This window comes from Caloenas nicobarica, chromosome Z (genome assembly GCF_036013445.1).
Source record: "Caloenas nicobarica isolate bCalNic1 chromosome Z, bCalNic1.hap1, whole genome shotgun sequence".
NCBI lineage: Eukaryota > Metazoa > Chordata > Aves > Columbiformes > Columbidae > Caloenas > Caloenas nicobarica.
Genome location: NC_088284.1, coordinates 94,622,204 through 94,726,637, shown reverse-complemented (window position 1 = coordinate 94,726,637; position 104,434 = coordinate 94,622,204). Strand labels below are relative to the sequence as shown.

The following is a 104,434-nucleotide window of genomic DNA, read 5'->3' as shown; positions in this document are numbered from 1 at the left end:
GCTGTGTTACCTTTTTACTCAACTGATTTTTATTAATCCTCTCGATTCTATTTTTTTCAGTTGAGTTTGACATTTCTACACAAGATCTCTGGAGGCTATTCTGAATGTCCTGTGAGAGGGACAGAAGTAAGGAACATTCTTCACCTCCTTTGATCACTTTGCAGCATGGGAACTGCAAACTCATATTCAAATACTCAGAGCTTTACCGGAACAGAGCACAGTATTTAACGCTGCCTGCTAGAGTGCTGGCAATTGCTACAAGTGGTTCACTGTAGTACACTTGTACTAGTGTTGCCTAATTTATTAATCATATAAATTTTGCATGTAATTAATCATACAGTTGTTCATCACAATCCAGTAACCCAAAAATCTGTCTTCACATGTATTAATGCCCACAAACAAACATGTCACTTTACAGCAGTACATGTTTTTGCCCATTATCATTCCCAAACCTACCAAAAGCTCACTAAAAACCCTATCATCAAGTGTTGTCTTTTTGTTTCTTACTTCCAGTTTTCTAAAGTGTGAGAGTATTTAGCTCCAAGGTTTTTTCATCTGTCTTTTTTTTTTTCAGTTTTCCTTTTTGGGCTAAGATTCTGCCAGTCAAAAATCGGTATTTCTCTTGGTATAGTGCAGTTTTTAAAATGTATTTTTGCACTGGTATGAGTATACTCAGCACCACTATCCACCACTTCATGTTTGGGATTAAAATTGCCCAGCTCAGTACACATTTCAGGAACTGTTTCCTTCCCTGCTCTGGAAGCTGCTCCAGTTCACACACTGACCTGGGTAAATCCCAGGCATTGTGCAAAGCAAATCTCCATATTTTCTTCTCTTGCTTTCTATACTCAAAATATTTATTTAGTGAAAGTCAAGGTCAGAATGAGTGAACTGACAATTTTGCAGGGGACACTTTGCAAGGAAAGACCAATGAAGAAATAGGGACAGTTCCTACAGTTGTGGTCCCAGCTACCCACCAACATGCTTTCCTATTTATTGCCAAAAGTCATGAAGAAGAGAAATGAGAGCAAAGAGAGCTTGCAGGGGAAATGGAGAAGAAAACTCTGAAGGGACAACAAGACAACTGAAGGTGAATGAGAGAAAAAATCGGGGAAGAGCAGAAGGAACATTAAGATGGGCAACATCAGGGAGGTCAGAGACCTGGAGTTTGGTGACACAGAACCATTAGGAGTTAACTATGCAGAAATCCAGTTAACAGGATGTTTCATCTACGGATAGTTACTTAGCGTCTACCCATTTTACAGATACAACCTCCACAGGCTATGCCACAGAGAGATAAAAATGAACAGGCATAAACTGAAGTGACTTAGCCAAGTATTAAAAATAAACCAAAAAACCCCAAACCAACACCCAAAGAGGAAGTTGCTACCTGTCTGTTACCAAACCTACATGAGATGGGGCAAGGCAAAGTCAAAAGCATTACGTACGTAAAAGTAGGAGGAAGAAATTAATAAGCTAAGCTAAACAGTTTGAACCACACATATTTGAACAACATGCTAAACCATTTTTTTAAAGAAGGAAGCTACTACTAAGCTTTAGAGCCAATCAAAAAATACAATGAGAACAAGAGATGCAAAACATCCAGAAGAGTAACTGCAGATCATATCATTATGGATTGTGACGCAGCTCACTTCATTCATTCTTGTGGCATTGAGAGAATTGCAGGCAACAAAGTAAAGACAAATACAAAAGAACATAACCAGTGATAAGCAAACTGATACCTTTGACACTTTGCTCTTGGGATTATTATTACAGACATCTCTACAACATATGGCCTTTTATTCTCGGGTAAAAATAAAATTTAGTTCAGAAACTTTCCCAGTTTTATATTTTTTTTGTTTCATCTGTGATCCTACTTCACTTTTCAGCACTTGCTAAACCAATGAACCACCATCAGTCTCATATTGTTGTTTCTCACTGCACTGAGTCAAAATCAGCAAGCATTCCTAGATACTACTTACTGTCACTTGGCTCATGGTGACCTGCTGCTTTGTCGCCTCCCAGTCGTGGATCCCACAGCAGAATGATGGCAGTTTGGAAACTGCAGCTCTATAAAGAGTGTCATCTTAATATCAGAGGAGGAGCTAGGCATAAGGGGTTGGCTTCATGAATGTAAATATTTAATAATTTATTTAGTAACATGGCTTTTATTTTTTCCCCAGGCAAAAGCTTTAATAAAGGAATAGGTCTAGTGCAACAAAGGAAACGACAGGAAAAATAGAGACAAGGACACATCCTAACCTCATTAATATCAGTGGGAATTTGCCTTAATCTTCGGTGGGAACAGAACTTCAAAGACACAGGAATCACCCATACAACCTGAAGGGTAAAGTATGAACCTTTAATGGTCTACGACACAAACTGTGTTTAGAGGATGGCAGTGTAGTCCTGACATGATGGAAACGTCCCCAGCAGGAATTTCACATCCTGGGCTGACCGCAGCCTTGTCCCCAGTGCTGCCAAGGTAGCTGTTGGGACAGACATCACAGAGGCCACGTGCATGGGCAGTTTCCTTGGCAGAAGAACCTCTCTGAGGCAGGACCATGCAGGAGCTGGGCAGAGATGATCCTCCTCTTGATGAACATTGTCTCTCTTGCTGTTCATGGCTTGACTTTCAGTGCCCAAATCTGAAAGAAGTGACGTCTCCACTTTTAGAGATTTTTGGGGGTTTTTTGGGGTTTTTTTTACATCTCAGTAATGAAGATACTCTTCCAAAGTCTGCCTCTGGCAGAATGAAGACTGAAAGCTGTATCTACTCAGTCCTGCCTTGTGTTGTTCGCACTGACGAAGATGAGCGGTGTGGCTAGAAAGAATATTTTCTTCTCCAGGGAGATTCGAGATCTCCCTTAGGGACTAAGAACACATCCTGGGTGCCCTCGGCCTGCTAAACGCTGTGATAAACCTAAGTGGGAAAGCCAAAATGAGGGAACTCATGTTCCCAAGCATCTCTGCAGGTCTTGTTTTGGTACTGGCACCATATGGCAAAGTAGAAATTAAAAGAACAGAGGTATGATTCTTCTGTTAACAGCAGAACTAGTTTCCCTCTCTTTCTTTTATATGACTCTTTATGCATCTTCCATTCCTGGGGTTGCATAAGACACAGTATCAAGTCACTGTATGATAATGTGCATAATGTACAGCCTGGAGAGGTTGTTACACTCTTGAGGGGTGAGTTCATCTGCCCCACAAACACACAGCTTCTCATAGTCCTATAACAGCTCTGTAAGAAAACGTCCCCCTCTGTCCTTCCTTGTTCGTCACCAAAGTAAGCCTGACAACACAAACCCTTTCAGCTAAACCAAATTCCAAATAATGGTGGGTGTTTTAGGAAAATGTCCCATGGGGGTGTGTGCCCTAACTAAGGCCTCCTCATTAATTGCAAATTAGACTTCATATGGGATCTGCACCACCAGTCCACTGGAGAAAAAAAAATTACAAATATTTTCAGAAAAGTCCCTTTAAAATAAATATGTTTACCACATGCTAATATGTCTGTGTACTATACAGCAATGATTTTCAATCCCTGGGTGTAGAGAGCTCTGTGGACAACTTTTAAGAAAGCCACATATATGATTACAAAATACAAATTCATGCACATTTTTCATACATTAAATTTCCTAAGGAAGCCTGTACCTCTACTGGAAAACTATAGGGAAATTTCAAAACCCATGCTTTTTGCAAATCAGACCTATAGATTATGTCAAAATATACAGTTGGGTTGGGGTTTTTGTTATTTGTTTGTTTTGCTGTTGTTGAGGTTTGTTTTTTTGAGAGACAGCATTGCTCAGGATCCTGCAGGAACAGAGAACTTACTGTTTCAATACTTCTTTCACTAAAATACCATATTTCTTTAATGCTAAATTTCTTTGGTTTCTAGTGCCCTCATTTTTAACAATCAGCATGTGTACAATCAACCTAAGAAATGAGGAATGAAGCATGTGGTTTGGCTGCTTTGAAAATCATATAATAATGCTATTTGAGTTTATGGGCTTAGCTTGGCAGCCCAACTAAAATGCTTGTTAGCGAGACAGTGCAATAAAGCCGAAACACAGTACTGTAGATAAGAAACTAATCTTATTTCATGGGCCCCATCTTCTCTGAGTATATGAGCCCAGCGCTTTGTGGGATCAAGTGACACTCTTAAGCACAACTTCTTTGATTAGATTAGTTAAACCAACGTGGTAAAGATGAAGTGAAACTGAGCAGCTTCATGGCCCTTACCACGTGCACCATCAGCACAGCATCTTCCCTAAGCAAGGGCTGACAGCCTTTGAAGTCAGTCTGGTGTAATTTAAATGTAGTACTGTATGAAGCATAAGAATACGATCAACTGAGTAAAAAACCAGAAGAGCTAACCTCTGGACAAATTTATGAGTGCACCGCACAAATTAAAGCATATTTGTGCAAAGTATTCAGGAGAAGAGAAATAGGTTTCTTCTACGGAACACAGGTGTGGTCACTACAGTGTACCAAAGAGATTAAAACCCCCAAATCCCGTTGAGGTTGTGTTCTTGTTGTGTTTGAAGTAGTAATTAGAGTCTGGCGTCAAGTTTGAATGATAACTATTACTTTCTTCACACAGGTTTTCTAAGCTTGTGAGACCAGTTTTCAAAAGCTCTCTAGCAAAAGCTATTATGTTACCAGTATCACTCCATCAGAACAAACTATGAAAGGATGATCAGAAATATTAAGGGTGAGTCCTGGTTTGCCAGTATCTTCCCAGGATTGAGCTTCAAAAATGAAAGTCAGCTTTTCTGACAGTAATCTCTCATAATTACAGCTGAAAATGATGCAATTGCCAAATTCTCGACAGCCTTGCAAACTGGACTTGAAGCATTCAAAGTGAAAATAAAGGCATAAGCCTTTAAAATATTACACACGCAGACATTTTTGCTGATATTGTCAATTAGAACTCATGTTTCTGTTGTTAAAGAAAAAAGACATACTATTTTTTTCATTGCTGATACAGTTTTGTATCTGTTACTGGTTTTAATTTTCTGTTTTGAATACTCCCAGAAGGTTGTCATTGCAGATGCCCCTGACTCTGACAAATCATTGGCTTCTATGCAGCTCAGCCATTTCCCTCCATTGCAGGTATCAGATGCCACAGATTACTTTATCTTAAATACAATTCCGTGGGGTTTTTTCTTCTTCAGGCTTATTGAGAAACAACTCTTGGACTGAAAGGAATGTGCTTTTACCAGAACAGGTATTTGAATTCCTTTTACTCCCAACTTCCATAGCACCATGTCCCAGATGGCTTAACATTGAAAAGGATTCCATTAAGTCTTGTATAGAGATATATGAAGATACGATATACAAAGAGAAACTTTAAACTCGAGAGATCTAATACTGTAAAATAAAGCATTCAATAGTGAGGAAATACAGAACTGCATTTGCCTGAGCAACTTTGCTTTGGCCGGTGTGTGGCTATCCTTTACGACCAGACTGTCGTTCATTTAGTGTACAAAATCTACAGCTTTCTCAGATAAGGGGTAGATTTTTTTGCTGGTCTTTAATCCTTTTTATTAAGTACATAGTCTTCTGATATTATTTATTGCTCATTATCCAACTCTTTCTCAGAACCTAATTCTGTTGTGGGAGTTTTACATGTCTAGCTCCCTGAAGTATTACAGTTCTCATGTTTGGTCTAGGATGTGTAGTAGTGGTACAAGTATGATATATGCCTATGGGTGGAGGGATAAAGAGTATTTACTCTTAACAGACTCAAAACATTCATTTCCTTCCTTCTGGTATACTATAGCAAGTTCTGCTGCTGAACAAATTTTATGAGTTTAATATATTATTGGTCACAAGATTATCCTGTCTTAATGCCAAGCCTTTATCTAGTAACAAAGATTTTCTTAAGACCCATTGAAATGCTTTTCACCCTAAGTAGTTTGGTTGCTGCCATGCAGTCCTCTACGGGTGCCATACATATGTAAAGGTCTTTTCCAGATCACAGCGGGTGGAAGCTCGGTTTGAGAATACACACGAACATCCAGTAGCATTGAAGTTTTAGGTAGCAATTGTTAAAAAACCTTGGAAACATAAGTACTTAAAGGCCAGATGGTTCAGGAAGCTAACAGGAGATTAGCTGGTGTCAAAATCTGGGACAAGAAAAAGAGTGAAGAGGGTTATCTGCTGCAGTTCGCTCTTTGAAATGAGAAAAATGGAAACAGTTTATGAGGGCAAACATGAAGGGGACAGCACTTTTCAAAGAGTTTAGAACCGCAGAGAGTTGTGGAGTGCCCGCCTCTTCCTAGGGCAGGATAATACCTAGAACTACAGCAAGCAGCAGATTGATATCTCGCCTGAAAAAAACAAAATTACCTTATTTACTTTCTGCCAACAAGCATAATGCACTGAAAGATCTTGAGCCCAAAGAAAAGCAAATAATTATGTCCCCAAAAATATGGACTGCTTCCTCCTGAGATGGTGTTAAGGACAGGCTGCTCTCCACAGAGCTGGAGGGGTGACCAGAGAAACAGCAGCACGGTCAATGCAGTGATGTTGGTCCTTGTCAGGGTGGCAGTCTGTTCCCAGGATTACCAAGCAAAATATAGCTAAAAGAATAAGTGAGAACTAGATTTTAAGTATGAGCCTCAGACTGGATAAAAGCACAGAAAATTATACATTGTGTTGTAAAAAAAAAAAAATCTAGAATGACATGCTTAACGTGTATATACATAGATATAAACATATATATACATGTATATACATACAACATACAAATCCTCAACCGAGGTCTGTAAAGAGACTGCAATAATCTCAGCAGTATATTCTAGTTAAGTCTTTAAAAAGTAGAACAGAACTTGGTCTTGATAAATAACTTGTGTGCAGATTCTAGAGCAGTCTAGTTGGGATCTCCAGCAACACCATCTCTCCATCTTTCAACAATTCTGCGGTTGGCATCATATCAACAACATCAACCCTGCAGGTTGTGTAACAAGATTGTGATGCAACCCTTAGGGATGAAGGTGGAGGTGCTGGTAGGATGACAAAGTCCCACCACCCACATACGGTAAGAAATATTTGAGATTAGGTGAGGCTGCAGTCAAACATGAAACATTAAAAATACTGTTAAAAATTACTGTTTATTAACACAAAACCAATAAAACTAAATTTATATAAACTATTTTATTATCAGATTAGAAAGCCTGAAGTGAGCTCTGTGATCTCCTAGTTTGACTTCCTGTATAATGGAGAACAGATTTCCCAGAACTTAGTTCCTGTCTGAACTAAATTCTATCATTTTAAGGGGGAAACATCACATCTTGATACAAATATCAACAGAAAAGTTACCATAATTCTTGGCAGACCTCTTAATGGTTCACTATGGGTAACTATAAATTAAGATTGTTGGTCTTGGATTTTTGTCTGCTAGAGCTAAGCCATGTACTTTTAAATGGATATTTACTGCATAGAAAGGTACGTAAAGCACCCCTATTAACTTTCTCTTTGATAAGCTAAATAGGTGGAACTCCTCGGGCCCCACATTAGGAGGAGACTATCCTAATCCTTTAATCATGTCTCATGTCTATTCTATGAAATCACTCAAATTTTTCATCACTCTTTTTGAATTCAGGACACAAACCCTATGGACAACATTCCATTTTGGCTTGTGCCAGACACAGAGGAAGTATAAACCTCTCTATTCTTTCTCAGTATTTACTTGCTTGGGCAATCAAGAGTTAGATTCCCTATTTGTGTACACATACGCAGGCACGTCACAAGAAGAACCAGAGGCCATGAATGCATTGCAAAGAGCAAGTTTTATTTTAGTTACCTCGCTACTGGGGGATCTCTGAAGTTGCACCTGAGCTCCCAGGCAGAGGTGACACCAGCGGGGACGCAGGTGCTGGTGAGTTCAGCCCTGCTGGAAGATCACTGGGCCTGCTGAGCTCGCCTGTATTTCAAGGCTTCAGGCAGTTGCAGCCTCCTGTCCTTGCTCACAACAAAGCAGGAATCTCAGACATAGTGATAAGGTGCCTAGAGTTTCTCACAGGCCTATGTTATCTAACACAGAGGTTCTACTCATCAAGCACACAAGGTCAGTAAAACAATTAGTGTTATGTATGTGCTTTTTCTACAGACAGCTGCAAGTCACTTGAGCGTATTTACATTTAACTAACCTCCTCGCCAAATCTCCCACTACATTCCCATACATTGCAGCCCCTCGCTCACGTGACTTGCTTCTGCTGGGGCCGACAAAGCCAGAGTTATTCATTTGGGCTTGTGAGGTGTAGCATAGAGCAATTTACAGGGGCACACAACACATACAGAAAAGGGAAAAACATATCTCTGCAATAATGCATAATTTCTACAATAATCAGGTATCCCATTCATCTCATCAAGGAATTAAACGAATCATTGAGCCAGGCATTATCAGTAGATTGTTTCACTTGCTGCATTAGTTCCAAAGATGTGAGATGATGTCTTCCATGCTGGCTAGTTCATCATCTATGTTGAAGCAACACATGCCTTCAAAATCAAAGCAGCATTTGCAGCCACTACCTACTCAGAGAAACAACAATAAGAAACATTGATGTTAAAATCCCTTAGCATAGCACAATTCTGTAATACAGCTATGAGGGTTGTCATGCTAGTGAAACACATTGTTAAGAGATCTGCAGCCATTAATTTCTCCTAAACATTAAAGGCAAATTATTAGGGTGCAGTAGCAGCTGAACAAAACTAAATTTACCAGGACAAACCTAAGTTAATCAACAGGAGTGTTGTCACCTTCCAGTAATACATACGTTGCTGCTCCAGCTCCTTCAGCTGGTATCACTCCGGGTTTAACAACCCGGTGTGGGCTAATTGCCCACACAGACTGGAAAGCCGTGGCCTGCACTTTTTCAGATTGGACTTCAGTTGGATGTTGAGTCTGTGACACCAATAACATCGTTCCAGTGCTGTCTCCTCTAGATAAAACACAGGCGTTCACTGAAGATATCTGAAATACAAGAACTCAAGAATCTGATATTAGCAAAGGATGTAACATAAGAGGAGAAGGCAGGGTACAAAACCATACAGCATTCTCTGGAGTCATATGAATTTTTACATCTAGGTCAACAGGCTGCAGTCCCACTTCACAATCCATCGGTGTGAATAATTTATTTTCCCCTGTAGTTAGTCCTGACACTGTACCCACAGAAGTGTATACATATTGCCACCCCCTAGACGGGGGTAGGGGGCCAATATAATCAACCTGACAGATATTCAAGGCCAACTGACCCTGTTTTACCTTTCCCCGTGCTCTTAAATGTAGCTGTGTACAAGTAGCGCAATGATGTGAGCATGTTTTACAGGTATATAACAGCAAAGGGGTTTGATTGTGAGCAACGTCCCATGTGTGTGCAGCATAAGCTGATCTATGTCCACAAGCTATATGCACATTCAGAGGTTGAGTATGCAGCTCAGCAGAGGTCATATTATCTGCTTCCTTACTGTTTTGAGACTCAAATGAATCAACTGTATTGTGCTCTGCTATTAACCCTTCACAAGGGGAATCCTCCTTCACAGAAGATGTAGGGATGAAAGTTCTCCAATGACCTAAAAATCCTAAAAAGGCATGTAATTGTTTTATTGCAGCTGGTGCAGAAAACTGCTGGACTGTGTGCTGTACCATATCTGGTATTTCTCTACGCTGCCTATGCTAAACTATTTCTAAAAATAGTACAGTAGCACTACGGCCCTGTGTTTTAGTCAGATTAATTGCCCAGCCTTGGTCCTGCAGATGCACCTTCAAAAATTCAGCAGCTGTTTCAGTTTCTTGTTGTGACACTGCCAGATCATCAATATCATGGCAATCAGTAACAGTACCCAACCATAGTGCTATATCACCTACTACCATTTGGTGGCAAACGAAGGGACTGTGTTTGTATCGCTGAGACAATACTTGGCAAGTATGTTGCTTTTGTTGCCAGGTAAAGGCAAACTGGCCTTGCACTGAGGTGGCAGGTGGGGTGGAGGGTGGGTGCAGTGTTGGCAAGGGGGCTAGGGCTGGGTGGCTTTTTTGCATAAGTATTAACTTTTGCAAGCGGCAAAAAATTTCTGATGGTATGATCCCGCCTATTTCTGATCGTGGGATACCAGCTTGTACTAAATCATTCCACATTAGTGTTCTCATCACCTGTGCTTTAACTCCTTTCAGTTTTGCCAGATTTCCATTATCCACCACCCAAACAGAGGGTCCTGAAATTACAGCCCCAATTCCCCTCAAGGCATTTGCTAGAGTGCCTGTGTTACCTGTAGCATTTGTCACTGCTGGCAGAAACACGAGTATTAGTGAGGCAGGTGCTCCTCTCAAAAGTTGCATTTTAATACTTCTTGTCACTGCTACCCTGTCCAGATCGGATCTCGTAATCAATGCACACACCACCTCCATCTGTTGCACTAAATCAATACTTTCCTCCATTGTGCACCAATTTCCACGGGACAACACAGACTCAACAGGTTCAGCATATGCTGTTAAAACTGCTGCACACAAATATTGATATAGTGTAGGTGCAAGAGCATCTTGCCTGTCTGGACCTCTGACAGTTTGCAGCTGAGCATATCGTTGTGGTATCTGATCACCATTGGCTATAGGGCTTAATAAATCTTTTTCATCTGCTAATAAATGGATAGACACAGCTCCACTATCCCAAGCTGGCAAAATCTGTGCCGGTATTCCTTCCCCGCTCGTCTGCTGAGAGATCTCTGAAAATGCCATTAACTCCTTTGGAGAGCGAGTATGCGCAATCTGCCCCACTTCATCTGCTTGTTCATGCTGCCGCATCATTTGTATGGGGGGTTGTGCTCCCACCACCTCCCTGCCATTTAAGTCAGGATCAAATTCAGACTCAGTATTGGAGTCTGAGGATTCACGCCAAATATTTCCATCCCATTCCTTGGGATTCCAAGAGCATTTTGTGGTAAGAGCACAAACTTGAGAACACAGAAACTCACTTTTTGCATATTTTTCCCTTTGTTCCTTACCAATACATTCTAGCAACAAGTCTACATTATCTTGCAGCTCATAGCACCGCTCTGCTTGAACAGTAATTACTTCTTGTGCAACTACCTTTGCATCCTGTAAAATCTCAACCTCCTTTTCCAATTCTCTTATTTTACTCTGCAATGCAACAATTTCACGATCAAGAGCTCTAAGACCGGTAACGAATAACCATCCCAATCTCCCCGCTAATTTGCGAGAAGTCGATGCTGCTCTCCATGGAAACTTTAGCATAGCTGCTTGAATTATCTGGGGGGTAATCACCGCCCCATCATCAATCTGAGGCCATGCCTCCAGTGGAGCGAATTCAGACAGAAGAGCAGCCATGGGGGCCCAGCCGTATTTGTGAAGAAGAAAACCAAGGACAGGACAGGTCTCCTGAATTGTATACTGGCACTAGAACTGTGCATTGGTATTTGAAGCTGAATTATCCAGATGCATTGTCAGTTGACAGATACAACCCTGCTGTCAGACTGAATGTTGTAATTTCTTTTCAGAGGCATTTAAAAGTTCCCTGGTGAAATAAAAGAATAGGGCTCAAACCATTTAGCCGAACCCTTTCTTGCCAAAGGTAACTATGTTGTACCCTCTCTCTCATAAATAATCCCACACAAACTTAGGAAATAAAATATTTTCCCAAGCAGGAGGAAAACATGATCAAATTGGAAGTATAGACAAAGGAAAATATTATCTCAGCTAATTCTTCCATGTCATCTTGTACGGTAACTTTTACTGAAATGGTGCTTTCGATTCTGTCCTCTGCCTCCTGCTGTAGGGAATAGAGAGAGCCTTTGGTCTCAGTCTGTGTTGGGTAGAGCACCAAACTTGCTGAACCATGCAGACCAAGCAAAAGAGCTACTGTAATAAAAGGTCTAACTTAAGTCCAGATTTCATTATGAGTTTCATTTCTTCGTTCAAGCAAACTCTGTGCACCAAACAGGATTGGCTCTGACAAGCTTCTACTGTAAAATGCTATAAAAGAGGATGAAATCTAGGCCAGGGCTAGGGATCGTTCTTGGGAAGATCTCTGGATTCCTGGAGGGCAAGGTGGGGCTCTGTATGTGGGAAGTAAACGCTAGTCATCTTCTGTTACTAGTAATTAGGTGCAGCTTGGGTTTCATTAATAAGAGCTACATATGCATATTGGAAAAAAGTTTATCTGACACTGAGATTATTACATGTTGCCAGCTAAATGTCTTACAATGTTCATTACCTTTGTTATTTTGTGATTAGCACTTATAAATGCCTGAAAGCGTTTACAAACATACAAGAAAAAAAAGTTCTGCCACTGAGAGTTTATAATGTAAAAGAGAAGGAAATGTTCTGGTAAATCTCCATATTATCTCACCAATCTGCCTAATATTTTGGAACTAGTTGCATTAGCAGTTGTTTTTATTAGCTTTAGTCATTTTGCTTTTGATGTTGTTTATGATCGCTACCAAATATAGAAATGTGCTTTCCAGAAAGTTATCCTGATGTGAACACCCAGCATGGACATATCAGTCTTAAAAGATTTGGTACACCAATACAGGAAGAAAACAGAATATTATCATGGGAAAGGGGTTTGGTAGCCTTAAATAAAAGAGACACTGCAACTCTAGTGATTATTCATCAAAATTTAGCAATACAAACAGAAAAAAACCCAAACCTGTAATTTAGCAAAAAATGTCTGTTTTAAAATCCATTCATTGCAGTCTCTACCCAGGTACCATCTGTATATTATGGCAGATATTCTAAAGTTCTTATAAAACATTTTACATATTGTTTATTTGTTTGTTTTCCCTCCATTTTGGTGTTTCATAGCATCACAGGTTTTCAGGAAAGAAGAAAGCACTGTGATTCTCCAGCCTGACCTTTCGCACAGTACGGGTGACAATTAGATCCAGTGATGTCTACATAATTTCTGGTGGAGCTGGAACATTTCCCTTGGAAATAAATCCACTTGCTTGTTTTAAAGATTTCAAGTGACGAGGAATATTTCACAGGCCTATCTATCTAAATTTTTTCCAAGGCTTAGTTAGTCTAAAGGGTTAGTTTGGTTTGGTTTTGGTTTTTAATCAAAAAAAAGTCTCTTGGCTCAACTTTCAAACACTACATCTTTTAAGATTTGTTTGCTAAACTAGTGATTTCCATGATTACAATTATTCTCTTATGTAATTCCAGGTGAGTTAGCTCTTATGTAATTCACTGATTGGCTGAAGAGATTAAGATTTTTATGTCTCTTCTGTAAGAACAGTTTCTAGATCCCAAATCAACCACGTAGTTCTGTTTAACCAGTCTGTCAGTCTTTGTAATGATATGAGGCCAAGCCAGATTGGCTCCACCAAGGAAATCCTTAATTGCTTTTCTGTATCGCTAGTGTTCATAATGCAGTCCTCATCAGATAACTGATCTGTGTTCTTCTTTCCTGGAAATATTGGCCTGCACTTAACTATATTAAAATGCACATTGTTCGAGTTATCTCATCTTACCAAAGATTCTGGTAACACTGTGGAATAATCCCTTATCATGTCTGAATTCATAACTTATGTTTCTTATGGAAATATTATCTTACAAATTTGTAAACTAACTAATATGTGTCACTGGCCATTGAGAAATATTTCTGACTTATTAAGAATGCCAAGTAGAAAATGGCCCTGACTATTTTTTCCCAATTTCAAATGTAAAGTATCTACTAAGAGCTAGAGGGTAATATAGCCAGACACTGAAATGTATTAAACTAGAATAATATTTAAGCAACATACTTAATTGTTCATAACGTGTGTGTTGATACCATGGAGTCATAAGTGATCTGCAAGGGAAACAACGGTTTCACTTAAGGTATTTCACTCTGTAACAAAATAGTTACCTTATTCCTAGATCAGAGTAGAATAGAGTATTTTGAACAAAGAGAAAATTCTTAGATCTCAGTGGGTAACCTGCAAGAAGAAAAAGAAGCAAAATTATTTGCTGTACCAAGTTCTATTTATTACAGAGAAATTTTTCCACTAGAGTGCAAATACACCCTATTATAAAATAACAGGAAGTCAATAAATAAAATGAAAACATGAGGTAGCATATTCTGAAAAATACTTGGCTAGAAATGGGTGTTGGATGAATGTTGGATAAACTCTCTCTTCTTTAGCACATGAAGGAATGTTTTATTAAGGTACCCCAAGCTGTGCATAATTGCCACGGACAGAAAGATACCAGCATTACTTCTTACAAAGAGGACCCCCCTCCTGCCCCAAGAAACACAAGTTTTGCTACATACTCACAAAGCTGGTGAAATGTTGCCATTTACTACTTTCTCTTCTACAGGAGAAATCTTTAGAAAGGATTGTGACCTCCAAAAGCAGCAAAATGAATTCAAAAAATACCAGATTGGAAACAGTAGATGCTTCTTCAGTACTTTGCCATGGGTAACTATTGGACAAACTTCTCAAAAGGACTAAATCTATCAAATTGCCATTTTCTTGTTTATAGAATTTCTATTTGGGGAAGCATTCCAGTTTTCTGCACTAAGGACTTGAAGCTCCAGCAAACTCTTTTTTTTTTTTTTTTTTTTTGGCTTACATGCAATTAATGCATTATCTAGCAGTTTTAATCTACTAACTAACCAGAAGTGCTGACAGAGTTGTAGGAAATCAAACACCCAGTATTCATCAGGCTAATCTGCCAGGATTAAGATAATGGCCAGCTATGCCATCTTGATAGATCCTGTGGGAGGGAATTATTCTAATGTTGGTTATAACTACCTGTTTAAGCTTGTGTTGACATCTGTATATAAAGCAGCTGTAAAGTAGTTTTTTAAAACTCTAATGATCTTTAAAACCGGGCACTTGCAGCAGACTATGGAATTCCCATAATTTTTAAATAACACGTGCAAGTTTTTTTGCAAGAATACTACACAAAATATGTTATTTTTCAAATGCTCTCCTTTGCTTCATTTTTCCTTGGATTATTTACATTTTGCTCTCTCAGGCTTCCAAATGCTTGACTTATTTTTCCTTCTTACATGCATGCACGTACACGTTCTGAGGTGTTAGACACAAACCATTTAAATGTGTCAGTAATCACCGCTCTTCGCAGGGAATGGCAAGCGGGTTACACTGAGCTGAACTGCTGCAACTTCAGGAAGGGCAGGATGGAAGCGACTGTGGGTCTGTCAGCCTCACTTCAGTCCCCAGGATGACTGTGGAGCAAATAGTCCTGGGAGACATCTCCAAGCACCTGAGGGACTGAGAACAGCTGGTGTTATGTGGTGTTAACAAGGGCAAACCTTTGATGGGAAGGCTGGCTCAGCAGAGGAGGAAGAGCAGTCTATGCTGTCGACCTTGGATTTAGGGAGGCCTTCAACATGACCTCCCACGATACCTTCACCATCAAACCGGTGAAATGTGGACCAGAAAAATGCACTGTAAGGTGGGGGATAATCGGCTGGGCTGTAGAGTACCACAGGCGTCAATCGCCAGTGCAAAGTCCACCAAAAAGGCGGGTGATTACTAGTGGTGCTCCTCAGGGACACATACAGTGGCCAAAACTCGTCATGTCCTGATTGATGACCTAGATGAGGTAAGACAGTGCACTCAGAAAGATCTGCTGTGATACCTACTGGGGATGGGGGTGTCGATACTCTGGAAGATAAAACTACGCTTCCGAGGGGCCTTCACTTTTTTTACCATCGTTTGCTTTCTTAAACCTAGGACTTTTTACACAAAAGCTATACAAAGCATGAAGATCGTAAAGAAACCCTCAAAAGCTAGGGCATTACAGAATGAAAACTGACTTGAAAAAATTTCATTTGGTCTTCTCATTCACTTGTAGTATAACAAGCTTTAATTTCATTACAGGGACAGGCACTAAGTCTGCATTCCTCATTTGCTGGGTGCTGAACTTGAGATATCTGGAATCTGATATCTAGAGTGATGCTGAATGTGGTGAAGTTAATTGTGAACCTAATTGAACATAGTTGTGATTCGAACACATGGTGCTAAATATTCTCAAAATACGCCAGTTTGGGTGTCTTACGCTGGGCGTTCTAAATTCATAGGTATATTTGATAAATTTTGTTTCGGGAAACTTTTTAAATTTTCTCATCTGTATAAGGGACATAATACTTTCTGTCCAATAAGCACCTTAATGTTTGGACACAGCTCAGATACTGTAAAGAAGAGTAACCCAGAAAAGCATATAAAAATAATCGTTTGTGTTAAGGGATTACAGCAGGCATTAGGAGCACACAGTAAGATCTAGTGTCACCCTGAAATGTTAAATAATACTCAACTTTATTGAACATGATCACCAGTTTTTCCATCAGAGAAATTGCCCTAGGGACTGAAAATACTGACATTAAAGACTGTATGCAAGATCTACTAAGGAACGCAAGCCTGTAAGTGTCAAAGAGATGATCTTGAAAGCTGCCCACGCAGTTTCTGCATAGGCACCTTGTCATTTTACTTTGCTCCCCTACGTAATGCTCCCCTCGAGAAACAGCTCTGGGTATGCTCGGTTCTGGGAACATTCTGGCAAGGGCTAAGCAGTTTAGCATTTATTTCATGCTTCTGCCTAGCTGGATGAACAAGAGGCTTTTCTACAGCGGAGATCCCAGATGGCTTCATACAATAACAATAACAAGCATCACAGGCCTCGCTCTCTAAAATATACAATGCAGGCTTTCTCTCCAAAAGTGACGGTATAGATGTCACTTTAAAGAAACTCTGCTCAGGAATCTTGTCATCTCTAAATCACTGTTACCAGTTGGTGGTTATCTGCTTTAACAACAACCACAAACAATTCTGGCTTGCTGATTCTGAGGGGAATTGCTTTGCCATATTAACAAGTCAAAATACATCTGCTTTAAAACCACCTACAACAGCCCTTTGTTTTAGTTTTCAAGTGAAAAACAGTATTCTGCAGGAAGAAAGAAAGAAGCCTGTAGGTCACGTCTCTCTTCCAGTGGAGGCAGTGGTTTGTTTGGTTTGGAGCACTGCATTTTCTAGGGCATCTTGTTCAGTATAATGAATCCTGAAGACAAGAGGTATGTCCTGTGTACCTTCTGGTAATCAAATTAAGAAAAACAAAACAGGAAAACAGCAAAGTGTTGGTTATTACATTAAAAACAAACAAACAGGTCTCTGATAAGTTCTTGAATCCAGAGGCACCTTCCTCTCTTTTCTCATCTCCTACCATAAATATTTTCTAACTTAATTTCCTTTCTGCAGCTGAATTTTTGTTCTTTCAACTCAATCCCAAGATATTTTTCAATTGTTTAAAATGCCAGAACAGCAAAAAAACCCAGTGCTCTATCGATACAATGCAAAAGGATGCATCTACTACTGCAGCTGGGTCAGCAGTAATTTACAGAAGTTTCCTCCAAAAATTCCATAGTGCCGACATGGAATGTCTCCATTCATCACTCTCCACCAGAGAACTTACTTGTTGTTTTACAGAAATCAAAGCTACTGATGCTTTCCATTTTTTTCTTTTTTAACCCAGCAGCTTCTTCCAAAAGATGTTTTCCTGCCAACGCTATGTTAGTGATTAAAAAAAAAAAAAAGAGTATCCTGGTTATTTACACAGAACAGAGTTCATAGGTAAAATAAGCAAAAGACCTTGGGGCCTCCTCTATGCAGAAATTAAACTAATACTTTGCATGCATTTAGTAGTTGGGCCTTTAATTGAAGTTACAATTGCATCTTGTTAGTAATCTTATTTTTACCAAGTCCACGACGTGTTCCTTGTGTCTTTTTATTGCCCCTCCCCTGCCCTAGGAAGTTCTTGTATCATTGTGTATTATTATTTTGTCCTTGGCAGAAAAGCCTTTGGATAATATTAGGAGGCTGTCTTCCCTCTTGCTGCGAGGGAGAAGGATAATGTGTTTTTTCCACACGTAAGCACTCAGTGAGCTTCACACAGTTACGCTGGACATCAGTCTGCAATGATCCCAATAGAAACACCACTGCAAACTGGAATTACAAATAACTCTGAATTCCCCATTAGCTCTGCTAACAGCAGTCATGAAAATCTCTGCTAATGACTTTTAGTGATACCCCTGCAATCTCTGACATTTGAATCAGTGAGTAAGACAAAGTTACAGAAAGTCCTTGGTCGGCATAGTCTCAACTAAATCCCCCAAACCTTAATCACCATGGAAACTACTTATCCTTAAGGCACTAAGGACAGCTGAAATAGTTTCTCTTCACAAAAATGGGAGTGAGGCTCAGAAAAATATAGGACTGTGCATAATGAGGCCTTTGATCTTTCATTTACATCTGTCTTTAGTAGGAATAACCTCAGTGAAGCAAGCTGAGTTGCAGAGTTAAATTCTTCAGTAGGACAGAAGTAGGTTTGGGACATTGTTTAGTTCTGGTTATTTCTAGATCTTTTTCCATTATCTTCATGCGTATATGTTAACAGATTTCTTCTTCACTTTCTAGTACAAGAAACTTAGCAATGCAAAGTAGTGTTTGTATATATAATTAGGAGACATATTCCAAGCAGAATTTTGCAGTCTGAGATTAAAAATGCCTCTAATTTAGCACGGGCCCCACCGAAACCCCGACGTATTCAATTTCCATAAACCACAGCATATTCTTCACGGTGCAGCAACACTCACACGCCCCCAAGCTGGAAAATCAGCGCAGGAACAGCCCACCTCATTTCCAGCTTTACACGAATTTAACCTCTTTATTTAGTTGTGAGGGTTGTTTCATTTCAAGCTAGGTTTTAACAGGTTTTATTGGAATAGTTCCCAGGAACGTTACCATTGAATAACGCCGCGGTTCTGCACACGCTCCCAACGCAGGTGAGCAAACGCCTGACCATGCAACGTGCAGCTGGGCCACCACGTCACTGTCATTGATGTAAATCCATCGGTGTCGTGTCTGTTCAAAGCTTCCCACTTTGACAACCCCGACCGCGAGTCACACTGGGGCAGTATCAACGGTCTGCATTAAAAACCCTCATCTCCAGGCTTGCTGCCTGCTGAGCCGCTGGCGCACCGCAGCCCGTGCCGGTGGCGCGGCGGGAGGCGGCGGGGGGCGGCGGGGGGCGGCGGGGGGCGGCGGGAGGCGGCGGGAGGCGGCGGGAGGCGGCGAAGCGGCGGTGCCCGCCGCCGGGCCCGGCCCCTCGGGCCCCGCTGCCCACCGACCGCCCCGATCCCCGGCCCGCGGCCCGCGCGCAGCCGCCGCGGCTCCTCCCGCCGGCGATTGGCGCGGCACGAGGCCCCGCCCCTCGCACCGGCCCCGGCGCGCGCCCTCCGCCCCGACCGCCGCGCGGCTGCTCCCCGCGCACGCGCGGCTGAGCGCGTCCTTCCGGCCGGCGGCCCCGGCGCAGGCGCTGCGCGTGCTCCCGGGTGGCGGGGGCAGAGGTCAGGGGTCAGGGGGCAGTTCCTGCCGGCAGCAGCATGGCGGGCGGGGGCGGCGGCCCGGCCGTGCGGGATGGGGCCCCGCCGCCCACCACCCCGGAGCGGGTTCTCTTCCCGCCGACCTTCAGCGTGTCCGAGATCAAGAACAAGCAGCGCCGGCACTTCATGTTCCTTCGCTGGAAGCAGCAGCAGAGGAAGGTGGGGGAGGGCCCGGCGCGGCGGCCGGTACCGGAGGGCGGGGGAGGCCCCGGGCGGCGGCGGGTCTGGCTGACGGGTCGCTCTCTCTGTCCCGCCAGGAGAAGCTGGCCAACAAGAGGAAGCGGAGAAAGGAGCGGGAAGCCCTGGGAGACAAGGTGAGTACGGGCTGCGGGCGGTGCGAGGCCGCCCGGCCCCGCGGGGGCTCCGCAGCCCGGGGAGTCAGACGGTGTCTCCGCAGAGCTCGGGGAAGCGGGGCGGGGAGCTCGGTGCCCGCTGGCCACAGGGGCCTCCAGGGACCCCCTGTAGGGCTGGGAGGTGTCGGCTGCGCCAGGAAGGCGGTGGGTGCTGGTTACATGGTGCTCAGTCGGGTGGAGTGCGTTTAAAACGAACAACGGCATAAGATCAAGCCCTCCTGAAAAGCCTTCTCTGTGCGGTGTAGTTGGTACAGCTTTGTGCTGGAGGAATTACACTCTAATAAGCGTTTTCTGTATAAGTTCAAGCCATCAGTTCTGATCAAACCAACCCTGCCCAGGCCTGGGTTCACGGCTGAGTTTGCTGCTTTTCCTGACCTGGGCACACTGACAGCCAGTTTTGAATACCTGTGTTACCGCAATCTCACAAGAGTAGCGCAAGTGAACACAGTAAACATTATATACTATCTGTCATTAAATTGTAGGTGTCCAGGACGTCAAGGCTAAAATGTGTTGCTGTTGAAAGTGGAGTTTCTTTCTTCATGAAAGAGAAGCAAAGTAGATAGAAAGTTCCCCTCCTATTTTTTTTTTTTTTTGGAATCCAGTTTTTTAATTAGACTGAAATTAAGCAGTGTCGCTGTTCTAGTGATGCTCCTCTTCCATGTGATGTGCTCTGGTGTCCCAAGACACATGCATATTTTTAATCAAGGTGATGATGTAACTTCTTTTCTAAAAGTTGGCATAAAATATTAATATTTCTAATCCTATGTAGAAATATTCACAATATCATGGTAGTATGAAAGTACTTTTCACAATACACTTTAAAATTACATGAATGTGTTATGTTAATAAACTTATTTATTTTAGGCACCTCCAAAAGCCATACCAAAGACTATTGAAAATCAGAGAGTGTACGATGAAACAACCGTAGATCCCAATGATGAAGAGGTAACTGTCTAATTTCTGCATGTGCTATTACGTTAACCATTTTTATCCAAGAACAGATATAAAATGGGTTGATGAAACTTAGCATTCAATGCTCTTCTGTTCAGGTGCTGATGAGTTACTTTTCACATGTGATGGTTTCATTAAGAGGTGATGATGTTGATCTTTCATTACCTGCATTAGATAATTGCCTTTTACATTACTGTTATTGATAGCAAAACCTGTCAATCAATGTTCATCACACTAGATTCTTAAAAATGTAAAAACCACACATCTTGTGATGATTAACTACAGGACAGATCTTGTGTACTGAAGTTTTTCCTACTAAATTCAATTTCATCAGAATTTAGATCAGATTGAACAATTGTTCTTTGGTTATTTCATGTATGGTGGATTAACAAGACTTCTGTTCTTCCAGGTTGCTTTTGATGAAGCAACTGATGAATTTGCACCGTACTTCAACAGACAGACAGTTCCCAAGATTCTTATTACAACATCAGACAGACCTCGCGGGGTTCGTATGTTTTACTTGGAGAGTTCTGAGCAATCAACTGGTTATAAGATACTAAGGTTCTCATTCTACGATTGGCAAATTAAAGCTGAAAATAATAGTTTTCACATGGATTTCTTTCTGCTGTTTTATTCAGCAACTGTCAATAACCTTGTATATGTATGTAACATATGAGTTTCTCTAGAACTGTTTGTTTTCTTCATAAAGCAAAACCAACGTTTTGATTTGTTAATGATTTGCATTACCTAACTGGGGAGATTATGGATATTTGTGAAAAACATAAAAGAAGTGGTTTTAAAAATAGCAGGAAGTACCCCTCAGTTTATCTGGAAACTCAGACTTTAGTACCTGAAGTAATAGTTATATTGTATTTTGAAATGTTATGATCTTTTTGTAAAGCAATGTCCTTAATAATTAATGAGTTTGGGGTTTATGCGTTATAATGTTCCTGTTTTTCTATGATGGGGGGGGGAGCATGAAAAATCCTCTAAATACGAAAAAAATTCCCTGATGTACTGCAGTCTACTGCAAGTATTTTTTTTTTTCCCCACTGACTGCACAAAGTAATTTAATAGCTTGTCTTCAAATGTTTATAGAGATACTGGAAGTAATTTATCATCAGGAGGGCAGCAACCCTCCATTCCCCTTATATTTGAATTTGACACTGTATTTACCACATTGCAATTTAACTCACCTGTTTTGCAGAGAACAGTGAGATTCTGTGAACAACTGTCAACTGTTATACCTAACTCACATGTCTATTATCGAAGAGGACTGGCTTTGAAAAGAATTATACCACAGTGTATTGCAAGGGACTTCACTGATTTAATCGTCATTAATGAAGATCGCAAAATACCAAGTATCCTTTCGTGTGTTTGTTAAACTGGATATACTACCTCTGGGCCTAATAGGGAAACAAAGTGATTCTGTAGTGTGCATCAAAGATCTATTTTATTCTGGATTTTTTTCTCTTCACTCTGCAGCTTATAGTGTAACTACAGAGTTAAAAATCACTGTGCCAACTGGAGTATCTGATGGCTAATGGTACTTGGAACTATTAAGGAAAGTGCGTTGACTCTTTTTTTAGTTCGTAATGTATGGATAAACATTGTTACTATTTCAGTAGATTTAATGGTTTGATTAACAAGTTTTTCTGACTAGGAAGTTGAATTTAATTTTGCTGACTAGGTAAAACATTACTAATTAGTAAAGTGAGAAGGCAACAGAAGATAACTGTGGTTAGCTATTGAAGCAAAATTTAATGGACAGACTTCAGAACACTAGTCAACTGGTTTATGAATGTATGTTGGAAAATATAATGAAACCTTGTAAATCAGACATAGGTTATGGATATAATATTCCAATGTAACATTGTGTTTCACAGAAAATACTCCTATCTAAATTACATGTTCAATTTTACCTGCCTTTTTTTTTAACTCTGTGAACAGATGGTCTCGTTTTAAGTCATCTGCCTGATGGTCCAACTGCTCATTTTAGAATGAGTAGTGTCCGTTTGCGTAAAGAAATAAAGGTGAGACTCCAAGAAAATAATAAAAAAAGGGTAGTCTGTTGTTTAGTGATAAATACGTTTAGTCTGCTTGAACTGTCAAAACTGGTTGTGCTTTCATACGATTCAGCTGATCTCATAAAGGTGCCATAAGCAGCATATTTCCTTTTTCATAGTTATTTGCTGAATTTCTTTAACTGTCTGCCAAGTGTATCTATAGTCATGCCAATAAATAGCAGCCGATAACCTACATCAATAGTGAATACCCAGTGTATGGTACACACACAGTAAGGTACTTAAACATCAGCAGTATAGAACATTTCAATAGATGTAGTTCCTAGTCTTGAATAAAACCTAGTTATTCTTATTCTTACAGCCCTGTCACCTCTTAGGTAGTTACGGATTGCTTATTTAGCCCTAATTAATTTGCACTAAAATGTTATTTTTCTTTTGAAATAAGTAATTTTTAAACTTCATCTGTTCTTGTTAAAGAAGAATCTTTTATCTTTGTAGTCCCGTGTACTCTTGGCACTCCTGTGATAGGAACCCTGCATTATTTGTTATATGGAGTGCTGCTGGAAATTGGTGCAGGAGAGAGGAAATGTAAAATTACTTACTTGTGCTTTTTCATTACATTTATATTGTTGATACCAAAGATCCTGGTGTTACCAGCTGCTCCTTTACTTGTATACAAACTTAGATTGCATTTGAAGAAATGATTAGGGCATGTTAGCCCTGTTAAAATAATTTGGTCCTGGTTGTCTTCTCATTATTTTAAACTCTTCTTTGATAATGTATTAAAATCCTTCTGCATTCCATCTATGCTTTGCATTCTTATCTCTTACTTTCATTTCAGCGAAAAGGGAAAGAGCCCACAGAACACGTACCTGAAGTAATCCTAAATAATTTTACAACACGACTGGGCCATTCTGTTGGTCGAATGCTTGCGTGTCTCTTCCCACATGATCCTCAGTTCATTGGAAGACAAGTAGCCACATTTCACAACCAGCGAGACTACATCTTTTTCAGATTCCACAGGTGATGTTTTATGCAAAACTCACAAATGAGAGAGAATATTCTTGTAACTTACTTCCTAACTCCTTTTTTTTTTTTTTTTCCCCAAGATATATCTTCAAGAGTGAAAAGAAAGTGGGAATTCAAGAACTTGGGCCACGTTTTACATTAAAACTGAGGTCTCTTCAGAAAGGAACCTTTGATTCTAAATTTGGAGAATACGAATGGATTCATAAGGTATGTCTAAGTCCTTCTTGGGAAGGGAGATTGAATCTGACATGAAATTTTACCGCAAAATTTAGCCTAAAAAAGCGGTATAAATGCAGTTCTCAATTCAGAAGTGTTTAACAAATATTTAGAGATACCTTTTTGATAAATATACAAAGTAGAAGAATTCTGCTATATTGCAAGTCAAAAATCGCAAGGATGATGAATATCAATATACCACAACTACTTATTTGCAGAATGTAATTTCTTTAACATATACAGATATAAGCAATTGTGAACAAGGGTATAAGCTATTATTGGAAGCCTAGTAAACTTGAGAAGCTATTTTTGTGCAAGGTGAGTGCAGGAATCATAATATAAAAACAATTAAGCTATTTACATAAATGTCAGTCACTTCTTAACAGTGAATGGAAAGTAACACTGACCACTGCACATCTTCAAGTGGAATGGAAGTATTACTCTAGGCAATGATAAATCACTTTTCCAGTCATTTTTACCATAAAATTGTAGTTGATTGGCAAAACTTAGAATTCAGTAGCCACGCTATGCCAGAAGGAAAATTCTAACACTCGTGGCGTAATCCATGAAATGGATAATCTTGTTTGTTTTAAAGACACTTTGCTGTCAGCAGAGAACCGCTACATGTTCTTCAGTTCTGTATCATTAATCTCTAATTCTTCTCCCTTGTTAGTCTTGAAAAGCTGACTCTTAGAAAGGCTCAACTACACTGTAACTGTAACACATTTCACTGCCTACCCTACTGTAAACTGGAGTGGTCATCCTTGTTTGTATCCTGTTGCATGAATTTGCTGGTTAATACATTATCTTTTAAATTTCAGCGCCGAGAAATGGATACAAGTAGAAGAAAATTTCACTTATAAGGGACAGCCATCTGCCAGTTGCTGGTGACCAGAAATACAACTGCTTTGAACTGTGGATTATCTCAGACTGCTAACTGATTATAATGATACTGGACAGTATCTGTCTGCAGAAAGACAAACTGCAAACATTGAAACTTCTACAGGAGCAGATTGAGTAGGATGCATCTTTCTTCCTATGTTTGCAGTTAAATCCAACGTGACAAGGACAGTGACTCTTTTTCCAGTTTAGCAGGAGAAACTATGGCAATGTCAGAACAATCTGTAATTTAGTTGTCACTGAAGATTTGCCGTGACTGCTGCTGTGCTGTAAATTACACTTTGCAACATCAAAGACAATAAAGATTTTGGATAGTCTCAAAGTATTTCTAGTTATAAAGCTTTTTTTTTCTGTTAAGCAGCTAAACCCAGATGTCTTCTATTAATCAGGTAAGAGGTAAACATTTTAAGCCTCCTTCTAACTTACAGTATGCTGTTCCCTGAAAGTATGGTGATAGTTTTCCAAAAACAGTCTCCTATCTAGAGAACATTGAGAAGGCTGTATGCCATCCAGGAAGTCTGTGGTATTTTATTTCATTAACATCTTGCATGAAATAGCCACATTGCTGAAGTTAACAAAAATATGCTTGACTCTTCCAGGTAACTCTTCTTTAAGTGTTGTATTTAAAAGAGGTATATACCCAAAGCAGTCACTATTATTGTATATAAAAAGAAATAAATGCTGATGAGAAAGAACTCATAAGGCCAGCTTAGAGTAAGTACAGAAAACCATCTCATCTAAAAATGCTGCTCGTTTGAACATGTGAGGTCTCTGAGTGAGGTTTTTCCCATTAAAATCCTAAAAACGCTTTTTCACCCTCATAGCTATACTCAAGTTGGTATTACCTGCAAAATAAACTACTCTTCTGCCTTAAGTTTGCACATTCACTGGCAGCTAAAAAGCTAAGTTTTATTTCGATTACTTTCTTTTCATATGCAGCTAGAAGTACTTCATGTTTACCTGAAGAGTAAGATGGCTCATAGAGTAAGCTATCCACTAGGGTAGAATTTATCTTTTAAGATAAATAATAATTGACTGTCTTTATTTAATGTCCACGATAAGGGGCAGCTAAACTTAACAGCCAAAATATTTTTTTCTGTTCTGTCACACTTAGAAGTATAGTACTGATGAAGCCTCATTGTTCTGCAAGACTATCAACCCCAGGCAAACTTGCAGCAGCAGAGAATATTTAAAGACAGGCTCCTGTACATGTTTTCCAGGTGCTGCAGAGTCATACAGTAATGGGTGAGGTGTCAACATATCCAGAAGTTAATCAACTCATTACAGTAATTTTAACACCAGACTAAGTCAAGACACTTTTATTTTTTGCTTGGCATATAAAACTGATTCCCTTATGAAACAGAAGTATTGTAACTAGGATACAGTTCATTTGGAGAGGTAGATGGTAAGAGGTTTGACGACAGTAGCAATTCTACAGTTAGATTTGGCACGTCAAAGCTAAGCTTTTGTACAGACTTCAAACCAGGCCACTCCTTGAGGCACTCTGCCCCTACACACAGCAGCTAGGAAAAGATGCTAAAAGATCTGAAAAACAAAACCAAAATGTAGTTAGAAAAGTATCAGTGCTAAGTAAAGCAACTCTAAGAACATGTACCTTCAGAGTATGCCATGGACGGCTACTCAGAAAAAAAAAATCTTTTTCTCAGATGTTTTATAAAACTATTGGTTTATAAAATAAACTTTTAAACATGAAGCTGTCCCCAAAGGTACAAGATGATAATAAAAGCTGTTACAAAAGAACTGAAGCTTAGTGTCTCCTGGAAGCCAAACAGCTAAGTGGAAGGACAGAAAAAGTTGTTCCTGGTCACTTGGTGCCTACTTGGCCTTTGAAAAGCAGGGGGAGTCTGTGTAATTTGGAAATGACACTCTACAGAGGTAGTGCTGACTGCGCAAACACGAACTCTGTTGGGTCACTGTGGAAACACCAAGATTACAACTAAAGAAATTGCCTATTTTGAGGAAGTGCTTGCAAAAGATACAGTGTAGGAAAGAATTTTTTTCTTATCGGTAACGTAACTAAAACTGCTGTTCTAACCACTTCTGCCTGTAACATCAGCAGAAACAAGTGCTCTGTCTCAAAATCAGAAAGGGGGAAGGGCTGTAAATAAGAATGAAAATACTAAGCCTTTTGTGCCCTGTGTATGCACGTGTGTGTGAGACAAAGGAAACGTTATTCCCTGATGTCCACATCCAGGAACTACTAGACCTTGGCAAAGCTCAGTGGGGAACTGTATATGTCACTGATTAACGTACAGTTTATTTGGCTTTTCATAGGTTATCAGTCTAAAACGCTTACAGATGATCTGATTTCTTCCTTGAATTACTGCTTAAAGCTGAAGCTACAGTAGTGTGAATGCAAGTCAGTGTCCAAGAATAATATATTTTAAATAAGAATAGTTGATAAAATTCACAATAGAAAGAACTTTAAAAGCTACAAGAACTCTTAAGGCACATTTCAGTTCTACTGTTGTAATTCACTGCTCAAAACAACGGGGGAAGTGGTTTTGTTTGTTAAATAGTCAAGCATCAACCTCTATACTGTTACTGCTCTGGTCTTCACTAGCATGAACCCCCTTGCTTACACACAAACTTTCTGGAAGCTTTCTACTGTCTGCTTGAGAGGAGAACAATTTTAACAACTCATTCTGACTGTGGTTAACTTTCTATGAAGCTGCCCAAATAGTACAACTCAAATTTAGCAAACTACAATTCTTTGGGTGATATAAGTCAGCTATAAAACCAGAATTCTTGAAGGTTGAGACTCACTATGAGATTTCTAAGGATTGTCAACTACGGTTAACTGCATATCAGGTGCTTCTGAGTAACATGCTCTCACTCCCTACAGATCCAAGTCAAGGGGCAATAGAGAAGAGGGCCATGGTAAAATTATAATGTATTTACTGTGGGCAAAATATCAAATTATTGGGACTCTCAGAGTCTTGGTGAGACTACTGTGGATCTAAAACTCACCTTTCTAAATAGATTAGTCTGAAATCTAATCACCAGAATTTTCAAGGAATGCCAGATCAGTAGTCTTCATAGTGATAGCAGTAGTGCTAATGAACCTATAAAAGTTTTGGAATGAAAATCCAAATGAGTATCCGACTGTTTCTAATTATTCAACCCGCTACCCATGTAGTAGCTTATTTAAGTTGACTATGGGCCTTGATACATTTCTTGGACTCAGTACTTTTTTCTGTTGGCTTAGAGGGTGTGTCCTGGAGGGAAGAGTGCTCTTCTTTGAGACCACCACTAACCTATGTTTGGAAGTGCTCTTTCAAAGTTTAAGAACTAAAGTCTGCTTTATCTGCCACAAACAGGATTTGCCATGTATGCTGTCAGGTGAGTAATCCTATGTGAGAAAAGGGAAATAATACCCTTGCACAGAAGGAAGATACGTCAGAATTACTGTACAGCCAGGTTAGTCCAAATAGCAGCTCAGTAGTAGCTGGTGCCACTACTGCTTTGCTGCAGCAACAGAAACTGCTGGAAGCTCTGCAACAGCTAAACGCTACTCCTAATGTTTATGAACAGCACGTCTCCAGTACAGAGCTGCCACCAGAATGGGGCAGGAGGGGCCCACAATGGGGATCTAGACCAACACCAGCTGCAGAAGTCAGATGTCTCTTCTGAATATTTTTACTACAAACAGTCTCACTTAAAGCCAGCTATTGTTATTGTTATCTGTTACTGACAGAGCAGTTTATAAATCGTGATTCAAGAACTTACCACTGAAAGATACCGAAGTAGTTCCCATAATTACAAAAATGAACAAACTTTCTGGGGTCTGAATGGATTCGTACTTGATGATACTCCTGTCAGGAGGGGATCATGTTGTGCATTCTGCAGGCAGAATTGCTTCAAGTCTGCTGCAGCCTGAGAAACCTAGTAATAGTGAAAGTTTGCATTAGAATTCACTGAACACTCTTTACTGAGGGTGTAGCTAAAGCAAAAAGTATAAAGAATACTGCTAAATGATTCTGCAATACAGCTTATGTAGATTTTATACAACAGTTTCATCATAATTTTTTGGTTTCTTAAATGCAAGAAGTTTTGCAATATTAGACTAAGAATGAATTTGTAAATTTTTCATGTTAAACTTCTAAGCCTGAAGGGTGAAAGATGAACATCTTGGAGATTGCTTTGTTACAAAGATCCTTGTTCTAGCCTGAATCGGTTAAAAATACAGCCTATAGTTTAAGATGCTCTATTCAACTGAATTGGCATTTTATCTTCCCTTGGAAAGCCATCCTTACTGTGACATAGCGTGTGGGTTTTTTGGTAGGCAGCACCTAAAAGCAGTGAAAAAATTATCTGTCTTGCTTTTCTTTGCTCTAACTCAGAACTCATTAAAAAAAAAATTAAAGTTTCAGAAAGTAGCACCTTCAGTGGTATCTTGTATTTGCAGTTTGCCCGGAGTTTCTCTAATTGTATAGGGCCCAGTCTCACCCCGAAAAGGCACAAGTTAAATGCACGCAGCGCGTCTTGCAGCAAAGTCTCCATTTCAGTGTCAGGGCCGGGCCAGCCAAGGCAACCTGTTGTATCCGGCTCGGGTGCCCTGTTCACCGGTCTGACAGAAGAAGCGTCTCCCCAGAATAAGGCAAGGAAAGGGGGCAGCGGGCGCGTCCATCCCCGGGCAGCGCCTGGCTGGAGAGCGGCCCGGGCGTCCCCGCGGGGCTGCAGGAAGCGAGAGGGCGCGGCGGGCCAGTCCGGGCCCCGCACGGGCCGAGCCCCGGGAGGCGGCGGCAGCGGGCAGGGACCCGGCTGCGCGGCTGGGGAGGCCCGGCGGAGCCCCAGGGCTAAAGCCCGCGAGCGCGGCGCCGCCGCCAAGGAGGGCCAGGGCAGGTCGGAGCTGTCTGCCCCGGCCCGGCCCCTGCCCCACGGGCGGCCCGGCCCCTGCCCCACGGGCGGCCTCCGAGGGGCGCCGCGGGGCGCGGCCGCCCCGTCCCGTCCCGCCCCGGCTCCGCTGCTCACCTTCACGCGAGTCACGCTGGCCTCCAGGCGCAGCTGCTGCACCACCTTCTTCATGGCCGCCACGTTGGAGGAGCCCGACATGGCGGGAGCGGCGGCGGGCGCGGCAGGCGGCGGCACACCCAGCACAACTTCCCGGCGCGTCCCGAACTCTCCGGCGCGGCGGCGCCTGCGCAGCGGCCGGGGCCAGCGCTGCCGCCGCGGGGGGCGCTGCGGGGCCGGGCGCACCCCCGAGCCCGGCCGTGTCCGCGGCTCCCGGCTCCGCTTCTGGCCCGGGGCTGCTCGGCTGGGAGCTGCGTGTGCCTGGAAACACGGAAATGAGAGACACGGGGCCCGATGGGAAGAACTTGTGCTGTAACCTGCAGCGTCTTTGGTTGGGAATAACTGCGGAGAAGTGACGGGATGTTCTAGTCGGGGCATTCGTGAGAGCTCGTTGTGGTGTAATCGTGCGGGGACAAGTAAGGACACGGGCCCTTGTGAGTGGGCGCTTCCCACTGACGCGAGGAATCTGAGTTCCACGCACGCAGCCAGGGTGAGACCTGAAGGTCACCTGGCAGGTCCGGCCGCTTGTGCTCAGGGACATGCATGAGGAGCGGCAGGGGTGCTGAACAGCGGGAGGTTTGTAACCTCCCAGCTGCTGGACGAGCCTTCCAAGTGAGAGCGCTGAGCACTGAGAAAAGTCGACGTTAGGGCAGAGCTGTGGTTTGTAGTTTATGAAAGGATTTTTGTGACATGGTTGCCCAGCACAGTCAGGTTTCCCTGGAATACTGCGTTTGGCCAGAGCAATGTACTGTGCCGCTGGCTTGGCTGCAGCTCACAGTAATCGTCCCTTTACCGGAGACACACCCAGACCCTGCAAGAATCTCATTTTGTGGGCATTTAGGTCTGCCTTTAGGAAAACAGTACTATTGAGTAGAAAATTATATACAACTGAAGTATATTTATGAAAGGGGAGAAAACGTTAAGAGGAAATACTCCAGGGCGGATCTCTCGGAGCTGCAGGGCTGTGATTTAGCAATTCCCTCAGTTACTTAGGTAATACTTGTGTAGGAGGTGTGGCTGAGTCTGTTTGTCTGCAGTTAGCTGGAAGCTTTCTGCCTCAGCACAGAAACAACTTTTCCATTTCATACATGGAAAGAAGAACAGTAAATGAAAATAAAGGATATTAATGGGGTAACTTCTCTTGTAACAGATTATCATGAACCTCGTTCTTAAAGTTTTGATCAAAAAGAAAATTAGAAAGCCCACCTGGCATTCGCTGTGATCAAGTACAGGGAACAACATGTCGTTCAGTCAAATGAGACCTCGAACACCACAGGTGAGAGTTTTTGTACTTTTCCATAAAGATGTTTCAGGTTTCACAAGTAAAAATAAAAAATATTAAAATAAGTGACACTACACCATTTCTATGTGATCTGAAAGGGAAAAAATGCTTTTGACATAGTATATATTGAAAGTATTATTTTCCGGTTTATATTTAGTAACTCCACAATTGCAGGAATATTTAATGTAGCTTATTTGCATGGCTTCTAGTTGTAGGGAAGTGTACCATTCTTGTTAATACCATCTGATTTTCACTGAAAATATCAAGACACAGACATTAACAGTCCCACAACCACCACAGGTTTGAACACCATCTAAGCGAACCTTGCTCAGGGCAGGCTTAGTTATTTTTGTTGCAGACATTACCAGGAGCATTTCTGTGCTTCCAAGGTAGCTGGTATTATTAACAACTGTCAGAAATATATATATATATTTTTCCCTTTTTGGCAAGGTCAGGCTGCGGTGCTGTTTGGATCAAGTTTTCAGGGCTTTGCACTTTTTATGAGATGAACAAAGGCAGGATTTCAGGTGAAGTATTCTTGTAGCCATGACACACTCTAGAGTATCAACTGGTTTTGGTAAGCTCTGTCCATTCTGTCACAGTGACATACCGCAGTAGCACGGGCTCTCTTTTATTTTCATTGTTGAGCTTGTTCTAATGTGGCTTAGTTTGATGCTCTCAGCTGGCATTCAATCATAAATTGCTCAACTCATCACTGTTCTCACTATCTAGTCATCATTGTCAGATAGAGCCTCACTCTTTTAGTGTGTGTGCTAACGTCAAAGGAACCATTCCTGACTCCAGAAACTGAAAGTCCACCTAAGCAAAACAAAATGTATAGGAAGAGGGTTGTAATATATCTACAGTTATGATCATCTGTTCTTAATTTAGGTGGTGGAGCTCCATGTTTTTTATGTCCCGGAAGAAGTGTGGAACTTCCAGCTGAATACAGTTCCTGTAGCTCTTAGTTGCAAATTCATCTCAGCTGGATTTATAAGGTGAGTATAGTCTTAGGCTTCATGTACATGGTAGCTTCTTTATGTTGTCAATCATTTAGTCCAGCTGTTGCTCTATAGAGCACAACTACATCTCTTGGAAGAGACTTGTTCTCTAATAATTTCTGGAGGTTAAGTGGTGCGCCTGTCTAGCGTTACGTCTGCTCAGACTGTATCAGGCTTCGCTCCATCGCAGCCCTCGGTGTAGACCAGGGGTGTCAAACTCATTTTAGGACTGTATCAACATTGTATCAATGTTTCGATTGTATCAATGTTGATACAGTCCTAAAATTACATTTGGCCCTTTGAAGGCAACCGCGAGGCTAATGTGGCCCCCGGTGAAAATGAGTTTGACACTCCTGGTGTAGACCACTGAAATGCACTTCCAGAGCAATGCTAGTATTTCTGCAGAATAATTGATGTTGTAAAATCACAGTCTTATATTCTTTCTGTCTCCTTGAGCCTGGTTATCAAAATCTTGAATTCTTTTTGGCAATGGGCTGGCTTCAAGGCAGAGTGGCTTGGTGAAGACAGGAAAGCCTGTCACTTCCCAGGAACAATCTGGGCTCTCTCAGTCCAAAGAAAGAGCTTAAGCCATGTTTCTCAAGGGGAAGCATTACAGCCCGTGCAAGCACCAGCATATCTTCTTTCTTCTTCAGTAGTATTTCTGAAAGGTTGTGCACAACACCATGTGCTATGTGTGCGCTCTCAAGTTGCTGTTTAGAGGACTTATTGAAAGAATACCCCAGTTCCCAGTCCCAGGTCCAAACCTGGTATAGAGAGTTGCAGTTTTAATGTTTCATAACTTTGAAAGTTTGTTTTATGTTCCTAAACACTTTACTTACAAAATCTGTGTGTATCTACTGTGGTAAGAAGTTGTAGAAAAATGAATAATGTAAATATGTGTGTTGAAACAGAGCTTTTACATGCACCTTGTCTGCTCCTATGCAGAACCTGTCAATTTAGCTTAAACTGCAGGGAGTGTGGGTTTTAATGAAATTAAATTTAGGCTTGTATTGGCTACTCAAGACAAGATACTGTGTAGCTGGAAAGATTGACAGCAGTCAGGTATGAGCATGTAGGGCAGAATGTGTTCATTCTCACAGCTTCCTTTATTGAAAGGGTGCTCAAAATCAGAGGAAATAACTGCATGTATCCATTTTCTTTGCTGTTCTTGTCTCTGGCAGAGGTGCTGGAGTAGTACCTTCAAATCATTTCATGTGACTGGACATCTGTCACTGCCCTCTGTTCTCTAGTGTAAATTTATTTCACTAAGGCTCAACTCCAAGACATCAACTTAAATTAGGATTCTCATTGATTTCAGTAGGTTTATATCTGTCTGGGTATTTGTTGCTTGGCAATGAGTCTTAAATAATTGCTAATTAATTATTCTGTGGGTTCTATGCAATGCTGCAGTACATTAGCATTAGCAATAACTGCACCCGGACAGTGTACCACTGTTTTCAAAAACAAAAACGTATTTTAAGAAGCTTCTTTTATTATAATCTGGAGAGGGAGCAGCAGCCTTGCTGGTACTAATGCTGTTTGGACATTGTCGATAGTGCTGTCCAGTCAGCTTGACAATCCTAGTACTGTCCGAGTCAGCTTAACAAAGGATTCCTGGTACAGGCCACTTCCATTAATCATGAAATGAGGGGAAAATATTAAGTGTGTAATTGTCTATGGCCCTGATTTCTTCTTCCCATGAACTTGATTTCTCAGCCTCTGTGATCTTTTATTTATTCCTCATTCCTCACCACAGAAGCCATACTTTTGTTACTTCTAGATGAGATGGCTGCAATGAACTCTAGTTTGCATTACTTTTAAAGGAACACCCTGAAGCAAATGACTCGGATGTGACTAGTTTTCTGCTAGCCAGTGGCAGCAAATAAGAAATATGTTATTATATGTTCCTTGCAGCTGCACTGGAAAATAATTTTCAGATAAATTTCTGCCCTATATCTCAGGTTCAGTATACTTAGATAATTTTTGCCCATGATATGTTGTGGTTACTTAGATGTTTTCCCTGCTGTTCATAAATGTCTTAGATTTAGATTTCCTTGCTGGTTTGGATGGGCGTTATCAGTGAAGGATGTGCAGTGTTAGAATGACTTCTGAAAGAGCTTGCATTTATAGGGTTTCAGAAGAACATTCAAGGGATGTATCTTCTCTGAGACACCAGTTTGAAGAAATGATAGTAAGAGATATTTATATTATAGATCATCTCTGTTCTCACATTAAGACCTTGAATGGATGTGTATTGAATTATGTATCCACCTTTCACGTATTTCTTTATACATTTGAAATAAATGGCATTAGGGCTAATGTCTGCAGCAAGTGTGGGCAAAAATGGCTGTTGGAGAAATAAACAGGAGCTAAATGTAAAGGACCAAGCAGTGTGGCCTGGATGTGTCCACACTGCAGACTTCGGTCTCCTCTGCTGCACGCTTGTGCTCCACGGCAGATTTGTGATCTTGAGGAAGGTCCTCTAAGTCCAGAGTGTTTGAAGCAATGCAAGGGAAGCTTTGTAGCCCACTGAAGTACTGTTTTTATGAGATGAAACAGAGTGTTTTTACATACCTAGGGTGTAAAATGAAGGCATATAGGGCTGTTTGACAGTGCAAACAAACCCTGAGAGGTTAATGTTAAAGACCTGCCCAAGCTGAAGGGATGGCACGTTCTTGTCTACACTGTTTACTGAGAATGGCACGTGCTATCTCTCAAGCTATGTCTCTGCATTGCTCAAGAGTGATAGCTGCCTGGGCCAAAACCATGCTAGGTATTATACTAGCACTTAATCAGCATGGGTAATTAACAGTCTCAGGCCTGAATTTGTTCCCTGGTTTATTTTAGATGGCAGAATAGGAGCAATTAGAATTGCTTATGTTGTGCTGCAGAGCTTTATGTGCCTCTTGCACATTTGGTTTTATTCTAAGGAGATGCTTTTTAGTCTATAGTGATTTTTATACCAAGCTCATTACTTCAATATTTGCATGGCTTAAATGATGCAATTCATATTTGCATCAGCTCTCTCATCCTCAGCCTGTGGCGGAAATGTTCACACTGCAGTGTTCGGTTTTGATTTAAAATACATTTGCATGTAAACATGTCGACACCCAACTGTAAATTTGTGTCAGAGAAGACAAAAGTCAGAGGAATGTGCCTGCTACTTAAAGTGGGCAGTGATGACGACTCTTCTAGCCCTTAGTGCTTCAACAAGTATGTTCTACACGCCTGGATCAGCCCCACGAACTTTGTCACCTATATGGAAATGCATGACTGTAGTTTCCAACATTTTTATCATTCATCTGCAGATGAGCAAGAACATTCTGAAGGAGTCATTTTCAGATTTTAGCTGCTTGCATATTCTCCCTTTGTATGGGGTTCCTAAAATATGAACAGTGCCGCTAAATGTTATGACAGCCCTTGTAATACAGCCCACCGTACCGTGATACAATGTTCTGACTCTACCGCGTCAAGACTCTCTGGCCTATATATAATTAGGTTCAGTTCTAGGGCATAGTTCCCAATTTTGGTCATTCTGTCCATGCAAGCCAGCATGTATATAGCATTATCTTCCCCCTCTTACTAACTAGCCATCATTATTTGATCTTACAGATGTATTAATGAATAACAACATTCTAGGGTGTCTCCTCACATCACATTAAGAGTGCTACGGGAGAAGCTTGGAGAGTACCTGGGTGGAGCTGCCGTTGCAGATGAATTCAAATTTTTGAAATGCATTGGGAAAAAACTAGCAGTGGTAAGTTAATATTTTTTTTCTTTAGTGCTTTTGTGCTTTATAGTGTAAATCACACATTTTGTTCCTGCAGATTAGATAATATCCTGAGAAAATAGCAATAACTTTAAGACGACTGTTAACATTTTTTTTAAACATGCTGGAGCATAAGCTCTTGTCAGAGCACATCTACTTCCCCAAATACAAAGGCACAGCTGGACAGGTATATTAGGAACATCCATTAAACATTAGATGTAATTAGTTGCCACTCAGTGAAAAGATGCTAGTTTTGATAAGTCAGTGGATTAAATATGACAAATCTGGTTGCATTTAAAAAAAAATCCCCCTAGGGTCATTATTACCAGTACATGGTTGGGAATATGACACTTCAAGAATTTGCAATGGAACCTGAGTAAGGCAGAGTTCCTCTAATGGTTCCTGCTCTGACCTGCCCAAAAGCCTTTCAAAGATCAGTCTCTGGATAAAAACTTCTCTGGATGTACAATTGTCTTCCACTAATTAGTCCAGTAATACAGCCTGAGATTTATGTATTAAAAACCTGCATCTCTGAATCATAACTGTTCTTCACATTGACTCTCTATATATTTATATCTTGCAACCTATAGTTAAAGATTAAATACATTTGAAAATCAGTCCACCTGAAAGTTTGTTCTTGTAATACACAAAGATTCAAGTGATGTACATGAGTATAGGATACTTTTTTTCACATCTTATTTCACCTGTTTCTTACAGATTTGGAAATTATTTAGGAGGTGGAAATTTGGTGCCATTCTATATTTCATTTATAGTTGAGTTATCACTAAAATTACTCACACAGAAGACTAGAATAAATACTAAGTAATATGCAAAAAACAGGTGGCAAAACATTAAGAGAAACTTAAGGACTGTGACACAATCTAAATCTGAAAATGTGCAGATGTCTTTAAAGAATGCAGGTCTTTCTAACTGAACGATGATGAGTAAGATGGTGTCTTTTCTTCCCCACTGATAGTTCTGAGATAAATTGAGAAGTTTTCCAGCTTCCTTTACAATGTTAGGAAATTAATAAAATATTTTACTCTAATAGAGGATTAAAGATATTGATAGATACAAGTGAAGATTTTTAGCAACAAATTAAAGATATAATTTTAATTTGGGGTATTTGCTGTTGCTTGATGTTTAACTTGATAACAAAGTGTAAAGCAATAAAAAACTACCTGGTTTATTTGGTTTTTGGGGTCATGGTAACCTCATTGAATTACATCTCCATGATCAAATATTTGTTGAGTGCTTTTTTCTGCCCCCTAGTCTTCTGTTTCACAACAGTAGCAATGTCAGCAGTACAAAGAGCTGTACCCTACTTGCAAATAAGGGTTTTTTAATGAAAAATAAATATAAACAAAAATTGTTTTCATTTGCTCTTCCTTTTCTTGCATATCAAGTGTGTCTCTAACAGTGAATCAGTAGCATTGCCTGGCTGTTACTGAGAATGAAATTTGGTCCCACGATCAGTTAAATTTCATTATTCAAATGTAGGCTCAGATTTTTTTTCCCTATTGGAACACATATTTCAAATATACATTGGTTATCTTAGACTTTATATCTATATACGCACATTAAATATTTTGCAGTATTGTATCAGGTGAATAGAGACTATTATGTGAGACTCAGCATTTCTATTCAGACTCACCTAGAATCAACTTTTAGTAAAGAAAGTCGAAGATTTTCTTCTGCTATGACTGTTGGATCAGGTTCTTTGAACCACAAAAGAAGCTGCAAAGGATAAAAAAAACTATTCAGTAAATCGATGTACTCTGTGGGTCTGACCAAGATTTTAAAAACAAGACAAAATAAAGTTTCAGTACCATGTCAGAAAGTAGAATAGTAGTTTATGTTCCTTCTTCCCCATGAGGCCATTACAAAAGATAGTCCTGGTTATGAAAAAATGTAGTATGCAAAGATGATAGAATACAGAAATTAAGTGATATGTGACATTATTGATAAAAAAGTATTTTATTGGTTACGTTTCCATTCTTTATCTTTCAAGGTGAAAGCAAAGCAAGAAACAGAACTGGAACTGAAGTCATTTGCTCCTCCTTATGTATGTATTGAACAGCTTTTAAGGTATCATTTTCAGAAACTTTTTACATTGTACATTTCCTCTTTTGTCCTGTCTGATGAATATATTGCATATTTTAGGCGCTTTATCCTGAATTATATTTATTACCCGGAGAGGAATACTTTGAAGATGTTTATCCATTATCATCATCAACTCAACAAAGACATCACTATAATGCAAACGCTAATAGGTTTGGTCATGGATCAAGATTGCCCTGTCTTACCCAACAAAAACCTGAAAAAAGCAAACAGTTTTTAGAAAGCATACAAAGCAGTTCTCAGGTAGAATATCAGGAAGAGCAGAGTCCTGTGGAATGGGGCGAGAAAGAACCTGTTGCAGTTTTGCACACAAAACGCGAGCAAGATCATAACAGGATTCAAGAAAAACAGATACAGTTTAGAGAAAAAGGTAAGTTTAGTGAATGTAGTTAAGAAGGAGGAGAACAAATATTATTAACATTTACCATTTACATTACATTTACCATTTACAATATTAACATTTACGATAAAATAATATTTCTGTTTTCTAACATCCATTATTATGCAGATCAAAATGGCTCTCTCTTCACAGCAAGTAATTCAAATCCTGCAGATTGGGAGTCTGGAAAGAGTGATATGGTATTACAGAGCTCTCAGCAAAGCCGTCTCAGACAGGATCCAAAAGAGCATCCCGCTCCTAAGCAGAGTGACAAAGCCAAAGGAACCACTCTTACTCTTCATGTAAACCGCAGTGATGAGCAAGGACAGAATAACCAGACACCCAAAAATCACATTAAATATCGAAACGGTACAACTGTTCATTGTCATCTTCTTGCTAAAGCATGCGTTTTAGAAAATGAGCAGAGTAAAGCTAAGTCTAAAGGAATCTGTAGTTAAAGCTTAAATTGGAATATTGCTATCAGAACAGTATTGTAATTTGTTAAAAAATAGTATCTTTTGAAGAGCTGTAGTTCTACGTTGGATGAGTCTGGTTTTAGCGCTGTGTACTGATGTAGGGAAATGCTTTACTATAGCTGATATATTTGTCAAATCTTATTTATATGAAAAAGATTACTGAGCAGCCACTGTAAAGATTGAAGTATAGCGATCCCAAAATTCAACAGCAATTTTAAATGAAAAAAATTCTTGTTATCAGTATATCAGGGAAAGCATTTAGTACTTCAACTTTCATTGCCACCTTCTCCATGGCTACATTACCACTGAAGAGGAAGTGTTTCCTCCCCTCCCTTCCATATAATGTTTATTTATAGCCTATTGAACAGTGGCGTTCCTAAAACTGAGAAGTGAGAGAACTCTGAGCTGACTACAGTGAAAATAGTACAAAAGCATGGACAGGTTTAGAACGCACATAAACTAGATAACGGTTCTATGCCAAAGTAGAAAATGTTGTTTGGAAGAGATCTGTCAAATACTGCTCCCTTTAAAATGGGATGTCCTATGGATATTGAGGACCATTAAGTCCCTGTACGGTTATATAATGTTCTTAATATTCCTCAATTTTAAGTGATTACCAAGGAAGAAATGACTGACACATTTAAATGAGTTTTGAATGACTACTGCTATATTAGCATCAAAATTATAACATAAAGTGATTTTGAGGAAATACTTTTGAAAGACAAGTCTTAATATTTGGTTAGAATTTTACAGTTAATGTAAAAATAATGACCTTTATTCTATTGCAAATTTTTAATGAGGCAATAGTCAATTTTTCATAGGTATGGGCACCTTACGGATTTCCATTCGAATGATTTTCTGGATATCCAGCACTTTGAATAAGAAAACAAAAATTTGCACATTGTATTCCTTGAAATGTGTCTGGAGAGTGTATTAGAAAAGGCTTTCATGGATGATTTCTCAGTCATTTCAGTTTCCAATGATAATCTGTAAAAGATAGCTTTGTCCCTCAATCAGCATATTAACTGATATTAAGTATGAGACCAATTAATATACAAATATAAATATGTAAATATATAACTGAAAAGTTTTCCATAACTTTATTTTGATTGATGGAGGATGTAGAATTTTGTAGTAGTAAAGGCAAAGGTAAAGTCTGTCAGCAATTTTCTTCTGAAATATTAATTGTGTATATTTTAAAGCAGATAACATTTATTCATTAACATTTAAACACAAAACATTTTGGTCTCCCTTTCCTTGCTAGCTCCAGTTTGTAGGGGATCTTCGGTCTCTGAAAGGCAGAAGGTGTTAGATACAGAATTAATTTAGGGAAGATGAATTAACTGTTTTCCTTATCTGTGATAATGTTTCTTGTACTAGTGACCAGAATTAGTTAGACACACATTTTCAAAACACAATAGGTTTTTTGGGTGGGTGGTTGGTTGGCTGGTTGGTTGGGTTTTGTTTGTTTGTTTGTTTCTGTATTTATTTCCTTTGTTATTCACACAACATTTCCAAACCCCAGAGATAATACTTATTGGGTGGATTCACTGAATTTCCAATACAGGTTGGAAAGTCCAGGCACTGACAGTCAAAACAGCTTGAATTTTGTGAGTATAATCTATAGATTTTCACCATCGCTATCCTGTCACAGAACTAATGAACATGGAAAATAGTGACCACCAAAAAGATACCAAACTAAGAAGAGGCAGAACAGAGGATGCTGGCATTCTTAAAATAACGGAAGACCAAACCACAGAATATGTATACAAAAAACAAAGGTTAGTACATAATGATTCTGCTAAAATAATGGATAATATTAATTCATAGCTAGAAACTTGTTTTATAGACTTCAAACAAAAGAAAGAAAATGGGGGAAAAATTATTACATGAATTTCACTTATTTGGTGTTATCTCTAGCTTGCAGCAATACAGAACTAGCAAGTGTATAGCTGATCCTGGTGAAAAGCTGGATAATCAGGTGTGTTTTTCAAGGTAACATATTCTGAGTAATCTGGAGCAATAAACATAGTCCTCCATCTAGAAACGGTCTAATATTATAAGACATGTAACCTGTTAGAAATATGAAATACTCAAATGTGGGTTTGAGAGTAACTGAGAAAAGATAATTCATGCACTTCTACTCTGCAGATTTGCTAATGAAAAATCAACTATATTTCTAAACAATGAAATAATCCGGTTATACCTCTGCTGATAATTTAACAGGAACTACATACACAATACCTATCTCAGTCTTATTAATGTTAGCTGAATTTCTTTCACAGTTTCTTAGCAGTAACATTTTATTGTTTTATCAGTGACATTTTTATAGTTTCATGTTTCCTATGGGAAAAATTTGTCTTCTCTGAAGCCAAGCAAAACTCTAGATAAAAATTATAAAATTATTTAAAACATATGTATGATATAGTCATAGTATCAGAATAAGAACATATTTAGGAAGGCTCAGCACCCACATACAGCGTAATAGCTGTCACTATTAGTTGTTGCCTGTGAGCTCTTGAGCAGAAGCGATTGTAGTGGAGTCTTTTGAAAATAATAATGAAATTGAAAATCTGCTGTTATAAATTTTAATTTAGAAATTGGTAGTCCAGACTTTGTAAGCAATGAGCCAGATGGTAGTTTTAAGTCCCATTATTCCTGGTCTTGCCTGGGAGTGTCGGCAACTTGTGGGGTTATGGGCATGGACAAGAACCATTAGCAACAGTCTATATTTTTTTTCTGTATTTTCTCTGCAATATAAGTGTTCAGTGTTCTGATTTAATTTGCAGAAGTCCAGCTGTTTGTAATTTACTAACCATTTACACTGGTAACAGAATTTAAAAGCTTGTATGCAGAATTCAAATTCTGCCCTCCCATTCACTCAGGCCACTTTCAGGGCATATGTCTAGGGTAACTATGCAAGATTATGAGTTATGTACTTATAATTGTGCTTTTCACTCTATAGGCAGATGAAAACAAGCAAAATCATCTTATTTGTCCAAAAGAATATATTTCACCTCCCAGTCCACCTTTTCTGTCGCTTTCTGTGGATCCAGCTCAAGTTCCTTCAATTCAGACAGCAAGTGAGTACATGATTCCAAGAAATTGCAGGGAAGTCAACATTTAATCAAACTGAATCATTAAGGAAGACACACTTTATGAAAGAATTTGTACATACATTTATTAACAGTATTGTTACAAATGTTATAATTGCATGGGCTGTTCATAAAGCATGGCAGGTTCCCAGTGTTAGAAAACTCAGTTATGGAATTGGGGATGGAAGGAGAAAAGGAGATCAGATGAAATGTTGCTGGCTCCAGTGAGAATGTAGCAAAGACAACCACTAGTGGTATTGCTGAGGATCCTCCACGGTGGTGGAGGAGGAGGATGGTGACAAGATAAGTGAAAGTCTGAGATAATATCCTACCTATGACCAGCTGGAGTGCAAGGCAAGGTTTTGCTACGGTTTATATTGTGAAGTATTTCGGGCAAGAAACAGTCTTTTGGAGGCTTTTTTGGCTTCCTGTGGCAAGAATTTTCAATGTATGCAGGGTGTATATATATATATATCTTGAATATATAGTTTTAGTGATACATTGTCTAGGCATATAAAAGGGTGTTTACTTGTTTGTGTATGTGTGTGAATGCCTAGATGCATGGTGGATTTCTCTTTCTTTTTCTAATGCACCAGCCATTTTGAAAAAAAGTTTCTACTGCCTGTTCTGACAGAGCTTTTGGCATGATTTATGATGAGTGCATTACAAAAAATCTTGATTGATCCTTCCTATTTACACTATCCAAATGCTTGCTAAATATAATTATAATATCTTTAGAAAACAAGATGTCAGAACAATTGCAAGAAATGAAGAAAGACAGAAGGCACATGGAAAAAACTAGAGAAGAACTGATCAAAAAGGTGAAAGGGCTACTGGAACAAAATAAGCTGAGGAGATACCATGGTACACTTTGAATTTATTTTGGAACTTGGAATGATTGAGAAGTGACACTGAAACCAGTGTGAATTTTTTTGTTTCCTTGTCAGCGAGCTTAATTACAGGGAGAACAGTTTGCTAACCCACAGCTGACATATTCTAAACCTGCCTTTAGCTGGTGTTCATAGCCTTTTACTGTGTTGATAGGGCTTCTAGTCAAATTACCAGCATAATACTTTGGTTCCTCCTGTCTGATGGTATTCGACTTATAGTATGGAAGTTACAAGCCTGTCATGAAAATCCTGACAAACTGCATTTTTTTAACGAGGTGAAATCCCACACAAGTTTTCTTTGTAAAATTGTTTTCAAGTTTGCACTTAAACTATTGTCCTTAAGCCACGTTCCAGTTGTATGGAGATGAGGTTTAACCACTTTGATGTTTTGAGAGCATTCTCTTTGTACTTAGACACAGCTACATCACTAGGAGTCTCAACTGTTATTTATAGCTTTCTTGAAAGGAGAAGACAAGCCAGTTCTTCTATATGTTCTCTAAGGGCATCACTACTCTGCACTCTGCAACATGGTGAAGTTGTTTTTAAAAAAAAAAAAAGGGGGTTACTTGAAGCAGTGAGTCAGTGGTAGCATGGAGCTGCAAGGCAAGCTAATTTACTCTGCTGAGATAAGCCTTAAATGGCTCCTGCATTGTCTTGAATTATGCTGTCCAGTTAGGTAAAGATTATTTCATAAGGATTCAACCAGCTTCTGCAGGTTCATTAAGAAACATCTCTAGCTCTGAATTATTTTTATCAGACCTGTAGAGTTCCATAAGTAGGTGCATTTGCAAACGTGTTTCTTCACAAGATATGACGGGAAGAGCACATTCTGTAGGAACAGTGATCCAGCCTATATTTAATATCCTCCTAAGATGGCTGTGCTGACAGCCACTCTCAGTTACATACAGGAGAGTCCTCCAATAGCTGGGTTCTTTTTGGTAAGTTTCTGAGAAGCAGTTGTCTTGACTTCCTAAAATATGCCTTGAAAGAAGGAATCATTTAAGATGCTTTGCAGACTAGTGGACATATGTGGCTGTAAGACTGGGGCACCAGATGTGGGGGATTTATGTGCCAGCTGTTGATAGCACATTAACAACATAGGAGGAATCAAAGTCAAGCGTAAGTAGCTGTTTCCTGTAATCTTGGGAGTTCTGTATAAAATGAATCTGTTCAAAACCTCTGGCCCTGCAGAGCTCAAATTTTGCATAAATCTACAGTGCTAAATATTCTGCTACAGTAAAGCTGTGGACTTCAGGTTGTGGTGGCATGACAGAGCCTTTTGTTGCAGGTGATTGTGTGAAAATTCAGTTGTATTTATAGTGAATGTCATTGCAATGAAAATTTTTTTTCACTAATTGTGCGGGTTTTTTGGTTTTTGTGGTTTTGTTTTTGTTTTTAAGAAATCTACTGTCATATTTTAATGTGTGCATTGGCCAACTGAATCTTGTGAGATCAGTTGGCCATTACTGTCTTCAACAACCTTATGACCAGGTGAACAAGACCAAACAGTGTTACTGTTTTTCTGTGTAGTTCGTGAGGAATGGAAAAAGAAGTACTTTGAAACTAAGAAAGCTACAGTTTCACTGGAGGAGGCTTTAAACAAGCTGCGACAAGATGTAGAGCTTTACCACCAGAAATTACTCTTGCAATTGGAAGCCAGAGATAGCCGAAAACGACCAAACAATATGACAAACTCCAAGGTATGTGATTGTATTATTTAATCTCTTTTTTTGCACAGACTGTTTTATTTTTTTGTGTGTAAAATATAAAGTAACACATTAATCACCAACCAAAAACTTGTAAACTAGCTTTAACAGCCAAATATCCTTCAATGATCTGAGGTATAGAATTCCTTCAGCTCATTCCTCTCAAAAAGACTCAAGAAGTGCTTGAATCTAAGCATCTGATCATTTCTGCTTTGTGTTTGTAAAATACCTTTTTGTAACAAAATTCCCTTTTGTTCCATATGATGAATCAATTGTTTCATTCTATATTGTTCTCATCATCCCAGATTGCACATACAGAGGTAATGCATTCTAGTTTGGAGGATAAGAAATGTCTCTGAGGCTTTTGGGGGGGGGTGCGCTTGAACTATTGCACAGCTCTGAGTCTCATGTTATGTTGTTGATGTCAAATCATGGGAAGTTCAGAGAGGAATTAAAAAAAAAAAAAACCAAACATGAAAGAAAATAGGGAAACACCCTTCCCAATAGTTGTATCTGCTAATTTTCTAAATGTATTAATGGAAGCAAGTCTGTTCGTAAATCCGAAGCTAGACTAGGAAAAATAAATGTCCCTTTCTTGTATCTGAAAGGTGGGAGAGTGTATGTACAATCTAAGAGCATATATTAGAGAAAAATACGTATTATTTGAGCTATCTTAATATAAATATCTACAATATAAAAATATTAATAGTGTTGATATTACATTATATTACTAGCTATGTTCAGATATGTTGTTGCTCCTTTTGAGGGGATATCAGGTTTCTTTTTTTTTGGTCTCTGACTAGACACAAGGAGGCCTTATGTGAAGGATATGCACATGCGCACAGCTGTTATTAATTGGCTAACACACACAGAAGATAGGTAGGACTTAATGAGCTATTAGGCTAAGCAGCTGATGCTCTCCACCCCTGGTCAGCTACATGCTGGCCAGACAGTCATCAGTCTGGGGAACAGAATCTGCTGTTGCTGGTTTCCCCTCTACCATCAGCTTTGTCCTCACCGGTGGCTCAACCCAAGGACATGGAGATTCCTCAGTAGCACCCAGCCAGTCTGACAGCCCTGCCTGTTTTTTTCCTGCACGCCTGTGTCCTGTTCGTGCTTTCTCAGTGGTCTGAGCCAGGGCTACACAGCTGTGCGGTGTCAGAGCGGGGACTGGGACCCTCCTAGACAGGCTGCTACACCCCTGGGCAGGCAGAAGCTCTGAGATGAGAGGCTACAGATACTACTTAATGACCACTCCTACAGGCAACTTTATCGCATCATTTGCTTCAGCTGGCACTTTAATAGCATTTTTAAAGGCTTGGAACATCAACAGATTACCACACCCATCCCCACCCCTCAGTGTTACTGACTTCAAGGGACCAAGGCTCACTTACATGACCTGAGTATCAAAACCTGCAGTTTGAAAACATGAATTTCCGTTTTACAGGTTAATTCAAAGACAGGTCCAGCCACAGCTACTGCTGAAATGACGTGCTGTATAACCAGGAGTTTACCTGCACTAAACATGCCCTGAGTGTAGCAAGCTCATCAATGAATGTCCAGTGGTGGAGTGATGCTAAGCATGAGAGAAAAAAATACAATTTGAAGTATGCCTTTTTGTTATAAATGAAGAGTAGCCATACAAGATAATTGCAAACCACTGTCCTGTTACTCAGATTTGATCTGGATCTTAACTTCCCAAAGCAATAGGGAGTGGAAGAGGCTCCGGCTGAAGGGCCGGCAGCAGAAGGGAGCTGCCTTCTCTTGGCAAGCAAACTGCTTACAGAACAGAGCCAGCCCAGCAGACATCAAGGACTGGAAGAAAGCAGGGGAGTTGGACAGCGTTCAGAGGACCGTTTCTGAGTGGTGAAAGAACACTTAATCAGTGAAGAGATGCACTAATACTTCACTTAAAGTTTTCTTGTTCTTGTTTCATATAGAATTATAATATCATCCAGATTACTACAGTGCAACATGAACTTGATCAACTGAGGAGGAAGCTGGATGATACAAAAATGAAACTCGTAATAGAAATTAAGGTACTCTGTCTTTTAATTAAAAGAGTCAAAATGCTACTATGTATAAAAGCCACTTAGATCTTCCCAAACTTTAGATGATGTAAATATTTGCTAAACAGTTCTGGTTTTATGCCGTTAGTTTTATGGTGCTAGTTTTCATTGTAACTATCACTTGAGCCAAATTACTCCAGAACACCAGATTAATAGGTCATTTTGCCTGTGTGTTATTCAAGGAACTTAGATTTGCAAGGCACTATGTAAACTAAGCTTCACAAGGTCTTTCATAAAATTCCCATTTCATTCAAAAGGTAATTGAAGGAACATACTTCATGAGGCACTGATCAGCAGATGACCACAGCTAAGAAAAAAAACTGGTATAAAGAAAAAAAAAAAAAAAAGAGAATGGCTTTCTAAGCAGATGGCAGGTCTCTTCACCTGCTTTATTCCATACCAGTGCTGTCTATGGCTCCCTTTGGAAGGAAGGTGATGGTACAGGCCTGCACATTGGATAGCTTTTCAGCTCTGAATGCTTGAAATAGGAGTCCTCTACATCACAGAGATTGCCCATGCCCCTGTTCACTGGGCGATCTAGGGTGGATGTACTTGTTATGCCTCCTCCATGGTATAACAAGGAGTGGAAAGAACAATGAATTTCACAGTTGTCTCTTGAAAACACCAAGGTGAAGTACAGAAGAAAGTAGTGCTAGAACTAGGCTATTTAATTAGACATGTAAACTTTTAAAGATGAAAGATGTATCCTGTATTCATCCATCCTATATAAATTTCAATCTTAGTTATAAAACCTCTATGCATATCAACTCCAAAAACTTCCTTAAATTGCACTTTCTTAAATTACTGGTTCTTCTGCAGATGAGAAAGCAGGCAGCATCTGATTTACGAGCACTGAGAGCAGAACTGACACAGAAGAAGATTCATGCGGCTTTAATTCTCCAGTCTAGAAAATCAGGAATTTAAGAGCATGACATGACTTCAACATCTGTAAAGTCTACAGAAAGACTGTAATGTATAGACAACCTCAGAATTTCAGACCATTTGTTTATATGTTCTTGAAGTTATCTTCTAAAAAGATATCAACTCTACAAATGTTGTGGAATTCGTATACTAGGCTACTGCGGTACTGCAGCTCGCTTCTTAAATCTCACTCTTACTATAAGATTAGTCAGCTACTTAAACATAAAGCTTAACCTAATAACATGTCTCAAACGAAGCTAAGTTACTTTAAAAGAGCAAATTAGTTAATTGTGTAACAGCACATTGGCATGCTAGTATTCTTTCATTAACAAAATACCTACTAAGTAAATAAACCTATAATCTGTAACCTCCTGTTCTTATTTTGAGGCACACACATTAAATTTTTGGAAAATGATTAAAATATATCTTCTATAGAACTACCGCAACAGTAATCCTTTATTTAGCTATTTACTGGAGTATATTTTTGTAATTGTAAGTATGCCTATCTATAAATTACCAGTGTATTATTAGTATATTATTATGAAGTATGAACAAAATCTCAGATAACCTCATCTTATTTCATATCTAGCCGTTTTTGTTCCCTCTCTTCTTAGGAAAGCCACGTGGACATTAACCACCTTCTGTAGTTAGTGGAAGGGGCAAACTTTATCTTGGACAAGCTGTAGTGACGATCCTGGCCCAATTTACAGTATTGCATATTCTGTTTTTCTTTAAGTTCAAGCTCATGCCTGTGCTTAGATAATAATTCTCTGAAAGAGTAATCAGAAACCTCTTCTTGATAGTATAGTATTTTTTTTCTAGTTCTCCTGTTTTGCCTCCAGTACCAGATGTTATTACATGAACATTAACATGCTAGGAATTAATATCAGCCAAAAAGCTGACCAGGCTGTATTTATTACTGGAAGTAAAACACTCATGGGAAATCAGTAATATGATAAGGAAATTATGCAACTCTCAAAAGGACTGACTTCCAAATGTCTTGAGTCAAACCACCCATTATCCAATTTATTTTCTTCAAGATAGGATTTAACAAAGATTTTAATGCTAAAGTATTAAATTCATTACTAAAACCACAACCACTTTTGCTCAATTCAGGATTGAATCCTACATCCTGCGTTTCAGAATTGTGTCTTATTTAAGACACAAAAGGAGGCAACTATCTACTGGAAAATCTGAACCTAAATTAAAAAGGAAAAAAAAACCCAAACCCCATATCAACTCAGGATTATTGACTGCTACAAGAGAGTTTTGTTATAAAGTCATCCTGGCCTTCAGTTAGGATTTTGTAGGTCAGATCATCCACTCCAGAAGAGCTCTCAATTTTACAAATATCTATCTTACACTATTTTAGCATATGAATATAAATAATAATACGAATTCTGAAGTATCTCTATGTCAAATAAATTTATCAGTTTCTCCTAAAACCTACAGATCAGATCTCTATTGAAGAGCCCTCTGATTTTCTAAGGGAATTTCTTTCTTTATGGAAGAGCGGTCGGCTTCACCTTCTGCTTTCCACCCCGCATCGTATTGAACAGGCAGACACTCCTATGAAGTCTCCTCAGGAGCCACTGCGGTAGTGCTGCTATTCTATGATGTTTTCCCAGCAACCGTTTCACAAGGGAAAAAGACCAACCAACCAACCAAACCTGAAACTGAGTACATATATCTAATTAAATAGTTTAATTAATGGGGTCACTTAAGCAGGGCACAGTTGCACTTTAATCTGGTTGTGAAACATGTCTGAGCAGCAGAGAAGCGGTGTGGGCTGTAAGCTGTGGAACAAATAATGCATAAATAGACAATACTGTTTACCCACCTTAGTGAAGACAGCATTTTATTTAACAAAAAATATCCTGCAAAGACCAGTCAATCTTTCCATCACTACAGATACTTTAAAAAGTTACACATTTTCTCTAGGCAAATGATTTTATGAAAAATCTGAACTAGAAAGAAAATACAACCTCATATTATCTCAGAGGCAACACCACATAAAACCAAACAACAGGCTACTGAACAAATCCTAAAGTGTGTAGAAAAGTACATATGCGGTTCATTAAATAAGCTTCTGAGTTCCAGTTTTCAGGAAGTACAGAAATTTGAAATGGATGAAAACATCATCCAAGTCCTCTCCATAGTGATGTTCCCTCTTCCAGATAAGGTCCAAGATTTTTGGCTTTGGAAACTAAGGAATTTATGTGATATATAAACATGGTGAAACCAGACTTTATGGAATATTCCTTTTTAACAAGTCTGATAAAAATCTTAATGGCAACTACTTCAAGTTACATAATTTCTTCCGTCTATAAAACATTTTAATCTCTAAAAGGGTAACCAAGTACAAGCACAAGTTTCACCAGGTTGCATGTAAGCAACAATCCATCTCTCCAGTATTTTGTGTTTAACTTGATTCAAGAGTGACTGAGCTAAAATATAGGTTGGGGTGTGAAGTCAGAAAGCTGAGACTGCACCGTGCAGCCCCGGAATGAAAACTTGCTGCACCGACAGCCTTAGCAAAGGATCATTGTGAGACTGCCCCTGTAAATCTCCACTTGGACTTGTTACCAGACACACTCTGGCTTCAAGCTTTAACCAGCTTCTGCTAGTTGTGAAAAACAAAAATGATGAGCAGTTTTTTAAAGAAAATGCTGCTAAAGCAACACTGGAACTTTTTGAAGAATGAAAATATAGCTTTGCATACAAAACAATAAGATGAATTTGGCTAGTTCTCAAAGCTTTTGTATTCATGGCATATTTATATAAATTTAAAATCTATGATAGTATAAGCCATAATAAAAAATTTCTGATTTTCATCATTCTAAATCAAGGGTTCACATAGTTCTTACGGTGTCAGGGCTTGCCACATTGCTTCAGTTTGTTGTTCTGCTACCGCTTCCCCGGAATAGTCAAGACTATTTCCATTCCACATGCCAATGCCCCTTAAACCTCGATTTTTCACATATGCTGCTTTTAGAGAGATGCTGCGAGGGTCATCATACCATACTTGGTGGAAGTGACCAAGAGAATCCTAGAAAAACATTTAAACACTAGTGTCAGTATCTACCTATCTATGTAAACATGATACATTAAAGTGCATTGAGTTTTGATTACATCTTCTGTTGAATGCAGTGAAAAGTACAAATAAAACTGAGATATACAAGCTATGTAGATTTACAAAATTATATTTTCCTGATTTACAAATTATTTTTTACACTGGATAATTAAAAATTTTAAGTCAAATACTCGGCTAATTTTTTACTTGTAGAATCTATATTATAAAACATTGATACATTTTTACTGAAGTTAGATTAAAAGACTTAGCTAATTTGTATTTCAATAACTTTAAATATACAGCCAAAATACCGGATACATTATCTAACCTAACAGCTTAATTTAGTTAGAAACCTAGTGCTTTTTTCAGCAATAAACAGTTTTAGATGAGGTTATATAATTTTGTCAAAGTTATGTTGCTTTGACCTGGTCATTGCTTACAACACCTTTTAATCATCTACATGTGAAACTTAAAATTGTGTCTAAAGAAAGAAGGCAAAATGCATACACTATGTTGTCCATATAAGCACAATCATTCATGGACTCTTTCACTATGTCTGTGTGGAAACTAAATGCAGAAAAGAACATGCATGGAAGCCTCCGGGTTAGAAAAACTTCAGAGTATCTCAGAATCTGTTTTAGTTTAAATCAGTCACCAACACAAAAAAGTAACTATAACAGTGAAAGATGGAGGTGTATGACTTCTTTGTGCTAAACATGATACAATCTCTCCATAAAACTGCAAAGTAATAAAGATCTTCATTGCTCTTGTAGTCTTCAGTCACTGCACCCCTCTTTCAGACTAGAAATTCAAGGTACGGCAATCCAGCCATCCTTTACTAAGCACACACAAAAACAGAAGTAGAAAACACAAGTGGAAGAATCTAACCCTGAAAAAATTATGATCAAAGAACTATAGTTCATGAATATTTACTCCACAACATGGTGTCTTATAAAGAGACACTTACCTTGTATTCATAAAATGGAACCTTCTGTAGCTCATCCCACAGCACCCCTGACAGAGAACTGTTCACCTGCTTCATGATTGCTCCATAGGGCACCTGACGCCCGGCAGCATCACTGCAAGGAGCTCCACGGAAAGGTACTTCGGGAAGGTGACAAACATGATCCTGACAAAAAAGCAGAAGGCACGAGTTTCATGTTACATAGGTTAAGTGAACTCCAGAATAGCAGTACAGCCACAAACAAAGTAACAGAAGGTATTGGGGTCTCAAAAATCACAGATCTTCGAGTATCTGTGGCAGACACGCTATTTGTAGAGAGAAGCAAATTAAAACAGTCCAATTTTGTTTAGTCTCTAGTAATACAGGACTGGAGGGACATCATTCAACTTGTGCAGTTGCCTTATCTTTTCCACTTGTAATTCACTCTTACATTTTTGATGTTGTTTGAGACTCCATGAATTATCTGTAAACTTCTATACTTTAACAATCACAGGCTTGCTATGGTTTGTTGCACCTAGTCTTTAAGCAGTGAGCTTAGTGCCTGTGTTGAGAAGGCAGACATGAGTGTTGCAGTGCCTTTGGACATCACCTCTTGTCATACAGATAAGGCCTATAGCTCCTTAATCAAACACGGTGCTTGGGCATCATGGGGTTCATGTTGCCTAGGGAGAGAGAAAATGCCTTGTTTGGTAACACACTGCTCATCGTTATCAGCCAGGCAAAAGTCTCTGTCTTGTGTCCCAGCTTTGTGCTCTTATCCATCAGACCACGGTATTTCCTAATCCAAAAACAGGATCACCAAAATCTCGCTGGCTCTTTCCAAGTTAAAAATTAACAGTACAATTGCAAATGAATAATTTTAATCTGACCTTAGATAGGTTTTGGCAGACATAGTCATAGCCATACCAGGGGATGCCCATCACAAGCTTCTTAGGATCAATACCCATAGTAATGTACTCTTCATATCCTAGTTTTGAAGGAAACAGAAATTAAGATCCATTATTGCATTTTCCCATGCTTTTTATTCTTAGAACTAATCTAGAGCCAGAGCCAATATAGGACTTGCATGATCCCCAAACAGAGCCTAAGGCGCAAGGTCTTCTTTACCTCCCACCTGCATTCTCCTCAACTTGCTCTGTTCAGATCCCAGTAACTTCTCTAGTTGCTGACACTTGAAACCAGCTGCCCGTAGCAGTAGTTTACAAGGACGAGAGAAAGGTTTCGGGTTCTTTGCAAGCCTGGGCAGACACCATTGCTTTGGCTGTTGTTTGTCGTTCTAAAAGCATTATTCACAATCGTGAGGGCTAGACAATCACAAGTAAAAACACACAAGTGCCAAAGGTCTATCTGTAGTGTCATAAGGATCCAAGATACGTTTTTCGCTTTAGGACAACACATATTTGAGCACACCCAAAAGCCTTAACACAACCAAAAAACTCGTGCAAGAAGATGCAATCTTTTCCATCTATTCATTTGAACAAATGGAAATGTTCTGACTCCTAAGGAGGTGTTTTGTCCTTACCAACTAAAGTCTGCAGGTAAGGAGCATTGGCTTTTGCAATACAGTCTGTCCAGATCTGGCTCTGCTCATCATATGACATCACAAATAAGAAGTCACAGGCATCTGCAATCCCCGTGTAGTTGTAACACCTTTTATCTATGCATGCTGGAGACCAAGCCACATCAAATGTCACCTGAAAGAAAAACGCACAAGTTAGTATCATGTATGGCACTTAGGTGCTCTTGTTTAGTCTTTAAAAAAAAAGCTGTAACTCTTAAAGACAGTATTTCCCAAATGTTGCACAGTTTAACACTCTGATACTAATGAGCTATAGAAGCTGCTTAGCTGATAATTAATAACAAACAGTGAGTGCCCCTATTCAAAACACTAAAGAAATTAAAATAAAACACAAAACCCATCAAAAATAAGAAGCATGATGCAAATCCTTAAAACTTTAATGATGGGTTTACCAAAACATTGTCAAGCTTGTGCACCAGAAGGCTGTATTTGCCCCACTTTCAGAGGTTCATTAAGCCATACTAATAACTGCCAGTGCACACTTGGCAATAACACTGTATCTACAAATCTCAGTGAAACCCTTCTTCTAGTTAAATTCATACAGGTCAGAAAGAGTGGTTCTTATAACAGCGTATCATAACTAACATTCATAATTAACCATTCATAAGAATATTGTGCTTTATATCCGCATATTTTTTCATATTCATATGCTAAACCGCTTTCTCAAAACTCCTTGCATTTCATAAAGTTAAATTTAATGGTTGCGTTAAGAACATTATTATTACCTGTGATCCTGGAATTTCTCTGTGAAAAGTATCTGTAGTTTCTCTAACAAGCTCTGTTAATGCATAATACTCAGGGGAGGTTTCATTAACTTCTTGCTCTATATCTATATTAATTCCATCCATGTACTGTCTTTTTGCAAGGTCCACTTGCTGAGATATCCACGCTGCTCTTTTAGCAGGATCAACAATTTCCTTAAGAGGTACATCACCTAGATGAGAGGCCTTCAAAAGTTAACATACATTTGCACCACAGTAAGGAGAAAACTTTACTAAACCAACATAACCACAAAGTAAAAACTGCCCACACCCATATTGGTAAAATACAAGAGAGTTAAGCTTTTTCCCCAAGCATAATTTTGAGAACTCACCTCAGAAGAGCTTATCAATCTTCTTTGAGACAGCGATATTTAAAATTAGGTTCTTTTTCCTATCATGCTTATTTTTTTAGCCACTGTAACCTTCCTTTCTTGAAGTCAATTTACTGCCAGTATTTCCAGGGAACCAGATGGACCCTTCTCTGTTTTGATAAACATACCTTCATGTTTAACTTTTGTTATTTTCCATATTGTGGTCTTGGATTACGTTTTTGCTTCAACAGAGCCAAGATGGACTTTGTCTTTCTAATCAGCATTTCTTGAGTATTCATGTTTGAAAACTCAACCACTTCCTAATACAAAGGGATCGATTTAAGTGAAAAACACTAAAAATTACTTGCAGTCCCTTCCCTTACCCTGTCTTTTGAGTACTGTGCACAACATCCAGAACACAGACCCAAATCTGCTACAGGGTTTTCCTTTCCTCCCTTCCACCCTGTTTCACTGTAGCTGTGATGTTCCCTGTTACAGAACTTTCTATTTAGATGTCACTGGAATGGTTTTGCTACTACTCTAGCAGAAGCCACCACTGGTTTTCTTTTTAACACCCTGCATACCAGCATATGCAAAATGTCGGGTATTATAGTCCAGTGTGGATTATACTCTTATTAATTAATCCTCTGCATTCAAGTTAATGTGAAATGTCAAGGTATTACAGCCCTATGTACATTACGTTCTTACTCATGGGTCACGTAAACATCCACATTTTCACACTGTAACCAACCTTTCAGTACTATCCTGGAGCCTTTAGAGTGAGCATAGCACATCAGCTCGGGGTCGTACTTCCCGAAAGCTGCCACAGTTGTAATTTTTGACCAGTTATAGGATTTCCAGGCTTCTTTCCCCACATCGAACACGAAGACCTGGAAAAGGGGTAGAAAGCACCCTCATTAGCTCCTAACAGTTCTCAGCAGGGTAAGTATATTCCCCGTGCCTCTAGAAAAGTTACATGAGCCGCGCCTCTGGGCACCAGCCCGCACCCTCGCTGCTCTGCAATGCCGGCTGCACGGACGGCACCCCCGGCGCCGGGGCGCGGTTTCGGCAGCTGGTGCGACGCTGAGCCCCGCGGCGGGGACGGCGCTCTGCAAATCCACACCCACCGCAGCGCGGGCATTTCCTTCGAAATCACACGCGCCTGCGCTTTCAAAAGCCCGTTCGACTCCAATGCAGGCGGTTGAAAGAAGGCAGCGGCGCACGGCGTGTTCAGCGCGCTGCTCGCCGCCCGTCCCCTCCGCCGGCCGGCAGCGCCGCGCCGCTCTCGGGCCGCCCTCCCCAGCCCCGGGAGCCGGGGGACGCGCACCTCGAAGCCGCCGGTGCCCGTGACGGGGTGGCAGAGCTGCGGGTCCCGGCAGGGGCAGGCAGCGGCGGCGGGGCCGCCCAGCAGCTGCAGGAGCCCGAGCGGCAGCAGCCACCGGCCCCACGGCCGCCCCATGGCCGGTCGCCGCTTCCGCCCGGGGGCGGCGGCGCGGCGGGCGGGACGCGCTGGGTGCCGGCCCGGCCCCGCTGCTCCGCCCCGCAGCCCGCGGGGAGCGGCCCGGGAGGCGCCGCGGTGCCGCGGAGGGGCGCGGGGGTGAGCCCGGGGCGGTGTGCCGGACCGCGGTGGGTGTGCGGAGTCATCTTCGGGGAACCGCTGGTTCGGGGGGAAATGATGGTGACTGACCGCTTTTGTAGAGCAACCGTTTATTAACAGCTCAAGCCCAACGGTGGGTGTCCAGAATTATTTTCGAGATCTCAAAATAACTAGAGAAAAAGGATCTCCCGAAGGGGACAGGGCCACATGCCTGCTACTGTCACAGGCGGCCCGGGCTGGCACCAACACCTAAAAACGAGGGGTCCCTGTACAGCCGGGTGTCACGCCGGGCATGGCTTTTGCTGACAGGAGCATGCCGTGTGAGCAGAAATCGTGCTCACGACATCCTCAGATTTCTGGTCTAGCCTCGTCTGTGCCTGCGGGTCGAGGGCGGAGCCTGTAAATGAGAAAAGAGGGAAAAAAAGACGTGTGAGGGGGTTTTTATACGTGGAGGTACTCGTGTTAGTCTGGTCAGCCTCATGGTTTTTCACGGAATCCCGGTCGGACACCCTGGTTGTGCTCTGCCCAAGGGCCTGTTCTGCAGACTCACCAGCCGGCACGCAGTGGAAGCCCACGGAGACAGAAACAGTGCTGGTCGTTGAACAGCCTTCTGCACAGTGCAGAACTGGCTCCACGGAGAAGCATTTCACTGCCTTCTTCTCAAATGCAACTGGCTTCTCAATTTTGATGAATTTGCGCTGCAGCTTGCAAGCTATAAAACATGAATTCTCTTAAAGCACCTACAGAATTTGTATAAATAACTTTTTGGTCTTAGTTTTTGCTAATTCTACAGATTAAGACCAATGGATGAACCAAGTGACACAGGCTACACGAAACTAATCTGATTTAAGTGCATCCGTTTTCTGTCATTGGCTTAGGCTGTGAGAAAACTAGGCATGTGGGGCACAGTCCCAAGGACTGAGGTTTGCCAAATAGGAGCTAGGTAGGACATAGGTGTCCAAATCCAAAAAGATGCATGTGAAAACCTTGGTCAACTGACACTCATCTTTACCCAAACTATGTCAGCAATTCATTTGGGGGCAGTAGTGGCTCCTAGACATCCGTATATCCATTTCTGCACTGTGCCTCACATCGCACCTGCCTTGCCATGGCTGAGTAGCTTAGCCCTTAAGCCTCTGAGATCCAGGCTTTCCTGGACCAGTCCACCCAGGGGAGCTTGATCCAAGAATATATTCCAAAAATGCCACCGTGTGCCCAGAGAGTTGGGTTCCACACAAAATGCGGTGCACCTCAATGTTATCAAGATGTTAATGTCTTTATACAGGACCAGGATGGAAAGAACAATCATCCCTGGGCTAAAGCTTCAGATTAAGTTCATCTTCAGCCTGAGGAAATTAAAGCAGGTATTTCCCATGTTGAATGCCCTCTATTTTGATAGCCAGAGCTAGATTTATTTATTTTATTTATGTATCTATTTATTTATTTGTTTCTGGGAAACTAAAAGCCTGGACTTAACAGAATGGAAATGAAGAATGAAACTACTAAGGATGACATAAGATGTCTTTTGTCAACAGTCAAACTACCTACTTTTCATACTAACTTATCATCTTAGTTTTAAGTTTATAATTTTATCTGGAACACACACACTTCAGATAACTACATAGTGCATAAGAAGCTGGTATAAAAATGCAACAAAACCAGAACTTGCAGTGAACAAACTCAGGAAAAACAGGTATTTTTTTTAGTCTATGACCACTAATCACAAAAATAGGGAAAACCAAGATGATTGTGCTATAATTAATATAGATCATGTATTCATGTGACTAATTAATTAGTCAAAGGCAATTACATTAATGTGTGTTAACATCTAGTACCTCCAGCACAGGTTTCTTCTGAGATGATCCAGGACTGACCAAAACTCACTGCATCTTTAGCTAAATATCCGCTGGGCATTTGATATTCCCTTTCCTTCTCAGCATCATATTTTCCACAAACACCACATGTTTTCCCAGCCATCCAGAAAGCAACCTGAATCTTTGTGGAAATAAATAAAAGATGTAGTTTAATGTTTTTCTTCTAAAAATAAAACCACGGAAAAGAATTTTAAAAATACCTCAAATATATGCCCATCATAATATAGTTCCTCTATGCCATAATCCGGGGCTTTTAGTGACAGGCCTTCCTTTTTGCTGCTGATCAGCATGCTTGCATCTGCAACAAAAAAGCAAAAAGGAGTTTCTTTTAGAAGTAAGTTATTGTTTTCAGTTCCAGCCTGAACCACTTGTTAAATTCCTGGGGACTTAATGCAGGCCCTAATGTATCTTAAAAGAGATGGGGAAATGAGAAAGACCGTACTGGCCCCTGCCCTGTGACAAGGGTGGTTGTGGCCAGGGGACATCTAGATCCTTGTTCTGTGGGTCCCTGTGATCAGCACAAGCGCTGCATTACTCGTTTGGTGCAGAGATGCAGAGGATCAGCGTGTCTTTCTTTACTTGTCTTTTTTGCCACCCCCCACGAAAGCTAGCATGAAGGTATGTTAAAATCACTTAATTGTTTCTCAAATTAGGCCAATCTTTATCTTGAGAGGTGTTGGCAGCATCACATCCTCTCCTTCTTCAAAAGATCAGAAAAGATTAAATGAAATATAAAGATGAGTAGTTTACCAGAATTAGATGTGTATGGGACATCCGTTGGGGCTTGAACACCATTAATCTTCAACTGGATGAGTCCATTCGAAACATACATGTCAACCTCACTTTAAGTAAAGGAAATTAGTATAAAACAAATGCTTCTCCTTCACCCTACTCAGCTCACAATTTCTAGCCTTGGTAGAAGCAGTGCTGCAGGATGCTCATATCATTCTGGCATGAATCACTTGCCACCCTTTGGGAGGCAGAGTGTGCGAGCCCAGGAAAGCATGGCAGGAACGCTCACAACATCCCTCCCTGGGCTGGCTCATCTCTGAGCGTCTGCTTGTGGCCACGGTTCAGGCAGGAAGACACCAGCCTACAGGGACCCTTGCTGCAGAACGATATAATTGCTGTTATGTTCACATAAATTGGAGCTGCTTTACATTTCAAGGGAAGATTGGATTCCCCTTGCTGGTTCTCTTACGGCCTGCATTATTCTGTGCATTGTAGTATTTTCTTCTGGGCAGCGTTTGCTCTAATGAAGAAATACGAAGCTGAAGCACATCAAAAGGACATCCATACAGTTGTATTAAAAGATCAGGGATGATGCAGTGACAAGGAATGTCTTTATCACAAAAGATACAGTCTATAAAACAAGCATCCTTCTGTTCTTCCACAGAACAGGTGCAGGGAATACTAGTTTCTCTCTGTTTCTCTAACATTATGGCACAGTTAGGCACACGATTTCCATAAATAAATAATTGCTTGTAACGAAACCCTACGGATCAAAGCCTATCTATGTGCTTTGAAGAATAATCCCTACAACGATTTTGCTATGCATAATCCCATGCAATTTAGAGTATCGGATTATACTTTTAAAGAAGAACCCCTGATGGCAGAGGTGATTGCTCCAAGATGAAACAAAGTGAGTCTTCAGTTAATTTCAAATACATTAGAACATTATGCACCTACTAAGGGATGTACTTCTAATCTGGGATAAGCAATTCCCTTTTTAGCCATGTCCATTTCTCAACCTCTCTGCTGAGATGATTGTGGGTGCTAATTAGTTCTAATTATTAGCTTAGTGTAGGAGGCCAGACTAAATTATGACAATAGTCCTGTTTGGATTGATAGTTTGTGTCTACCTAATTACTAAGAACTGAAATGAAATGTCTAAATGCCAACAAATTAATGAAGAATTTTTAGCAGTAAAGATTTTAGGTTACTGTGACCCTCAGATATATTTCAGAAGCACTTCTGAAAGACAAAGTCCCAAATCCCAGTGACACTCCTAGAAATCTTTCCATTAACATCAGTAATTCTTGCATGACTCATGCTAGCACAAATGTGCCCTAACAATCTGCTCTTCACATTTTTAGCATATTCAGCTTGACATCTATTTGTCATTAAGTTTGCAATTACTTACTGGCTGGCGAGTCTGACATTTATTTCGGTAAAGTCAGAAGACTCTTCAGGTCTTTTCATCATCACCAGAAATTTCAGTTCTGGACTACAGTCCTGCACCAAAATGTGGTAGCAATTTGCAGGCATTGAATAGTTAAATCTGACTCCATTGAAGGTTGTGATTGTATTTTGGAAAACTGAACAACGAGCTGAAAAAAACCCAAACCAACAGTCAAAAGCAAGCCTGTTATAATTTACATAAGACAGTTATTCTGTTTTAGATTTGTAATTAAAAAAAAAAAAAGACCATTTTCTGGTTTTACTTATTCCCACGTAAAAGCAAAATGATTCCTTCAGATTAAATATTGGATTTGTAGTTACCCGAAAGCAAAACTTTGCAAGTCCCCAGGCAGGAACACAACCCACTCATGATTCAATCATTGTGTGAGACAAATTCTGCTCACAGCTGGTGCTGGTGCAACTCTCTGTTTGTGGCCTTTTGCCTTTTGTAACTTTCTTGCAGTCAAAAGAATTTCTCAAATGTTATTAACAATTCACATGTCATTAAGACTAGAGGAAGTTCATGAAAATGCTGCTACCTTTATTGAGTCATAACCAGGATTAGAAATAGAAGATGAGGAGGAAAAAAATCCACATTAAAGTAAACTTCTCCCTTTTCAACTCTAGCAGTATTTTGTTGGAAATCCTACCACCTCTGATTAGGAATTATTTTACAGCAGTTTTAATTAATACAGACTAGTTTTGGTGTTTACGAAAGAAACACGCATAGATATGATATTGGCCCACTGATTTCAAGCAGAATGTGACTCCTTATCCCAGGATTACATAAAGCTTTTCCATTTGAAATTTACCCTAAGTAAGTATAATGTGATTAGTTCTTAATGCAGCATTAATCAAGTGCAGGAGGCGAAATTAATGTGTATAATTTTGAAGCTGGTTTAGCTTCTACATAAGAGGACAAATAAAGCAGAGCACCCCCAAATCTGATATCACTTAGATGTCCCTTTCATAAATTTTGTGATTTTTTTTCTTCACAAACAATCTCTATAGTGAGGCTGAAATGGCTGCATTTGGGAATAGATGCATTTGGAATCACTATTTGAAATGGAACTGAATATTTAATCTTACTAATATGTTTCCTTTTCTTTACATCTTTGCAGCCTCAAAGATTTTCATACAGGTGGGTTTATTTCTATCTGAAGTCCAACTGATTTTTTTAGTGAATGCAAAATAATTTCAAGTTATGTCAAAAGCATAAATCATGTTTACAAGACCTGCAAACCAACCAATGCTTGTGCAGACAGTTCATTGCTGACCTTTAAGGTTTTCAATGATTGAAAGAGTTGCTTGCGAAAAGACATTCCAGTCAGGGGATGGCAGTGTTGGAACCGGTGTACCTGGGCTGGAAGGGAATGACAGGGGCAATCCGATGGCTCTGTTGTAAATTGTGAGCTGAAAATCAGTCAGAAAATAAACATGAATGTAAAAGCAAAATACAGTGTAGAGATGAGATAGTGTTTTCCTATAATGTTCAAAGAGGACTGTAATGACTGAAATCTAAATTAGAATCTAGATTTAGGTCTGAGCTAAAAAGAAGTCCTGTGTCTACAGCATGAAATAGTTCTACGGTTTGACACATTTGCAACCTATAGAATAGCAGTGCTATAAATGAAGTTTGACATTCACCAACTTGCAGCTTTTTGAGGAGCTGTACATCACATTTTTCATAGTGCGAACAGTTTGCTTACTCGAGATAGACACCCTCTCCTTGCCCATACGTTGAGGGCAGCTATTTGGCTGTTGTGCTTCTCTACAGCCTGGTTTCATTATCTTTTCCAAGACACGGGAAAACCTATCATCTTCCTGAAGATTTGGGGAGGAATGATCTTTTTAATAAGTTATTGTCAATATGCTGTCAATCATTATGCTTGATTTGTAACCTGTTTCTTATTTCATGTGTTTGCATGCTACATGAAAGAGAAATGCGTTTAAAGCTATTTTCTTAATGGAACCAATTGTGTGAATATAATGTCCTTGCGGTGGGAGCTTCTTTACAGTTTAATAAATTAAAAAAAAAAAAATCAGTGGCTTAAAAAAGGACCTTCAATTTCATAAGTATTGAGCACCCCAGGAGATAGTGGAAACAGTCACCTCAGGTAGCTTGAGGACCACATCGCAGGTTCTTGGAGATGTCAGAGCCACAACCAAGGTTGCCTGGTGAGAGGGACCACGCTGTTGCCTTTGGGAATACCCAAGCACATATGCAGCTCCTGGAAGAAATGAGTATAACCTGGAAAAGGAAGTGATTAAAATGATCTGTCTTTGAAAGAATGTTGGTTATTACTTGCTCAGACTAAAATAAAGCAATATGCCTTCTGTGTTAGACGTGTTTTGTATGAGAGTCTGGTAACACATGGTGGTGTGTATGGGAGGAGGGGCAGGCAGATTTTAATTGTTAGTGGGTGAAACAGTCTTCAAGAGACTGGACGGCAGAGTGAGATGGGAAGAGAAGTATAGCCAACTTGTTTTAAACACATTCAGAGTTAAAAATAGGCACCGATTACATAAAACTCAAAATACTAACATGCAAAAAATAGACGACCTCGTATTAATGTGTCGGTCCTGCAATGGTAACTGTTAGCAAAGATCCTTCGCTCGCTAAGATTGTCAATGAGCAAACAGAGGGATCTCTATGATTGACTTCCCTTACAGGTTTGGGACTCAAATAGAGAAATACAGAAAATATTCCTTAAAAAAAAAAAAAACATCATCTCAGAGCAGATAAAAAAGCTGCAGGATAGTCAATTGAATGGTTTCATCCCCTCTAATAAGGGCAGATAGTATATGGATAGACACATATGTGAACTGAGTCCAGCAGTTACAGCTTTCTTACGCTGAGTGTCACACAACATTTGCTATTTAGTGTGCAATAAGCCTCATGGGAAGTGTTTGTATCACCTTCTCCAGAAGCCGGAGGTAAGGTGCCTATGTTAGGAAATTACTGTCCCTGTACAGTCAGTTAGAGACAGGGTCCTTCAGACAACCAAGGCTGGGCTTCTGCTCTGAGCCTTCATCAATTAGGAAGCATCAGGAGACCAGTTTCCTAATTCAGGCCCTTTAAATTAAAAGTCTACAATAGATTAGGTGAATCACATAATCTCCTTTGTTTCAAGTGGTTTTCCTGCAAACTAAAATGCACTATGCTTTGAGGGAATGAATACAGAGGAAAAAAAAAGAGACATGTATAATCTGATTTTATAATATCCTACTGATTATTGAGAATTTTTCCAGCTCAGAAATTTCAGAACTGAATCTGTAATTACCTGGAGCATTGACACAGGTGAATTTTTCAAAAGCTAAAGTAAAGTCTCACCATCTTGCAGTTGTTCGGACTGTCAAAGGTACTTTTGGCCACTCCAGCTTCATCTGCATAGCTGGATAAGCAGCAAATTGTCCTGTTGCAATCTGAGCAGCAATCTGGTAGTCCTGGCAATCTTTACCCCAATTAAGAGAACCCTAGCAGAGGGGAATATGTATGTTTTTGTATAGAACACAGTAAGATAATTGTATTTTATTGACATTTCAGGTGATCATTATTTTAAACTTACCAATACTTTATGGGAATTTACTACTGAAGCATCAGCACAGAGTTTCCATCTACTTGATCCTGTGATGCTTGAAACAAACATCTGCATCCTTGATCTCATGGATTGCATGTCCGTGTACACTACAAGCTGTAATCCCGTTGGCTGCTCATTTCTGTGGATGGCACGAAGGACTGCAGCCAGCATTGGTGGCTTGCTGTCTCCCAGGAATTTAGGCTTAATTCAGCAGAGAGGAAATAGAGACCAAAGACACAGGCAACACATTAAAATTACTATATTAAAACCACAGATAAAAAGTATTTGTAAAGAAAAAGTTTAATGCAAAAAGTCTTTTTATGTGAGGTGTGGGACAGCATCATAGGTCATTGCTCAGTCTGTTCAGTTTAATGTAGTTCTGTCACAGCCTTTCAAGGGAGAGCTGTCGTGACCTGTGTAAGTCGAACAGTAGCGTTGGGAGGCTTTTTGTAAAGTAATTTCAGTGTAACAAAATGAAGTGTGGAGTAGGATACTGCTGAATAAAGAACCAATATTACCAAGGTTGGCACTGCTGTCTTACCAACCTGTAGTTTAGTTAACAGTCTTTTTGATAAAACCCAGCCCGCTGTTTAAAACTCTGACAATTTGTGTTGACAGAGGGATCTGTTCAGTGCCGTCCAGCTCGCACGAGGAGCAGCACGTGGCCCGTTCGCAGTCGGAGCCCTGTGCCCAGCAGAGGCTGTGACGGCCCCACCAGAGCTGTGGGGCAGGAGTCCCCCTGGCCAGGATTGCTGTGGGGCAGCAGGTCCCCCCTGTGCTGCCAGGTCCGAGTGACAGAGACCCACAGAAGGATTACGGGAGATGGAGCCGGCCAGGGCTTAAGGGGAAACGGGGAAAGAGCAAGGCTCTGGCTGAGGAACAGGGTGTATGTGGTGAGAGCATTGGGTAAGACTGGGAAGAGTTCAGGGAGGTAGTAGTGTGCTGAAAAGATGGACAAGAGGTTAGTTCAAGTTATGTGGGCATGGGTGGGGGAGAAGGTAGATCTGGTTGCCTTTTTTCCACAAGCTACTTGCACTAACAACTGGGAGCTGCTGGTGCAGAGAGGGTCTCTCAGCCAAGTATGGGTTACTATTTTGTAATTATGTAGGTCCTTATCTGAAATGTGTGAAATTTTCCATTAATGAAATCTGCTCTGGATTCCATCAGTTCTTACAACAGGTCTTACAGAAGGACCAGGTACCATACAGTCATTCCTGAATAAACACCTGGATTGCTCTCAAAGTTGGAGCATTACTGCAAAATCAAGGTCTTTTCAAAGGCCTTTTATGCTCCTGCTAGCATGAACAGAAGTACTTGGCAGCAAAGTCTTAAGGAACAAACGAGTGGCAGAGTCAAGTCCTGAACTTCTGCAGAGAGCTATGCAATACAAAATGTATCTGAAACCAGTTTCTGGCCAAGCAGATCAGCACTTCTAAAGCATTCTCATTTTTATAGTGTAACAAGTAACACAGATTTCAACAGATGCAGCAAGATGTTCCAGTTTCATTTTAAAACGTAGCCTGTATTAAGTGAATATTCAAAGCCATTCAATGGCTATCCAGTGTGCCCACCTCTATAAAACAGGAAATCATTAATTTTCTTTCTATATATTATCTAATATGCTAAATCACCATACTTTCCGTATTCTGTTATAAAAACACAATAACTGGAAATCTAAAGTAAATGTTTTTATTTCTTGTAGATTAAGACACTCACCTGAGACACGGCTGTAGAGATACCTTCACCACTAGCTGAAGAAGAGGAGCTGATGCTACTGTTCAGGACCTCCCTTTCTGGGTCCTGCAGAAGCAGAGAATCGTGTTGAAGCAAGCTGTTTGCTACTGGAAGTTGTCACAGAATTAATTTATCATATTTTTACTATCACAAAACTAAGCTCTAATTGCAGCAAAGCTAGTGAAAGCAGTTGTAGGTCCTGCTCACTGTATAAGCAGTAAATGTACCTGTTCGCCTGCTGACTTGAACCCAAACCGGAAAACATGTAGATTTGCCTGTGAAAACAGATGGCTTGTCAGAAAACCCAAGAGAAGACAAAGGACTAACTTTGAGAAATGCAGTAAAACGTTCAGTATTGAGTACAGAAAAAAGGCAAAACAAAATTAATATTTTAAACATTTCAGACTGAAATCTTCTGAAACGTGAAACTTCTGAAGTGAAGTGCTTCAGAGAACCAGAGAGGTTAAAAAGGGGGAAAAGCTCTGCTAAGGTGGTTACCTTGTCCATCCTGCAGCAAACAGCCACCCCCAACAGTCTGTGTTCTCTTTCTTTGGTCCGTGCTCTATGGCACAATTTCCTGATGTACAAAACCATTCACTGCAAGAAATGTAAAAAGCTCCAGCCTGGTTCAATTACCTGTTGGCTGGAATATTCGCGGTCCCCACTGCAGTGCCTGTCTCCAGAGTGGTCTCTGCTGCTGCAGCTGTTACTGCTGGCAGAGCTGACACTGCTGCTGGTCCTGCTGCGGCTGCCACGCTTCTTCCCAGACTGCCTTCTGGCATCTTTCTCGTGTGCATTTCCAGGCTCTTTACCATCAGCAGAGGAAGCAGTGGAAGAAGAGGATGAACTGGAGAGGGAGGTTGCACCAGGCCCTGCCCAGAGGTCTGTATCTGCAGCCTTGTGTTTTCTCTCAATCCGTTTTGTACGGATCCGTGTTTTATTTGAGGCCTCCAAAAACAATTCAAAGTGTTATAAATGTATAGCTTGTTCTGTAACATTTCTCTGGGTGTCAGACAAACTGCTCACCACAGGCTTTCAAGGAAATACAACTTCCTGGCCCCACGTGCTGTGGAACTTGCACCAGAATTCACCTCGTCCCATTCCTGCCAGCCAAAATCCTTGCTTTCCCATGCCAGTTTTCCACACTGGAAACCCTTGGCTTCATTTATAGGAAAATATTTCCCTTTTTGATACTCAAAGTCTCTTACCTTGAACATATTTTCAATGCCTAGAATCTTCTTCAGTGTAGCTTGAATGTCCTCATACGGAGACGTAGCATCCTCTTCCTTAGACCTTGACCTTGCTACATCAATTATTTTGGAAGCTGCTTTGGATCCTGCCTGAATCTCCAGCTGTATTTTGTCAATATCAGCATCTGTATGAACTAAAGTAAAGATACTTACATTCCAGGGTTGTACTGCCTGGGCAGCATTCACAGAGGTTGACAGAAAAGCTGGTTGTTATGACTGTACCTGGCTTCAAAACTATTTTGGCTTCAAGTTCTCCAACTAATTTGTGCAGATAGGTATTTCTTAAGAAAGCAGAATATTGTGACTTTAGGCTGAGACAAGCAGAACATCCCAGATTCTCAGATTTTCTACAGAAGACAAGCGTGTAAAATCTTCCTCCCACAGTGTGGTGGTGTGCCTCTTCTGAACCTTGCTGGTATCCTTCGAATATCACACTAGGAATACTGCTTTGCTGCATTGAACAAAAATACAGCAAATAAAAATATTTTCCACAAAAAAAATTATCACAGCTCCTAAAATCTTTCCTCCTATTAATGAAGAAAATTATGACAGTCTTGCTTAAGTAAGGAAGCACTGCTTAAAATTAGAGATCCGAGCAGTGGAAGGAGGAGGGTTTCCCCCAAAGTGCTCTGTGGAAGCGGACATCTCTCCTGCCCAACCTTTCTCAGGCAGTTTTTCACAAACATCCCAATGAGAACCTGCAGGGCTCTCTGGAGGAGTTATTTCTCTATGTCAGTTTTGGGCTACTAGTCCTCCTATTGCTAGTCAACCCATCCTTCCCACGCCAGCCTCAGAAGCTGAAGAGCAGCAGGAATTACCTCAGTATTTGGGAACAGAAATGTATACCCTGCCCAAACCCCATCTTTTCCACATTGCTCTGGCTTGGGAAAAAAAAGGATATTGTACAAAGGATATGAATTTCACACACCTTCCCCATGACTGTAAAGAAATAGGAAGGCATGCTGTCAAAGCACCCTACCGGCATGAGATGATGAGGGTGAGCAGACTGTGAATTATCACGTCTTGAGCCCACTGGGACCTACGTTAGCCCTGGTTTGGGATATGTCAGGCATCTGCGGAATCTCACAGTGTCTGTGTCTGTGACCTGGCCAGCCAGCTGCTTTGCTGGGGTGCTCAGCCCCTCTGAGAAGCTGCCTGTGCTCTACCTGTCTGCAAAAGAGATGGTGAGAGGCCTCCCTACCTTCCAGCTGCCAGGTTTTGAAGATCTTTCTGATGGCTGAAATGACTGGTCAGAGATGACTGGTACTTCTCTGGGAAGAAGCTGGGATTTCTTTTCAGAATCTACTTCTTCCATGTTCCTTGAAATAGCATAAACTTCACTCCTGTGAAGGTGACAAATGGTACACAAGTAACATCTTCTGATTTTGCTGGCGCAAAAAAAGACAACACTAAGCTTTATCTGGCTGCCAAGGTACGGCAGAGCCTAACAAGGAGTTGTATGTTCATGATTTTGTAGCAGGGAGCTCACAATCAGTAACACATAATAAGCCCAATCCAACAAGCTCCTCTGTACCTCACAGCTGCAAGCTCAACCTCCTGATGACAGGGAGGGGTTTCAATCTTCAAATTTTTCTCTTTCATATTTATCCTGGCATCAAATTTCGTTGTAGTGTTGGCACTGAACTCTGCATGAAATTCGAGACCACTCTGAAAGTATTGTGTATTAATCCCCATCATTGCAATCATGTGAATATATGCCCTGAAAGAGTGGAAATAAAAACACGCATAGTTACAGAATAACATGCATATGTTTAACTTTGAAATGCAAAACCACATTTTCACACTGTTCTGTTTATTGTAAGAGCCAGTGCTGATGGATGAAGAGATGTATCGTAACACAATAGAAAAAAGCTGAAATGCCACTGGAAAAGATGAAGGGATTTATCTGATGAACAAAGGTAACATGGATCCTCTCACTGCTTTGTCACTGATACATTGCTTGAGGACAAACCAATCTTCTAGCTTCAGATTCTGTCTAGTTTATTATCACTATTATTATCATTATTACTATTATTGTTATTAGTACTGTTGTGTTTGCTTTTGGTTTTTCAGATCCAGAAGCATTTCCCTTTCCCTGTGAAATCCCCCCAGCTTGTGCCTGGTGGCAATTCAATTCTATGCCGAACTTGTAGAAACCTGTTCATACTTAAGCAAATATATCTTTATAGCTTAGCATCTTAGCCACTGAACACGTAGAAATGTGAGCATTTTTAGCACTGGCAGAACAGCACAGCATCACGAGGGATACGGTGCACATAGCTACATTTTCAGGGTCATAAAGCATCAGATTAATTCCTCATGACTTCACTGCTCTGGACTAGTACAGCTGTCCCAAATCTGGGACGAGGGAGATGCCTATATAATAACATGCAGTCACGTATCTATTTCAAATATAAATATAAATGCTTCTGTGTGTATGTGAAAACATATGCCATTTTTACTTTGGCTTGATGTCAGCATGAATATCCATGTTGGTTTCCAACAACTGTGAAGGTCTAAAATTGTCAGACAACGGTGGTGATATCTGCATATCCACTGCAAAAGACAGACAGGAATCATATGAACAAAGAAACAGGAAATGCTGGAGATCCAGTGTTTTCAATAAGCATAGTAGTTAACACATGGGCAGTGCTTTTACATTTTGGAATACTTTACATGACTATTTAAAGATTACTACTCCAAACCAGAGTTATACAAATATGTCCCAGGTGAAACATGCTAATTACTTCTCAAACCCTTTGGAGGTTGCTGAACACTACTGTTTCCCCATTTTCAAGATTACAGAGGGATTTAATTTCATCGGGAGGATCGGACCCACAATTATTGCAGGGAAACTGCCCGGTTGGGTGTCCCAAGCTCACCGTCGGCTGCAGCCTGGGCCAGCACGGTGCCGCACAGCCCGAGCTCCAGCGGCACGCCAAGCACCGTGGGGACAATGTGCCGCAGCTCGCCCACCATTGCCGGCAGCGTCCATCGGCCTGAGATGCCTCGCTGCACCTCTTCCACCACTTTTTTCAGCACCGGCTGCCAGTTTGATGATCCAGTTAGACTCTGAAAACAGGGAAATAGGTAAGTAGGTAAGAAGAGACAGGGAAGGGAAATCACTCAGCATTGCAGACAAAAGGACAATGGCCTTGCAAGTACCATCATGGTCTGCTGAATGGCATCTTTATCAACATCAACAAAGGCGATCTCTTGGCCCAGTACTTTGATGTAAGCGGACAACATAGGGTCTTCAGGAGGCAGTTCTTTCCATCCCAGAAGCTGTGATGTTAAGGGGAGATGGGGAGAAGAAAGCGAAGAAACAGACAGTGTCACTTAAAATACAGTAATGTATTAGCAAAGAGTAGATCCTATCTGAAGAGTGCTAGCCATGGTTCCTTTGCTGAAAAGCTAATGGGCATCATACAGGTCTGAACCAGTGTGACCTTTCTTACGTTGCATAACTGACTCCAGTGGGAGTTTCCCCATGCAAGAATGAGGTAAGGACTTGGTCATTTCTGCTGCTGTAAGTAGTGGGTGACACCTGAGGACTCATGAACAAAAATCTTATTCAATAATAATTTTTAAAGAGAAGAGCAACCAGTTACTGTGTTTTAACACACACTTTAAACCACACAAATTTTGGCTACCAGAATTATCATCATCTTTTGTACTGTACATTAAGGGCTGACACATCTTGAGTGAAAAGATGACATCTGTTGACAGTGTAAGTACAACGTAAGTACATCTTTCTGTGACCAAATGGGATGACTGACTCCTTTCTCACTGAAACATCAAAGGGGTGACTTGATGGGCAGGTGATGCAACCCCAGTGCTACCAGGAGCCATGTGTTGCAAACAAATGAGAAGGGTGCATAGAGACATACCGTTTTACTGAGTTCCTTCAGTGCCTTGTGTGTATCATACTCAGCAAAAGGAATATTCTGCTTCCTGATGAGCTTGGTTAGGCCTTGTGACCGGAGAGCCACCTATAGGAAACAGTATCGGGCGTCACAGCCCACGTACTTGAGAGCCCAGAAAACCTTTGTACCTGATATTAACCTCAACAGAGGCTGCTCTAAATGCATACTTTGTCAAGCCATGGCACTTACAAGGCTATGTCTACCTGTCAGGTGACTGCAGGCTATGGCTGCAGATGCTGAGGACGTGCTGAGCCAGCTTTGAATTAGTCAGCAGGGATAATTTTAGGGCAGCACAGAGCTCAGCCCACTTGCAAAGCTTGCCTAAGAAGCTGAATAAATGCCTGCATGCTGTTACATGGAGCTTCATGCTGCCCTGGCTGCTCTGCTGGCTGAAATTTAATTTCAGATGCTATTTACCTGTACTTATGCAAAACATCCTAGATGCCATCTGACTTTAGATAGGTAGATGAATGTTCTGCTGCATAGGCTTTCCTCTGCTCTCCTAGATTTTCAGGCCTATACTGAACATGTTCATTGATGAATGTATGTGTCAAGAAGCCCAAATAAATGAAGTCTAAGTAAAATCCAAACTTTCTCTTCCACATCCAGCCTCGCAGCCAGAAGTGTAGTTAAACACTGCACTGCAGTCCAAACGGCTTAGCAAGTAATACTATCTGTAGCTGGCTTGCATTGAGCTGGCTGTTTTAATTAAATACTTACCTCGATAATATCTGTTGCAGTATTTGCATAATATCCTCTTACTTTTGTGATTATATCAGTTGGAAACATGCTGCTGGGACTGTTCATTAGATAGACCCTCCAAATGGCACCAGCCTGATATTCAGCTATCACAGGAAGAAAAAGCAGCAGAGGTTTTGGTTAGAGTCTCCGAGGTGTCTGGTGCATGCATGTAAGCCGTCTCAGGTACATGCTGTAGTAGATCACAAGGGGTTCTGCCAGGATTAAGTCCCACAGGTCCTCAAGTTTGCAAACTCAAGAGAACTTTGTTCTAGGGCAGAATCAACACAACCACAATGACTGAAGAAGGAAGCCTAAATCCATGTGCAGGCAATGCTTTCCCCAGAAGTTACCCATGGAGCAGTAGAACACCCTCAGGGGATTTTGTATGTTAGGAGGCTCTTGTGCTTTGTCTGCTTCAAGAGCAGACTAAGTTCAAAGCCTGCGATAGGATTTTGGATTAAAACCGTGGAACACAATAGAGGCATTTGGCTGTGTAAGCTGAAGCAGTGAACAAGGCACGTGGTACTCACAGGAATAACCACCAACATGAATGACCTTGCTGTAACGATAGCTCAGCCTGTCGAGTCTGGGGCTCAGTAGTTTAATGGCAATGTTGCAAGCAGCAGATCTGAATAATGAGGAGTTAAAATCATATGAAGATAGTCAACTGAGACCAAATTCTTAGACAACTGCAAGCAAACTGTACCATTTGCTACTAAAAAATGTACTTCTTCCTCTACTTACAGATTATAGAGCTGTGGGATCCTGCCTACTGCCAAAGCTTTCATGTGCGAATATGTGAAACTGGCCACTTGTAAGCTGGGCTCTGTCAGCAGCGAGCTGGCCATAGCTGTTACAACTGGTAGAGCAGGCTTAGTTTCAAAGAGGACAACACAAGCCACCATTCGGACATTAGGAGCAAGTGTGTTGTCCATAAAGACCTGGAGGGAGATCTCCCTTACCTAGAGGAGGAAGAGACAACCTGTGAGTACCTCATAACCTCTCAGTGAGAAGTGGTTCCTAAACCATGCGCGTGTGATCTACAGTGGATGGAGAACAAAACCCTAAACAGAGACTTGAGCATGGGACCTGTCACTGAAAATGAAGATATTGCTGAGTGCACAGTAAACAGGGCTGGAAGAAACAGCCATCAGTAATGGGTCCAGTGTTACAGTGACTAAAGCCACCACTTTCCCAGGATATCAGCAAGGACAGGCTGATGTCGGGAATTTGCAGTGTGGGCAAGAGTAAGACCAGTAGGTGAGAAATCTGCCCAGAGCTGTGAACATACCCGGTGGCTTTATTAACCCTGCATCACTAAGTCAATTCAAATCACACTCTCTAGGACTTTTGTTTAAATAATAATTTCAGTTACTTTTGCAGGGTCTTTTCTGGCGATTTTCCTCAAGGCCAACACAGCATCAGCATGAATTCTGTTTGGTAATGAAGCTGCAGCCAGGGAAAATGTTGGCAAAAACTTCAGGATGCGTTTGATACTGGCCGGCTCTCCTGCATTGCTGATGGCTTTCAGGGCCAAGGCCATGTCTTTGGCATCACCTTTGCCGATGGCTTCAGTAGCAAGGTCGTGGAGTGGCTGAAAACAGAGCAGACTCTGTTAACCTTATTAGGTAATGATCTTGTTGGTGCAAAGCCCAGAATAAAACTGATCAGATTTTTCTCCAAGGAAGAATCTCACCATCATTATCAGGATGCCAAATACGGAACACAGAAGCGAATTTGTTTTTTCTTCTTGCAGAGTGTTGTAACTGATTTTAAATTGTGCCTGAGCCAGAGCGTAGGAGATAATCCTAGGAGGATGCCTGCACCAGAGAGTCTGTTGCAGGTTCAAGAGCAGCCCGGAGCTGACGCTGAGTTCAGTCATTCCCTGGGGCACCTGCACCAACCTTGCCAGCTGGCAGCCCTGGGCTCTGCGCAGTGATTTTCCACTTCCAATAGTGATAACAAGTTTTCTGAGAAGACACATTACCTTTCTAGTGGATTGGCTTTGTTTCATTCTTTTTTTTGGAAGATTTAAACACAAGTCAAACATCAGCAAGCTGTCTCAGTGCTATGGTCCTTCTGAGTAAGGAACCAGAGCCGCATGGCCCAAAGACAATGTCCTGAATGTTTCTGACAGTGATGTGTAATTATGTAGCAGAGCCTCTTTGGAAGCCCTAACCTATGACATATCTAGAGCTGTGCTTATATTCACACTTTAGTGCCTTTTTAGTAGATTTTTAAAGTATGCTCTACCTAATGTAAAAGTAGAGAGAAGAATTGTAATTATTTTGCTTTAATCCTAAATTATAATACCTAAACTCAGGTTCAGATTGTTTACAGAATCCATTACCCCCAGGGGCTTCTACCACTTATATTTGAAATTCTGAGCTGTTAAGACCACAGTTTTCAAAGGCATCAGCTTGGTGATTCATTCTGGTTTTGCAATTTTGCAGGCAATCACAGCCAGGATTGTGGCATGTAAACAGCTAGTTACCTAATTGCCAGCATTGTGAGAGCTAAATTAAAGGCACTTAAAAAATTTCTTCACCTCTTATGAAACAAGAAATGAGAGTCACCTACCTGAAGAAGTTCATTTGGACAAAGTGAGGACTGAGCACAGTGTTTATTTACCATGCTACCATAACCCAGGTAAACAAGTATTCGAAGCAGTGGTGCTTTCCGGATTTCAGGACAGGTCAGAAAACTCTGCAGAAGAAAAAAGTAGCAGTTATTAATGTTTCTAGCAATTAGAGCTGGTATTTAGTGAAAACTACGTTTGAGAAATAAATAGATTAAATTGCTTCAGATTTTCCCAAAATATTTTCAGAAATTAAATCAAATGCTAGCCATTCAGCTACAGTGAAAGTAAATAGTCTCACTCCAGTTATACTATGTGTACTTTAGATTTTGGTTACATGATATAATTTTCTTGATTTTGTCTATTTTTTAAAAATATATTTTGGCAAAAATAAATCAATAGCAGTTTGCCTAGGATGTCTGGGTTTTAACATCAAATATCAAGGGCATTAAAAAATTTTGGCAACAGGTGTTTTGAAGCATTTTCTAAAATGTTCTCTATTTTCGTTAATACCTTGCATTTTACAAATTGAGAAGGAAATACGATATGTCTTTGACCTATAATCCTGTGAATTCACCTTTAAAAAGGAGTGAGAAGGAAATAGAAAGAAGGATGATCTGCACTCACTGAGGCAACTTCTAGGGTTTGCTTGTTGGGTGTAACAAAATGGGAGGCGAGAGGGAGAGTCGCAGCTGCTTCCCAGATGTTCAGCTTCCCATCGTGAATTTTTTGCTTCAGGAATCGAAATGTGTTGGTAGCTCCAGCAGCACAGATCCCACTCAGGAGCCAGGGCCTGCCAGGGAGAGAAGGATTCGTTATCCCCATTGCCCAGTTGTGCCTCTGCTGGGAAATCCTGGCTGAAGGCAACACAAGTACCTGTAGGGAGGATCACTGGCAAACTGCGCCCACAAAGACTCAATTTGATCAAGGGTCGCTATACGAAGGAGTTGGACCATTCGTAAGAACTTGACTGAAGCTTCTTTAGTGGCTCCTTCCTTGTTATTCTGAACTACTTGCCGCAGTGTTTCTGTTAACTATGGGGAAAAACAGACAGTTGAAAGGATCGGTGTCAAAAACAATTATGTGCTGATTTGTTAACATTATAAATAATGAAAGAGTATGAAAAGTAAGCCTCTAATACCTGCAAATCTGGATTTTTAATCCTTACTAGAGGAATTGGCATCTGGAGAAGCTCTCCTGAGAAATGATAACGAAGACTCCCCTGGTTTTGCAGCTGCGTTTTTGGTGCACTGATGGGAGTCCTTTTAATGGCGACCAAAGACAATTCTTGTCTTCAAGGGAGAGAAACAAATGCATTAGCAGCCTTTGACCACCCCATGTGAGTGGAGGACATGTGCAGTGGTTGGAGCAGACTGAGGGGTGCCCAGCAGGACCGTTGCAGTGACCACAAACCAGTCGTGCACTTCTCCATTTGTGCATTGCTCGGGATTATCTGGAAATGGCATAGGGCTGGCGAGAGCTCTCATTAGAATTTGCCAAAGTCTCTGAGAGGTTGGACAAATGTTTCAGGTGGCCCAGCAAAACCCTCAAATTGCAGGTCACAAAACCTGGCTGGGCATCCCAAGGGATATACAGTGTCTTGGCCCTTCACAGCCCATGGGCCAGATACTCCTTGTTAACTCACAAATCAAAATTCAATATGTTCTAGGCATCTCCTCCTGGCTCTGATAATCACAGCTATGCTAAGGACATGCGTGGCACCCACCTTGCTTCCATGACTGCCACCCCGCTGGGTTCGTTGAAGGGAGAGATCTGGTACAGCTGCTCAGACGTAGCAGATGTCATCAAGGCCCTGCTGTCATCATACTTCATCTTGTAAGTGAATATCACCGTGCCCTTGATGTTTCTGACTTTCTAAAAAAGTGCAAAGAGACCCACTCAGAAATACAAATGGGGGGTAGTTAATAAGCACAGAAGAGCCAAACTCCTTGTGAGCCCGAGCGTGGCCCCGCGCTGCTCGTACCAGGGGGCAGGTGGGGCAGGGGCGGATGTATGCCATTCCCACGCTCTTCACCGCTCTCTCCTGGCAGTCCATCAGGTCCTTGCTTTTGGAAATGGTGGCACGGTTGTTCTCGCCATCATCCTGAATAACATACCTGGTTTGGCAGACGCCTTCAATCCCAGCCTGTGAGTATTAATTAAACACAATGAACTTCCTGCTTGAAATGACATTGAAACAGCAATAAGTAAAATTGCCGGGGAAGCATAGGTACAGGCAAGTTACTATATAATAGTAAAATGAGAATAAAAGTAAAATCAGAATGGAAAAAACCAACCTCCTGTAGTTCATATACATTTTGCGACTTTTTGATGGTTATCTGCATCATGTTCAGAATCCCCCTCACTAGGTTAGTGCACAGGATGGGACAGTCCTCGGGGGCATAAATACTTCCAACCCTTCCCTCAGTGTACTCAAACTTGAAGGCTTGGCTGAGACATGCAGTGATGGTCTCTGTGAGCCTTGAAGATGGAGTGAAGGGGTCCGTGGGCCAGAAGCCATTGTATTCCTCCAGCTTTGGTGATTGAATCTGTGAACAACATTAGGAAAACATTCATTGTGTTCATTCAGTTTGAAACCCTGCAATAACATGGAAACTGGGCACTTCCAGCCCATGGCTGGGTACAAGCCACTTGTCTAACACCATAGGATATGTTTGCCTCCTTGGACTCTTGTGCTGTACCTAGGAAGCACCCTTGAAAATGCAATTTCCATGAAGGATTTCTGCCAGAAAAATAAGGTCATGCAAGCAGCATTCAAAACTTCAGCAAGTCTGGTGGAATTTGCTGGGTGAGTGAAACACTGGCCTTCAGCATCTGTGCAGAAAGGACACTCGCCCATTTTCCCCAGAAGTGCAGAGAGATCTCCTTTCAGTCTGCAAGGCAGTCAAGCCGTTGCTCAAGTTGCCTGTCTGAACACATTGGGCACTATTTTAGCTGCTCCTCCTGGTCCAGCATGTTCCAGGATGCCAGACCCCTGGCACAGCTGATGGGGAAGCAGAGACGACCGTGGAACCTTGCACAGGAGATGGCCCAGCAGGAGCTGATGTCTCTTTGGAAGCAGGTGTCATCATTTTGAGCTCATCAAGCTGCAAAACTTGCACACAAGTCCTTGACTGCTACCTAGTGGGAAACGCGTGCCTCCATCTAGTCGCACACACATAGACTCCCACCCTTGCACATGAAAGTACATGTCCCTGCCTGGAGGGAAATAGTGTGGTTTTAGAGCTCTATTTCATTTTAGACATTTATAACCAGTGCTACAAGGGTGGCTTTCCTCTTGTTACATTTTCTCAAATTAAATCCTACTCAAGACTATTGTCTGCAATTGCTGAAATTATAGCAACTCCAGTGAGGTTACACAGAACCTACAATTGCAGCAGTGTGTAAAGCTTGATAATAGGTATTCGTTCACACTGTTTCAGTAATATATGCACAGGATTACAGATTGGGTAAACTCCTAGGACAAATGCTAAGAGCCCTTTTACAGCTTTCCACCTACACGGTGTCTTCTAGAACCCTTTTCTGTCGCCTTTTGTTCTATGCCAGTATTTCAAGGTATTTGGTTTAACCTTTTCAACGAGTAACAGTGCTTCCAGATCTCGATATCATTATGCCAAGCACAAGCATTGCCATTAGAATTCTTCATATTTGAATTAATGACTATGTGAAGAACATCAAAAGGAAGATAATGTAGACACATGGGACTTTCTAACTTAATAACTGAATTCCAAACCCAAGATTTTCTCAGGCTATGGACCAGGTTGAAAAACATAGATATTTCATGCTTAAATTCTCATTTTCGTACTCAAGCTTAGTGTTGCCTTAGTAAAACTATCTTAAGAACATTTCTTTAAAGCGGCTGCCTGCCACATTTCTGCATGGAGATGAACCTAGAGCAGCTTTAGCCAAGGGGGCTTGGGTACTGATGGCAGCAGAGCTGAAGCAGCCCCGTCTCCTTCCCGCAGAGGTGTTGGGCTGTGTAGAAGCCTGTGGTGCTGTCTCCGGGTCACTACCCATAACTGAAAGCAGTTTGGCTACAGCTACAGACACTCCAGCTGTGCCCTTGGCTCTCCCCCGGCATGGTGTGGGGGTACGGGGTGCACAGCTCAGTGCCTGTGCCCACACCACTGCCCGCGCTGGGGAAATCATCACTGCCCGAGGGAAGCTGCTTAGTCTGACATTGAGCTTCTGGGGTCATCTCAGCACCAGGAAACACGCTAGGATTTCCTATGAGCTTGGCATCTTTTTGTCATTTATTTTCACAGAATCACAGAATGTTAGGGATTGGAAGGGACCTTAAAAGATCATCTAGTCCAATCCCCCTGCCAGAGCAGGAACACCTAGATGAGGTTACACGGGAAGATGTCCAGGAGGGTTTTGAATGTCTCCAGAGAAGGAGAATCCACAACCTCCCTGGGCAGCCTGTTCCAGTGTTCCGTCACCCTCACTGAGAAGAAGTTTCTTCTCAAATTTAAGTGGAACCTCTTGTGTTCCAGCTTGAACACATTACCCCTTGTCTTACTGTTGGTTGTCACTGAGAAGAGCCTGGCTCCATCCTCGTGACACCCACCCTTTATATATTTATAAACATTAATGAGGTCACCCCTCAGTCTCCTCTTCTCCAAGCTAAAGAGAGCCAGCTCCCTCAGCCTTTCCTTGTAAGGGAGATGCTCCACTCCATCATCTTTGTGGCCCTGCGCTGGACTCTCTCCAGCAGTTCCCTGTCCTTCTTGAACTGAGGGGCCCAGAACTGGACACAATATTCCAGATGAGGTCTCACCAGGGCAGAGTAGAGGGGAAGGAGAACCTCTCTCGACCTACTAACCACCCCCCTTCTAATACACCCCAGGATGCCATTGGCCTTCTTGGCCACAAGGGCACAGTGCTGGCTCATGGTCATCCTGCTGTCCACCAGGACCCCCAGCCTAGAGGTACGAAACAAATGTCTGTAGCCTCGTGATGCAGGTGGATGGGTTTCCACGCCCATGGTGATTTACCTGGAGAAGGTGGTCGCTGCGAGACAGACGGCTGATCTCCAGCTTGCTGGTCAGCCTCACGCCCGCCATCGCCAAGCCTCTGCCGGGCAGCCCGTGCAGGATGAAGCTGTCGTAGCCATACAGGTAGGTCTTACCGATATGAAAAACAGGCTCTGTTGAAAACAAAACACATACATATATAACAGAAACACTTCATTTGCTATGACTGTTGTGATGTTACTCACAAGAACTATCCCAGAAAAGAAAGGTGAGGCTGCTACTGCCGAAAAATCTGTGCAAGCAGTGGGCAATGCAGGGCCATAGGGGAGGGCAGCATGGAAGCTGCTCGCTGGCGGTGGGAGCACTTACCCAGGTCCTGCTTTTGGCCCCCTGTGTGGGAGGAAACAGAAGAATGTGTAAGAAACCCCCATCTCTGTGGATCATCTAATTTATTATTCATTTAGTGAGTGTGCTAATGGTTGGCAAACAACATGTAATGGGCTCCCAGGGTGCATCCCACAGTCCCAGGACACCAAGCCTGCACCAGGCTCACTCTGCTTTTCCCTACTGCTAATCTTAGGCACAGAAATATAACAGTTTACAGCCCAAGTCATAAAAGTGCTTCAGCAAATTCAGCTGTAAATCTCCCTGAAATACTCCAAGGAGATGTAGTTTGCTTGGGACTGCAGTAGCCATCATGGCTCAGCAGTGCTGGTAAAGCTTCAACTTACCCACGAGGGTGAGCACCAGGGCGAGGATGAGTCCCTTCATGCTAAAAGCAACTGAAGACTGCAGGGGAAAATGTGTGGCTTTTATAGAAGAATTATTAACAGGCAGAGTGAATTTTGTTGAGTTATCAACTTTTTATCAACCACTCAAACCCTTTGAGGGAAAAGGGGTCGGGGACAACGTGCTGGCTGTTATTGCTGCGCCAAAACCATCACAATTTTGTTCTTGCCCACCAACCAAATGCTCCAAAACTACCTTTCAAAACAAGTGCTTAGAAGTATTAAAATGTAGTTAAAGCCAAAATATTTCTTGTGTAAGAAAAACTACTAATTGTCCTTATTCATTGGAAGCACCCAGTGCTATTGCAGCCTGTGCTGACTTTGCCCAGGTGATCCTGACCTGACCAGAAGGCACACAGCTTATCTAACCGATAGTGCTCCAGCAGGATTGTGCAAAGCCCCCGGGCAGCTGCCCTGTGACACTGCGCTGATGCCCGCCCTGCTGCCAGCTGGACACGCCGTCACCCTCAGCACTGCCCTCTGGGCGGGAAAGTCACCCAGTAACACCAACCTCATGTCATTGTCACAAGGGCCATGGCTGAGCACCACTGATATTCACCCTTCACTCATCTGCCTTCTCTCACAGGGCTAACATGTCAGCCCCCTTCACCACTACGATTAGCCATAGCGGGGTGTTGGGGAGAGTTGCCCCTGCAAGGTGGAATGTACAGGCACAAACTCCTTGTTTTACAAAGTCTGGTTCACCCAAACTCATTTCATGTCATGCAACGAGGGACAGCATCTCCAACCCATGGTGAAGGAAACCCTGGCTCCAGGGCTTGGCCAGGTCCCCCGGTCCCCCACAGCCAAGGTGCAGAGCTGGGCTCAGCCAGGGACCACAGAACCACCCACACCGCTCCTGTCAGGAACCTGCATGAGGAGGGTTATGGCAGCCCCCAGACTGAGGGTTCATGTTGCTGCCACGGCCACCATTTGCCTGCTAACCTTCTCCTCCGTGGGTGGGGAACCCAAGCTGCTGCCCAGCTCACTGTGGGATGGGCCTGGATTCACTTAGCTTCTCATCAATGGTGCAGTGGTTGCTATCCAAGACAGCTCAGTTTTCTTAATGCTCTTTAGTTGATGTTTCTGTTTTATAATTGAGCAGTTGGGATATAATTTATAGTTATAGAATCATAGTATCATTTTGGTTGGAAGACACCCTCAAGAGCATCAAGACCAACCATTAACCTAACACTGGCACTAAACCATGTCCATAAGAACCTCATCTACGTGTCTTTTAAACATCTCCAGGGATGGTGACTCCACCACTTCCCTGGGCAGCCTGGTCTGATAACTGACAACCTTTTCCATGAAGAATTTTTTCCTAATAGCCAATCTAAACTTCCCCTGGTGCAACTTGGGGCCATTTCCTCTTGTCCCATTGCTTGTTACTTGGGAGAAGAGACCAACACCTCCATGCTACAACCTCCTTTCATGCAGTTGTAGACAGCGATAGGGTCTCCCCTCAGCCTCCTTTTCTCCAGGCTAAACAGCCACAGTTCCTTCAGCCACTCCTCATAAGACTTGTGCTCCAGACCCTTCACCTGTCCTGCCACCCTTCTTTGAATTCTTATGTCTGACAAACTATGGATTCTGTTCCTAGATCAAAGACGGCATCTGCAAGATTAAAAGAAAAACATTTATCTTTCTTACCTTCAAAATATTTTGAAGTACAGCAAATACTTCACCGTGGTTTTATCAGCATTATATTCTGATCCTGTTTGTTTTAAACTCTTCTGTGGTAAAACCAATGGCACATGAGAGAAAAGCAAAGCCATTCACACCATAAGCAGCACTAGTGAATTGTGTCATGTCTTTGGAGATTTGGTAAGTCGTAAATGTAGCTGGGGGATTTGAGTATACAGCTACTTGTAATTGAGGCTCAAAAGCTAATATATTATGGCATAGCTATATGCAGCTAGACAGTTTTCTTTAAAAAAGAACCTTGTAAGCAGCAAGGGTTCAGAGTCAGAGGCAGTGCAAACAGACGAGCACTGCTGTGATGGCAGATTACATGCAACAACACTCGTATTCCGTGTCTCAAAATTATAACACTGTATTGCTAAAGCACTTCACTGTAACAGTGACAATACGAATCGTAACACTTCTCCAGTAAAGGATTCTCCCTGGGTGCTGTGCAGGCTGTGCCTGGTGGCAAAGGCAGGGTCTCCCCGAAGCCCCCATCCTCCCAGCCCAGGGCTTGCAGGGTCTTACCCCCACCCCACCCCTCTGGGCAGTAAATGCTGCATCTCCCATTACCTCAGCCGAGCTTCTGCCTCGGGCTGGGATTGTCTCTGCTCCTGCTCCAGGTGTAGGCAAAACCTGTTGGTGAGGGCTTCACCTTTGGATGTTTCTTTATAGAACTGAACCCTCTCATTTTTCTAGACCATTTCTCCGATAGGTCAAGAATGATTTCAGCTCCCAGCCTGTCTCCCAGTGCACTCACAACCATTTCAAGCTTCGCATTTCTCCAAAGGATAAAACCTGAATTAAAAAGAGAAAGAAAAAAAAAATCCTAAGAAAAATGTGAGATGATGAACAACTTCGCTGTGCCCAGGACCAACCCTGGACAGCACTTCCACAGTATTTCCATTCAATTCTCTCCGCAATGGCAGTAGAGGAGGGGCAGGGGCTGCCTGAAACCTCCCCGCAGCCCTTTGCCAGTGGGCACCTGCAGCCACATCCCCCGTAGCCCCGAGAATGCTCTGGCTGTCACGGTGGTTGGGTGATGCTCACCTGCAGGTCTCCTGCCGGTGCGTTACTGCTGAGCCCATCACACGCCTCATGCCTGAGCACGAAGACAAGGGTCCTCCCAAAGCTGTGCTCTAGCCCCAACAGGCTGGGGAGAGAGGAACCCCACGGGCTGGACCTGCTGGAGTCCGCCATGGAGCCCAGCTCCAGGGTTCAGGCAAAACCTCGGCTTCTGCTGGATTTGGCCTCAGGGGTTACCTGGGAAGGTTGTGGTTCCCATTACCACTCCCTGTGACTTCCAGGCAAGCAGCAACCCTCCCGGCTCATTGCTGTGCTGCTGCCGCGGGGCAGTGCCCAAGCACTGCCTGTTGTCAGCTCCCCATCAATTTGCAGCACAAGGTACCATGGCAGCATTTAATCTGTATATAACATACATGTACGTCTTTCAAACATACCCCTTTTGGTACTACAGACCTTACCTTTCCAAACTATAAAACTCACATCCGAACTATAAAAAACACATATGTGCATCTGTCAAAGGTACCAAAGCTGGTGGGGAAAGCAAAATGACACAATTTTCACAGAATGTTCTCAAATGTTTTCAAAAACTAGCCCGTGATTACCTCCCCATCCCATGTGGTCATCGGTAAGGGCCATTTTTCTTCATTGGTTCCTACTAATTTTAAGAACCAAATAACATGCTTCTCTTTTAATTAACTTACTGAAGACCTACATTTTTAACAGCTCAGTAGGATCACATTCTGCTTTGCATTGACAAACTTCAATTAAAAAAATGAATGTGTTCAGTTAGTAATAAAAATGGCTCTGTGTGTGTGTATTAATTGAGAGAAGGCAGATAAACTTTTAAAAGTACAATACTATTTCTATTGAAATTTGTGCAAAACTCCTGATGACTTAAGCTGCCAACAATCTCATTGACATCAATGGCTATGTCTCCACCACCTCCTAAGGCATTTCTCCCAAAAACAAAGTCACCCAGCATGCACACTCAGGCTGCAAGCACAGGGACACAGCAGACCTGCTGGAATCCTTTGGGCTCCAGCACTCACGGCAAACAGGCATGTTCCTCGCCATGCCCATGCAGACCTGCAGCGGGTGGGAGGAGGCAGAGCCCAGAGCCCGCCTGCTGATGGTGGCCACAGCAAGGGCTCATGCTGGGCACAGAGACTGGGGCATCTCACCTAAAGTGCAAAGCTCTGGCTCTGCTTCAGACTCTTTGGCAGGTGGTGTATTTGAGTAACTCCACCACACCCTGTTCAGAGACCTCTGATTGACGCCAGCTTCTGCATGTGGTGCATCAGGAACATAACGTATCCTTGACTCCCTCAGAGCTGCCTTGTCCAGTGGCATGAAATTCAGGCTATTCCCTGATCTCACCGTTCCCTACAGCAGCACTGGCACATCACGTGGTTATTGCAGAGCACCACAGCTGTGTTGCTGCTGGATCACACAGAGGTGACCGGTTCCTGCTCTGGGTGCAGAAGATCCCAGCACCAGTGAAGAAAGCCCCAGGGGAAAGAATTAGGAGCTGGGTACCACAGCTACCCAACCCACATCCCCAGTGGGACCTGACACAAAGACCTGCCTGGTGCACTGAGGACTCATAGACTCAAGAAGTCTATAAAATGGGGCGGGGAGGGGGAAGAAGCAACACAGACCTTCTCTTTCTGTAACTAGTGAAATAAGGAAGACTTCATCAATTTCTCCATGCATGGATTTATTATGAAATCAGATATTTATGGGTAATCATAAAAGTTTCTACAATAATAAAGTTTAATACTTTAAATTACTTGGAAAGATTCTGTACGCTCTTAAACACTTAATTTAGCATCTCTATTATTCCTTGAGTTTTCTTACACCACATAATAAAAACATTGAAGTGTTTGTGTTTTTTCCTGTGTTGCAATGTACAGCTTCATGCACTGCAGTCTTCATTCTCACAAGAACATGCTACGTGTGCATCAACAGTGTCCTGCATATCCTCTGACTTCTGGTCGAACTTTGCCTGTTTGTCCGTCAGGCTGGTAGCTGAATCTGAAGGGGAACAAGAAATGAAAAGTAAACAGTATACTTCAGAAGTAGTTTTTTCAAGGTATAGTATTTACCATGCACTAGACATTAATTACAGCAGGCTTGGCTTCTCCTCACTATCTTACATATTTTTATTTCTCTAAGTCATGCAGAGATGTTCCAGGAAACCCCTTTGATTAATTAGCCATTTCTGCTAGGAAAACTACTATTTTCATGTAGAATTTTATTAATAATACATTTAGAAAAGGCTATTATGGTCTTAGAGGAAAAACAAACATGAATCTATCACCTATATAATCTGTATCTATTTAATATCTTAGAATCTACAATATAGCTATCAAAAACATCCTCTGATATCACTGGGCCTGTGTGCAGGAACCCCGTCCACATCTGCCTTTCTACTGCCTAAATCAACTCAGTGAAATAGGGTTACACCCAAAGGCAGCAGTATATAAAATATACAAGGCGAGGATCCCCATTTCAGGGTGCTGCACATGGTCAGATGTGGCTGAATCCTCACAGGCTGCAATACACAGTTTTTCAGCTGAATTACAATGTTGACTGTGCTGTGAGCTTGAAGCATCATGAAGGCTCAGTTTAGATTTTAAATTCTGGTGTAATGAGAACCACAGTATAATTACAAGAGAAAAACACCTCTCATGCTAAATAAAGTTTTACATCTTAATGAAAACAAGGAAAGGTCTTCAGTCGATACCACAGTAAGTCCATCCCTACCTGTGGATATGTTAGATTATTCATACATTTCAAGTGGAATAACTGAGTCAAGGCACAATGAATTCAGACTTTTGTGCAGCTCCTATTCAGTAGGATTTCTGTTTACTTACCAGCTGGGAGACAGTGGAAACCAACAGCGACCGGAGCAGTCTGGGTGGCGGAGCATCCTTTCATGCAGCGCAGCACAGGCTCTGTGGAATAGCACTTAGACTCCATGCCCGCCAGCTGAACCGTCTTCTCAAGCTTCACAAACGAGCGTCGCAGTTTGCAGGCTGTAACAGAACCACTGGTGATGGTTTACATGCTTACATTCAAAATCTTCAGACCTGCCCAGGAGGACACGTCTGCCAACATCGCCGATTTGCAAACAACGTTCCCCTAAGAAAACTGTATTTTGAACATAAGTGAAGCACCATCACTGATTGATAAACTTTTCAAATTGGCTAATTATGTATGGAGCTAAGGAAAGTTAATTTCAAATGCAACAGGATTATTTCGAGATTAACATGTAGAAACACAGTCTGATGTGCTTTCTAATAAGCATTTTTCAAAGTAAACTGGCTTACTACAGCATATAGCTGCAAAACCACATTCAAAAGTGTTGAATAGCCAGCAGTGGAAAGAAAAGGAGGATTTCTGACCAAATAAAAATAATCACTAAAGAATTACACTATTACCACTGTCATTCAGACACAGAATTGCTTCAGAGAGAGACCAAGAGTCATTGCTGCCAGCCAGTAATATTGATCTCATTTTGGATGCCCAAGACAAGCAGTTACAAGTGTGTGAGAGGCTAAATGGACCACAATTTATTCCTGACTATAAACTTAATTCTCTAAAATTCTAGCCATTTCCACTATATGTTAAATGGAAACACAATATGTGGTCACAACCAGCCATGGGAATATTATCCTGTACATGCATGGGGACTCCATATCCACATAAAGCCAGTTTGATGCCCAACATTCTTTACAAAGACATAGAAAAACATTTGATGCACAGCTAAAGGTGTAGAAGGCATCTCCAGGGACTGAGGAAGTCCTTCCCACAAGGACAAGTCTTCTTTACAAAGACAACATGCCTGTTCTCGCCACAGCACTGTGGTTGCATTATAACCTCAGATGAGTGCATCAAGCACACCGTAAGATCCTTATCTATTGAAACACTTGAAATACAGCTTTTTTTATTTCAACCATGTAACAAAGTCCCTGGAACTGCTCGTGTGCTCAAATGCTTTGTTGGACAGGTTGCACTGGTTCAAAAATCAGGTGATCAGCCAAGGCTGATCAAAGTAATTACTGATCTCCATCTGATTTTTTGATGCATCGAATACTGGAAATTGATGTCTGGAAAATGTTGTTGCGCTTAAATCAAAGCATTCCATGTGAATTTATCCTTCTACATTTTTTTCCTGATATTCTAAAATACTTCAAAATGTAAAGAAATATTCTGTTTCTGCTTGGTTATATAATTTCAACTGATTTGTTTATTTTGGTATGATTGTTTAACTTGTAGTTTCTTATTTCTTTCTAAACTGGCAAATAATTTTAATACTTAATATATAACTTAACAATGAATTATTTTAAAATGCTTTTTTTTCCTCAAAATGTTTACAGATTTAAAATTTTCTGAACAGATTCTACATTTTCTAAACAACTGCATTAATATATTACACTTATTAGAGCTTGCATACCTCCTGTACAAGGCTTTTCTTCCAAAATCCAAGAATGCCCAAAGCTCACTGCATCTTTAGCTACATATCCATTGGGCATCCGATATTCCTGTTCACATTCTGAATCATATTTTCCACATATTCCACACATTTTCCCTGCCATCCATAAAGCAACTTGAATCTTTGAGGAAAAAAAAAAGTCAAAATCATTTTGAGTTAAAAAAAAGTAATATCGATGGAGCAGATTTATGCTATCCATTTCTCTTCCAGTATAAGTTAATGCACAAATATTTAAAATCCCTTTACTAAGGATTCAAAAGGCTCTAACAGTCTGATGCAGCGCCTTTAACTGTTACAGCCTTTAAAACCTTCTGTGCCCATCTAGTGTGTTAAGTTATTAATAGTCTGGACTATTAATTTGCTGAAGATTTTTTATGATGGATGTTTTCATAGTAGAGGTGATAGCTACAATATGGTTTACCAATTTCTTACGTTCCTGTTTCACATTATTTTTAGTGCAGCCTTTAAAGCATTCATTCATCTTAAAAGAATGGCTGCATTTTTGTTGGTTTGAAGAATTATACAGCTGCTAAGAACAGTGGTCAGGAGCTGAAAACTCATTTTTCTTGCAAACGCACTGCTGGCTCAGTGTGTATACACTCATGGGCCCATTTCCCAACACACACCTGCAAGAATAAGGTATTTTTTGTCAGTGAAAGATTCTCACTTCTGCTCAGAAATAAAGAGCAGGACAGTGCAACTCTGTGGTTTCATCTTCCCTTTTGTGGTTTTTTTTTTGGCCCTGCACACATTTGGCTTTGCCACTGTATACTCTTGCACTCACATATACAAGATTTAAGGGGATCGTATGGAAATTTCTCAACATCCAAGCTTAGAAAGAGGAAGAACGATACCCTGAATGTGTATCCATCGAAGTACAATTTATCGATGCCATAGGCTGGGGCAACAAGTACAAGCCCTTGACCTTCACTGTGGACCTGCAGAGAAGCACCTAGAAGAAAACAACATAAAACAAATCAAAACAGACCCAACCTAGCTTCTTTAAGAAAGACAAAAGCATCTGTCATGTTTCTAAATGTTCTTTTCATTGAAATTTTTCAGTTCTATTTAAGAAGCAAAACATGCAGCAAACAGCATAGCAATGTGTATGTATAGAAAAATAGTTGTTTGTAAAAAGTTGGAAAACAATTTTAATGATCACAGATTTATTTATTTTTCTTTGGGTTATTAATGTGTTCATATTGATTTCTAGAAATGGTTACAGAGCTGTATATAGTGTCTGTATAGTTGTGCGCCTATACAAGGCCCTGACTAATCTATGATGGAATAAGGAAATACAAAGAACACCGTGACTGTCACTGAAACCATTTCTAGCACAACTATGACTTCCCAAGTATGTAACAACTAGGGCAAAGCTCAGCACTGGTAGATGCCAACCCAATTTCAGCAAGACTAAGCCTGATTTGCGTACTACAGCTCTACAGTCAGGAAACACCTGCACTGTATATTGCCCCCGACTGCATAGCACAGAATGAAGCAAGGTCGTACTGTATCTTTTCACAGAAACAACAACAACAAAACAAACAACACAAAACAACAACAACAAAACCCAAACAAACAAAAAACCCACACCGAACTACTCCTGCTTTGAGAGAAGCAAGCAGGCTATTTCCCAGTTCACCATATTTATTCCTAGCAGATTTCAGAATGCTAACCAAATTAATGCCAACAAATAAAATTAGGAAAAACACTGGTATACAAGTGTGGTGAATTTCAGAAGAGCTCTACTTCGAAAAGTTTTAATCAAGCAAGATTTATAGTACAACCAAAACACTTTTCAAGTTTGGAAATCCAGTGGGAGCTACAGTAATGTATGAAAAGGGGAGATCTTCGTGTTAGTTATATCTTACTTAGTTTGGCCACTACAAGAGCTTCACACTCTAATCAGTCTTTCTAAGTGTTCTGATGCAAGGGAGTGTAATACATTTTCTTAAATATTAACCTTACAGCCAAAGGTAGAAACAGTTATTGAATACAAACTGGTGGAATCTTTTTAATAGATTTTTTTAGTGTGTTTTTTTCTCCTAAAACATATGTGAAAATGAAACAACAGACGCTGCATCACTTACCAGCAGATACGTATGAAATATTCCTTGTGGGGCTTTCGATCCCATCTACCAGCAGTTTCACCTGTCCGCTCGCAGGACGCATATCGATTTCACTGTTAAGAAGAAGAGCATTCACACCGTGTTTATATCACATTCATACACATACAGTGACAAAGGCATTTTCCTGCTCATTAAATATCACTCATCACAGCATAAGATCATTTCAACTACTTAAATTACACCGCGGGTATTCTTGTCACCTAAGATGCAGGATAACACCATCAGCATCACAGTCAATGTGCATGGAAGGTAAATGAGAGAAATGCCGAAATCCCACGGGCTGCTAGCCATCACAGTAAAGCTCAGACTTAAGCTCCTCTCACGTTAAATGTGGACGATGCAGTCTCTCATGCTCCCAGCATCTGGCAGGAGTTACTTACTGACTGCCAAGCTTGATGTTGATGGCTTTCAGGTTCATTGCTTCTTCAGCATTCCTCATCATCACCAGGAACTTAAGGTCAGAGCTGCAATCCTGAGCCAAGATGTGGTAGCAGTTTGCTGGCATGGTGTAGTTAAACTGAACTTCGTTAAAGGTTGTGATCTTGTTGTGGGAAACTGAGCAGCTAGCTGGTTAAATAAAATGCCAGTGAGTATTTGCTTTTCCAGAAAAAAAAAAGTCATTAAATTGCATATTTTATTTTTAGTGTCATATTATTTTAGCTTTATTTTTTTTCCACTATATTTTTGTATGGTTTACAGGGGCTTTTGGCTACTAAGCACCCATAAATTCTAAAAAAAAGCATGGAAAATATATTCCTCTATCTAACAAAAAATAATGGCCTAAAAGCTTAAATGTTATCAATTCAGATAGCTGGTATTTTGATCCATGAAATGATGATGATTTCTTTAGTATATGCACTCTATTCTCTCTCAGTTGAACCATCCTCACTTTATTACAGCACATTTCCTAATTAGCTAGAGGCAAATAATCCCAGAAAAATTCAGAAGGTGCCCAAGTAATCTGTGAGACTGAGGCTGTCATGCTTCTGAACCTGATTAGACCCTGACCTTTCAAATTCTCGAGCACTGCAGAGGGGGCTTCGGCAAAGACATTCCAGATGGGAGGTTGCAGCTCTGAAGCTGGTATCCTCGGACCTACAGGCAGTGACAGGGGAAGCCTCATGGCTTTTTCAGAGAGGATCACCTGAAAAGGAATTCAAAAGCACATTTAAAATATACTTGTGCCAGCTATTCACAACAAACAGTTCAGCTCAGCTTTTTCTCCTATTTGGAATTTCGTTTCAATTTCTTCTACTTTGGTCAACAAAGACTTTATGTGAACACAGCTCATCTGACTCACTGCCCATGAGCTTTTTGCTTCTGCTTATAGTTTTCTGTCATGCTGTGGGTTATCATTCAGATATTATTTGGGAGATAATTAACTACTTTAAACCTACTAAAAGAGCGTAGATTTGGACTGGATCTAAAAAAGAAATTTTTTACAATGAGGGTGGTGAAACTCTGGCCCAGGTTGCCCAGAGAGGTGGTAGATGCCCAATCCCTGGAAACATTCAAGGCCAGGCTGGATGGGGCTCTGAGCAACCTGATCTAGTCCCTGCTCATGGCAGGGAGGTTGGACTAGATGCCCTTTAAAGGTCACTTCCAACCCAAACTACTCCCCTCCAAAGGTTGTTAGGTGAACACTTATGGAGCTGCTACAGATGGAAACGCATGTGATGCTTACTTAATTTTTCTTTCTCAGAATTGACCTACTGTAATTAAAATGCAACAGTCTCACTTTTCTACTCGGAAAAAATAAGAAAGTGATAATAATATTTCATAATTACATCAGGAAGCTTGATAACAACATCACATGTCCTTGGAGAAGTTAGAGCCACGATCACCCTGACTTGTCGAGAAGGATTCTTGTCCATTTTTTCAGAGAACCCCAGCATAAATGCAGCCCCAGGGACAAATTTGTAAAACCTTCAAAAATTCAAATCAGAAAGATCTGGTGAAATAGAGAAGCAAAAAGCAGCACACATCCCAACCAGGCTGTCTCACTTCTGTGTGTAAGTAGTATATGCAGTCTTCAGGATCATGGGTTATGTTCCCATGACCACTCTCTGCTTTACAAACCAAGTATTCAGTGAAAGGAGGGATCTGTTTCTCAGTTTTCAGTAATTATGTCCAGTAGAAAGGATTACTATACAATAGATGGCTATGATCTCCCACTCAGCTTTTAAGTCTGAAGGCAGTGCTCAGATAGATCAGAGAATACAATGATAGCCAGTACTTTAACCACTATAAGCTCATGGGTGGATGCTGATTTTTCCCAGTTGGCCGATACCATGAACGAGTGTCACTAAAGACTAAAACCTCACCATTCTGCTATGGATCTGACACTCGAAGGAACTTTAGGCCACTCCAATTTCACTTGCACAGCAGGGTGGCCAGCAAACCGTCCAGTTACCAGCTCAGTCGAAATCTTGTAGTCCTGGCAATTCCGGCCCCATTTCAGGTAAGCCTATAATGGAGAGAGAAATGGTCCAACTTTAAATGCACATGGTTTTCCTGTGATGCATACAGCTGTATATAACTGGTTTTGAGCCTTACCGCTGCCTTGTGAGCATTGAGGACTGAAGCATCAGCACAGAGCTTCCACTTGCTTGAATCTGTGAGGTTTGACACAAATACCTGCATCCGGGGCTTGACAGAATCAATATCAGCATATACCACAAGCTGGAGACCTCCTATCTTCTTATTGTTATGAACACCGTGAAGAAAAGCAGCTAATACTGGTGTTTGAACATCTCCCAAAAACTTGAGCTAAGAAGAAGGGGAAGAAATTACGCAGAAATTATAAAAGAGTTACCATTAACATTTTAGACGCAAGACCTGGATGAATAAATGAAAAATAAACAACTGGACTGCAAACATATACCAGCATATGGACCACACATATATACATGCCTATAAACTCTCACGCATATGTCTTTAATGGGCATGTGCCTCTGCAGGCACAGATGGATCTTATCACTATTTTATATGAGCCAAAATTTGTAAATTTGTGCCATTTCCTGAGCCACAGCGGATACCATGGAAATATTCATATCATTAGGATACAGTAATGACCATATGATTTAGGCTCCATTGTTAATATCCATATATTTGCCAGTGAATGAACGAAAATGGTTCAGTTTGACTAACAACATCGGCTGTCAGTTGTACTCGTCACTCATTCTTACCACAATAACATCCTCTAGCTAGTGTCCTCTTGTTTATCTGTCTAGTTGGTCTGTTGGCTTTTACCTCACACTTCAGCCACCAGGTCTGTGGGGCAGGCAGGTTTCATGTTTGCACAGCACCTTAGCACAAAATATAATCCAAGACATTGTCTTCTACCTCCTCCCTTGAAAGCAGGGCCTTATGCGTCCTATGACCTGCAGTTCCACCATTAGACTTCATCACTTGCCCCAGAGACCAAGCAGGCACGCATGAGACTGGATGGTGGCGAGGAGCCAAGGTGCTACATGTCACCTCTGGCAATTGCCTTCTGCTGAGGCTCATCTTAGCCTTGGCCTTGACCACCAATGTCCTTGCACTGGCACCGCGGCACCTCAACTTCCCTCCTGGTTGCAGAGGTCACAAGATCAGTCTCTGCAGGCATCTGTTGGGTGGGATTCCCGTGAGGGATCCTCACCTCAGTTCAGAGGAAAGTGTGTGTGGCAACTGTGGTGCGTGTCTCACTCTTGGTTGATACCTGAGACTTGAGAGGTTGGTGTTTCTCACTTCCATTATCCTAGCTGCACAATTACTGCAAGTGCACAGCTACTCTGCTGTTCTTCCAAGCTGTCGAAAACCCCTAAAAGTGATGCAACTAACCCGGGAAGCAGCTCGGGATGAGGTATGACTGGATCTGGCAGAAGAATCTGTGCTGCTAAGTTGGTCAGCCGGGAGTTTTCTTTTTGGGAACTGCAAGAAGAAAACATACCATGCTCAAGAGGGTAACTTAAAAGCATGCTTGAAGACATTGCTCTGGGCAGTGCTACAGAACACTCTCTGTCATGGCACTTGGTGTTGGCAAACTTGCGTTCCAACCCTGAGCACCTCAGTGTCTCATCCTGCTTAGTACATGTGATCTAGCTCTGAAAAATCTTGTTTACCCAAACATATCTTGACCCCTCAGAAGACACAAACAAGGAACATGTCTAGATGAGAATTTCCTATGTGAAAAAAAAAATGGACCAAAGCAAGTAAAATTGAACCAGCTACTCAATCCAATACAAAAGACCAGAACAGATTTATTTTACTTTGGAAGGGCATGATCAACTGGAGGACACGTTGAACAGACACACTGAATGGACACACAGAGCTAAACTTTCTACTTTTTGAGGCACACTAAGACAAAGTACACTGCTCCTGGCTGTCTCATGTCCTAGTAAGAATCTTCTGCCAAAGTAAAGTACCATAAAATAAGATATCCTCCCATGTTTGTCAACATCACTATTCCTGTGTGTATCAACAGTGATTCCAACCCAAGGAACCAAGTGATCAAAGCTAAACAACTCAAGCTCTTGAAGGTAGAATCTTTGTTCCTCCAAAGCGTGCATCCCCAGTCCCTTGTACTGTTTTGGTAGAGTTTTGTGTCTACTTTGCAGAGCCACAAACGGCATCATATGCACAACACAAAGGAGAAATCAGCTCTCTGTCTTTACACATCTCATAAGAACAACCACAGCTCATTTGGTGTTCTAAATGTAACCAGTACCATAATTTTCCTCAACAAAAACGCTTTTAGGTTTTTGCCTTTAAGGTTTCCATGTGACTCATGACAGATTCCATACTTAATTTACTGAGGAAATAAAAACTCACCTCTTGTCTATGCGCTGATCTAAAGCGATACTGATAAATCTCATGATACTCCTTTGAAAACGATAAAAAAATTTTTTAAAAAAGATGAAAAGTCTCAGAAGAAGATAAATGCTGCAATTACATTGAAATCTGAGCACTGGGAATTAAGTAAGGATTTTACTAATTATCATTCATGCATAGTTCTGTATGCTTAGTCACAAGCACGTAATGCAAGACTTCAAGTAGTTTATAACAAGCATTAATGTTCTTACTGCAAAATTAAGACAGAAGCATGCAAGGTATATTGACAGAAAGCAGTAAATTGGCAAAAAAGTGGTTGCCTGCCTATAACAAAAGTTTCAACAAACTTGTGAAACTTTTGAGATTCTTTGAAGCAGACATCCGAGCCAATTATTGCAGGTGTGTTTGCGGAATAAATTTTGCAATTTTATGTTGCTAAAATTTACTGTGTCAAATCATAATTTCCTGATTGATGATGCAAAGCCAGCTGTTATCAGGAATGTGATTCACAAACATCATCTGCATCAGCCAATCTGACAAAGTTACCCATATTTTGGAATAACTGCTGCTGCTGCTACTGTCCACATGTCCTGAATGATGTCCATGGCCATGGTGACTCGATGAGCTGCTGCAACTGCTGCCATTCAGATGCCTTGAGTGATGCCCGTGGCTGTGGTGACTCGACTTCCTGCTGCTGCTGCTACTACTGCTGCTGCTGCTGCTGCTACTCTTGCTGCTGCTGCTACTCTTGCTGCTGCTGCTACTGCTGCTTTTGCTACTGCTGCTGCTTTTGCTGCTGCCGCTTTTGCTGCTACTGCTGCCGCTTTTGCTGCTACTGCTGCCGCTTTTGCTGCTACTGCTTTTGCTGCTACTGCTGCTGCTTTTGCTGCTACTGCTGCTGCTTTTGCTGTTACTGCTTTTGCTGCTACTGCTGCCGCTTTTGCTGCTACTGCTTTTGCTGCTACTGCTTTTGCTGCTACTGCTTTTGCTGCTACTGCTGCTGCTTTTGCTGCTGCTGCTGCTCTTGCTGCTTGCATCTTTGTTTCTTGCTTGCTTTGCTTGATCATTCTCATCTTCATCCACAGTCTTTTTACGATGAGGAGAAGCAGCAGATGATGAGGAAGAAGAGGATACAGCTGAGGAGGCAGAAGATGAGCTGGAGGGATTTTTTGCATCAGGGTCTCTCCCAAGCTCTGTTAGCACAGTGTTCGCTTTTTTAGAAGGTTTCTTCTTCTGGTGTCGTGTTTTATTTGCAACCTGCAAAAACAGTTCAAAGAGAAGTGCAAGAGAGGAGATACATCTGGTCCTGTATTAACAAAGTAAAACTTCTCTGGGTGTCATACAAGCTGCTCATATCAGCCTTTCAAGGAACAACTTCCATGTCTCACTCAATGCAGAAGCTGCACAACTTCCTTAGGTCCACTCAGCCCAGCTGAAATCTAGCGCAGCCCAGAGGACCAGCCTTAGCTGGAAGCTCTCTGTAGGATCGGTCTCCCCAGATGTGGCACAGGCTGACAGGCCTGGAATTGGCACCCTTCAAACTAGCCCCATCCTTGCTTTCCCATGACAGCTTTCTGCACTGAACTTCAAATTCTTGGCTTCATTTTTGGGAAAATATTCCCCTCTCCCATGCTCAAAGTCTCTTACCTTGAACACATTTTCAATGCCTAGAATCTTTTTCAGTTTAGCTTGAATGTCCTTATATGGAGATGACTCATCCTCTTCCTCAGACTCCGAGTTCACCACATGAATTATTTTAGAAGCTGCTCTGGATCCTGCCTGAATCTCCAGGAGAATTTTGTCAAGATCAGCATCTGTTTGAACTACACACCGATTGCACGCATTAGAAGGTTATACTGCTTCAAATAGCATCCGCAAACCAAAGATGACAGGGCTTGTGCTCAATATCGTACCTGGCATCAAGACTATTTTAGCTTCATGTTCACCAATTAACCTGTGCAAATATGTGTTTTTTAAGAAACTGGCATCTTGTAACCTGCTGGAAAAGCAGAGCTGACAACCGAGATGATGAAGCTTGATGCAAATGTCTTGTTTATGAGTTTTTCTTCCTGGGCTGTGACGAAGATCCTCTTGAGAGCTAGAGGCCTGTTTCCTTGGCATGCTGTCAGCTCCCTGCTGCATTGGAGACGAGTATGTGAATACCACTTGGAGCATACCATAGGCAAGAGTAAAACTGCAGACGTGCATCACAGGGCAGGTAAACAATACTATATAAGAAGAAAGGAATAGGTTACCATTGTGAGACCTTCACTGGAAGCTCTCTCCGATGGTTTGAAAGGTTCTTCCACAATATTTGATGAAGCATCTCCTGGGAGAATTGAGGTCCTCTTTTCAACGCCTAGTTCTCCTATATTTCTCGATACAGCAAAAGCTTTATGTCTGTTGAGATATGTGCAAAAACCAGTGAATTATTCTGAATCCTTATCTTTGGATTAAATGAAACACATCCCTGTCAGTATCCTGTGACAGCACAGAGATGCGTTGTTTGAACATAGGGATTATATATGCAACTATAGGTATAAATATCATTAAAGACAAATAAGACCAGTTAATGACAAACTTCAGCTCCTTGTATCACAGGAAGTTTTCAAAATCTGGATAAATTTAAACAAATTTCCAAAACATGAAAGGCATTCATTTAAGAACAAAAACTAAAACCCCTAAAAGGCAATAAAATAATAAATAAAAATGAAAACCAGAAAATAATAAACAAATTAAAATAAAAATTCAACTCCTAAATAATTTAGGTATCTTCTGACTTCTAACTCCCGTACTTCTCTTCCTTGCTCTTTATCCCAAAGGTTCTGCTACACACTGAAAAGTCACTCTGCCTATCTAGAAACCTCTGTAGTAGGTCAGTGAATAGTGAACTTTGTGAGGTTTCAGCAACAGGAACCATTCTGAAGTAATGCTACCGTACCTTCCAACCACTATCTCTGTTTCCTCGTGGCATGGATTTGTTTCAATCTTAACATTTTTCAGTTTCATGTCTATCTTGGCATCAAACTTCATTGGCACTCTTGTCAGGACCTTGCCTTGAATTTCGACAGCATGTTGAAAGTATTCGGTGTTGACACCCATTGTTGCAACCGTGTGCACATATAAGCTGAAACAGAGAGAAGCAGTCAATGTAAGAAAGGTTTTCTCTTTTAACGCGTGGTTCTGCCTTTTCATAAGAAACCTCCATCATATGTAAAGCCTTAGAAACCTGCCATACCTTGGGTTTATGTCAGATCGAATCTGCATGGTGGATTCAAGCAACTGGGAAGGTCTGAAATCTCCAGTTAAGGGTGGGGTCATCTTTCCATCAACTGCAAATGTCAGAAAAACATTAAAAAATGGTAAAAGTGAAAGAAAGGATTTGAATTTAAGCAAGACACAGTTTTCAGGAAGAGGTAATATTTTTGTTAATACGACAAATATGGTTGGAAATCAAGACAGACTTTGGGATATGTGAGATCTTTTATGAAACTGAAAATTACTGAAAATATACAGGAAGATTGTGCTGTATGTAGAGGTTCTGATGCAACATTGAAAATGGAAATAAAAATTAAGTAAGAAAATAAAGAAGTGACGCAAACTGAAAGCTTGTTAAGTAGTATAACATCGAAATTTCAGAATGCATGGAGCCAGAAGACGGAGTGAATGATGGGCAACTGGGTTAAACAAGCCCTGCTTTTCAGTCTTTCCTCACATCCAGTGTGAACACCTTTCTTGTACTGCAAACCCCAAACTGGACATTGTACTCCAGATGCAGCCTCAGATGTGCTGATTATGGGGGACGATAATTTCCATGTTAGCTCTGCTCTCGCTGCTGCAGCCAGAGATGCAGTTGGCCGTCCCCACCACAAGAGCACACTAGTGACTCACGATACCAGATGTCCATCCGCCCCCCGGCCCTTTCCCGCACAGCTGCTCTCTGGCTGGGTGCTGCCCGGCCTATACACTTGCATGGGTTACTCCATCCCGCGTGAAAGACAGGTGGGCATTCAAAGGTGCTATTAAAACAAACAAAAAACCAAGAGCAGCCAAGAGTGGACACATGTGAGACTTGTAAACAGAGCACAAGTACATGTATTTCACCCTTCATTCCTTATGCGGTGTCAGCAAAAGGAAGGGTAAGACAATTTTGCCTAAATTAAAAGCTTGTTGCACAACAGAGAGTATGATCACTGATTTAACTTCTTGATAAGTAGTCATACTTGAGTATTTATTCTGTTAAAAGAGAACTCTCTGTCCCTTTTCACAAGTCCTCTTTCTCTTTCTGCCTTCTTTAATGTTACTGGTGGTTCTCTTTTGATTGCCTTCTACTTTCTTCTCTGTTTGAATCACCACTGGATCCTGCTTAGCTCGTGTGTGTGTCTCTCAGGAGCCACCCCTTCTGCCTATGTCTGTAGTCAGCTCCCCACCCAGCTCGTTTCTTCTGGACTGGAATGCCAGGACCTTTCTCTCTCTGGTTTCTCAGATTCTCACCTCACCTCCTCTGTCTTCAATCCATTCAAAGATGAGGCAGAAATCAGCTGTGTCCAGCTTTTCTTCAAACATCTTTGCTACCTCCCCTCCACTACAAAAATGCGTTCTTTTTCTAACTCTCTGTTTTTCCCACTTCTTCCTCGCCTGTCCCTCTCATCCCCTGCTCAGACCTCACACAGCTGATCGTGTACATCCCAACTCACCACTGACAGCTGCCCGTGCCAGAGCAGTGGTGTATGACCCGTACTCCAGCGGCAGACCAGTGCAGGTAGGAACGATATATCGCATCTCTCCCAGCCACACCGGCTGCGTCCATTGTCCTGCAATGCCATTGCGGATTTGGCTGGCAATTCTCTTTATCGCTGTGTTCCTGTCGGCAGGTTCCAGCACAGTCTGCAGTAAAGCAGAGATGAAGAGGTTAGGATATAAAAGTACAATGGTGTCAAATCTTGCAAAGAAAAGTAGGGGTCCCTGGTACCTTCATAGCCTGCTGCAGGACTTCCTTATTGACATTGAGGTAGGCAAGCTCTTGGCCAAATAGTTTCAAGTAGGCTGATATCAAGGGGGTTTCTGTTGGCAGCTCCTTCCACCCCAGCAGCTGCAGAACAGATAAAAAACCAAGCAAAGTTCCTTAATGCATCAGTTTGAAAATGGTAATTCAGCAAAGTGATCGAATCTATCACTGACCAAGCTGCAACTTTCCATTGCTGCTTGTGTGTCTTTGCTGCTTTGTAAATAGCATGGTGTCACTAATTAGACTTGCTCCCTGTCACTGAGATGCCCATGAATAGCCTCCTGTCCAGTGTTGTGTATTCCGATGCAATAACATTTACTCAGAGAGTTTGGGCCATTATGACCACTAAACCTAGTTTGAAAGCACAGCAACAAATCACTTTTTCTCCTGAAGACAAAGGTGTGTTCTTATAAACTAAGTGAGGTAGATGACGGGAGGGAGGAATAAGCCTGCCAGGCATGAGAGACACACCATGCTGCAAAGTCCCTTGCTCCCTCTCCTGCCTTGCTCCAATGTGGGGAGGAGGCAGAGGAGAGGGAGAATTCACAGAAACTGTCCCAGCCGTCGCAGGAGTGATGTCCCCTGCAGACCCACAGCAGATCTCTCTCTTACAGAAATGCTTGAGGTGACCGCTAGGCAGGTAGTTTTCCTTCTGAGACAGGGCTTAACTAGTACAAAAAACCTTACTAAACACCCCTTCCTATAACCCACACACTGCATTACAGAAAATACCTACAGCTTTTCCAATCTCCTTTATTTTTTTGTACGTGGGATATTCAGCGAATGGGATGTTTCTTTTCATGATGACATCTGTGAGGCCTTCCACACGGACACCAACCTACCAAAACAGCATGAGATGGAGCAGGTTGAAACATACTTACAGAGAGGAAACTTAAAAGTCAATTTTAATTTTAATTTGCCTTAGTATTGATTTAGGCAAATATTTACCTCCACTAAATCAGCCACTGACCCTGCAGAATATGCCATCAGCTTGGAAATTATTGCTGATGGGAACATCGTTCCCGGGCTGTTCATAACAAAGACATCTCCAGCAGCACCAACTTTGTAGTTATCTATAGCAGAAGTAAACAAAAGACACATTTTTTTTTTCTAACCGTTCTGCTTATCATTCAATATCATATTTCTGTAGCTTTTTCCTTTACCAACTCTTAAGATATGTCATTACATAGATTTTAACTGTTTAGGCCCAAATTAATAAACAGCTACTCATGCACTTTTAAATATGTGACTGTCACATTTAATTCAATCTCTTATTGAAACACAGAATGCCATAGTTCTCCAAAGGGCTTAATGTCTCTTAAGAATGGATTTCTGAAGGGAAAGTTTCCGAGTTGCTGAAATGTTTTACTCACCAAAGTAACCACCAATATGCATGACCTTGCTATACCGATAGCTCAGCCTGTCCAGTTTGGAGGCCAGCAGCTTTAGGGCAATATTGCAAGCCGAAGATCTAAACAAAACGAAAAAGGTAATAATATCCAGAAATAAGCTGCACCCCATGAGAATATAAACAGAATTCAGTTTGTCGGCACATGCAGTGCTCACTAACAAGGATGTAACAGAACTTAATTGCAGAAGATGGCCCACTTCATTCCTGTCTCTACTTACATATTGTACATGGATGGCAAGCTGCTCTTTGACAAAGCCTTCATGTGGGAATACACAAAACTGGCCACTTGCAAACTGCTCTCCTTCATTGCCACATTAGCTATGGTTGTTATTAAAGGAAGGGCAGGCCTTGTCTCGAAGATAACAGCACAAGCCATCATTCGCACTTCGGGGAGAAGTGACTGGTCTGCAAGGACCTGGATGAGATACCCCTGCACCTGCAGAGAGAAACCATGTCTGGAATTGCCAATAATTGAGACTATTTTGCAGACTGGATCCACACGTAACCCACAAGAAAAATGAGAGAGGGTGCCATTATCCCCAGAGAAAGGTTTCCTGATCTTTTTTTACTCCATGGTTCCACATCATTTTACTAAGACAACTGAAGAAGCCATGGAGGAACAGCCCCATGGTGAAGGGCTGGCGCTGAATCTGAATTAAATGTCCATGTATCAATGTATTGGGTAAACCCAGCACAATCAAAAAGACATCAGCATAGCTTTTTGCATTACTGACATTCAAAGATTGGTGAATAACTTAGAAAGAGACAACTGTAGATAATAAGACCACTTTCAAAAAGGGAGCTTCAGCAGCTCACCAAAGACAGTCTGAGTGGGTGCTGTCTCACATAGGTCCTATATCTAAACCACCCGAAAGGCAGGACTCTTGCCTACGCTCACCGTGCCAGCAACCTCAGTGGGAGCTGACTCATCCAACTTGAAGAGAAGGGTCTGAAAGAGGCAGAGCAATGTCAACATTTTGCCTAGGAGGTCAATAGAAAGTACCTCTCTCTCTCCTCTTTACTGTCAAGGCAGGTTAAATTATATGTCTGACTTTTAGGTGGCTAAATTTCCACTGTTTATAACTAGCACGGGACTTAATTGGTGATGACGGATGACTAAAGAAACACTGCTGATATCCTTCTGGAAGCTTCCTACTGACTAACAATTATTACAGCTTAGCAGAAAAGTTCAGCTGGATCATAAAATTGTGTTGTGTTGTTCTTAAAAATAATCATTTTTTAAAAAAACATGCTGAATCCACAGACATGATACTATCAAATGTATTACTCTTTACAGTATACGTTCTCTAATTCAGTGAGTAAAGAAATCTCTGGCAGATCATACTTACTGTTTTGGGGTCCTTCCAAGCTATTTTTCTCAAGGCCATTATGGCATCAATCTGAATGTGGATGGGGATATCAGAAGTACTGGATGAAGATACGGGAAGGAACTTCAGGATGCGCTTGATGCTGGCTGGCTCTCCCATGTTGCCAATGCACTTCAGAGCTAATTTCATTTTGTCTTCACGGCCCCTGCTGAATGCTTCATCTGCCAGGTCATGGATGGGCTATAGGCAAAGCACAATTCAGTCTTTTCTTCATAATGTATAGATTGTACACAGTGTTCCCCTTACCCACTGAAAAGCCTATTGCAATAAACCAACTGGTTTTAATCAAATTACTAAGTAATGGCTTCTCTCAGGATTTTACCTTACAATGTGAAATCTGTGTTTTCAATGATGAAGTGAATATCTACATTAGTAAAATGATTCATTGCCTGTTCTAAAAGAGACCTGTGAAGTGTGTATTTTAAGTCAAATTGCTGGTTTTATACTGTATCTTGATTAAGATAATGTGATGAACATTACTAGGGTATTAATAACCTGAGAAAAAGCTGCCCACCTGAAGAGCTTCTTTAGGACAAGCTGAGGTCTGAGAACAGTATCTATTGACCACAGAACTGTATCCCAAGCAGGCAACTTGCTGAAGCATGGGATTTTTCTGAATCCGAGAACTAGTCATTAAATCCTGGGGAGGGGAAAAGTGGGGCAGGGGGGAGGAAAGAAAGGTATTTAATACGGTATTTGACATAGCTTTCAGAGCAGGAAAATCATCAGCGCTTATCTGAGGGGAGCAGTTTCAGAATGATTATTGTTCACATCCAAACAAATTAAATCAGCTCATAGACATTTTATTTGCAAGATTCACTTAGGAGCTGGATTCTCCACTAGTTTCAATATGAATAAGCATATGTATAAATTTACATAGCACCATTTTGATTTTCCTCAACTAAGCATAATACTGAAAATACAAAAATTGTGGGTAATCTATACATGGAAATTATTTAGAACAATGCGTAACTCAATTATATTAATGCTGTATTCTCACATCATATCCTTTCTTCCTATTTGAGAAGGACATTGACTAGAGATGGGAAAAATTGTGTTCAGAATAAACAATTCATTATAGTGTCAAAATATTTGGTGTTTGCTCTAGTACTTTCACATGTAGCACTTCCCAGTTTAAAGGAATAGTTTGCAATTAAAAGAGGTATTCAAATGATATAACACACAAACCACCATTTGTTTCAGAAATAAGAAACTGAAGTGGACGAAGTTTTGTCTGCAGAAGGCATAATGTAACCCCAGCAAAGTAAAATGGGAATTAGTCTCAGAAGCTGTTGTGGGAGAACAGCTTTTATACCCATGTAGCAAAATGAAGACATAGGACTCTGTCTCCTTTCGCATATGTAGTGCCAAAAGAAATTAATGGTTCAACATTTGCACAAAATTGGTGTACGAGAGGAGAATCCACTCTCTAGTGTACTTTACAACCAAAGGTTCTCATCAATTATTCCTTTTGTTATCAGAGACGAAAGATTCACACGGATTTACTCACTGCTGCTATTGGAACAGTTTGTTCGTCAGCCTTCACTAAATGGAGAGCAAAAGAAACACTCAGAAGAGTCTGAAGGTAGTTAAGGTCATCATTGCGAATTCTGCTCTTAATGAATTTGAGTGCTTCTCTGGTGCCTGTCGCAGAAACTGCACTCAGCAACCATCGCCTGCAAGCAAAAAGAAAATATCCTTAATTTTAGCTCTCAGTGCTCCAAAAATGGAAAAGTTTCTTATAAGTTGATATAAATAAATACCTATGGCGGGGTTTATCCGAACATTGTCTCCAGAGGGACTCAAGAATTTCAGCGCTTGCTATCCGGCAGAGCTGGACAAGCTCCAAGAATCTGTGTGGAACATCATCGTGGAAATCTTGTTGGTTATTCAGGACTATGTGTTGCAGTGTTTCTACTATCTGTTACAAAACATGAGAGAGAGAGAGAGAGAGACAGAGAGAGAGAGAGAGAGAGCGCGCGCATGCATAATTAAATCCTTTGGAATTTATAATAATTATTCTTTTAATAATTTTTTATTAGGAAATCAATTTAAAGACCTAAAAATACTATACCCGTTGCTCAGGGTTTTTCATCTTGATCAGCTGCAGTGGCATCTGTGGCAAGACTGATGGGAACTGGTAACGAAGGCTTCCGTAGCTCTGCATGGGAATGTCCGGGCTGCTCCCCCGTTCGCTTCTCACTTCCAGCAAGGTGAGTTGCTGCCTGTCGGGAGACAAGTGTCCCAGGAGGAATGAACTAGCTCTCTTCCTCCATCTGCCTTGGCTATTTGTTGGTGACGGTGTCGGTTTTGCTCTTTAATAATTTTTCTTATCACAGTAAAATCTTACAGTTTGCTAATGGGTAAAGCCTTCTAATTGGAACAAAATAGCATTAGAGTTATCTACAACAAAGTAGTTTCGAAGGAGCTAAACCGCTGTCTTCTGAATGAGAGCTACCAACAGAGTAATCAATGATCTAATTTCTGTGTGCACCACGCTCCTCCTGACACGATCGAGTAGCCCCTTCTCAGGACAGAGTAGTAAAGTTACATTCTTATGCTATAAATGAGCAAAAGAACTTTTCTCCTTTTCTTCCTGTTAATTGCAGTGCCACATTCACCAGGATACAACGAAAGAATGGTTCACTGCATTTTTAGGAGTGTGGAAACCTCAAGTATGAGTACTCGCAGCTTTACCCATCTGCTGTGGAGCTCAATTCCACTTCAGCTGGGGGTGAAAGGGACTGCCAGAATCTATAATTATTCTCACTTTGTGAAGAAAGCCCGTGTCTCACCTACCTAGCTTCCATGACAGCAACACCGGTGGGTTCGCTGAGTGGTGAGATCTGATAGACCTGCTGCGAGGTCACTTCTGTGATCAGGGTACCACTGTCCGACTGCTTCAGTTTGTAG

General features: G+C 41.2%; 6 protein-coding genes across 9 annotated transcripts in view; 2 read left to right on the top strand and 4 right to left on the bottom strand.

Moving 5' to 3' along the window:
* The first annotated feature begins 19,383 nt into the window (after positions 1–19,383).
* Positions 19,384–25,207, top strand: RPF1 (ribosome production factor 1 homolog). The gene is made up of 9 exons (XM_065657401.1): positions 19,384–19,568; positions 19,667–19,723; positions 20,627–20,707; positions 21,123–21,218; positions 21,921–22,074; positions 22,664–22,746; positions 23,579–23,760; positions 23,847–23,973; positions 24,804–25,207. The coding sequence occupies exons 1-9, from the start codon at positions 19,410–19,412 to the stop codon at positions 24,843–24,845; spliced, it is 981 nt and encodes a 326-aa protein (XP_065513473.1). The 5' UTR covers positions 19,384–19,409; the 3' UTR covers positions 24,846–25,207.
* Positions 25,208–26,172: 965 nt separating this feature from the next.
* Positions 26,173–30,028, bottom strand: GNG5 (G protein subunit gamma 5). The gene is made up of 3 exons (XM_065657403.1): positions 29,878–30,028; positions 28,633–28,788; positions 26,173–26,427 (listed from the first exon to the last, which is right to left on the bottom strand). Exons 1-2 carry the CDS (start codon positions 29,956–29,958, stop codon positions 28,663–28,665), a joined length of 207 nt encoding a protein of 68 aa, XP_065513475.1. The 5' UTR covers positions 29,959–30,028; the 3' UTR covers positions 26,173–26,427; positions 28,633–28,662.
* A 65-nt stretch (positions 30,029–30,093) lies between these two features.
* Positions 30,094–49,733, top strand: SPATA1 (spermatogenesis associated 1). Of its 4 annotated transcripts, none has more exons than XM_065657070.1 (14): positions 30,094–30,332; positions 31,067–31,192; positions 32,090–32,196; positions 35,839–35,956; positions 37,980–38,033; positions 38,132–38,459; positions 38,622–38,837; positions 40,599–40,725; positions 40,865–40,925; positions 41,910–42,027; positions 42,778–42,903; positions 44,460–44,629; positions 46,576–46,674; positions 47,524–49,733. In XM_065657070.1, the coding sequence occupies exons 2-14, from the start codon at positions 31,157–31,159 to the stop codon at positions 47,626–47,628; spliced, it is 1,665 nt and encodes a 554-aa protein (XP_065513142.1). In that variant the 5' UTR covers positions 30,094–30,332; positions 31,067–31,156; the 3' UTR covers positions 47,629–49,733. The 4 variants fall into 4 exon arrangements, with proteins under 4 accessions (XP_065513142.1, XP_065513139.1, XP_065513140.1 ...); XM_065657067.1 differs by having other exon boundaries at positions 38,598–38,837; XM_065657068.1 differs by having other exon boundaries at positions 30,094–30,406; positions 38,598–38,837.
* CTBS (chitobiase) lies at positions 49,250–55,957 on the bottom strand. Its single transcript, XM_065657072.1, is given in 8 exon segments — positions 49,250–50,674; positions 51,666–51,827; positions 52,532–52,629; positions 53,185–53,356; positions 53,967–54,175; positions 55,065–55,203; positions 55,641–55,913; positions 55,916–55,957. Coding segments are annotated over 8 exon segments (1,281 nt in total). The 3' UTR covers positions 49,250–50,488.
* A 234-nt stretch (positions 55,958–56,191) lies between these two features.
* LOC136001815 (vitellogenin-2-like) lies at positions 56,192–79,603 on the bottom strand. Its single transcript, XM_065656487.1, has 35 exons — positions 79,504–79,603; positions 79,142–79,162; positions 78,794–78,945; positions 76,073–76,324; positions 75,760–75,921; positions 75,502–75,650; positions 74,917–75,067; positions 74,652–74,809; positions 74,403–74,568; positions 73,778–73,903; positions 72,573–72,791; positions 71,942–72,159; positions 71,728–71,825; positions 71,177–71,301; positions 70,421–70,522; positions 69,696–69,815; positions 69,413–69,602; positions 68,993–69,086; positions 68,065–68,250; positions 67,732–67,873; positions 66,753–66,981; positions 66,489–66,664; positions 65,917–66,228; positions 65,508–65,555; positions 65,263–65,346; positions 63,535–63,747; positions 63,300–63,442; positions 62,078–62,216; positions 61,243–61,378; positions 59,928–60,114; positions 58,535–58,626; positions 57,985–58,082; positions 57,746–57,905; positions 56,461–56,622; positions 56,192–56,307 (listed from the first exon to the last, which is right to left on the bottom strand). Exons 1-35 carry the CDS (start codon positions 79,541–79,543, stop codon positions 56,192–56,194), a joined length of 5,166 nt encoding a protein of 1,721 aa, XP_065512559.1. The 5' UTR covers positions 79,544–79,603.
* Positions 79,604–84,187: 4,584 nt separating this feature from the next.
* The window catches only part of LOC136001765 (vitellogenin-2-like), a 23,221-nt gene continuing 2,974 nt past the window's right edge, over positions 84,188–104,434 (bottom strand). Inside the window, exons 6-35 of the mRNA XM_065656399.1 lie at positions 104,321–104,434; positions 103,596–103,746; positions 103,285–103,442; positions 103,032–103,197; positions 102,036–102,161; positions 101,483–101,701; positions 100,352–100,569; positions 100,096–100,193; positions 99,671–99,795; positions 99,459–99,560; positions 98,687–98,806; positions 98,412–98,601; positions 96,953–97,046; positions 96,656–96,841; positions 95,970–96,114; positions 95,628–95,850; positions 95,362–95,537; positions 94,261–94,971; positions 93,715–93,765; positions 92,725–92,814; positions 91,456–91,668; positions 91,224–91,366; positions 90,687–90,825; positions 89,908–90,043; positions 89,280–89,466; positions 88,861–88,952; positions 87,625–87,722; positions 86,732–86,891; positions 85,149–85,310; positions 84,188–84,306 (exon numbers count right to left, since the gene is read on the bottom strand). The exon at positions 104,321–104,434 is cut by the window's right edge and continues 35 nt beyond it. Coding sequence (XP_065512471.1) covers positions 84,188–84,306; positions 85,149–85,310; positions 86,732–86,891; positions 87,625–87,722; positions 88,861–88,952; positions 89,280–89,466; positions 89,908–90,043; positions 90,687–90,825; positions 91,224–91,366; positions 91,456–91,668; positions 92,725–92,814; positions 93,715–93,765; positions 94,261–94,971; positions 95,362–95,537; positions 95,628–95,850; positions 95,970–96,114; positions 96,656–96,841; positions 96,953–97,046; positions 98,412–98,601; positions 98,687–98,806; positions 99,459–99,560; positions 99,671–99,795; positions 100,096–100,193; positions 100,352–100,569; positions 101,483–101,701; positions 102,036–102,161; positions 103,032–103,197; positions 103,285–103,442; positions 103,596–103,746; positions 104,321–104,434 — 4,912 coding nt within the window. The remainder of the gene's footprint in view (positions 84,307–85,148; positions 85,311–86,731; positions 86,892–87,624; positions 87,723–88,860; positions 88,953–89,279; positions 89,467–89,907; positions 90,044–90,686; positions 90,826–91,223; positions 91,367–91,455; positions 91,669–92,724; positions 92,815–93,714; positions 93,766–94,260; positions 94,972–95,361; positions 95,538–95,627; positions 95,851–95,969; positions 96,115–96,655; positions 96,842–96,952; positions 97,047–98,411; positions 98,602–98,686; positions 98,807–99,458; positions 99,561–99,670; positions 99,796–100,095; positions 100,194–100,351; positions 100,570–101,482; positions 101,702–102,035; positions 102,162–103,031; positions 103,198–103,284; positions 103,443–103,595; positions 103,747–104,320) is intronic.

What these genes read in the sequence shown, in the direction of transcription:
- LOC136001815 (XM_065656487.1), bottom strand. Translation starts at nt 79,543, where the DNA reads ATGAAGGGACTCATCCTCGCCCTGGTGCTCACCCTCGTGG. An exon ending in ATCCCACAGCTCTATAATCT is followed by an intron (nt 71,826 to 71,941) that starts GTAAGTAGAGGA and finishes CTCATTATTCAG; the next exon opens with ATCTGCTGCTTGCAACATTG. An exon ending in CTTCCACTGCGTGCCGGCTG is followed by an intron (nt 56,308 to 56,460) that starts GTGAGTCTGCAG and finishes TCTCATTTACAG; the next exon opens with GCTCCGCCCTCGACCCGCAG.
- GNG5 (XM_065657403.1), bottom strand. Translation starts at nt 29,958, where the DNA reads ATGTCGGGCTCCTCCAACGTGGCGGCCATGAAGAAGGTGGTGCAGCAG. An exon ending in CCAGCGTGACTCGCGTGAAG is followed by an intron (nt 28,789 to 29,877) that starts GTGAGCAGCGGA and finishes CACTATTACTAG; the next exon opens with GTTTCTCAGGCTGCAGCAGA.
- SPATA1 (XM_065657067.1), top strand. Translation starts at nt 31,157, where the DNA reads ATGTCGTTCAGTCAAATGAGACCTCGAACACCACAG. An exon ending in TTGGGAAAAAACTAGCAGTG is followed by an intron (nt 35,957 to 37,979) that starts GTAAGTTAATAT and finishes TTATCTTTCAAG; the next exon opens with GTGAAAGCAAAGCAAGAAAC. An exon ending in TCACATTAAATATCGAAACG is followed by an intron (nt 38,838 to 40,598) that starts GTACAACTGTTC and finishes ATCCTGTCACAG; the next exon opens with AACTAATGAACATGGAAAAT.
- RPF1 (XM_065657401.1), top strand. Translation starts at nt 19,410, where the DNA reads ATGGCGGGCGGGGGCGGCGGCCCGGCCGTGCGGGATGGGGCCCCGCCG. An exon ending in GGGAAGCCCTGGGAGACAAG is followed by an intron (nt 19,724 to 20,626) that starts GTGAGTACGGGC and finishes TATTTATTTTAG; the next exon opens with GCACCTCCAAAAGCCATACC. An exon ending in CATCAGACAGACCTCGCGGG is followed by an intron (nt 21,219 to 21,920) that starts GTTCGTATGTTT and finishes CCTGTTTTGCAG; the next exon opens with AGAACAGTGAGATTCTGTGA.